The 144,179-nt window shown below is 44.1% G+C and overlaps 2 protein-coding genes across 2 annotated transcripts; both read left to right on the top strand.

The window, feature by feature from the left end:
• Positions 1-50,222: 50,222 nt before the first annotated feature.
• On the top strand, positions 50,223-91,492 carry LOC147727163 (uncharacterized). Its single transcript, XM_086963580.1, has 4 exons — positions 50,223-50,334; positions 55,851-56,915; positions 89,776-90,194; positions 90,458-91,492. Exons 1-4 carry the CDS (start codon positions 50,223-50,225, stop codon positions 91,490-91,492), a joined length of 2,631 nt encoding a protein of 876 aa, XP_086819706.1.
• Positions 91,493-109,586: 18,094 nt separating this feature from the next.
• LOC147727162 (large ribosomal subunit protein mL55-like) lies at positions 109,587-110,031 on the top strand (the record flags this gene model as incomplete). Its single annotated transcript, XM_086963579.1, has 1 exon — positions 109,587-110,031. A coding segment is annotated over one exon (360 nt), but the record flags the coding sequence as incomplete, so codon positions are not given.
• Positions 110,032-144,179: the final 34,148 nt, after the last annotated feature.

The raw sequence follows: 144,179 nt of genomic DNA, 5'->3' as shown, positions 1-144,179 counted from the left end.
CCTGCGGTACCGCAAAAATTGTTCCCAGGTTGAAACATTTGCTGAACAATCTGAAGAATTGGCAATCAAACTGGAACAGAGGGCATATCCCCCTAAGGTGACCAGGCAGGCCAGGAAAAGGGCTTTCAACACCCCAAGAGAAGACCTCCTTGAAAGGAATAAGCATGACAAAGGTGAATGCATGACTGTGGTCACTACCTTTGACCCACTGTCAACTAAAATCCGGAGGATAATTAGGAAACACTGGCATATATTGAATACAGCGAGCATGAAGATGCCACCACTGTGGTTCGCTTTTAAGCGTTCCTCTAACCTCCGAGATAAGCTGGTCCATACCCGCCACATTATAAACACCAGAGAAATGGGAATGCCTACTGGACACTACCCATGTGGGGGATGCTCAGTGTGTGAGTTAACAGAACCCTCCAAATGTGTGACATTGACCAACAGGAAGATCTGGTATTCAAACAAGTTGAGTAACTGTGATACATCCAATGTCATATACAGGTTAACATGCCCCTATAAACTCCACTACATCGGCCTCACCAAATGTAAGGTGAAGGTGAGAATACAGGAACATCTCAGTACCCTCAAAGCAAGAAAGCTATCAACAAAATTGGTGCAAGATTTTGTTGAACAGAAACATCATCATAAGAGTATTAAATTGGCTAGTATTGGAAAAAGTGGTGGGTGACAGACACAACATGGAGCTGAGACTGGCGCAAAAAGAATCACGCTGAGTCTACCAGGAGGGGGTGGATCAACGGGGCCTTAATGATGTTATCGATAAGTATGGCCCAAAAATTCATTCAGCTCGCGGAATTTGCGTATTTTCTGCAATTTCGCGATTCGCAAATCTCGCGAAATCGCAGCAAAATCCGCGAATCCACGAGCGGGACGAATTTTGTTCAGGAAGCACTTACAGGGTTACAGCAGGTGCACAAGTTGAAGCTAATTTCTTTGTAACCATTTACAAAATGGTTACAAAGAAATTACCTTCAACTTGGGCACCTGCTGTAACCCTGTAAGTGCTTCCTGAGCGGCGCCTCATTGCCTACTTGCAACTATTCTCTGACCCTGCTCTGACCCTCGAAGCAGGGTCAGAGAATATTTGCAAGTAGACGAGACTCCTGTCACAAAAATTAAACGTGAACAGGAAGCACGTACAGATATATATAAAGCAGGTGCCCAAGTTGAAGGTCAAATTCAGTAACTCATTAATCAGCCCCAAAAAATTATGTGCTTTGTCGAGGCTGGGCAGGTGTGCTTTGTCCCCATATTTACAGTCAAAACTTAGCTATGATGCTTGATGGAGGCCTTTGCATCCTTGGCTTTCACGGGCGCAATCCCTGTGCAGTTCCTGTGACCAGGAGCTTCTTTCTCCCCATCTGCTGCTCTGATCGGTGCCTGGCCTTTTATACACACAAGAGGCATGTGAACTCGCAAAGAAGGCCCCCCGTTTGCCTCCCCCACACACTAGTGGTGTGCACCGTCTTCCCGCCCTTTACCCACTATGATGGACAGCTCACTCGAGGGACCCTGGCGCCCTTCGGCGTGATGGCAAAGTTAATCAGCCCAAAACAAATGTGAGTTTTGTCGAGGCTGGGCAGGTGAGCTTTCTCCCCGTATCTACCGTCGAAAATTAGCTATGATGCTTGATTGATGCCTTTGCATCCTTGACTTTCACAAGTGCAATCCCCGTGCAGTTCCAGTGACCAGGAGCTTCTTTCTCCCCATCTGCTGCTCTTATCTGTGCCTGACCTTTTGTACACACAAGAGGCATGTGAACTCGCAAAGAAGCCCCCCCGTTTGCACCTCCCACACACTAGCGGTGTACACCGTCTTCCCGCCCTTTACCCACTATGATGGACAGCTCACTCGAGGGACCCCGGCACCCTTAGGCGCGATGGCAAAGGTAATCAGCCCAAAACAAATGTGTGTTTGGAGAGGCTGGGCAGGTGTTCTTTCTCCCCATATCTAGTGTCGAAAATTAGCTATGACGCTGGATGGAGACCTTTGCATCCTTGACTTTCACAAGTGCAATCCCCGTGCAGTTCCTGTAACTAGTAGCTTCTTTCTCCTCATCTGCTGCTCGGATCTCTGCCTGACCTTTTATACTCACAAGAGGCATATAAACTCGCAAAGAACCCCCCCGTTTGCCCCTCCCACACAAGCGGTGTGCACCGTCTTCCCGCCCTTTACCCACTATGATGGGCAGCTCACTCGAGGGACCCCGGCGCCCTTCGGCGTGATGGCAAAGTTAATCAGCCCAAAACAAATGTGCGTTTTGTCAAGGCTGGGCAGGTGTACTTTCTCCCCATATCTACCGCCAAAAATTAGCTATGATGCTTGATGGAGGCCTTTGCATCGTTGACTTTCACGAGTGCAATCCCTGTGCAGTTCCTCTAACCAGTAACTTATTCCTCCTCATCTGCTGCTCTGATCTGTGCCTGACCTTTTATACACACAAGAGGCATGTGAACTCACAAAGAAACCCCCCCGTTTGCCCCCCCACACACTAGCGGGGTGCACCGTCTTCCTGCCCTTTACACATTATGATGGACAGCTTACTCAAGGGGACCCCGGCGCCCTTCGGTGCGATGGCAAAGTTACACACACATGGTCACTGGAGGCAACTCTTCTGGCCCTACACAGCTGTAGTGCAGGAAAAGCACTATACATTTACCTAACGAGGTAGCACTTACTGATTAGCCAGTAGAAAGTACTCCAGTTAAGCATGGTGCAAATCACAAAAAAATCAGCGATTTCACAGGGAAATCTGCGAATTCGCTGATTTTTTTGCGATTTGGTGCGAATTCGCGGACGGCGGATTCGCAAAATTCGCACATACTTAGTTATCGAGTGGAACCGGATTGGCACCTAATTCTACAATATATAAAAAAAATTAAGGATTCATATTTTTCAAGGATGTAACTACAAGTAATGCCATAATAACAAAGAACAGATCCTTTTACATGATTCAAGACTAGATGGGTGGAAGTACCTTTGGTGCTCTTGATGGTGGTGTAAGCTTGAATTAACACATCTAATAGACAGATCTGTTCCATTAGACATCTGGCAGCAATACCCTTATCTTTGAATTTTGTTTTTTTACATGCATACATTTTAGGCCAGTGTTTTTCCTTTCTTTTCCGGTAATGTGGTAGAAGCTAAGATCACTTGGTTGCTGTGGCTTTAAGAAGGAGGACAGTTTTCCACATTTAAGTAACCAATTATATGGGAACATTTTCTTATGGCCAAGATTGGCACTGAACAGCACAAACTGGCTTTATAGACTCATATCATTGTGTCTCTATACATATGCCTTGAAGAACGGAGGAAGTATACATGCTAAGGTTTAATAGCAATTTATCAGTGACGGTATCCTTACCGCTTGATATTATTACAGTGGGTACATCCTCTACCTGTAACCGTGTATATAATGAAAGAACAAAGAATATTGAACCATTACTCGCAAAGAGAGAAAGTAATACTGTGAGGGGGTTCTAAGATGGTGCCCACGCTAGTACGGCAAGAATCAGAACGTACAAACCGGAAATTGCGGCTGTCGCACTACCGGCATACTGAAGGGGCAGAACTAAAGAGGCAGCGCCCACGCCAACTTTTTAAACAATGCCTGTTTGCAGTACGAGTGGATGAGTTAGTATGCTGCACTCGAATGTACCCGGTAAGGAGTATGGGGCGGGGGATCTGTAACAGGATCCTTTCAGAGGTTTCAGACGGTCCAGGTTGTTTTAATTTACGCAGGAAAGACAGCAGTGAGGGGCAGGTTATTGAGTCCTAACACGTTGTTTTCCTGGCAGCAACCGGCATTAATGTCCAAGTTTTTAAAATGTTTATGTTAATGACTATTAACCCGAGCACCGGAGAAGGACCACGGGCATATCCTTGTAATACATGCATTTTCCCTTCAGGCTAACAGGAAGTAGCGTGGGGAGCAGACCGCTACAGTGATACCAAAAAAAAGAGGGTCACCGGTATGCCCAAGCAGGGCACCTAAGCAGTAATTATACTGTGGCCGCTCGTGTGGCTAACGAGGTGGTGATGGGACCTACTGTCCCAGGGTGTAGTACTGATAATGTGTTGTCTGTGAAAACATGTTCCCCAGGTATTCATCTATATAACAACCCATGGCAATGAAACATGTTGACACTCTACGGAGATAGAAGGCAACAGAATGTCTTTTAATGTGAGCAAAGCCACGTCACAGAATAAAATAGGACAGCTAGTGTAGGTTTAGCTAATTTTTATTTTATTATAAATAACGTGGTCCCACAGTCTCAGGTTCCACCTTATTTGAGGTCAGGAACATAAGCATTAGGGAGACACGTCCTAGCGCTTATATCACCAGTACTCTTTTGACTGGTTCACTGTTTGTTCACTATACCTGCACATTTTGTTTATATTTATTTTTGGTTTGGTATGGTACCGCTAATGATGAGAACCTGAGCCTACTGGTGAGAACCAGCCAGTGGACTCCCATAGTGTTACTTCCGTGAGCACTCCATACCTGTGCACACATTTTTTCACATTAATTTAGTAGTATTTGTGTTGCACTGCACATCAGGGTGTATATATGAGGGGAACATAACAATCAAGAGAACAGGGATTCATGGCGGGACAAAGGATATAAACAATTGCCCATGTAGCACACAAAGCTGTGGTAGCTATAGATATACATGAAGTCCAAGTGAATCTGTTCTTGTAGTAGGGCCAGGTCACATTGTAATTTGTATGATTGAGTGGGGGGGTTTGACCTGATCCGCATAGAACCCCTTAAGCTCAATGTTGAACAGAATGTTTGCCGTAGGGCAAAGTTCCAATGCATTCAATGGAACCACCTTGATGGCAATTCCTGTGAATGCTACAAATGTCAACTTTTACGGACATTTCTAAATTTGAACTTCCGCCAGAGCAACAGAATATTTTACTTTTTTACCCTGATGGAAAACTGCCCAACCACCAAGAATCAAGTTGGGCTCTTTGTTCTCACATGGCTAAGGAAGACAGTGTGAATATATAGATAATGTACTTTCATTTAGCTTCTGCAGCACTTTTCATAACCTCTATTACAAAATCATGTTTGAAAACAGTTTTCTTTCAATTATGGATCATCAAATCTCAGCAGAGGTCAGCATTTTTCACAGGGGAAAATCCCCTACGAACACACCATCATTCATCTGCACAGGAAGTGACATCATTTACATTTCATATCATTCATCAGTGCAGAAAGTAACATCACTGGATTTCCCATCATCCATCTGCACAGGAAGTGATATCACTTGATTTCTCATCATCACAGGCAGTGACATCTCTGGTTTCCAACCAAACTGTCCTTAACACCTTGGCTGCTAAGCAGTTTTCCCTCCTGTGCTGACATTTTCAGAATGCCCTTTTACATGACGAGCTCAGCTCGTCATGAGCACACGAGAGGTGTACCTCATGACGAGCTCAGCTCGTCATGAGCATTGAAGGGGTTAAAGGAGGAAGCCAAGCAAGAGGACTCATTTACATCATCCATCTGCACATGAAGTGGCAGCAATTGATTTCGCATCAATCATCTGCACAGGAAGTGACAATACTGGCTTTCCCATCATCTACCAGCACAGGAAGTAACATCACTGGACTTCCCATCATCTATCTGCACAAGAAGTGAAATCATTCTCCCCCCTCTAAGGACCTACTTAATAGCAGCCATAGTGCGGATGTGCAACAGGTGCACCAAAAAGAGCTAAAGGCAAGCCTGTACACACCCCTCTGTGCCTGCACCATGCCCAGTGGCAGGAACCCTTGTCCCCCCCCCTCCCGCCGCTACCCCTCTGTGACCCTCCACACAGGAGGTCAGTCAACTGATCCTTGGAGTCCACTTCACTTACTGGACATAAGAGAGAGCAGGACCAGTCTTTTAGGGATCATAATCACTTTTGCTTTCACAAGCCTTTCAGACACCTCTGCTCCTATGGAACCCTGCTCCTGGTTGCAGAACTGTGTGAAAGAGTGGGGTGTTTCATGCTATTGGTGCTGTTGGTGTGTTTATGGTGAGTTTTGGGGGTGGGTAGGTACATTAAAACGTGCAGAAAACACAGGAGAATGGCCCCTCTGTGTTGTGTGGTGTATTGAGGGAGCAGACTGTGGAATGGCAGCTATGGTTGAGGGCATGGTGGCTACAGTTTTAATAGAAGCCCCCTTAGGGAGGATTTTTTTTCTCCCGAATAAGCGACAAAGTCCCATTCTGTGTTAAACCTAAAAGAAAGTACATTTCTAAAGTGAGACTTAGAAACATTTTCACATTTTTTGACTTCCAGACCTTCACTGGGACCAATCCATTTGGTGTATCTGACCCAGGCTCTATCACGGTTGCCCTCAAATCAATCCTAAATCCAGATCTTCCATAGACTATCAATGGTGATTAGTGCTTTTTGCCCCTATTTTTACTTAAAACTTTAAAAATAGATATATCTGGTTCTCCACATTTAGTTTTATCATTTTGGTGTAATTTTGTTTGTTGAAGTTTACTAAATTTTTCGAATTCAGTTTAGGATTTCTATTGTTTGAGGTTTTGGCTTTAATACTATTTTGGTCTGCATACATACTTTACACATTGCCCTAAGGTAAGCCTGTTTTCTCTGGGCCATAGCTATCTGGGGGTTTATTTTAAGTTAATTAGTGACATTGAGGGTTCATCCTGACAATAAGCATTATTATTACTTGAAGTGGACAATCACCCACCCCAAATAATCCAGTTTATTACACCTCTCCACACCAAAACCATTATTTCTGCTCTGCAAGAGGTATCAATCCTCATTAAGGTCAAACACTGGCTGGGCAGCTGCTGGAGAGCTTATGCAAATTAGCCTCTAAATGTTAAGGCAGAAAAAAGGTTACTTTCTAAAAGTTACTTTTCCAAAATATATATTAAAAATGCAGCTTCAACATTGAATTTGACTTTAAATACATATTAAAAATAGGGGCTGAACATTTTTTCTCGCTAGTCCAAACCTGAGATAGCAGAATTAATATTTTAATCTGTACTCTAGTTTTCTTTATAGGACAACCAGAGGATTCAACAGTGAAAATAGCTTTTGGGGCCCTGTCACTGTTGAGACATAGTAGTATTACATTTCAACATATCCCACTTTTAAATACTTTGCACCCTACCTTGTGGGCTACAAGGCTTACATAGGGATGACTAAATTATATTTAAAAGGGATGTATTTTCGTCCAAAATTGTTATTTTAACAGGTCGGACCTCAGGATAAAATTCCAGCAGTCAGGCTATACTAGTAATCCTGAAGCTGTATTTTCTCTGTGTCACACTAGTGGATGGCACAATAAGTGCTGCAGTTCACAGGCAAAATGTAAGTATTTATGCCATGCATGTTTTTCTGCATCATATACTATGGCAAATTTTTACATGTTTTAGGGGTCAGAGGTTTCGCTGGGTAGTGCATAGTTGTGCCCTTGTGCACAGAGTGTAGAACACAGCAGTACAATTTAGCAAAACATGGGAATGACCACATAATTTTCTCAGAATGGCCGATGGAAAATGTTGGATGGCTAGGGTGCATAAGTCAGTATTCCAGGCTGTCATGAGGAGGTAGCAGGAGCTATACCAAGAACAGTCAGATACTGTCAAACATATATAATTTTTTCTAACTGCAGCACTTGATGAAAGCTCCAATGGTCACGAATAGTGCTATAAATAGAGGTGGAAGTCTGCAGGAAAAGCAACAGCTTTATCAACACCAAACGCGCACCATTTCAATATCCAGTCGCATGGGCATATTGAATTTGAAGTGAGTATAAGTAGGCCTGAACTCCCTCACTTCTGCAAACATGTGCTAATGCAAATGATGAATTCGAAGTGCCACTGATTAAAACCAATGTAATGAATCCACATATGTTTTATTACCTCCAAATAGCAAAAATATGCCACATGTCATGCGTAGATGAGGAGTGTTGTGTCAACGCCATGTCACCTTACAGTGAAACCGCTTTGAACCTGGAGTGACCAAATTTCACTGCGTGACGTGTCGGCACGTGCTCAGGTTTTCAGTCAGCATGCTGGGCTGTGCGCTTCTTTTGCTGTGCGCCTTTGCTCTCACTCTCAACATATCATGCTCATATGGCTAGGCTATCACATTGCAATGCCAAACAATATTCTCTCCTCCGATGATGGATTCACAGACATGCTTTAGAAACACACAGTGGCGCTGAATAAATTAGCATTCAGAAACGTAAAAATATCAATTTGTTGCCTAACCTTTTTTCGAACTTGTGACATTGATGGGATTGTAATGATGTGACACGTAACTATTTGGCAAACACAAACTTAACATACGGGGTAGGCATCCTAAATCAAGCTTCACATTTTATAAAAAACGAAACTCCAGTTTCTTTGACAAATTACAAAATTTAAAGTCGTAATTCTCACTTTCAGTGAGCACTTTCCCTAAATTCCGAGCATCATCAACGCATTATTTTATGCTATGCAAATAACGGTGCTCAGTGCAACCATCGTCCGTTAAAAGCAAATTGGAAAATATTTTCCTTCCGGGGGCAATGGAACACTCCATTTTCTTAATAATATCTTCGTTTAAATTTTGCTGACGCATGTCATCACATACAAAGAATTCTAATATTAAAACATGTTTAATATACTTACATTTAAAGTGAGATAAAATTGAAGGAACAGCGATAATGAAAATATGCAGCTTACATTAGACACAAATTGTAGGGCATGCTGCTCGAAGTAAGTCCATAAAACACAGGATAAGTGCAAAAATAGGTAATTCAATGTTTGTAGGGTTCATTAAGAAATGGCAATAAAATCATATTATAAAAAACTCATTAGCATAGCTAGGTTGCCACCTGCCCTAGCCCAAGCAAAGTTAACTGCCCTAACTAGGATGAGTCCCAGTCTGTCAGCTGCCCCAACACTCCTTAACCTCCATCTGCCAACAACTCAGTATATTTTTTAGGTTCTAGTATCAGGCAAGAAGTGCCTCACATACGTGCACATCTCAAAGGATTGCTGAAATGGCTAGATTGTTCGATACAAGAAACCAACTCTAATCCATTGTGGCCCATTTTCCTGACGAAGGCACAGCTCAGTGCCGATTGCGCGTCGAACGCAGGAGATCACTACTTGTGTGCCACATTGTTTTTTCTTCATTAATATTGAAATTGTCATTATTGCATTTATCTCAAATGTGCAACAGTTGTAATTTTTAAAGTACACTACTTTCTTTGAAGTATGAATGAAGATGAATGATTGAGTTTGTATGGGACCATGTCTTTTTAAAGAAATTAATTTTCTTACATTATCATCAATATAAATTATGTCTATTTTGTAAAATATATCCAGGTTTAGTTGGTTCTCCTTTCATTCAGACTGGTTTTGTTATTAATTGTTGAATTTTCAGTTATGTCTATAACACTGTTGCCTAAGTCTGTACACTACATTGATTAGTCCCTACCTTAAGGAACAGTAGTACCCTTCCAGCAGGGTGCTTCTCTCTTTGCAATATATATAGACATGTGCACTGCTCAGCCATTTAATGTGCACACAAGGAGTCCTTTGCAGTGCCTCTGTAGGTGCCTCAGTAGATTCAGCTGCAATTAACTCTTGAAGCTAAAAGAATCGGACAGAGCTCACAGCAAGTTCCCAGTGTTTTAAGAGCTCCTGTGGCCCTAGGAGGCAGTGATGCTGCAACAATTTTCAGACTGGCTGGGCTGCCACCAATGTTACATCATTGAAACCATAGGAATTCTGAAAAATCCACGTCAACAAGTGTCGCAAACGAACCACACTCATTCAGCAGGTGAGTGGTTATGTTAGTATTACTATGTAGAGCGCATGTTCACCCTGGGGTTACTTGGCGCTGTGTACCGCTGGGGAACCCGTGCTGGCTTTCCCTGTGCGATGGTCCCTATTGGGCATCCCCAAGGTGAAGCCAGGCCTCCCCGGCAGCAAGGGGGCCGTTGTGGAGATTAATCAAGCTATTGCCCAGAGTTGCAGCATGGGACCCATGGTTAGAGAGGCACCGAGGCAAGATTTATCGAGCCCGCTGACATTGGTTCCATACCCTGCCGCGTCGGGAATTGAACCCTGGTCCCAGGCCGACCTATGCTTCTGGGTCTGCCGCCTCTAACTGGTGAGCCACACTTCTCCACAGTGGTATGGGTGTAATATGTAGCTGGTGTTGCATTTTAGAGGACACTGTCACAAATATATCGCTAAAGCATGGTGCAGAAGTCACTGTCATTTATAGCCAGCTCTTTTTCTATTGAAATGACCACTAAATTTGCACATACATGCAATTTTACTGATAAACATATATGGTGCACAAATGATAATGTGTGCCAGGGAATATTTATGATTTATTTTGACTTTAATAAAATCTTTTTTTATCATACTTTAGAATTACAAAAAGTGTTTTATTGGTGCGTTCCAGTTTATTCATTTTATAATATTTGTACAATTCCTTTATAGGGATATACATTTTGTTGTGTGTAAGAAGAAAGCAACATCACACAGCCTTTCATTTACACCAGCAATACTTTCATATAGTTCACTTTATAAAATCCACACACTTTGCAGGAAGCACGAGAAAAGTAAACACTGGTCTCAATGTTAAAAGAATAGGCAGCAATTTATCAGAATACTAGACTTACTTTTGATCTCTGTCTTTGAATGCACAGCAAATATTACAAGATAAAAACAACATTTAAAATCATCTTTAATGCTAGTTCGGTTTCAGAACTCCGGCATGTTTATTTCGGTACCCTCTCAGTGCTCAATGGGCTGTTGTAGTTTGACCCCCTCCCACCTTTAGGCTCCGGTACATTGCACTGGTAGCTAAGCCCTGAAGAAATAGGTCATTGTAAAGATCCTAGGAAGTGTTTAAGGGAGAACTGATAATGTTCATTATAAAGTAATAAATCCAAATTTCACTTGTATTATAGGCTCTTCAAATCTCATTGAACAAGTTTAAAACTCATGAAGTTGATTAATCACCTAAGCATCTGAGCAGTCATGCTGTGCACCAGATTCCTGATTCAGAAAAGGGGGTGGTGATGAACAGAGTGTCTGAATTAAGCAGACCACTCTTACCCAGTCCAAAGATCAGTGCTTGATCCATCACCGTTTTTTAGCTCACTGCACCATCCCAGCTCAGAACTTGGCACCAGATTCCTGGCATGGTTTAGAGTTTGAATGGTGGACTTTCCATTTGCTGCTAGTTCATTTTTACTTCCACTAAGGTGGTGGAATATCATTAGAGTGTATCATTAGGGCAACAAATATTTCTGTAACAAAACATAAATGTATCTACCACGACTGGAGCCATTGTGGGGAGAGAAACATTTTTAAAAATCAATCAATTCCACTCACCATCCCAGCATGGAAGAGTAAAGACCATCTTCATGCAAGCTGTTCCTTCCTCCAAGACTCAAATGGCGCTGAATAGAATCTCACCCAATACAACCTATTATATCAATCAATCAATCAATCATAGGCATTTATAGAGCGCACTACTTACCCGGAGGGTCTCAAGGCGCTAGGGGTGGGGGGGTGCTGATACTGCTCGAACAGCCAGGTCTTGAGCTTCTTCCTGAAGGCGAGGTGGTCTTGGGTCAGGCGCAGGTCGGTCGGGAGGGAGTTCCAGGTCTTGGCGGCCAGGTAGGAGAAGGACCTTCCTCCTGTCGTCGCTCTTCGGATGCGGGGGACGGCGGAGAGGGCGTGACTGGCTGATCGGAGGTGTCATTTGGGAGCGTAGAAGTTGATGCGGTTGTTGAGGTAGCTCGGGCCTTGGTCGTGAAGGGCTTTGTGTGCGTGGGTGAGGAGGAGACGGAAGGTGATTCTCTTGTTGACCGGGAGCCAGTGCAGGTCTCTCAGGTGTCCGGAGATGTGGCTGTGTCGTGGGACGTCGAGGATGAGTCTGGCTGAGGCGTTCTGGATCCGTTGGAGTCTCTTCTGGAGCTTGTCGGTGGTTCCGGCGTAGAGGGCGTTGCCGTAGTCCAGTCGGCTGGTGACAAGGGCCTGGGTGACCGTCTTCCTGGTCTTGGTGGGGATCCACCGGAAGATCTTCCGTAGCATGCGCAGGATGTTGAAGCACGACGAGGAGACGGCGTTGACTTGCCTGGTCATGGAGAGGGAGGAGTCCAGGATGAAGCCCAGGTTGCGTGCGTGGTCTGTCGGTTTGGGTGCGGTGCCCAGGGCGGGGGGCCACCAGGAGTCATCCCAGGCGGAGGGCGAGGATCCCAGGATGAGGACTTCCGTCTTGTCCGAGTTCAGCTTCAGGCGGCTGGTCGACATCCACTCGGCTACCTCTTTCATCCCTTCGTGAAGGTTGGCTCTGGCGGTGGCGGGATCATTGGTCAGGGAGAGGATCAGCTGGGTGTCGTCGGCGTAGGAGATGATGTTTAGGTTGTGTTGGCGTGCGATGGCCGCGAGGGGGCTCATGTAGACGTTGAAGAGGGTTGGGCTCAGCGAGGATCCTTGGGGTACGCCGCAGATGACTTCGGTGGCCTCTGACTTGTACGGTGGTAGGCGGACTCTCTGTGTTCTTCCGTCGAGGAAGGAGATGATCCATTCCAGTGCCTTCTCCTGGATTCCGACGTTGTTGAGGCACTGCACTAGGGTGCGGTGGCAGACGGTGTCGAAGGCCGCGGAGAGGTCTAGAAGGATGAGGGCCGCTGTTTCTCCGTTGTCCATCAGGGCTCGAATGTCATCGGTGGCAGCGATGAGGGCGGTCTCGGTGCTGTGGTTGGCCCGGAAGCCAGACTGCGAGGGGTCGAGGGATCCATTCGTCTCGAGGAAGGCGGCCAGCTGCTTGTTGACGGTCTTCTGGATGACTTTGGCCGGAAACGGGAGCAGCGAGATGGGGCGGTAATTCTTGAGTTCGGTGGGGTCCGCTGTTGGTTTCTTGAGTAGAGCGCTGAGTTCGGCATGCTTCCAGCTCTCAGGGAAGGTGGCGGTGGTGAAGGAGGTGTTGATGATGTCCCGCAGGTGGGGTGCGATGACAGCGTCGGCCTTGTTGAAGATGTGGTGCGGGCAAGGGTCGGTCGGAGATCTGGAGTGGATGGAGTTCATCATGCGGACGGTGTCTTCGGTGCTGATCGGGGTCCAGGCGGGTAGGGTGGTGGTGGGGGGCGTTGGTTCGGTCGTGTCGGTCGTGGCGTTCGTCGGTTGGTTGCTGAAGCTGTTGTGTATGTCCGCGATCTTGTTGTGGAAGTAGGAGGCGAGGGAGTTGCAGAGTTCTTGCGATGGGGTGATGTCGTTGTTTCCGGCGTTGGGGTTGAAGAGCTCTTTCACGATGTTGAAGAGTTCCTTGCTGTTGTGTGAGTTGTTGTCCAGCCGGTCCTTGAATGCAGTTTTCCTGGTGGCGCAGATCAGTTGCTGGTGCTTCCGGGTGGCGAGCTTGAGAGTGGTCATGTTGTCCGGTGTTGGCTCCCTTCTCCAGGCTTTCTCGAGGGCTCGGCAGTTCTTCTTGGAGCTCTTGAGTTCGTCGGTGAACCATGGGGCCTTCTTGCTGCCGGGTCTGCTGGGCGGGGTCCTCAGTGGGGCGAGTTCGTCCGCGCAGTTGCTGATCCATTTCATGAGGTTGTCGGCGGCCTGGCTGGGGTTCGCTGAGCTGGCGGGAGGGTGCTGCTCAGCGAAGCGGCGAGCTGGTCGGCTGTGATCTTGTTCCAGCTTCTACGGGCAACCTGTTGCTGATGGTGGTGGATCGTCGTTCTTCTGAAGGTGAAGTGGACGCAGCTGTGGTCCGTCCAGTGGAGTCCAGTGGCGTGGGTGAAGGCGATGTCTTTGCTGGATGAGAAGACGGCGTCGAGTGTGTGTTCGGCGAGGTGGGTGGGGGTGGTCACCAGCTGCTTGAGTCTGAGGTTGACGAGGTTGTCGAGCAGGGTGGTGGTGTTGCGGTCGTTGTTGTTATCCAGGTGGAAGTTGATGTCTCCCAGGAGGATGTAGTCAGCGGAGGGGAGGGCATGCAGGCTGACGAAGTCGGCGATGTCCTCGCTGAATTGTGTGCGTGGTCCCGGGGGTCGGTAGATCAGGGTGCCTCTGAGGGTGGTCTTCGGGTCGGTGTGGATCTGGAAGTGTAGGTGTTCGGCGGTAGTCAGGATGTCGTCGGTGTTGGTCGAGATGCGGATGGTGTTCCTGTGGATGATGGCGATGCCTCCTCCCATCTGGTTGGCGGTGCGGTCCCTCCGGGTGATCTTGTAGCCCTCTGGGATGGCGATGTCGGGCGCTGGAGAGGCGTTCATCCAGGTCTCCGTGAGGAAGGCAACGTCAGGAGCTGTGGTGTCGATGAGGTTCCAGAGTTCGATGGCGTGTCTGTGGACGGAGCGGGTGTTGAGCAGGATGCACTTGAGGTGGTTGCTGCTTTTGGTCGACTTGGCGGATGCTGGTGCGAGACAGGTCCGGATGCAGGTGAACTTGCAGGCGGTGCAGCAGAAGGGTCCGTGGGTGCGTCTCGGGGTGGCTCGGTAGCATCCCGGGATTCGGCTGTCGTTGAGTGCGTTGAGGGTGTCGGCGTCGTACGTCCGGCGGGTGGGCTGGGGTCTGTGGGGGCCAGGGGTCCTGGCGCTGGGCGCGGTCCGGTCGCGGACGGGCGCAGACAGGCTTACCTTTGGCGCGCCTTCGGCGCACAATCGGCGCGTCCGCTGCGCGTGACTGCTGCGCGTTCGCACGGTCGCCATATATGGCGAAGTGCGAGGGGGCGGAGCAGCTGGGAGGCGGGAGCGGGGAGGGTACAGAAAAGAAAAAAGGGGCGTGGTTAGCGGCGGTGGCGGGAAGCGGGGAGCGGGTAGGGAAGAGACGGGGGAAACAGGCAAACGGGCAATCAGGCAGAAAAAACACTATAACAACCCAAGAAAATACAATAGACAGAGGGGCACACGTCGAGAAAGCGGGTAACAGGAGCCTGCAGGACAGGCGAGCTCAGCTTCACGGAGACCACGCTGCTCGGAGGCAGGGGGCGTGGTCTCACAGCGGCGGCCGGGGCAGCGAGGCAGACAGGCGGGAGGCACACGCAGCAGCTGGTGGCCGTGCGGCGCGGGGGGTGTCCTAGGCTAGGTCACACTCACCTGCGTCGCACGGTCGCCATATATGGTCAAGTGCGAGGGGGGCGGAGCAGCTGGGAGGCGGGAGCAGGGAGGGTACAGAAAGGAAAAAAGGGGCGTGGTTAGCGGCGGTGGCGGGAAGCGGGGAGCGGGTAGGGAAGAGACGGGGGAAACAGGCAATCAGGCAGAAAAAACACTATAACAACCCAAGAAAATACAATAAACAGAGGGGCACACGTCGAGAAAGCGGGTAACAGGAGCCTGCAGGACAGGCGAGCTCAGCGCTACACGGAGACCACGCTGCTCGGAGGCAGGGGGCGTGGTCTCACAGCGGCGGCCGGGGCAGCGAGGCAGACAGGCGGGAGGCACACGCAGCAGCTGGTGGCCGTGCGGCGCGGGGGGTGTCCTAGGCTAGGTCACGAACATTAGCTCGGTAATGCATGAATATCGCTGACTTTTCAGCGATATTCATGCATTTCGGCTGATTTTTATCGCTTAGGAGATAAACCTTGATAATAGCAAGGTTCCTAAGCGATAAAAATCGCCGCAGCTCGGCAATAAAAATATTGCTGCTAAGCCAACATAGCGATAATTATCGCTAGTTTTTGGTAATATGCCCCTTAGTCTGAAGAGCAATCTCGCATGTAGCAAAGAACTTAATCAAAGACTTTGCTTGCAGAAAAATCACTAAATTGGCACTATTGTAAAAAGCCAAGGCTTTTTACAAAAGTGTATGTGAAGTTTGAAAAATATGACTACTCCTTTAGTAGCCTGGCTGTGGTTATTAGGCAAAATAAAAGGAAGCACATCAGCAGGCAGGAGAGGTGTATATTTACTTCATCATCTGACTGCTGCGTGTGATGTAACCAGGAAAATCCCAGGTGAGCTGTCTGAAGTGCTCACTCCCACCAGCCTGTGTAGCATTGCGCCTGCTGCCATGGAGACACACAGTGGGTCCCCAGTCACCTTCTTCTACAGCCAAACCTGCAAATTCACCGGAGGTTTGCAACCATCCAATCCACCATTATAGCTGTCTCTCACTCTCTTTCCAATCTTAGGCATTGTCACACCCACACCCTCCCAGTGGGGTACATGGAGGGTTTCTGGAAGACTTTAGTACATGAATAATACTGAAATAACCACCTCAATAATGCCACTCAGGCACCGTTGTGTGCTAACAAAAATTCTATAGGTTGCTGAAAAATTTGCTGATCCATGACGTAATATTGTCATAAATCTGTTTAATAAAGGTCCATGCCTCGTCCAGGAAGGTAGGTACAGGTTCATCAATCAGACTGCAGTTATTCCACTGCTACCCACACGTCTCCTAGGCTTCTCACAGCAAATCTATCTTTCATGTTACAGAGATCTAGTGCCCGATGTAGGACACCAAATACCGGTCGGTAAAGGCCGATTTCGGCCGTTACCGACCGGTATTTGGTTTTTGATATGTAGGGGCCTTAAATTTTACAGAATCAGTAAATTTACCGATTCGGTAAAATACTGAATCTGTACATTTACCGCATCGGTAAATCTAGATGTAGGTGGCACTGAAAACAGTGCCACAGGCCCTTAAGAATTCGTTATTTACCACAAAATAATATTTTGTGGTAAATAACAAATTCCAGTGTACATGCACATCTGTGCATGTACACCTGTGCCATGTGGAACACATACATGCCCTAAGGGCATGTATGTGTGTCACATGGCACACAAGCCAGAATCAGGGGTGCAACAGGGTGTCAAAGTGACACTCTGTCCCCCTTGACAATTCGGTAACTTTACCGAATCGGTATTTACTGATTTGGTAATTGCCATCGATTCCTATGGGCCTCAAGGCCCATAGGAATCATACCGATTCGGTAAAAATTACCGAATTATTTCCTACATCTCATTTACCGAACCTAGAATACCGAATCGGTAAAATTCGGTATTCTAGAGTCGGTAAATGAGATTTACCTACATCGGGCCCCAAATAGGTTAAGTTCTCATATAAAAAACAAGCCCTCAAGGTATACAGCTCCGACTTCAGACAACAAAGTTTGGGTGAGTTACTTAATTTACAGACATGGGCAGCAACCCCTCAATTTACAGAGATCTTATAGTCCTAGATCTTGGCGCTTTTGAGGTTGTTGCTCAGGTTACAGAAATAGTATCCCAATAGCAAAAGAGAGCAGCTCTGAGCCAGGTCTTGAGGAGTCTTCTGAAGGCGAGCAGGTCTTGGGTCTGCCGCAGGTGAGTGGGGAGGGTGTTCCAGGTCTGGGCGGCGAGAAAGGAGAAGGCTCTGCCGTCGGAGGTTGCTCGTTGGATGCGGGGGACAGCGGCGAAGGCGAGGCTGGTAGGAGTGCAGAAGCTGAGTCTGCTGTTGAGGTTGGCTGGTCCGGTGTTGTGGAGTGCTTTGTGAGCATGGGTGAAGAGCTTGAAGGTGATCCTCTTGTCGAGGGGGAGCCAGTGTAGCTCTCTCAGGTGGGGGGTGATGTGGCTGCGGCGGGGGATGTTGAGGATCAGCCGGGCGGAGGCATTTTGGATTCGTTGTAGTTGTCGCAGGTGTTTGGCCGGGATTCCTGCATAGAGTGCCTTGCCGTAGTCCAGCCTGCTGCTGACGAGGGCTTGGGTCACCGTTCTTCTGGTTTCGGTGGGGATCCACTTGTAGATCCTGCGGAGCATGCGGAGGGTGTTATAGAAAGGAGGAGACAGTGTTGACCTGTTTTGACATGGAGAGTGAGGAGTCGAGGATGAATCCTAGGTTGCGTGTGTGGTCGGTGGGTGTAGGTGCCAGTCCCGGCGTGGTCGGCCACCATGAGTCGTCCCAGGAGGAGGTGGTGGGTCCAAGGTTGAGGACCTCCGTCTTGTCCAAGTTCAGCTTTAGGCGGCTGCTCCTCATTTAATCTGCCACTGCCTTCATTCCCCTGTGGAGGCTGGTTTTGGCAGTGAGTGGGTCCTTGGTGAGGGTGAGGATGAGCTGGGTGTCATCGGCGTAGGAGATAATGTTGAGGTTGTGTTGGCGGGCCACTTGTGCGAGGGGGGCCATGTAGATGTTGAACAGTGTTGAGCTGAGGGATGAACCCTGGGGTACTCCACAGATGATGTCGGTGGCTTCAGAACGGATAGGTGGGAGGGGGACGCTCTGCGTTCTGCCGGAGAGGAAGGACGTGGTCCAGTCGAGGGCCTTCTCTTGGATTCCGACTTCATGGAGGCGAGTCTTTAGTGTGCGGTGGCAGACAGTGTTGAAGGCAGCTGACAGATCCAGGAGAATAAGGGCCGATGTTTCGCCGTTGTCTAGTTGGCTCCTGATGTTGTCTGTGGCGGCGGTGAGGGCTGACTCGGTGCTGTGGTTTCATCTAAATCCTGACTGGGCAGGGTCTAAGCTGTTGTTGTCCTCGAGGTGGCAGGCCAGTTGCGATTTTCTCGATGACCTTCGCCAGGAACGGGAGCAGGGAGATGGGCCGGAAGTTCTTGAGATTCTTGGGGTCCGCCTTGGGCTTCTTGAGGAGGGCGCTGATGTCGGCGTGCTTCAAGCTTTTTGGGAATGTAGCTGTCTTGAAGGAGATGTTGATGACCTTCCGTAGTTGGGGTGCGATGGCTGCATCTGCTTTGTTGAATATGTGGTGTGGGCAGGGGTCTGATGGTGAACCTGAGTGTATGGAGTTCATGACCTTGCGTGCAATCATGGGCGAATTTTGCGAATCTGGCGTTCGCGAATTTTGCGAATTTGCAAACTCGCAATCCGCAAAATTCTCGAATTCTCGCGAATTTGCGGATTTTTTTTGTGTGTTTGCAAGGGTTTCTGCCAGTTCGCGAGGGTTTGGTACCAGTTCGCAATCGCAAACTTACTTGTCGGCTCGCAACGGTCGCGACTATGTTGTTTCTACGTCTGGTTCATCATCACAGGTTCCCAGCACCATCTGTTTCACCACTGCCACCCTCTGTTTCACCCATGCCACCCTCTGTTACATCAATGCCACCCTCTGGTTCATCATCACTGTAGATTATGGGGGGGAAAAGCAAGCACACCTGCCCTGCTTCAACTGACATGAATTAATTTGGGTTAGTTTATTAATGTGTCACTGTTTTAAAATTTCAGGTCTGGCACCTGCTTCCTTATCAGTAATTTGCTTTCTGTTGCAGTGGAATTTTTTTTTCCAGGACCTTTGTGGCCTACTTGTAGCTATTCTATGAGCCTGCTGTGAGGGTGAGAGCAGGGTCATACTATTGTTGCAACTAGCAACTGAACTCTGGAGGGACCCCAGTCAGGAAGCACTACAGGGAATGGTTACTAATGATGAGTTTGAACTCTTGCACCTGCAGATTGCTTTCAGTTATGCAAAACTCGTTTTTCTGCAATTTCGCGGGATTCGCGGGGCGCGAACACGCACGAGATCGGATTCGAAAGCCGCGAATTTGTGCGAATATGCGATTTGTTTTTTTGCGGCGTGTTAGTTCGCAAGGTTTTGTGCGTTTTCGCGAGCCGCTTGTAGTGCAAGGCGCGAAGTTACCCTCGCGGTCGTTCAAGGGCGCGGCCATCTTGTTTTGCATGACGTATTTCCGTTTCCGGGCGCAAAGTGTAATCTCGCAAAGTGTGCGGCTCGCCAGTACAATTTCGCGAGTGTTTGCGAGGAAAATCTCGCGCGAACTTCCCGCGCGGTCGTGAACGGGCGCGGCCATCTTGTTTCTCATTCATTGCTATGGTTCTGGGCATGCTTTTTGTATCCTCTCTCTAAATCTCTGCCATCGTTTGAAGTTTTTTTTAATCTATTTTACTTATTATCTATCCCTCTATTTTTCCAGCCCTATATTTTTGTGTTTACTGCTACTTTTGGTTAATTTTAAACTACTTTTTTAAACTCTTTTCTTCTCTTCCCTATTCTATTTTCTTTATTCCTTTCCGCCCAGACCATGGTGAAGGGAGCCGGGAAGCATCCCGAGAAGGGGAAGGGTCCCGCACCCCGTGCCCGGCTCCCGTGCGGGCGTTTGAGGGGGGAGCAGGTCGTACCCAGGAAGATCTTTAGCCTGGAGGAGGTGGCCGCACTCATTTTTTATGTTCAGCGCCGCCTCCCCAGGACCATCATGGCAGGCGGCGGGATCGGTGTCGGGTACGGGATCCGGGAGCGCCGGAAGCGGTGGGAGAAGGTGTGCCGGGCCATGTACCACCACTCTCGGGTTCGGCGCACCTACAACCAGGCCACCCACCGCTGGACGGATGTCCTGACTCATGAATGAGATCTGCTCGACCTGCTTGGCCTTGAGATCCCCGGGGTTGGTGAGTAGTAGTAGCTATTTCTTTACTACTCTGTTTTCTCCTGCTGTGTTATTATATTGCAAATTTTTTTTTTTTACCAAGAGCAATAATGCTGCTCATTACATTGTAGGTAAATTATATTTCAAAATCTTCTGTGCATTTCAGGTGCACTGCTCTCCTTCTCAGTAGTGTTGCTACTATGCTTATTTGTTTTCGATTTTGTGTTCATTTCATTGGCCTGTGAAATTATGTATGAGTGTAGTTTAATGAACTGCGTAATGCTACACACTAAGGTTCAGATTTTTAATTACCGGCGCATCCCTGCAAAGTAGCAGGGATGCACCAGTAATTGTGCGCCACGCCACCATCACCCATGGTGCGCCGTATTTACAATGCGGCACACCATGGGCCCAAAACGTCACCAAAGCGTTACGCATCTGTGCTGTAAAGGCGGCGCATTGCTGGAGTTGCGTCGCAACGATGGCGCAGCTCCATCAATGCTCAGGGGTGCCCTATCTCCCCAATGCTGCGTCAAGCCGTACGTCTGCTTCAAGCAGGCGCAGGGTTTGAGTCACGCATCATTGTCGTGAGTGATTGAAATCTTGTAGATTTCCCTTGCGCCGGAACGCCCCCTGATGGCGCAGGGCTTTACAACGTGATGCATCTCCCATATGCGTCATGTTGTTAATATACGCCGCACCATTGCGCCTCTTTTGTTCTGCCGCTGCGTCACAAAAGTCACGCAACAATGGAGCAAAAGAGCCGCAAGGGGCTTCTAAATCAGCCCCTACAGACTCAAGTCCAGTCCTTCCTTTGTACACATGGCGATAAGAAGAAATAGTGGTGGTGGATTGATAGTTTGAGTATTTTAATGACTGGTTAATGTAGTAGGAAACTTTAGTGTTGTGGCTGATCTGCAATCACGATGGACTTTGGCTGTCACTTCGCGTGCTGCGGACTGCTGCCTGCCAATCCTAGGCAAACCTTTTTAGTACTTTGTTTAGTGAGTTTCATAAGAAGTTTCCAATTCGACGGTACGCAAATCAAGCAATACTAATAACGTAGTAGACCACATGAGATTGGTCAATAATATATCCCGTGGAATAGTTGTCTATTTGCTTCTTCGCCAAAATATTTTGTTAGTTCTTTTGAAATGTTTGATTTGGTTGACAAATATCATCCATGTTTTCTGTTTTTCTTTCTTTCATGTTGTACATCAGCTTCCCCCAGGGGCAAGAGGAGGACACAGGAGGAGGAGGAGGAGGAGGAGGAGGAGGAGGGTGCTGTTCAAGATGTAGGCCAGGATCGGGGAGGCGAGGGCTCCTTTGTAAGTAAGTTTTAATTTTAATATAGAGTACTTATTTTTTCCTAGCGTTCCTCATTCGATTTTTTCTAAATCGTCTTTGATCTTCTTGTTGACTGGATCTAAATTCTTATCCTGCCTCGACTATGACTCCGTGTGGTATTACTAGATTATTCCTATTAGTCTGTCTGTGTAGCTAACTAAGATTGCACATTTGGCAATTCCATTGGACTCCCATTCTAGTCAGCAATAGCTCTATGCACTGAGTGCAGTCCTCTGGGATTGTCCATAATGTCTTTTCAAGTCTTCTAAATGTTTATGCTTTGACAATCGCCAACAATAAAAAGGTGAATGACCACCAAGAAAGAATAAGATACTACTTTACTTTTGGTTTGTATAGGAGGACAATCCATTCTACTACTGTTGCAGGGACAAATCTGCACAAACAGAACTATGGACACTAAATAATGCATTGCTTAGCTTATCAATTATAATTGGTGCTGTTAGACTTTCCACATACCTCATTGATAACAGACTTTGTAGTTGAACCCCCAATCTCCTTACTGACTAGATAGTGTGGCAGTCATTTAGCTCCCAAAATCACCGATGATTGATCCCCAATGATGTCAGAGGCACGGACTCATGCTTGCAAAAATTGCAAAACCTTTAGCTCATCCACTCTAGTCTGGAGGACCAAAAACCACAGAGTCTATTTAAGTTTAAAAGGTTTATTAAAAGTAAACACATTTATTAAAATCAAGTTTCTCATAAAAGTAAACGTTTAACTGAAAATGGAAAAGTGCTCAGTGCTGAATTGGACACATTTCTTGTGGTCGAGCCAAGCTCTCACCTGGTTTGAACTTGATCCTGCTCGTGTTCTTAGAAGTCAAGCTTCTGTCTGTTAGGAGAAAAAGTGGTGCGTGTTAAAAATAAAAAGCAAGCATTCATCAGTTGTGCTAATAAGTGGTGCAAGACAACAGCCTTCCCTGGAAAAAGGGACATTTTTACTTTAGAGTAGAGAGTCACAAATTATTAAATTGTATACTGTTTTTTTTCACATTTCTTTATTCCTCCTAGACCAAATATTATATAGTAGTGAGTGGTGTATTCTAACATTATTAAATGTACTTTGTAGGTGAAACATCTGGAGGTGGGGCCAGCGTGGAGGTGGTGGCGGCATTTGACGAGGACAACTCTGGGGAGGAGGCGGTAGAAGTGCCGGACAATTCTGTGGGGGATAACACGGTGGTGGCGGGCAGAGGTAAGCTATATATTCCTTACTTATTGAGATTGAAGACTGCAGAGTGTGCTTTCTGCACGGGTGTATTATAAATAAACCAGGTAGTAGCCTCCTCTAAATGTACTTCAACTTAGCTGTGAAGTTTTTGGCGAGAAGAATCCCAATCAGATCTGAGATGAACTTGATGGATGGGATGAACGAAAAGCGAAAGAAGGGTGTAAGTAAGTGTGGAAGGACGAGAAATGTAATGATGACTGGCAAAGAAGAATGTTATGTGTTTGCTTGGTCCCCGAGTTGGCTGGGAAGGAAAGAATATGGTATGGTGCATGGCTGGGTGAATGATGAAGCAAGGATGGATGGAAGGAGAACAGCCTGGAAGGGTGAAACAGAAACTGTATGTGTGCATATACTTTGAATGGATGGATGCCTGGATCATTCATGGTACTATCTGACTCTTAGATAGCATATGTGTATCTAGAGAGAGTAGACGGTCACTGGATGAACTAAGTGTTACTTTGAAGAGCATGTAACACCGCACCCACACGTCCGTTCCAGTGTAAGAAAGGCAAGGAAAAGAATTTGTAATTTTGTCCAAATACTACCATGAATAGTAGCAGTAGTTTGTATTGCAACTGCAAGCACAGCATATATCCGGTTATTACGGTGGACACTCCCTACCTCTCTTAATAACTTTAGTTTAGTAGTAGTACGTCATTCATGTGTGGGTGTATCACTGTTCACTCAATAATAAGCAAAGCACCTAAAGTCATCCCATATGTCATCAAATACATCCCATGTGAAGTGATAGATAATCAGATTATTTAGCTTCTTCATTTTCCTTTTCTAATACTCATTTGCACGATAGGGTGAAAGCTAAATTAATTAAGCAGTAGCCCTTTTAACATTCTCAGTGCCACCCGTAATAGAAAAGTAAGAGCTTCACCACCTGCATGTACTGGACCGGTACAGTAACGCAAGTCTGTCTCACTCACCATGGTGTGCGTCTGTTTTTCTCTGGTGCAAGTTCACTGCGTTGGCATTATGCCGGCTTGCATAAGATAACGTACCAATTTTCCTAAACAAGAGAGAAGAAGAAGAATAAGACTGGTGTACTGTCATAGTCGACTGTAATGGAAGTCCATAGTGCTCGTAGAATTTGTTCCTTAAACTCCCACTAATGTTAGAGCAAGGATGAAGAAGTCGGAGGTTACATAGATACTGTCCTCAATAGTTATGTACTGTGCTTTCAATTTGCTACTTGTACTGTGACACAACTTTCTGCTCAATCATTTTGTGTTAATCTTAAGGAGCATTGGTTACAGACTATGTCTTTCTTTCTTCATATAGTTGCTCCTTCCAAATCCAAGAGACCATCAAGGAGGAGGGAGCTGGCTCGAATGGCCCGGCAACGGAGGCTGGATGCCACTGTCGCTGAATATCGGTGGCTGGTGGCCCTGGAGGAGGAGGAGACGCAGTCTGGTACTACAACAACATCCACTGGGAAAGCTGCATCCTCCTCCGTGCGGGCTGCCAGCCAGTGCAGTGCTCCAGCGGTACGGAGCCGGGCTACCAAAGCCAAACGCCACCGCTGAGCAGCAAAGACAGCAGCTGCCCCCCACAGGATTTGCAAGACACGCCGGCGCCGCTTATGCCTCAGACTGTCCTACCTGGAGCAGGAGGTCCTAAGCTATAAGAACTTGGTGGAGGGCCTCCGCTTCGAACATGCCACCCTCCACAAGGAGCATGATGCCCTGGCTGCTAAAGTCAACAGCACCCTGCCATAGTGTCCCTTGCCCCTTTTTTAGAGACTTTTGGGGGATGGGAATTGGGAGTTGGTTTTTTTGGGGACTTTTGAAGGACAATCGTTGTGGTTAGGGAGGGTGTTGCGGGAGATTATTTTGTTAGGGCTATAAAAATATACTTTTTGAAACTTTATCTGACCATACCTGTTTTTTACTGCTTTTGAGTCTGGTGGGTGGGGGTTTAACAGTAAGTTTGTTTTCCTGAATAGTCCTAAGACTTTAGTAGTACTACCGTCAATCTCTCGTCTCTCCTAATACTCCATTATACTACCTCCAACCAAACGCTTATCTTACCTGTAATTTGTGTTTGAAAGTAGGGCTTGGCCCAGGGCTGGCTCCACTGGAAATGGCGATTAAGGTTGTCAATCCAGGGCGGATGAAATTTCCTCCTCATTGTGGTGGTACTAGTGGTGTGACACAGTGGCAGTTGCATGGCTATGGAAAAAAAGAAAATGAAACCTGGTTTGTCCTTACTCTAGCATTACAACGGTACGATAGAGAATATAGCAGGTGACAGTACACTAGACTAGAACAGTGCCACAATGTAGCCTAACAAATGGTAAAGTATTGGTAGTATAACTTGTACTTGTGTAGGATTTCTTTGACATTGGCTACTACTACAAGAAATTGTACTGAAGCTGAGTAAGTCTAGAATATATCCTTGGATTCCTTCACCAGCCTGTTGCTATGACCTTATCCTCCCCAGCAAGTGTGTGGAATTGTTGATGTCATTTAGTCACACATCAAGCAAAACCACACAGCCCAGGGGAAGAGGGTTAGGGTTTGTAAAATGGATGGGAATGGGGGTTTCTTTTTGGGTAGGTTTTGTTGAGAGAAAAAAAAAAGCACAGCATGGACAAACAATAATTGAACATAAAGAAATTTTTGGGTACAAAGCTAACCATAAATCTTTTACGTGACATAAAGGAAGTGCATGCACTACTGAATGCATTGTTACTGAAAAGTAAGTAGTACTTTCGACAACCGTGAATGACAGAATGAGACAGTACAGGGCTACATTAAATTAGGTTTAAAAAATAGCCGAAGTAAAACCTATAGAATAGCTGTAGGGATCAATTTAGAAGCAGAGAGAGATCCAAGAAATGCAGTCACACTCATAGAAGAAAAGAATGGATACTGTATCTGTCTGTATGTTGTTGTAGTTGTCCTCCTGTTGAATTTGGTAAGTAAGTTGCATGCAGCAAACAATTCCTCTTATTAGCGGCACTCCTCCATTCCAGCTGACGCTTCGTCCATCAATGTTGGTGACCAGAAGACACCCTGTCCACTGCCTGCCTGGCGGATGCTGAATTGCGGCTCGCTAATGTGAAGCCTGACTCCATCCTTTTTTCCCCATTCCACAGACTGAAACCCGGCCTGTAATTATTGAACGAAAAACAGCACTGATAAATAAATATAAGGTATGTATGCTGTGTAGTGCAAAAAGTCACACTTTGATTTTCCTAATAGACAGTACAACATTTTTGAAAGTGCGTACTCTGTCTGAGTCACCTTTTGAAGGATAAATAAGTATGGGCAAATTAATTTAGCGGATCTTTCTCCTCAAGCTAGGTGTACTGTAAACTGTGTTTTAGAACAAAATTAGACCTTCCCAGCAGTGCTCCCACCCAGACCCTTACTAAAGCCAGTCGCAAAAATGTAGAAGACCCCCAATCCGATCTCAAAAAACGAGGCCTAGCAGAAAACTGGTGACAAAACGTACTTCGAAAGTAAAAGTAGGCCCAAATACCCCCTTACCCACCGTGGATTGTATTCAAACCACTTGCAAGCAAGCAAAAGTATCCATAGCCAGCATCGCTCCAAGACTCGAATACCCCCCCACCCAAACACATGCAATAGAAATACTGCTAACCCTAACGAGCCCTAAGTTAAGAATAGTGGCAGAGGCTTTCTTGAACTATGCCAAATCCCCCCTTTCCCACCATGGATTTTCTTCAAATGACTTGCAACCAAAATTACACATTCTCACGAGTGCTCTAAGACCCCAGAACTCAGTTGCAAAAATCTAGAACACCCCGAAACACATGCAATCCTGCTGCTAGGGCTAACGCTAACGAACCCTAAGTTACAATAAGTGCCAAAAGGCTTTTCCTTATGGATTTTGTCCCAACCACTTCTATCCGGTATTAGACCTTCCCAGGAATGCCCCAAGACCCGCCAACCCACCCGCCAAAAAGCACAACACCCCCAAACAGCCCAAAAGGAAAATCTCGTACTTACACTATTTCTCGGCCTTCGGTCCAAACGCGCTGTGCAGCTAGGCCATAACTCCAGTTTTCCACCACGGATTTCCTGAAAAGCAAATGCAATCAAGATTAGAGTGTCCCAGCAGTGCTCCCAGACCCCAAACCTCACCCACAAACACCCGGAACCCCCCCAAAGAGCACCTCAAAGGCAAGCAAGTCAGCAAAAACACAACAAAATTTCCGCCTCCGATTTGGTCCAAACCACTTTTATCCGGTATTAGAGCTTCCCAGCAATGGCCCAAGAGCCGTCAACCCAGGAGAAAACGAGTAGAAGACCCCCAAACAGCCAAAAAGCAAAAGTACAAAAATGGGGACTTAGTCATTTTTTTGCCAATTTCCCAAATCACTCCGCGCGCCCTCTGCAGCTAGGCCCTAACTCCCCTCTGCCACCATGGATTTGCTTCAAACCTCTTGCAAACTAAAGTATCCATAGCCAGCAGTGCTCCCAGACCCCGAAACCCACCCACAAACACCAGGAAGCCCCCAAAACAGGCCCCCGAAAACGCTACATTGAGCAAAATGTCAGAAATAGCACAATAAAAATCAGCGTGGATTTTGTCCCAACCACTTCTCTCCGGTATTAGACGTTCCCAGGAATGCCCCAAGACCCGCCAACCCACCCGCCAAAAAGCACAACACCCCCAAACAGCCCAAAAAGAAAATCTCATACTTACAATATTTCTCGGCCTTCGGTCCAAACGCGCTGTGCAGTTAGGCCATAACTCCAGTTTTCCACCACGGATTTCCTGAAAAGCAAATGCAATCAAGATTAGAGTGTCCCAGCAGTGCTCCCAGACCCCAAAACTCACCCACAAACACCCGGAACCCCCCAAAGAGCACCTCAAAGGCAAGCAAGTCAGCAAAAACACACAAAAAAATTCGCCTCCGATTTGGTCCAAACCACTTTTATCCGGTATTAGAGCTTCCCAGCAATGGCCCAGAGCCGTCAACCCAGGAGAAAACGAGTAGAAGACCCCCAAACAGCCAAAAAGCAAAAGTACAAAAATGGGGACTTAGTCATTTTTTTGCCAATTTCCCAAATCACTCCGTGCGCGCTCAGCAGCTAGGCCCTAACTCCCCTCTGCCACCATGGATTTGCTTCAAACCTCTTGCAAACTAAAGTATCCATAGCCAGCAGTGCTCCCAGACCCCAAAACCCACCCACAAACACCAGGAAGCCCCCCAAACAGGCCCCCAAAAATGCTACATTGAGCAAAAGGTCAGAAATAGCAAAAAAAAAATCAGCGTGGATTTTGTCCCAACCACTTCTATCCGGTATTAGACCTTCCCAGGAATGCCCCAAGACCCGCCAACCCACCTGCCAAAAAGCACAACACCCCTAAACAGCCCAAAAAGGAAAATCTCATACTTACAATATTTCTCGGCCTTCGGTCCAAACGCGCTGTGCAGCTAGGCCATAACTCCAGTTTTCCACCACGGATTTCCTGAAAAGCAAATGCAATCAAGATTAGAGTGTCCCAGCAGTGCTCCCAGACCCCAAAACTCACCCACAAACACCCGGAACCCCCCCAAAGAGCACCTCAAAGGCAAGCAAGTCAGCAAAAACACAAAGAAATTTCCGCCTCCGATTTGGTCCAAATCACTTTTATCCAGTATTAGAACTTCCCAGCAATGGCCCCAGAGCCGTCAACCCAGGAGAAAACGAGTAGAAGACCCCCAAACAGCCAAAAAGCAAAAGTACAAAAATGAGGACTTAGTCATTTTTTTGCCAATTTCCCAAATCACTCCGCGCACGCTCTGCAGCTAGGCCCTAACTCCCCTCTGCCACCATGGATTTGCTTCAAACCTCTTGCAAACTAAAGTATCCATAGCCAGCAGTGCTCCCAGACCCCTAAACCCACCCACAAACACCAGGAAGCCCCCCAAACAGGCCCCCGAAAACGCTACATTGAGCAAAATGTCAGAAATAGCAAAAAAAAATCAGCGTGGATTTTGTCCCAACCACTTCTATCCGGTATTAGACCTTCCCAGGAATGCCCCAAGACCCGCCAACCCACCCGCCAAAAAGCACAACACCCCCAAACAGCCCAAAATATCATACTTACAATATTTCTCGGCCTTCTGTCCAAACGCGCTGTGCAGCTAGGCCATAACTCCAGTTTTCCAGCACGGATTTCCTGAAAAGCAAATGCAATCAAGATTAGAGTGTCCCAGCAGTGCTCCCAGACCCCAAAACTCACCCACAAACACCCGGAACCCCCCCAAAAAGCACCTCAAAGGCAAGCAAGTCAGCAAAAACACAAAATAAAATCTGCCTCCGATTTGGTCCAAACCACTTTTATCCGGTATTAGAGCTTCCCAGCAATGGCCCCAGAGCCGTCAACTCACCCGCAAAGAAGTAGAACACCCCCACAAGTGCTGAGTCTTTCTTCATTGGGCGTAAACCAGCCCTCTGCTTTGATGGAAATAGGAGTCTGGAGGAGGAGGATAGAGGAGCATGTTCTTCTGAACTTGTGAACCTGAGGAATGCAAACTGCGGCACCTTCAAATCAATAAGCAAACAAGTGAAGACAGTTCTGCTGATGGGCTTGTTTTTGTGATTAGGTGATTAAAGTTTGAATTATATTAACTGTGCACAACAAAGAAAGACAGACACACAGGAATAAAAGTGAATAAGGACGAAAAAGAAAGTTATTGATTCATTGTCTCATTTTCAGGGCTCGGTGTCAGGGTCCAGGAATAAGAATAAGGCTTTGTCATCATACTCTGCAAATTCAGGCAGGGTGAGCTCAGTGTCACCTGACAGAGAAGAAATTCCCTCATCTACGTTGCTGTCCACCTCGTCTTCTTCCGGCGTGCTTTCTCGTACTCTGTAATCTGGTGGAATGAGGTGCTGATTCATCTTGATCATTGTTAACCTCTCCACATTTTTGGGCGAGAGGCGGCTCCGTTTGGAAGTTACAATGCCACCAGCAGCACTGAAAACACGGTCAGAAGACACGCTTGCGAGTGGGCAAGACAAGTAGTTTAAAACCAGGTTGGAGAGCTGTGGCCACAATTCTTTTTTCCCATGCCAATACGCCAATGGGTCAGCATTAACATAAACCTCTGTTGAGTCATTCAGATAGTCCTTCACCATCGACTCAAGGTCCTCCTCCAAGGTTCCTCCACTTTGCTTAGCTGTTGCTGTGACCTTTTGAGAACCAAACCCAAGTCGAGCTAGCCAATCCTCTTCAGCCTCCAATGTTACTGTTGTGTCTGGTGCAGATGATCCGGTTGCCGGTGTCTTTAACGGCTGAGAGGACACTTGTGCCACAGCCACAGGTGCAGAAGTGGATTGTTTTGACTGGGGATGGCCTGCTGATGCTGATGTACTGCCTTTTCCTTCAATTTTCTGCTGTTTTCTTTCAAACCTCTTGGCTGAGAAGGCTAGCCAATGTTTGTACTTTGTAACATCTTCATCAGCAAAAGGAAAGAATGCTCGGCCTGCCAGCGCCTTTTTGTAGCGTGGATCCAGAATAGTAGCACAAACGTAATGCTGGTTTGAGTGGATCATTTTAAGACGTTCATCACCTTGAAGGCGCTCTAATAATTTCTCCGCCAAAACAAAAGGGTCCTGGTTTTTTCATCTTTTTGAAACACAGAACACACCTCCTTCAGTTGGTGCTCCAGCATGTACAACAATGGGATAGCTTTTCCCAAATTACAGTCCTCCTTGCTGACTGCACACGTGAAGACCTCAAAAGGACGAAGCATGCGTGTCAGGCTTTTAACTATGTCCCATTGCGCCGCACCCATCCTCAGGTTCTTCTGAGCTGTACCCTGTGTTAAGAAATAGTGACCGAGTACCGTATACTGCTCATACAGACGCTCAAGCATGTAGAAGGTTGAGTTCCAACGTGTTGCCACCTCCTGGATGAGTGCTTTCACTGGCATTCGACGTTCATGTAGCAGGCTCCTCAGATGCTTCCGGGCCTTAAAAGAATGGCTGAAATGGTTGCACATTTTTCGGCAGGTGTCCACTACCTCGTACGCTGGACTGTCTTTATCACTCAAGAATGTTTTGACAACCAGGTTTATACAGTGCGCCAAACCAGGCACTCTGAAATAGTCACCCAGCTCCATGGCCTTAACTACATTGGCGCCATTATCCGTGGAAACATAACCAATCTGGCATTTTTTGGGGGACAGCCAGTCAAGGACCTTTGTGTTAAACTCATCCAAAATGTTTTCTGCTGTGTGACGTTTCTCCAAACCAAACATGGCTAGTGTTGCATGTTTCCGAGCAGCTTTAAAAACTTGGTCCGGGTCAACACCTGCGTTTAGCTTTGCTTTAACCCCTGAAAAAGAGACCCAGTGTGCAGTGATGCACATGTAATCAGCGCCTGCGCCACTGGTCCACATGTCTGTTGTCAGATGTATAGTGTGAACAGCACTCTTCTGCAAAGCTGCCCCAATCACCTCCAGCACATCTTCATGTAGTGCCGGAACCGCAACTGTGGCAAAATAGAACCGGCTAGGAACCTTCCATTTAGGGCAGAGCACTGCCACTAATTCTAGAAAACCAACCCCTTCTACAAAAGAAAAAGGGAGAAGGTCCATAGCTAGCTTTTAGCCAGCTTAGTGTTATACAGACGCGTCAGTGGGTGGTTGCGTTCATATTGCGCTTCTGTAAACAACATCTTTTTAATGTTGCCCTGGACCAAGCATTTACGGGATGATGATGATGATATCTTCGACCCAGTTACGCTCGCTGATGAACTTTTTCGCATTGGTGTCTCACTCTCTCCCACACTCTTAGTGTGGCTCACTTGGGGTGTGCTGCTGACAGGGGTACTGGGTGTAAGTGAAGTGTTTGACACGTCTTCTTCCTCCTCGTCATCATCAGATGAAACATCAACGTTTGCTTGACTTGCACTTCGGGCTTCCTTGATCTCCTTTAGGTGCGCAAACCATTGGACAGCGTGCTGTCTTTCAAGATGACCTCTCTGGCCTCTGGTACCATAGTTGGTACCAAACTTACCACGACTAACTGCATGCTTACAAATGCTACAAATGGCGAGGTTTTCCTTTTTTGGGCAAACACTAATGAAGTCCCAAACTGCTGACTTGAAATGTCTTTGGGGGCCGGAGGAGGCGGCGATACTGGCGGTGGTGGTCCTGCTGCTAATCCCAGATGAAGTGGAGGATGTGGATTGCCGAACTTTAGTACGTTTTGCACTATCACCACCACTAATTGAGGTCGAGGTGGATGGAGGTCCCTTCTGGCGAGTAAGAAATATGGAAGCGGTAGGTGTTGGTGTACTAGTTAACTCCAATGATTGTGGTGTTTCTTCCATTACCTCCTCGTCGACAACATCATCACGCTCAGCAGCTTCTCGGGCTAGGGTCAAAATGTCTTTTTGCTGCATGCCCGCTGGGGCTGCAGTGACCTTTATGATGACTGCGGCGTCGTCGTGAGAGTCTTCATCAGAAGGAGTATCCGCCACTTCTTGTTGAGCCTCATCATCACACTCCATAACTATGAGTCTTTCGACGACCTTCCTTTTACGCTTAACTACCTTTGTCAGATCATGGTGTGCCTCACTCTCAGACGGCAGTGATGCTGGTTCCCAATTTAGATCCGTATCATCAGAAGGAGGTGGGCTTGAAGAAGATGTAGACCTCACCCTTGATCTCTTCCTTGCTAGGGGTGTGGAACACAATGAATGATCATCAGGAGGAGTGGCTTCCTCAAATGATACCTCGCCTTGATTGTTGATTTCCTGATGTGCCCCTACTTCGGGAGGAAATACTATTGTGGGCACTTGTGACCCTCCATGCACCTCTGCTTGCGCATCTCCTTGCGCTGCCTCTCCTTCCACATGTACTTGGGCTTGTACTTGCACATGTGGTTGTTGTTGCGGCTGTGGTTGTTCAACACTCGTCAGATGAGTTACAACAACCTGTGTTGATTCAGGGACATTGCTGCTACTTTCTTGCGATGAGCCAACATCACTGGTCGATGGTGATTGAACAACTAGACTAAGTGCCTCTGCAGCACTCAAGGGCTTGGACTTAAGTTGGCGTGGTGGTGGTGGTGGCACTGAGCCCAATGGAGCGGGGGTGCTGCTCCCAGCTTGGTCCCCAGCAGATCCCGCTGCTGCTGCAGGCGTACTTTTTTTTTACTCCCAAAAAACGTGGCGGCCGGCACGCCAGCCTCCTTGGTAACTTGCTTCTTCTGCTCCTTACTGGCAACTTTCTTGCTAGAGGAGCTACGGGGAACTTTTTTTGGGGCCATCTTCTTCAGAGCAGGTCAGAACAGCAGGCCGCAGTTGCACGAGTTGCAGAGTTGTCTGTGGCCAGACGTGACGTCGCGTGACGTTATGCTGCACACACACACCGCTGCAGGACTTCTTCCTGGCACTGGTGGTTCTCTTGAGTCTTGTGCACCTAAAAGCAATGGAAGACAGAGGAACATCAGTTCAGTTATACACCCCAAAAAAATCGAAAAAACACAGAAAAATCAGCACAATCCCATGCCCTCCATGATGTTTAAATTCAAGACACCCCACAGAAAGACTAGGCCCATGCAACACTCACTACCCCTGGGCATAAAGGTTGAAAACTAGGCAAAATGGTCGCAGGCCTAACAACACTGCCTGCATTCAAAATGGCCACTTGCCTCCCAGCACATGGCCTGCCTGTACCAGCACTCAAAATGGCCCCCACCCACATGGCCTGTCCCCATGAACAGGCCAAAAAAACGAAAATCACAGAATAATCAGCACAATCCCAAACCATCCAGGCCCTCCATGATGTTTAAATTCAAGACACCCCACAGAAAGACTAGGCCCATGCAACACTCACTACCCCTGGTGAAAAGGCCACAACAACAGGCCAAAAAAACGAAAATCACAGAAAAATCAGCACAATCCCAAACCATCCAGGCCCTCCATGATGTTTAAATTCAAGACACCCCACAGAAAGACTAGGCCCATGCAACACTCACTACCCCTGGGCATAAAGGTTGAAAACTAGGCAAAATGGTTGCAGGCCTAACAACACTGCCTGCTTTCAAAATGGCCACTTTCCTCCCAGCACATGGCCTGCCTGTACCAGCACTCAAAATGGCCCCCACCCACATGGCCTGTCCCCATGAACAGGCCAAAAAAACGAAAATCACAGAATAATCAGCACAATCCCAAACCATCCATGCTCTCCATGATGTTTAAATTCAAGACACCCCACAGAAAGACTAGGCCCATGCAACACTCACTACCCCTGGTGAAAAGGCCACAACAACAGGCCAAAAAAATGAAAATCACAGAAAAATCTGCACAATCCCAAACCATCAAGGCCCTCCATGATGTTTAAATTCAAGACACCCCACATAAAGACTGGGCCCATGCAACACTCACTACTAGGTATGGGCGAATTTTGCGAATCTCGCGTTCGCGAATTTTGCGGATTTGCGAACTCGCAATCCGCAAAATCCGCGAATTCCCGCGAATTTGCGGATTTTTTTTTTATGTTCGCACGGGTTTCTGCAAGTTCGCGAGGGTTTTGTACAATTTCGCAAATTGCGAAATTGTACAAAACGCGTGCGAACTTGCAGAAACCCGTGCGAACACAATGTGCCCAGTAGGGTATGTGCCTCGTCTTGTGTGAATAAAAGGTCAGAGAAAGATCAGTTCAGCAGATGAAGAGAAAGAAGCTCCTGGTCACAGGAACAGCACGGGTATTGCGCTCGAGAAAGTCAAGGATGCAAAGCCTATCCAGGATCACAGCTGATTTTCCACGGTAGATTTGGGAAGAAGGCACACCTGTCCAGCCTCGACGACGCTCACGATTGTTTTTGGGCTAATGAATGAGTCACTGAATTTGAGCATCAACTAGTTCGAGCGTCCATGTGTGTGTTACTATGCAATCGTCCTGAAGGGCGCAGGGGTCTCTTGAGTGAGCTGTGAGCTGTAACTATTTTACAATGGCGCCAGCAAGCTGCCAGCGCCGTTGTAAAATAGTTACAAAGTTAGCTTGCACAGGAAGCACTTAGATAAAATAAAGCAGCACCTGCTTCGTTTTATCTAGTGGTTCCTGTGCAAGCTAACTTTGTAACTATTTTACAACGGCGCTGGCAGCTTGCTGGCGCCATTGTAAAATAGTTGCATGAGTGGGGGTTCAACTTTTGAACCCGTTACGCTCGCGGATTTTTTTTTGCGGATTTTGCGGCAAATCCTCTAAATTCGCGAATTGCGGATTTCCCAAAAATCCGCAATATCCGCGAGCGTAACGGATTTCCCGCTCACACTACCCCTGGGCATAAAGGTTGAAAACTAGGCAAAATGGTTGCAGGCCTAGCAACACTGCCTAAATTCAAAATGGCCACTTGCCTCCCAGCACATGGCCTGCCTGTACCAGCACTCAAAATGGCCCACACCCACATGGCCTGTCCCCATGAACAGGCCAAAAAAACGAAAATCACAGAATAATCAGCACAATCCCAAACCATCCCGGCCCTCCATGATGTTTAAATTCAAGACACCCCACAGAAAGACTAGGCCCATGCAACACTCACTACCCCTGGTGAAAAGGCCACAACAACAGGCCAAAAAAACGAAAATCACAAAAAAATCAGCACAATCCCAAACCATCCAGGCCCTCCATGATGTTTAAATTGAAGACACCCCACAGAAAGACTAGGCCCATGCAACACTCACTACCCCTGGGCATAAAGGTTGAAAACTAGGCAAAATGGTTGCAGGCCTAACAACACTGCCTACATTCAAAATGGCCACTTGCCTCCAAGCACATGGCCTGCCTGTACCAGCACTCAAAATGGCCCACACCCACATGGCCTGTCCCCATGAACAGGCCAAAAAACCGAAAATCACAGAATAATCAGCACAATCCCAAACCATCCCGGCCCTCCATGATGTTTAAATTCAAGACACCCCACAGAAAGACTAGGCCCATGCAACACTCACTACCCCTGGTGAAAAGGCCACAACAACAGGCCAAAAAAACGAAAATCACAGAAAAATCAGCACAATCCCAAGCCATCCAGCCCCTCCATGATGTTTAAATTCAAAACACCCCACAGAAAGACTCAGTCCACCCACCACTGAGTACCCCTGGGCAAAAGGCCCCAAAACTGCCCAAAAATCGAAAATTCCAAAATTGTAGTTGCAGCAACTGTAATGCCCCAAACAAACTTACTTGTGAAATTTCTAATCCAAAAGTGATCCAAAGAAAGTCAAAAAGGCCTCACATCCAAATATCCAGCAGCATCCACAAAAAGTAATCCTTCCAGCTCCAGATCCAAATGAAAAGTGACCAGGAGATGGACAAAGCACTGGGAGGAGCCTGCTGGACAGGAACAGGAAGTTGAAGACTGTGGGGCACTTCCTTCCTCCCACCCCCCTCCCCAAAATGGACCAATCGCAAAAAAAGTGCAGGCAAATGTCAACCTGAGGATTTATTCAGATAAAAATCATCATTTCCAGAAGGTTTATGCTGCTTGCTGGTGGATTTCTTGTGCAGAATTGCAAATTTTGTATTTTCGCGAGTGCGAGATTGTTGCTGCTTGCCGCATCTACAAGGTCGCAATTGCGAAGTCCCGCGATACGTGATCACGGCATACTCGCGTTGACAAACTCTCGCTGTGCAAGTTGGCAAGCCGCGATGACGTAATCGCGCTCGCCAAATTCCCGCGGGATCCCGCAGCAAGATCCAAAATGGCGCAGCACTCGCAAAATATCGAGAAAAACAACTCGGCAAACGCTGAATGATGGTAAGTAAACGCCGCGCGCCGCAAAATTGTATCACCAAGAAAAAAAAATCCGCTGCGTGCGAATTCGCGGATTTTCGGTAAATTCGCGAGCGTTCGCGGATTGCGAATTTACCGAAAATCCGCAAAATCCGCGAGCGTAATGGATTTTCCGCCCATGCTTACTTGCGTGTCTCTTCGTCGCTGACGTTGGTCCAGGAGGTCAGGCGGTTGGTGCGGGTTGTGTTTGCAGGGGGGGCGGAGTCTGGCGTGGTCAGGGTAGACTTGGTGTTGAAGCTGTCGTGGATGTCAGTGATCTTGCGGTGGAAGAAGGTGGACAGTGGGGAGCGACCTGCCTGCCAGGGACAGGGCCAAGGGACGCTGGGGTCTCCCCAGTCATAAGGTCTATCTAGCAATCATACTGTTGACGTGGAGGAAGGGAATGAGCCCTTTTGTTACTAAAGATATCATCAGTGAATTCTCAATACTGGAATAGCACACTCTTCACTGCTCTTCTCAGTGGTTGCCCGAGAAATCGGTTGTAGAACAAAGCGAATGAATGGCTGTGTTTTCCTAGGTGACAAGTTCAGCTCAATACGATTAGTTGAATGAACTTTTAATATTCCAAATTGTTGAGGTATTATGCATCAAGCATTTAGTGTCTAATGCAATGGGAAAAGACCAAGATATGTTTTCCACGTGTGTGGTCTGTGTTTCCATCAGCAATGGTAAGGTTTTGTGAAGTAAACCCTCCCAGTGTTAAAGCTGGATGCATCTATACAGGACGCCAATATGAAACTGTCTACATTGTCAGAGGAGGGATATGCCAATTCAGCGCTTTGAGATGAACAACTGTACCTCCGATCCTGAAACTCAGAATGTGAATGTTTCCAAAATGCATTTCAATTGGAGCATGACTCATTCTAGGGGCAGTTTTTTGAGGCAACATAACCAAGTGTTTGTGAATTGCACACTACGAGTACAGATTAAAAGATGCAACAATTGTAAACAACAATAGTCTCCAAGGTTTTAGAATCATGCCTCCTAGTAATATGGGTCACTTGACGTGAACGCCGAATCAATTATAGAGACGTTAGAAGTTGGGAAGGAGCTGGGGAAGGAGCTGGTTGACATTTAGTGAGAAAGGATCAGCTGAAATCAAGAAGAAGAGCAGTTAAAATTTGGAGAGACCGAGAGAAATTTGTTGAGAAGAAAAGATAGAATAAGAGTGGGATTGGAGAATGGCTGAAAAAGGTTAAATTATGCAGTCAACAGGAGCAATTAAGACTCCGATACAGCCAAGTTATTCATCGATGCTGGATGAGCAGAGACAGAATGGAGCCAGGAAAAGAAACTAAAACTGTTTGATATTATTTTTCAGACATGATGAGATGCAAATAGTTAAATGGCAATTTTTAGGTATTGCCTACCAGATTAATTGTAGCTGTTTGTAGGCAAATGCTTCTTGTGGGTCATACCAAAAACCTACAGTGGCCTTAGAGCCCACCCAATGCTTACATTGGTTGGTTTTATTGCTAATCTCATTGGTTGCTTTTTATTCAATGCCTTGCTTTCCTCTTCCAGTATTTATCCCTTCTCTGGAGAATAACCTATATACCTTCCTTTTGAATAGAAAACTGATATCCTTGCACTGATCACATTTAGAGGACTACTTTTTTCATTCTTTTTAAGTATTCCACGAGAGAGCTTGCGCTTTCATGATCTCTTATTCCTGTGCTGCTTCCTCACCAGCAAATCCTTGCACCTCCATCCCTGAACACTCCATGGCTTCCTCCTCCTTGGCTTTTTTGTATTTTGTTTTAAACTATTATTTTTCCCACCCATGTATGTTACTCCCCTCTCAGTTGCTTCCTCATCGACCCTCCATTGGTCCCCTCTTACTTTCTCCTTCTTTGCTACCCCATCCCTCAAGATAGGTGTGTGTGGTCTATGTGTTTCAGTGAATTTCCAATTTTTTTTCAGTGCTAATTTCTAACTATAACGTCCCTGAAGCCTATGTTTTTCTCAGTGTGTATATATATATATATATATATCAGCACACTCCTGGTCGAAATTCATCCGTGAAAAAACCAGAGTCGGAGCCCAATTGTAGTACGATGCTGTCAATTTATTCAGCAGAGAAAAACCCAACGCGTTTTGAGATCAGCCGATCTCTTGCTCACGGGTGGAGCTTGTCAGTACTAACATTCATTTAAAGCAACACACTATTTTAGAATTGCATCACGTGATCATTGACATAAATAAAATAAACAAAATGAGGCTATGTCTGCCAAATAGAAACAGTGTTTCATGTAAACGGTTCTGTCAGTTCCAAAACAGAAATTACATTTGGAAACAATCGGAAGCCACCATTCATTATACTGTCTGAATTAGACTTACATAAGTATTGGAACATTGTTGCTGTTCAAAGAACTACAATACTTGTAATTTTAGTCCGAGAATGAAGCGTGCCAAAAATACGCCGGCATCAGGTTATGACACTGTGTTAAAATTCACAGCAGTGTCCATGACTAATTGTCCATAAACTGTACTGCCCCAGTGGGCGAAAAGTCAATCAGTTTACTCAATAGGGTGACCTCTAATGTTGCCCAAGTGAGCAATTGTTAATCCATATCCCTGTAAAGGAAAGAGAAGACATAGCTGTATGTGACACGTTTTGTAATGTAGATCAGTGCATAGTTAAAACAATTAAAATTTCTGAATTTAGTTACAAAAGAAGCAGCAGCATATTTCACATCAAATTAGAACTGTATATCAAGTTTGGAGATGAATGGCTAACTCTTCCCCCAGATTGTGTCCTGTAGGTTGCAGAGTGTTGTACCTTATAATGTATTTGGATTCAAGTTTCCTTAACTCCAACCACCTGTTACCTCCCCTCTCATTGCTCTCAATGCTGTCCAGAACACAAAATGTCATTACATTAGGATTTTTTGTTATGTACATCAGCGAAGTGCCTGGCTACAGGATACTGCTGGTTCTCATTTCTGATTGCTCTCTGGTGTTCTAAAATCCTGAGTTTTGCCTGTTTTGTTGTGCATCCGATATAAAATTTGTTACAGGGACACTCAAGGGCATACACAACATATTTAGATGTACAGGTAAGGTGTTTGGTAATCTTGTGAGCACATTTTTCTTTACACAACTGTATTGATTTACGATTGTTGCTATATTTGCAGGCTTTACACCTGTGACATGGGTAAAAACCTTGGATGGGATTGGTTTTTTTACTTTCTTTTATCATTGTATTACTCAATGAGTCCTTAAGTGACTTTGCCTTCCTGAATGTCAGCGAAGGAATATCATGGATTGCCTCTTTCAAGTCATTGTCAAGCCTCAATGTGTCCCAATATTTAGTTAAACATTTACGTAGCTTCCAGGATTGACTGTTATAGGTAGTGATGAAACGTACCTTTTCATCAGCCTTGTGTTGTTTGGGGACTAACAAATCATTCCTGTCCATGGCATTAACCTTAGTGAGGGCCTGCTGTATAATTTTTTCACTGTATCCTCTCTCAGAAAATCGCTGTACCATAATTTGGCTCTCTGTGGCGAAGCCCTCTGCCGAGCTACAGTTTCTTTTGGCCCTGATTAATTCGCCCATAGGGATACTACGTATAAGGCTGGGTGGGTGACTGCTCCCTGCGTGAAGCAGGCTGTTTCCCGCTGTGGCTTTGCGGAATAGAGTACTTCTTAAATTCCCATCCTCAACCTCAAGCTTGTTTTTGGTTTATATATATATATATATATATATATATATATATATATATATATATATATATTACCTACTGGCTATCGCCAGTAGGTATATATAGTTAGGATTTATTCCCTATGGGATTTTTGAAAATTCTATGTCTAATAACTTTGGCGTTTGTGGACGGAATCGGCTGACATTTTCAGGAAAATGGCACATTTTGTTCCTGAGCAGCCCTTGATAATTTGGGGGGGTTTTGTCGAGGGGGGGCCGAGAAAAAAGGGGGGTCCCAAAACGCGTTTTTCCCATGTTAATTTCCATAGGGCGGTTGGACTCACTTTTAGCTCGAACGGCTGACTGGATTTGCACGAAACTTGGCAAAATTGTAGGGACTGTTAGCCCGATGTGCCTTTGCTAGGTCTCAATATATGTGCTCCAGTAGTTTTTGAGAAATTAACGTTTAAAACAAGATATATATCTGTAACAGCGCTCCAGGCTGCGCTCCGGTTCGCTTACTTTTCGCGAAACGGAACTTTGAGCGCAGAAAGCTGATTGGCTCTCCGGTGTCTGTCAACATTCTAAACAGTCCGGAGCGGCCGCCATCTTATCTCTCGGTAGGATCGAGAGAGAAGAAGAGGTGAAAAACGAAGGGGGAATTTAATGAAAGGGGGCAAGGTATACCCCTCTTGACCCCCTAGGAATGTTGTTGGGGTTATTAAAGGGTCCCGTGAGGAAAATAAAAAAAGAAAGATTTTTCACGGTAGAAGCGCTTCACGGGCCGCGAACTGGGCCGCAAACTGGTAGCGAAACGGGAATTCGCCATTTTGTGCTTCGTTTTAATTAAATTACTAGGTATAAGGGGGTGCGGGAGACGTATCCTAATCCCCTATGTTTCATGAGGGTGGCTGAGGAGGCACATATATGTTGATACATCTCTTCCAGCGGCTGTGCGTGAGCTTTTTATTTTTTTTGCTGCGTGACGTCTGTTAACGTTCGATTCGATGGAAATCAGGAAGTGTTGACCGCCAATTTGTCACTGCGATAAAATATTTTGTTATAAATGAATCCTTATTGATAAACATTGTCTGCGCCATCTTGGCTTTTTTCCAATGCCACAATTTTGTCGTGCACGGCAGCCATTTTAGATGCCAGGCTGGTCCCAGGCTATCACCTACCCCTGCGGATGTAGTTTATGGCCCCAGCTGTAGAGAATCCAGACATGCCAACCCTCCCGATTCAGGCGTGAGACTACTGATTTCAGTGCTAGTCTCCCGCCTCCCGATTTCTGCAAGCAAAAACCCGGGGGCATATTACCAACAACTAGCGATAATTTTTGTCTCTAACTTGTTTAGAGACAAAAATTATCGCCGCACATCGGCGATTTTTATCGCAGATAAACCTTGCTATTAGCAAGGTTTATCGCAAATGCGATAAAAAACGGCCGCAATGCATGAATATCGCTGAAAAGTCAGCGATATTCATGTATTATAGAGCAAATGCTCTTAGCCATGTTATCCACCTCCCATTGGATAACATGGCTAAGAACTGCTCAGGGCACTATCACTGACATGCAAAGCGGGGCCCACGATGGTCGCTATCTCCTTTTAGCTGTCACTAACTGGTGTTAGCGACAGCTTGGTAATAGGGAGATAATTTTATCTCCGCTTTCTTGGCTTTTAAAGCCAAAAAAGCGGAGATAAACCCCCTTGATAATATGCCCCATGATTCCTCGGGGGTTTCAGCTGACAGGGCTTGGTATTGTGTTACGTGGTAATTCTTCCAGGAAATGTCAGAGGGTCGATGCAGGGGTTCTAGAAGGGGTGATAAACCATTTAAGCCTCATAAACAAGCGCATGGTCTTTTAAAGCCAGCAACTTCCAGGCTAGGCAGTGTTCAACACTTGCATCACCCTTTCTCTGCCTGCTATTGCGCTCCATGCTTCGGAAAGGTAAGAAAAAGAACGTGCATTTGAGTTTGAAATGTCCGATCCTGTAGCAGTACACTTGCAAAGCCCACACATGACAATAACCCGATTCAAGGCCCCATTCACCCGTTTTAAAAAAAATATATAACACTCCAACAAAGTAACATTATAAAACGTTATTAACTTTTAAATATAATGAACGGAACAAAAACTGTAAAAACATTTAAACATTTTTCACCAAAAAAAGCAACAATTGTCAGAAGCTGTCTTTTGTGCGAATAGTCCCAAGGCAGCACAACGTGCTGAATTCCGGACGGCACCCAGGTGATGTCGCCTGGGTGCTGCACTGGTTTTGGTATCCTACAATGCTGCTCCGAAAATTGGCGTGGGGCGTCCCGGGTGGTGCGGGGGAGGCCTCGTCAGTAGCGGTCTGTTGTGCGAATAGTCCCAAGGCAGCAGAACGCGCTGAGATGTTGATGGCACCCAGGTGATGTCCAGTAAACTGCTGCACTGGTTTTGGTATGCTACAATGCTGCTCCGAAAATTGGCGTGGGGCGGCCCGGGGGGGGGGGGGGCGTGGGGGAGGCGGCGTGAACGGGCCTCCCCAGGTGGCGGCCATCCAGCTGAGTTGCACCCCGGCTACAGCCTCTCGCTCACCATGTTGTTGAGTTGCTCCCACTCTTGCAGTGCAGCGATAGGCGGCTGCCACATGACTCTTAAAATGGCGGACGGCTCTTCGGTTTTGGGCCTGGTCCACTAAAATGGCCCTGGGACACCTTGGAACTCGGACGCTTGCCTGCTAGGGCTTGGGCTCCATTCTCGAAAAGCGTCCCCTCAGCCGTGAAGATTCTACAAAAGTCTTGGGGGCCCTCGACTCCTGCAGGCTTCCGTGGGGAGCGGCTGCCATGATTGCTCGCGGAATGACCACGACGGAGCCACGAGATGGTGGTGCTCTCATGCTGACGCCAGCTTCAGTCTGAATGATCCAGAAACAAGGTGGGGCTTTCATCATTTGGGAAAAAAAAAATTTCTAAACCAATGAAAAGTGTTATTTTTAGGTCACATGACCAAGCCTTCCATCATTAGGAAACCAAAAGTAAAATGAACCAATGAAAAGTTTTATAAACAAGTCACATGACCTGTTATGCGGCATAGGGCTACAAAAAGCGTAGAAAATCCGTTGGCACGTGAGGCGGCGTCAGTAGCTGACCGATGTGCGAATAGACCGAAGGCAGCACAACGCGCCGAGATCCGGATGGCACCGAGGTGGTGTCCAGTAAATTGCCGCACTGGTGTGGCCATCCTACAATGCTGCGCCGAAAGACGGCGTGTCCAGCTGAGTTCCGGTCACTCTTGCGGTACAGTGACTCGAACGCGCCGAGATCCGGATGGCACCGAGGTTGTGTCCAGCAAGTTGCCGCACTGGTGTGGCCATCCTACAATGCTGTGCCGAAAGTCGGCGTGGGGTGCCCCGTTGGCTTATGAGGTGATGTCAGTAGTGGACCGATGTGTGAATAGGTCGGAACCAGCACAAGGCGCCAAGATCCGAATGGCAAGTCCTGGATGTTGAGTGCCATAGTTGAGAGTTCTGAGCAGTGCTTGTAAGACTATCTGAAGCTTATTATAAGAATCAGACTAAGTTGAAGACTGTCTGAAGCTTATTTGCACCTTTTGCAGCTTCACTATTGCCCAAGGTGGTGTCCAGCAAATTGCTGCACTGGTGTGGCCATCCTACAATGCTGCGCCGAAAGACGGCGTGTTCAGCTGAGTTCCGGTCACTCTTGCGGTACAGTGACTCGAACGCGCCGAGATCCGGATGGCACCGAGGTGGTGTCCAGCAAGTTGCCGCACTGGTATGGCCATCCTACAATGCTGCGCCGAAAGACGGCGTGACCAGCTGAGTTCCGGTCACTCTTGCGGTACAGTGACTCGAACGCGCCGAGATCCGGATGGCACCGAGGTGGTGTCCAGCAAATTGCCGCACTGGTGTGGCCATCCTACAATGCTGCGCCGAAAGTCAGTGTGGGGTGCCCCGTTGGCTTATGAGGTGATGTCAGTAGTGGACCGATGTGTGAATAGGTCGGAACCAGCACAAGGCGCCCTGCACTGTTGAGCTTTTTTCAATGCCTGTTTTTTGTTGTTTCCCCTCCATCAAAAACAAAAAAAATATATAAAACTGTGCAAAAATACAAAAAAATGTTTAGAAAAGCAGTGCTTGTAAGACTGTCTGAAGCTCTTTTGCACCTGCTGCAGCTTCACTATTGCCCTGGTGTGGCCAAAGATCGCCCATGACATAGGCGGCCGGCTCCCGAGGTCCGGCGGAACTTTTTTCCTTTTCCTTTCTGCTTGTCCCACAATCCGTTTCACCTGAAGACACGACCAGGTTCCTGAATGTGTGCAGGGGGACGCTATTGATTGAATGAAAATGGCGGCTTGACACAAAGCTGACTCAAGCGTTGCTGTTGATGCTATACAGACAAAAATTGGTTTTCAGTTTGTACATTCTTCAGGATTTTTTTTTCCATCCAAGGCTGATTGAGAGTTTGTAGAAAAATGGCTTCAGATTTTCCACATATTACTCTTCAACATTCTTCCTAAATGTAACAATGTGAGACTCACTAGGAGAACGGCTGTTTAACTTTCCTTTCAAAATGCTGCCAACAATATTTTCTGAATGGAAGACACCATCTTGTAGCATAAAGGGCCGAAAGGGGTTCTGGTCTGGCCGATTGTTGGTGGAGACATTTTGACTATATCTTGGACCTGCCCGGCCTCGCCCAAAATGGCGCCGGTATAAATGGGACTCGTAACTCCTTGCCCGCAAATGTATATCTAGAAAATTTTATTGTAAGTGGCCCCGTCTTATTTTAATTACAAAATGTACGTCCACCGATTCCGCAACTGTTAGACACCTTAGTTCTTGCAACCTAATGGCCCGCTCGTTACGTTCCTCTACAGTGTAAATGTCTCCTCATCATATACGATTTCAGTTTGCTCCGTGGCCGGCCCACGTGGTTATAGGCCCGTATTTGTATACTGACATTTTCACAATAAAGGTTTTTAAAACAAAACACGGTAGTAGTATTTAGATTGGTAAAGTTTTTACTTTTAGTCACTGTTTTCGAATCAGTAAAAGGCAAGTGAAATAAAGCAGTCCAATTACATGACGGATAAAAGGTATAATATGTAGGAACGCAGTAAAGATAAATGGTCAAGGGCAGTTGTGTTTTCCACTCCTGCAACATAAAGTGATCGATAAGAATCTGATAATCAGGCGTATCGGCGACTAAGACAGCAGGCCGAGTCTCTTTTACTCAACGGCTCCGTCATGGAACGAAGAAACGCCCTTTTTCTCGAAAAAGGAATATATTTTACTTGCAGGACAGTTGTAAATTTTCTGGGAAAGTACATTAGCCTGGAATATTATAACATATATGTTTAAAAAAAAATAATGTTCGAAAACAATAAAAAGCGTAATTTTTAGGTCATATGACCAAGCTTTTCATCATTAAAATAACAAAAGTAAAATGAACCAATGAAAAGTTTTATTAACAAGTCACATGACCTGTTATGCTTACGTTACGCGCTGCGCGCCACGCCCCGGATCACTTCCGGGTGCGCTAACGCGTCGTGTCATAAAACGCATTACGCGACAACGTAGGTCAAGAATATAGTCAAAATGTCTCCACCAACCAGCGTTCGGAACACAACCCCTTTCAGCAGTCCAAAAAGTTCTGTTAAATGACAACAGAGGGGACAGGCAACAAGAACCATCAGTCAAAGAGGGGAGGGCAAGTTCTTCTCTTCCGGGTCATGTTGGGGCGCTACCGGAACTGATCGAATTGGTAGTCTACAGTGTTTCTGGATGTTTCAGACTAAAGCTGGCGTCAGCATGAGAGCACTACCATCTCGTAGCTCCGTCGTGGCCATTCCACGAGCAGACATGGCAGCCGCTCCCCACCAGAAGCCTGCGGGAGTCGGGGGCCCCCAAGACTTTTGTAGAATCTTCAAGGCTGAGGGGACGCTTTCGAGAATGGGACCCAAGCCCTATCAGGGAAGCGTCCGAGTTCCAAGGTGTCCCAGGGCCATTTTAGTGGACCAGGCCTAAAACCGAAGAGCTGGCCGCCATTTTGAGAGTCCTGTGGCAGCCGCCTATCGCTGCACCGCAAGAGCGGGAGCAACTTAACTACATGGTGAGCGAGAGGCTGTAGTCGCAAGAGCGGGCGGTAAACAGCTGAATGGCGGAAGAGGCACAGTGTAGCAAAAGCGGGCGGAATGGCAACTAAAACGGTAAAGGGGCGCCCCACTACAGCGTGTCTTCAGGTCAAACGGATTGTGGGACAAAGTCCAGAATAGAAGAGTCATCAAAAGTCAAAAAGTTCCGCCGGACCCCGGGAGCCGGCCGCCTATGTCGGGGGCGATCTCAGGCTACACCAGTGCTATAAGACTTGGGGAGGGGGTCGGAGCCAAGCGTCTTCTCCGAGTCCGTGCCATCACACCGCCCCTCGGGGGCCTCCGTCAAGCGGTTTAGGGAGGTACCATATAACATTGTTTTCAAATGCAGTCAGGTCCAGAAACGACCCTCACTTACTTTGAGAATAGTGAAGCTGCAGTAGGTGGAAATAAGCTTCAGACAGTCTTACAAGCACTGCTTTTGTAAACATTTTTTGATTTTTTTGTATTTTTGCACAGTTTTATATATTTTTTTGTTTTTGATGGAGGGGAAACAACAAAGCACAGGCATTGAAAAAGGCTCAAACTCAGAACTCTGAACTATGGCACCCAACATCCAGGACTTTCCATCCGGATCTTGGCGCCTTGTGCTACTTCCGACCTATTCACACATCGGTCCACTACTGACATCATCTTATAAACCAACGTTATGTAAATAGTTATTTAATAAAATGTTTTACCCTGTTTCTTTGCTGGTGTGTTGTCTATATTTTTAATATTTGCATAGGGTTTGTCGTTATTTTGGGCGGGATGGGTGACGGAGCCGAGCTGTCTTGCAGCCCTCATGGTGTGGAGCTCAGTTCATCTCACTAGTTTCGTATTTCTCATGAGGGGTTGTGGTTAATGTTTCTATTTTAGCGAGGTCAAAAAGAGATCCCATTAGTGGCCTACTGATTTTGCTCGATTCCATTAGTTTTTTTAAACGATTTTTCACTATCTGCAAAGACTAAACAGAGTATTGCGACTCTGTGCTTGTTTGTAAATAGAGAATGAACCAAAGAGAACCAATTCTAAAACAGTAAATGCTTGGATAACAATCAATCAAATGGAGAGAGAAGCAGGCACGACGGATTACAACGGGGCAAAGGCCTGCGTTAACTACCCTTCACTATCTACAAAGAGAGAGTACTCCTAAGAGAAAAGAGAGGGGAAGGGGGGTGCAGCGTTCAAAGCACATCAGCGTGCATAAATACGAAAATGTTTTTATCTATCACGTACTTGACATTTTAAAGCTTTTCATATTTGCTATTAAAAAACCATTGAAATTCACTGAAAAAACCATAGGTTATAGTCGATATATAGTTAGGAATTTGCATTTACAAAACCTTGAAAATTCAATGAAAAAACCATTGGTTTTAGGCCATATATAGTTAGGGATTTCCATTTACAAAACCTTATTTTACTCGCATAAAACCATTGAAATTCCATATATAGTTAGATGCGCTAACTATATATCGCGCACCCGCAATCCACTGCTGATGATGTCACATATTACATCATTCATGACATGGTTAGTGACATCACTGATGACATCACTGATGACATCTCAAATGACATCACTGATGAAATCACTGATAACATCTCATTTGACATTACTGATCACATCACTGATGATATCATTCATGTGATAATACGATGAACCTCTTCAGACTCTAATATAACCTTAGATACAATCAGTGTAAACAGACACTCACAGACTGCCACTCATCCATGGAGTTACTCACACACCTAGTCAGTCATGCAAAGAATCAATCACACCTCCATTTCCTCAACTATACAGTTATACACACCTTACTTATTCAAACATATACTAACACATATTTTCTCTCTTATACAATCCCTGATACAAGTTCACAATGATCCATACAGCCACTCACACATTCACTGGCTCTTATGCACAGTTATTTATATATGTCAACTCTCACATGTACTATGTTTTACATATGTACTTACTTTGACATGTAGCACTGAGATATCCATTCACTCACCAATACACTCATGCACACAGTCAACCGCCCATACAGCTGTTTCCACATGCACTTTTGAAACCAATCATCTAGTGAATCAACTGCTCACACATCCATGCACAGAGTCCTACACCTCCCAACCACCCACACACATACTCAGTCTCCCATACAAATACTTGGGCAACCAATCAATAACCCATATAGTTACTCATATAGCTACTTATCAACACATGCAACAGTTTACAGAACAACAGACATAATGATGCACAAATTAAGACAGTTTAGTCACTAACCCATGCACTCAGTGAGACACATTTAATCACTCACTCATACAGTCAGTCATGCACCTACTAAATCCTTCATCCAGACACTTATACATCCACTCATTCTTCAATATGTAAGACATATTTTAACTTTACAGAAACATACAGTCACTGGATGTTGTCATCAGTGATGTCATCAGTGATGTCATTTGAGATGTCATCAGTGATGTCATCAGTGATGTCACTAACCATGTCATGAATGATGTAATATGTGACATCATCAGCAGTGGATTGCGGGTGCGCGATATATAGTTAGCGCATCTAACTATATATGGAATTTCAATGGTTTTATGCGAGTAAAATAAGGTTTTGTAAATGCAAATCCCTAACTATATATGGCCTAAAACCAATGGTTTTTTCATTGAATTTTCAAGGTTTTGTAAATGCAAATTCCTAACTATATATCGACTATAACCTATGGTTTTTTCAGTGAATATATATATATATATATATATATTCACAGAAAAAAACATAGGTTTCACACCAGTTATAGTTAGCTGAACATTTTACTCATACAAAACCATTGAAATTCCCACGTTATAGTTAGTTGGACTCACTATAACTCGTGTGCCTGCAATCCACTGCTGATGATGTCACATATTACATCATTCATGACATGGTCAGTGACATCACTGATGACATCACTGATGACATCTTAACTAACTATAACGTGGGAATTTCAATGTTTTGTATGAGTAAAATGTTCAGCTAACTATAACTGGTGTGAAACCTATGTTTTTTTCAGTGAATTTCAAAGGTTTTTTAAATGCTAATTCCTAACTATAACGAGTGTGAAACCTATGGTTTTTTCAGTGAATTTCAAAGGTTTTATAAAAGCTAATTCCTTACTATAATGAGTTTGTAGGCTACAATTTTTAAAGTGAATTAAGTTTTTTTAAAAGCTGTTTTTTATAACTATTAATTATTATATTTGTTATAATTTTTTATATAATGTATATTTTTCTAAACGTAGTTTTTCAATGTATTTTTCCTGTGGTTTTACCTCGGAGCGCTGAGGGTTCGCGCACCCGTAAATGCACCCGTACACGTAGCGAGAGCGCTATTTCCGCGCGCGAAAAAAATATAAGTATGTATTTAAAGTAAATAATAATGCAAGACATTTAGTGGCATACTTATAAAAGTAGAATTTTTGATTTTAAATAACAGTATTTTAACTTTAAACACATTTCTGAAAATCTAGCAAAACGTCATCCAGACGTAAGCGCCCCCGGAAGCGCTCTGGAGCGCGTAGCGTAAGCGCGTCAAGTCATGTGACCTTAAAATAACACTTTTTATTGGTTGTTAACAGTTATTTTTACAACTAATGAAAACCCCACCCATTTCCTTCACTACCTATTTCACTTTGGAGAGAGCAAGACCTGTTCCCTGTTTCTCCTCTTTAATTCTTTGAAAAGAATGGCTGGAAGAGCACCAAGCAGCAGTGACTTTGATGAGTTTCTATATGAGGACCCTTCTAAGCCAAAAATTAAGGAGCACTTCATCTGGAAGTTTTTCACCATTCCAGAAGGTGAGAAGAAAGTTAATGCACCAAAGGTGGAATGCAAAATATGTCACACAATTCTATCACGTGGTGACCCAAGAAAGAAATATAGTTTGGCAACTCCACTATGATTCGACATGTACAAAGAAGGCACCCCCAGAACTATGCCCGGGAGAGTGTCAGGGACCTGGCACGGATTCCCCAAGAGATGGCGGCAGTACCTCAACTGGTGGTCCAACACCTTCTGGAAGTCAAGGTTCAAGATTAATACCTGTTGTGCAGCCGGACTTCGCAGACCTGAAATTCGTGTGCAAGTACTGTGATGAATTGCTTAGTTATGGCAAGCAAAGCATTGAATTAATTATTAGGAAGAAAAAGGATCACCGCTGCGCCCGTCATCCCTAATTTTTCCCTTTTTTTTGCTCCTGTTGAACAATTTTGCATTCCCTAGTTTTGTTTTTGTTCTGATAAAAAACAAAAAATATATTTTAAAAATTCAGAAAATTTACAAAAAAAAAAAAAAAAAAAAGAGTTCTTTTCAGAACTTCCTCCAATTCTCCAAAAAGACCTACATTACTTACATATTGTGTCGTTCTTTTTTTCAATGAATGTGTACTGCATAATTGTTTGGATGAAATGACTAAATGAAGAGGAGAAAGTGAGTCATGGAACAAATGATAGAAGGGGAGTGAGTAAAGGTGAGTTGATAACAGTGAGGAATGCAAGGTGAGTGAGGGTGAGTGAAGGGGGAGTGACAGAGTGAGGGGATGGAGAGAGTGAGGGTAAGACAGAGGGAGTGAGGGAAGGGGAGTGAGGAATTGAAAGAACAGAGAGAGTGAGAGAAGGAGTGAGTGAAGTGGAGTAAGGTTAGTAGAGGAAGGGGAATTACTGAGGGAGCAAAAGATAGAAAGAAGGGGAAGTGGACTGAAGTCGAGTGACTGAGGGCTGGTAAGTGGGGAGGGAAGAGAGGGGAAAGGGAGTGAAGGAATGGGGAAGGAGAGTTAGTGAGGGAAGTGGAGTAAGGAGTGGTGATAGAGGGTGGATAAAGGCAAGTGAGCATGAGACAAGGGGAGTGAGGGAGTGAGGAGACCGAGGGACTGAAGGGAAGAGTAAGAGAAGGGAACTGAGTGAGGAAGCATAGAAGGCTAAGTGAGGGAGTGTAGGAGAGTTATAAGGAGTGAGTGTGATGGAAGAGGAATGAGAGAGTGAGGGGACGGAGGTAGTAAAGCTAAGAGAGAGGTAGTGAGGGAAGGAGAATGAGGATGTGACTGGATAGAGGGAGTGAGAGAAAGAGTGAGTAAAGTGGAGTAAGGTGAGTGAGGGAAGGGGAATGAGTGAGTGAGCGAAAGAAGAGAATAGAGGGGAAGAGGACTGAAGCATAGGTACTGAGAGAAGGTGAGTGGGGGATGAAAGTAAAGGGAAAGGGAGAGAAAGATAGGGAATGAGGGGTAGTGAGGGAACCAGACTAAGGGAACGGGGTGAAGGAGGGTGAAAGAACGGCAGAGAGCATGAGTAAAGAGGGATGAAAGAGGGTGGATAAAAGTGAGTGAAGGTAAGACAAGGGGAGTGAGGTAGTGAGGGGATAGAGGTAGTGAAGGAAAGAGTGACAGAAAGGGACTGAGTGAGGGTGCAAAGAAAGATAAGTGAGGGAATGTGGCTGAGTTATAGGGAGTGCATGTGACAGAAGAGGACTGAGAGACTAAGAGGATGGAGAAAATGAGGCTAAGAGAGAGAGAATGAGGGAAGGGGAGTGAGGAAGTAAGAGGACAGAGGGAGTGAGAGAAGGAGTTAGTGAAGTGGAGTAAGGAGAGTAAGGAAAGGGAAAAGAGTGAAGGAGGGAAGGAAGGGATGAGAGAGGAAGGGAAGTAAAGCAGGAGGTCTGAAAGAAGGTGAGTGTGAGAGGGGAGTGAGGGAAAGGGGAGTAAACATGGGGATTGAGAATAAGTGAGGGAAGTGCAATAAGGGAACGGGGGTGTGGGTGTGTGAGAGAAGAATAGTGAGGTTAAGGAAAAGAGTGATGAGAAAGTAAATTTTGTATGTCAAACTTACCTTATAAGTAATGTAAACTTAATTACATTTTCTTACTAAATTTACTATCTGTGGAAGAGAAAAAAAAGTAAGTTATAATATTTACAATATATATTTCACAATACAAGAGACAAGGCAGGAGATTAAAAGTCATGAAAGGGAGGTAAGAGATAAAGTAGGAGTGAAGGACACAGAAAGGAAAACAAAGGAATGGTGAAGGTCAGAGAGAGTAAAAAAGAAATAGAGGGAGAGCAAATTACTAAGAGGATAATCAGATAGATACATTCAGTGACAGAGAGGAAGAGAATTGAGAGAAATGAAGTGAAGGTGAGTAAGATACTATAGGAATGTGAGTTAGGAAAACTAAAGGAAAGGAGAATAAAGAAAGGGGAGTGAGTGACAGGGATGCAAGAGTGAGTGAGGGTGGATTCATGACAATGAGGGATGGAAGGGGAGTGAGGGTGAATGTAGGAGCGTAAGACAGTGAGGGGACAATGGGAGTGATGGTAATAGAGAAGGAGTGAGGCTCAGAGTGAGATGGGGCAGGTACAGACTTAGATGAGACACAGGCACAGAGTGACATGAGACACAGGCAAAGAGAAAAATGACCCACGGAAAGAGAGAGATTGGGCAGTTACAAAGTGACATGAGACACAGGCACAGAGTACCCTTTAACCTTAGCGATGCAAACTGTCAGCAGACACAGGTGACATTATTGACAAATGTGAAAATATAATTCCTTATTTCACACAGACACTCAGTGTGATCCTTGACCAAAATTTAAAAGCCAGACATTTTACCAGAAAACATTTACCAGAGTGACATGAGACACACACAAAGAGAGAAATGACACACAGAAAGAGAGAGGTTGGGCAGGTGCAAAGTGACATGAGACACAGGCACAGAATACCCTTTAACCTTAGCGATGCAAACTGTCAGCAGACACAGGTGACATTATTGACAAATGTCAAAATGTAATTCCTTATTTCACACAGATACTCAGTGTGATCCTTGACCAAAATTAAAAAACCAGACATTTTACCAGAAAACATTTACCAGAGTGACATGAGACACACACGAAGAGAGAAATGGCACACAGAAATAGAGAGCTTGTGCAGGTGCAAAGTGACATGAGACACAGGCACAGAGTACCCTTTAACGTTAGCGATGCAAACTGTCAGCAGACACAGGTGACATTATTGACAAATGTGAAAATGTAATTCCTTATTTCACACAGACACTCAGTGTGATCCTTCACCAAAATTTAAAAGCCAGGTATTTTACCAGAAAACACTTTCCATAGTAAATCGTTTTTGAGAGCCCATTTAAATGATCTCTACAAAACAAGGCAGAAACCTAACTCATTTCCAAAATACATTTCCAATATGCACCATTACATTTTTTAACAGCATTACAAACAACATGACACACAATGCAAGAATAAAGAAGCACAATATGCTTCTTAATCTTCCCCATAGTGCATACAACACTCTATCTATATTAAAAGAATCATTACTCACCTTTAAAAATGCTATTGAAGATTTAGAACAGTGTCAGTCACACACACCAGATTTTCTTAAGCAGAATCTCTGAAATGCACCTCAGACACTGCAACCAGAAATGGCCCTGATTCCCTGTAATTATTCACACATATCACAGGGCTTAACCAATTAAAATTCTTCCCACACTATTTCAAAACCAAAGTAACATTTTAATTGGTTCTACATTTCAACACTTTCAAACTCACATAATATACACCCATCCCCCCAGTGCTCATTCACCCTGTTACCATGGTAACTCCCACCTAACTCAGCACACAGTTAAGAAGTTCATCATACTATGTTGCAAAAGAATCCAGCAAGGGTGTTTGACCTCTCAATGTAGTAGCTAATCATGTGCAATGTTTCTTTCAATGACTTTTTCTCAACCATTAGAATTACTTCTTTCTAAAAACAAAAGCATGCACCCTAATTTACAGTGGAGAATTTTAAGAAATCACCAATCATTTCTGCTTTTTCAAGTGCACTGAATCTCAACCACTTTTTTCATAACTCCTACTTTTAAACTGCCATTTCTTTTCCAAAACTCATCTAAATACAACTACATCTACCTTGAAGATGCCAAAAGTCTGGATTTTGGGTCCTAGCTATGTTCACTGGAGTGAAAAATATGCAGCTACCAGAGGTATTCACAACCTTAATTTACCAAATGTGGATATTATGTGGATTGGACAGAGAGGATTGAGAAGTCACCAATTGATACCATTGGTAAAATCCTTTATGCATCTACCACACCCTGACCTCATATTTGTGCACTGTGGTGGCAATGACCTGGGCACTTTGACTGGGGTAGGTCTGGAAATGCTTTTAAAGGACATCTTTGGGCAATTGATGTCACTTTTTCCAAAAACTGCCTTGGTATTTTCTAATATATGCCAAAGGCAAAAATGGAACTGGTCCAACCAATTTTGTCCTCAGATTGAAAAAGCAAGGAAACATGTGAATACATCTGTTTCTGCTTTCCTCAGAGACTATGGTATGGGTTCCATATACCACAACAACTTGCGTTACAACATGCAAGGCATCTATAGGAGAGATGGTGTACATTTTACAGATGAGGGGAATAGAGTCTTCCTCTTGAATTTTAGACTCTGCATCGGTACCTACTTGTAGGTACAAAAAACACCCACATAACACAACAGCTCTTTTCAGAGCTACCCTAACACTAAGCACTCTAAATTATTTTTTTACTCTAATTTTTTTACACTGTTTTTCCCTGTGATGCGCTCAGGGTACGCGTACCGGGATGCGTACATGGGAATGCACCCAGCGCTTACCCCGTGAAAATTAACTACCCTGTCCCCGTATAATCATTTACCCCTTTTTATTTTCACCTCTTGTGTCTCAATTCTACCGAGACACAAGATGGTAAACTCTCCGGACTGTTTAGAATGTTGACAAACACCCGAGAGCCAATCAGCATTCCGCTCGCGCACTTCCGTGTTGCGCCGGGTGCGCTCCCGGGTACGCGTACCGGTAAGCGCTGGAAGCGCGCATATAGATATATATGTTTTTGAACCTAATTTTCGTAAAAACCACTGGAGCAATTTTCACCAAATATAGAAAAGGCACTTCTGCGTACCAGTCCCTACAATTTTGCAAAGTTTGGTGTAATTCCGTTCAGCGGTTCGGGCTGTAGCCTTGTCTATTAGTCCTAAACACGTTTTGGGACACACCTTTTTTCTCGCCCCCCCCTTGACGATTCCCCCCGAAACTACCAGGGAAGAAGCAGAGTGGAGCTGGCCTAAATTTTGGAAAATTACACGCAAATTCCTCCACTGGCGCCAAAGTTATTCCCAATAGAATGTTACGGATTTCCTATGGTAGCTAGGTCCTAACTAAAACTAACTACTGGCGACCGCCAGTAGGTAATATATGACATTAAAAAAACTGTGTTGAGTCTTGGCTTGTCCTTTTGCCCCTCAAACTCTTTTAATTTTTGTGAAACTAGAATAGATCTATTCAGATATATTCGCAAGTTAAAATTAAAAAAGTGGCACAAATTGAGACACCGTCCGCAGAACAACGACAATGTGAACGAAAGAAGGGATACAGATACCTTCTTTATAAGTGACATTGATGCCATTGTCAACATTGCTGAATTAGATCGTTGTTCTGTCCCACCTAATGGTGAATGTGTCCAAGAAGAACCTGCCAGACCAGAGATGACCAACACACAGCTCTTATGTGAAGCAGGTTTCACCACTGACAGCAGCTCAGCCTCAACGTTTAAGCCCAAGTCCACCTTTATCCCCATCATGGCACATGACGCCATCGACACATTCCATGAATGTGTCAGCAAGCAACTCAGCACCCACAGATCCAAGAACAAGAAACGACTTTGGAGACGGGACAATCTGTCTAAGAGTCAAAGAGAAGCCCTTGGCTCTCTCACAGATGACCAATCCATCGTCATACGCCCCGCTGACAAAGGGGGCAACATTGTGATCCTAGACAGGGAACAATACACCATGGAAGCCCACAGACAATTATCTGATGTAAAATATTATGCCTCTAGTGACTTCGAAGCATATAACAACAGTATAACTTTTTTGTGGGATATGTTGGAACGCTGGAAGGATAAGGGAATAATTGAATGGGAGGAATACAGATATTTGAGGAACAATACCCCGACCCTGCCCGTCTTATACCTCCTTCCCAAGGTTCACAAGTGTAGAGAAAACCCGCCAGGAAGACCCATTGTCTCTTCCAGAGGCAGTGTGACAGAACATGTGTCTAAATATATTGACCATTATCTGCAAGAGTGGGTACGGGGTCTCAGCAGCCATATAAAAGACACCAAAGACTTTTTGACCAAACTTAACACCCTGACATGGAATGAAGACTATCTCCTCATTACCATGGATGTCCAGGCTCTCTACACCATAATTAACCACCAACAGGGTGTAGAGGCCTGTGATTACTTTCTCAAGAACCGTCCATTGCGCTTCAGAGAGCATAACAAAATGCTCATTAAAATGCTGGCATTTTGTCTCGCAAACAATTTTTTCCTGTTTGATGGTAAGATCTACAGGCAAGAGTCGGGGACGGCGATGGGTTCAAGCTTTGCCCCAAGTTTTGCGAATCTCTTTATGGGCCAATGGGAACAAGAGATATTTGCGGACCCATCATACATTAATGAGATCAGCCATGTCATAACCTGGTGGAGATACATCGACGATCTCTTCCTGGTATGGCAGGGTACTGAAGAACAAGCTTCTAGCTTTATTGACCGTCTTAATCTCAATGACAAGAACATTAGATTGACGAGCAATGTCAGTAAAGACAAGGCTGAGTATCTCGATGTCAGAATTGACATTGTCGGCAATCAGATCCACACATCTCTTTTCAGAAAAGAAACCGCAGGGAATAGCATTCTCCATGCCCTAAGCGGCCACCCTGAACCACTGAAGTGGAGCATCCCCTACGGGGAGCTGCTGAGGGCAAGGAGAAATTGCAACACTGATGCCAGCTACCAATTGGTGGCCAAGGACATGCTAGACAGATTCAAACAGCGTGATTACCCGGCTTGGGTGCTCAAAAAGGCCAAACAAAAAGCTGACAGTGTCAAACGCTGTGACACCCTTAACAACGTGGTCAAGGATGACATTTCACCCACGGATAGTGTCACACGCCTTATTCTCACCTTTAATAAGGAATCCAAGCAGATCCAAAAAATAATCACCAAAAACTGGCACATTCTGCAAAGTGACAGCATTATCGGTAATCTGATTCCCGACAGACCCAGCATTACCTACAGAAAAAGTCAAAACTTGAGAGATATATGTGTATGCAGTGACATCAATGATTATTCCAAGAACAAGGGCATTGGCCTCAAGGGATTTTTCCCATGCGGACACTGCAAAGCATGCAAGAGCAGTACTCTGGTCAAAAAAGTAGAGTATAATGGCTTAAAGAAAGAGATCACCCAATTCTTGACTTGTAACACCATATTTGTTATATATGTGATTGTCTGTCCATGCGAACTCTGGTATATCGGCAGTACCACCGCTCACGCAAAGAAACGCATCCTAGAGCACTACCGTGCCATCATCCACAAGGATGCTAAATACCCTGTGGCACGCCACTTCAGTGAATTTCACTTCTCTGACCCCACCCTAATGAGATTTTTCATTCTGGAACAAATAGAGAGAAATCCCAGGGGTGGGAACCGTGTCCTCAAAATGAGACAGAGGGAATCGAGACACATAATCAATTTCCAAACTAAGACCCCGGGGGGGCTCAACCATGATGAAGAGCTAGCAATTCATCTCAAGAATGATTATGTATAATTACCCTGGTTTTGTCTCATTTGTATTTACTGTGATACATTTGCTCTCCATGTCCTCTTCTTCCCTTCCTAGCGCCTACCATCAGGTTTATTGACGTTATGCATACGCTGTTTTTCATGTTAGATTTTAACATCTGCTATTTTAATCCACAGGAACATCACTGGGATTGAGACCCTTCACTGCACCTGCACCAGTTATCTTCCCTGCACGTTCCTGATTTAAGATAAGAGCACGCCGTCACTGGCTTCACTTTTCTGATATTGACTTTGACCAGGTCGCCTGATAGAACTTTGGCGCCCGTGGCCTACTGAATCACACTGTAGGCACTATGGGACTCCGGGTATTTTACCTCGTAACTGGCTTAGACATTGTCGTTTGACAGTTTCCCACCTTATGTGCCATGCATGATGGTCACTTCGAATTTATCATTCACGATCTTGCCTGGCCATAGAACGCGAGCGCTAACATAGACTGCACTTGTCTTGTTTGAATGTACATATCAACCATATGCATTTATTTGATATCCTTGTGTCATGACCTTGACTCTTTGATTCAACTTGGTTTCCATGTATGTGCATTTGTTATGCTGGTTAAGACGTATTAACAGCATAACTTGACCGTTCCAATATGGCCGATTCACTTTTTTGTCATGTGACCTGCGACCTGTGTCCTTTGTCTATGTTGTTGTTGTTCAGTATTTACACTGTACAGATGCGATGCACAAACTTACGTGAACAAGGCTTCTCGCAAGCCGAAACATGTCGTAAGGGGTCAATAAACACCCTTGGACCCTGCTGATCTCTGGCGTTTACTGAGTGTCTGAGAGCGTGATACATTGTGTGACGAAGTGTTGGCAATATATATATATATATATATATATTTTTTTTTTTAACATATATGTATATATATCAGCATTCACTCCGTCAGCACTTTTGAATTCCTCAAAACACCAGAGCACAGACCACAAAGTAGTGCAGCAAGGTAATTTCTTTATTGCTCAAAGACCTCTACAGCCATGACACATTTCAGCCCGTCAAGGGCCTTGATCACATGATATGTTCTGACAGTTGGGTAATTTTTTTATATGCTTTTTTTCTCATTTTTACTTTTTTACTTAATGCTCTACCAGAGTTTAAAGTGACAGGTGCATAAGTTTAAAAATCATGGAAACAGAAAACAGCTTCAATGTGTATTACAAACATTTGGCTAAGCGACCCAGTTAAAATGCATTAAAACATGTAAAATACCATACTTGATTTGTATCATTTGAAAAGGTGTTCGTGTCACAACAAATCTAGTTATTTCTTTGTCACTGTTCCTTTGACATTTTTAAAACTGATAGTTAAAAGACTGAGATCATGAATTGCATAAAATCATTGATGTAATATATTTAGGTATAAATACCTAATTCATAAAATCATAATTATTAGTCATTTATAAACCTTATCAATTATGTGTACATTTCACATAAACTGTAAAAAATTTCGCCTGAACGGTTCATTTGATATATTCGATTCCATGTAAACTTGTTAAATTAAAGTTCAAGTGCTAGTGCAAACCTATGATATATTGCTAAAATTTCTAAAACCTTTTGTAAAAAACTACTGACTCACCCTATGTGTTAAAAACATGTATGTTTGTTGTGTTCTTTAGCAGCAAGCAAAATGGGTTGACTATTGTCTAGAGTATGTTGCAGTTCGTAGATAATGGTATCCAGTGTGCCTAATTTTGCAGTTCTTTTAAGATGTTGATTACTTAATCATGGGACATTTATAAACAAGTATAGGGTTCTTCTGTGGCATTCAGACCCTTTGGATGTTTTGTATCGAGGTTGACGATATAGTTGGCCTCTAATAGCCTGAGCTCTCTTGCCCTGTCCCCACCTCTTTTATTGGGTGGGTCAGAATCTATCAGAATATAGCTCAGGCAGTTGGGGTCTGCATTGTGTGCCTCACTGAAATGTCTGGCTACTGGGTATGCCTGATCTTTATTCTTTATTGCTGTGATGTGCTGGAGTACCCTCTTGTGTCCCTTTAGGATCATACTTCCAATGTAGCGCAAACCACATGGGCACTCCAGCACATAGACAACATGATCAGATTTTCAGTTGAGGGGCTTAGTGATAAGATTTTCTTTGTCACTGAAAGGGGTTTTGAATGTAGTGTGATTGCTGCCATGTTGGAACGCCTTACATACTTTACATTTAAAGAAGCCCTTTCTTTGTGTAAGCCATGAGCTTTTGTTGAGACCTGCCGGGTCATTTTGAGCTAAAATGTCTTTCATAGATATTGCCCTGCTATAAGTGATTGCTGGTTTTCTTGGGAGCAGATGGCCGATCCTGGGGTCACTTAAAACCAAGGGCCAATCTTCGGTTATTAGCTTTTTGATTTGTTTTTCTTGTTTGTTAAATTGAAAAATAAATCTGAAAGTATTTCTTTCTTTTTGTTTATTTGTTGTCCTTACTAATTTTTCATTTGTCTCTGAATCCTAAATGAGAAGGATTTCTACTTTTGAGGATGCAGCGTCAATGCAGTATGTAGTATACCCCCTTTCCTGGAATCTTTGCTTGCGGATTTCTTGCTCTGCAAAAAAATCTTTGTCACAGCTGCAGATGCGTCTCAGTCTAAGCATCTCACTGTACGGAATGCTACGGATGAGATGCTTTGGGTGTGAACTACCTGCATGTAGAACTACCTTGCACGCTGTTGGCTTTCTGTGTAGTTTAGTTTCTATTTTACCATCCTCAACAAAGACCTGCACATCTAAAAAGTTGACACTTTTGTTGCTAATGGAGGCTGTGAAGTGTAGATTCAAAGGGTTGCTATTCAGCCCCTCTATAAAACCCTCTGCCTCAATGATTGATCCGTCCCATATTATACCTCCACCAAGTCTTTATATTTTTGGTTACGAAGGTGGTGGTTTCTTTTAACAAGACCAGCTCCTCCCACCAGCCCATGTGAAGATAGGCATAGCTGGGGGAGAAGCTGCCCCCCATTGCTACTCCTCATAACTGCTGATATAGGGTGTTTTGAAACATAAAGTAGTTATTGTAGAACTGTGTTGCGCATAGTCCGGTCCTTTTCTAGCCAAAAAGAATTCAAGGGTCCTCAGTCCATCCCTATGGTTGATGGACGTGTATAGGGATGTCACTTCTAATGTGATTAATAGGTATTCTTTCCCGCCATGGATAATCCATCAATTTCACTAAAAAGTCACTCTTGACCTGAATATAGGATGTCAAGTTCTGGACATGTTCCTGCAGATAGTTATCTATATATCTAGAGGTGTTCTTGAATAAACTCTTTCTTGCGGATATGATTGGTCTGCCAGGTGGTTGTTGGGCAATTTTATGAATCTCTGGAATTAAATACAGGATGGGGACTACTGGTTTGTCATTCTTCATGCACTTAAATTCATCCTACGTTAATAATCCTGTATTTTTCCACCCAATTAGTTTCATATTTAAATCATTGATTACTTTGCGCAAAGTTGGATAATCGCTGCAGTGGTAGCAGTCTTTGTCTTTATGTTGTTTCATTGCTTCTGTGATGTAGTCACATTTTTTTCGTAGAACATTGCCGCCCTTATCAGCATTGCGGACGACAATGTTTGGGTTACTTTTGAGTTTGGACATCAATGCATGAAATTGGATCTCCTGTCTTTGACTTTTTGTTTGATGGAATTTTGTATTTTGAAATTTAAATCCTTTAGGCCGCCAACCACATTGTCATGGAAACTGTCAATCGAATCCTTGTTAATTAGTGGATTGAATGTGGAGCGAGGTCTGAACGGAGTTTTTGGTTTTATTTGAATTTCGCTGTCACTCATTCTTACATTTCTTGTTATATTTGAACTGGAGATCTGATTTTCTTCCATTAAATTCTTGCATATCTGTGAGTAATCCCATGTCTGATGGAGTAAGACTGTACTGATTATCCCCTGGTCATTTGGGATAGGTTGACTTGCTGTCATTTCACGCCTAGATTTATCTTGCTGTCGATTTACCTTTAATTGTAGTTTTCTTATACTTTTATAAATATCAATTCTCGTGGTGGCATAGTTGAAGGAAATTACTGGGCAAAAGGAAAGCCCCAGCGAGAGGAGTTGTTGTTCTGCTTTGTTGAGGACAACATCTGTGAGGTTCAGGTCTGTCCGATTGGTGTTAGTTTTGCACTGTCCTAGCATCTCCAGTTCCTCTTTTGTTGTTTCCTTTGTTGTGTTTTGCTGTTTGTTGTCTCGTTTGCTGGCCCGCCTTTTTTTCCGGCATTTGGATGTTCTGCTTTTCGTTTGTTTTGTTGTGGTCTTGGGCGCAGGGTCTGCCTGCGCTCTTTCACTAAAAAATCAACCTCATCAGCCAGTGAAAGTGAAGCTGGGATCTGTCTAAGCACTTAGTTGCGAGTTTCTATTTCTGTTTCGCTCTCAGGTGCTGAACTCTGTAATTCAGTGAATTTCCAAGGTTTTTAAATGCTAATTTCTAACTATAATGTCCCTGAAATCTATGCTTTTTTTCGGTGAATATATATATATATATATTACCTACTGGTGGTCATCAGTAGGTAGTTATAGTTAGGACCTCGTTTCTATTAAAAAAGCATGTTTTCTTTTGCCAATATCTTTCGTGTCATTTGACGAATATTCGTGACATTTTCAAAACTAATGGCCCGCTCAGGTCAGTTCCTGTCTTGAAAGTTTCGGGGTGATTCGTCAAGCATGGGGCCGAGAAAAAAGGGGGGTTCCAAAAAGCGTTTTCCCCATGTTAATTTTCATAGGAAAAATTGGAACACGCTACAGACCGAACTGCCTAACGGAATTACACCAAATTTGGCAAAAAGGTAGCTCTTGGTTCAGGATGCGCTCTTTTTTAAAATAGTGTAAATCCTATATCTGAGCACCGAGGAGGGTTCGTGAACCCCCCCGAGCACAAGCTCAATTCTGATTGGCTGCCAACACTTCAAACCAGGAAGTGTTGGCAGCCATCTTTTGACTCAGTAGAACCGAGTCACAAGAAAACAGTAAAACAAATATAACAAACAAGAAAAGGAGGCAGTGTAGAAACACTGTGATCCCCTCGGCCTGCTCAGGGGGTCCCACAAGGACCCCCAGGACCCAAAAAGGCATTTTAAAAATAATGTTGGTGAAATTCACGTTGGGGTCACGAATCCCGCCGAAATGATATAAAAAAATGAAGAGCAGGCTCCCGCGCTTCATTTTAATGAGTCCCCCGGGTGGGCCAGGTCCCAGGGGCATTGTTAAAAAATAATAGAGGTGGCCCGCGGGGGCCCCCACAACCCCGGGGACCACCACCTCCCCCGGGCTATGTTAATGATCTTTGGGGGCACGTGGCCCCCCACAGTCCTGGGGACCACTATCTCCATGAGGATTTTTGCTAAATGAATGCGTGTGGGTTCTCAACTCCCCCACGCTGCCCTAGGGACCGCCACCTCCCCGGGGCATTGTCAATTGGATGCGGGGGGGCAAGAACCCCTCCCCAGTGCTCTTGTTTTTGAAAAAAATAGATGTGTGGGGGGGGACAAGAACCCCTCACATGCCCCGGGGACCACCACCTCCCTGGGGCACATACTTATTTAAATTTGAGGGTCTTTAGCAGAACCCCAGCCCCGGAGACCACCACCTCCCTGGGGCTATTTTTAAAAAGGGAGGGGGTCGCCAGCCCCCCTCCTGGAGCCCTAGATGGCCCTTTGGACTGCCACCGCCTGGGCCGGCACCTGCAGTGTCCTGGGATGCTCCCGCCCTGTCATTGCAAACACTGCTTCGCTTCATTGAAGCGAGAGCAGGGAAACCTGCTCCCCGCATGGTCCCCAACAGAGAGGCCGGCCCCTAGTGGGTGTATCAAAGGTTAAATTAGAGTGTGAGGTGGTACATCACATTTTCAGGTGTATGATGTCATCAGTGATGTCATTTGAGATGTCATAAGTGATGTCATCAGTGATGTCACTGACCATGTCATGAATAATGTAATATGGGACGTCATCAGCAGTGCATTGTGGGGGCGTGAGTTATAGTTACCTGAACTTACTATAAGGGCCGAATTTCTATGGTTTTGTATGAGTGAAATAACCAACTAACTATCATGTCCCTGAAACCTTCGGTTTTTTCACTGAATTTGTAAGTTTTTTTAAATGCGAATTTCTAACTATAACGTGCCTGAAACCTATGTTTTTTCAGTAAATATATATGTGTGTGTGTGTGTGTGCCTGTGTGTGTTTTTTTGGGGGGTGGGTCCCTGCAGCTGCAATTTGCTGCCAGGCCAATCTTTTAATTAAAAAAAACACTTCACCACTTTTGATTAGTAAATGGAAAAAAGGGAAGAAAATCTGTAAGAGCATGCCTACGTCATTACACATCCTTGTTCTTACTGGATGACACAGCGTCAGTAGTGTCATGAACGTATGCTATACACAAGGCTTTTAAAAAAAGAATTGGGCAATGTAGTTCGCACAGAGCCGAAAAAAAAGAGAAACAATTGCTTTTCTTTCTCTTGAGCTTTTCAGATGCTTGAAGAGGACTTTATAGGATGCCCATCAAACCCTGTATTTTACGATCTGTGAGGCGTTTATCCAGTGGGAGTGCACCACAGAGAAAGGAGACTATGAATTAAAGCTATTTTTAAATAGCTTTTAGATTACATCAAACAACTCCAATAATATTGATATTTGGTGAACACATCGCTTGCACTGCATTTTACAGTGCCTTTGCATGATTTACATCACAAGGCAAAAGAAAAGATTAATCCTTTTGAACTATGTTTGCACAGCACATAAAGTATGAAACAATGGCATATAAATACCTTCGTGAGAGGAGCCTCTTTCATCAGATCACTGGAGAACTTTAACTGTGAATCGTGGGAAGCAGGAATGAATACCTTGCTAGTGTTAAAGATAGTTAAGCAGTTGTGTAGTAAAAGCTTCAGATGAGGGAAACTAAATTTGTTTACACAAACAGAAACATACTTTTTATTTCATTGAATTCCTTCGAAAGTAACAGAAGCAGTGGTGGGGCGGGTGGAGAGAATGCATGAGGGGAGCACGGGGCGTGTGGTCATGCATGGGGTGACGCCGGGGTGTTAAAAATAATATATATATTTTAAAAAATATACCCGAAGCTGTCCACTTCCTGGTCCCAGCAGCCCCTGGGACAGACTCCCATCCCTTTGCTGGAGAGCAGCGTGGGGATTGGCCTGAGATTGCTGGAAAGACGCTTTGCTAAGACCTGGGAGACTGGGGGGGGGGGTTCTTCAGTCCATCTGTTAAATGCAGCCAGGCTGGGGAAACCTAAGTGCACGTGTGTATTTTGACCGTTCTGAGACGGTCGGCCAAACACATATGCGCACTTAGGGAGTGCACATAGGACTCCTCCTCCCGCTCCCATGCCTCAGCCCCGCCTTTCCCTCCAGCACTGGCTCAGAGTCGGCAAATGTAAAATACAACAATTATTATTATTATTACATATTTGTACCGCGCTGGGAATCGACTCCCGAAGGAGTATCTCCGCGCCTCTGGCGTCATCTTTAAACAGAGCAGGTCCTACAATGTAGAATTATTACCGTAAGGTGGATAACTAATATTGGAAGAAAAAAGTTTTTAGTTTCTTCCTAAAAGGAAGATGATCCCTACATTGTCTGATCTCTCTGGGGAGAATGTTCCACAGCTTCGGGCCAGCCACTGACAGGGCCCTACCCCCTTGCCTTGCCTTCTTAATCCTAGGAACACATAGGAGTTCTTGATCTCCCGATCTAAGAGATCGGGAGGGAACGTAAACATTACATTTTTTTGTCAGGTATTCAGGGCCTTTCCCTGTAAGGCACATATGGATGACACAATATGTCTTAAACAGTACCCTCTGTTTCACTGAAAGCCAGTGAAGCTTAGTTAACAGGGGTTTAGATGGAGTACGTGCAGGGGCGTTGAGGACAAGGCGTGCAGCAGTGTTTTGCACAACCTGCAATCTGGAGATGACCCCCTCGTTGGCAGCTAACAGCAAACCATTGCAGTAATCAAGTCTGCTCAACACAAGCGCCTGTACCAAGGTTATTCTAGTGGTATCAGGGAGCAGGGGGAACACTCTTCGAAGAAGCCCAATGACATGGAAACAGGAGCCAACCACTTGGTTTCCATGTTGTTTCAATGAAAGCTCCTGATCCAGTTTTACTCCAAAATTTTTCACACACTGTTTGGGTTCAGGGACTGGGCCCAGATCTTGCGGCCACCAGTCAGGAGCCCACAAACATTTAGCTTCCCCAAAGAGCATCACCTCCGTTTTGGAAACGTTGCACTGTAAGAAGTTCGAGGCAATCCAATGGGCCACTTCTTTCATACCCCGGGCAAAGGAGTTTCGCACTTCAGATGTCAGAGTTTTAAACGGAAAGAGGAGGTGAGTATCCTCCGCGGACGATACCGGAATAAAACCGTGGGATCTCATGATGTTCGCCAGGGGGGCCACATAGATGTTAAATAAAGTGGGGCTCAAACATGAGCCCTGTGGCACCCCCTTAGAGATCTTCACCTTCTCCGACCGATACGTCCCCATGGTGACACTTTGGGTACGCTTAGTGAGAAAACTCCTTAGCCATGACAGCACTCTGCCTTCCAGACCGATGTCAATTAGTCTGGAGGTCATGATGTCATGAGACACTGTGTCAAACGCCGCTGACAAATCTAAAAGCACCAGGATAGCGGAAAACCCCCCATCCTGTAGCATACGAAGATCGTCAGCGACGGACAACAGGGCAGTCTCAGTGCTGTGCCTAGGTCTAAACCCAGACTGGGAGGGATCCAGCCCCCCTGCACTTTCAATGAAATTTGATAAGTGCCGATTGACACATTTCTCCGTCAATTTTCCGAGATATGGAAGGAGTGAAATGGGTCTTAAATTTGTCAATTCAATCCAGGGGATGGTGTTGTTTTTCCTCAGGGGTTTTACCAGTGCCCGTTTCCAATCTAGGAAACATTGTTTTATTTTTCATTTGCTGGCTCTGAGCAGGCAGTGGGGCACACTCCTCCGCCATTGCAGAGGAGCCACCTTTGAACAGAAGCCCTGGGAAACTGAGGTAACCGACCATAGCAGAGTTTTATGAGTGACCATTTGCTCAGAATAGCCACAGCCATAATATATTGTTTTTATCATCCATAGTTCTACCTCCAAATGACTTACTTTTGTTCTTACTGTAGCTATATTTTGATCCATTGTATTTATTTTCTGGCTTTGGCCCTTGTGTTTGGAATCTATTGTTAAAGCAACTTATTAGGTACTGTCCATATGACCCAACAGTTTTAGCAAAATGTAAAGCCAAGGGTCCTGTAGGCGACAGATTCAGCTGCAATTCACCAATTGATTCTTTGATTTGTGACAACTATGAACTTGCATTTTGTTCTTGCGGCTGTCATGGCTAATGGTAGGATAACTGTTAGTTTCCAAATAGAGCAGTTTCTATCACAGAACTACCAGGCCTCTGCTCATTACTGGTGAGTTTGCTTTCCTCATGCTAATTCTGGTAGCTTTTACTGTTGGTTGCTTTTTTTGACTCTCGATGGGTTTTTAAGTGGCCAGCAGTCTCTTTCTCTGCCATCCCTTAAAGAGTAGTGACTTTCTCATTCCATTATGACTTATTTCTTCTTGTGATTTTTATGCCACTTCTAGCAGCTTAATTGGGGCTACTTTGTTTTTAATCACCTTCGCTCTAGGCTTAGGTTCACAATACATTTCTTTAGCCTTCTTGTGTGCGTGCCATGTTACAGATCTTGTTCTCTTTGCACTTCTCAAATATCAATTTCTGAATTTCTCTTGATGCCATACCCCTGAACAAAGGGAATATTGTTTCTAATGTCTTAACCACCATTATCAGCATTATTGGTCTTTCCTGACACGTTTAGATAACTAACTATGCAAATAATACTCTACATATGTGACCTGATCTATTGTGACAGCAATGTCCCCTGCATAATTTACATTTGTTTTCCCCGGTCCTAAGTACCCAACTGCATGTATTTGTATTCTGATGTTTATTTTGCCCCTATCCTCTCACACTGATCCGGTATGTGCATAGACGCCTAAGCCCATCCTTTGATGTGAGTGAAGTCGTAGACCTGTTCTGTGGCCTGGAGGGGCATACCAACAGTAGACTGTAATTTAGCACATAGGGTGGTCGTAGCGGCATACTGCACTTTGCGAATCTATAGTTGTTTTCAGACCTTTTGATCAGTAAAGTTTAGGCCTTCCAACCTAATCATGTAAAGTGCCACTTCTATATGCTAAACTAGATCCTAGTGTTAGAATTCCATGTGTATGATGTGCATGTTTGTGAATGTAGCCTGTGTAGGACATGCAACGTGTTTATAAGTGAGGCAAATTGATGGAGGGTTGTGGGATTTATTTTGGATACCCATAGCCTGGCCTTGTGCACAAGATGGAGGCAGGGCTGTTTTTCCAGACAGTGGAAGTATATTGCTGACATGCCTGTAGCTTGAGACAAGAGACTTAGACAGGGAAGAGGAGAAAGAAGAGACAAGGCTCCTTTAGAAATTAAATTAGGCTTTTCGCTGAGAATAGCTGCTGTTCATTTTTTGTGAAGCACTGACATGTGGTAGACAGTTGTAATGGAGGATGGGGCAGTCTCTGATGTTCAAAGTGAAATGACCCCTAGGATGGGGCAGCCTTTTGTCTTTTTCCTGATCACTCTTTCACGTGCTTGAAGACAGTCAGATATAGAAAACTCACACCTCTTTGTGACTCTGTTGTTGGAGCCATGATTAAAAACATTAAGATGCACCATCCTACCATAGTGTTAGGACACTAAATTGAATTGTGCATATTTTCCTGCATGTCGTATCTAGGTGTAGTGTGTCCTAAATTACTTTTTCTTTTTTAAAGTCATGCACGGGGTTTGGCCTTCTAGCATGATCGATAACATGTCGAACATTTCTCATAATAGCTGTTGCTTGCTTACGTGGAATAATGGGGCATATTACCAAGCAATAGCGATAATTATCGCTATTGCTTGGTTAGAGACAAAAATTTACCGCTAAGCTGCAGCGATTTTTATTGCAAATAAACCTTGGTATTACCAAGGTTTATCGCAAATGCGATAAAAATCGGCCGCAATGCATGAATATCGCTGAAAAGTCAGCGATATTCATGCATTACCGAGCTAATGCTCTTAGACATGTTATCCACCTCACATTGGATAACATGGCTAAGAACTGCTCAGGGCTGGTGTTAGCTTTTGGAGATATTCGCTCTTAGCGCGAATATCTCCAAAAGTTGGTAATAGGAGATAGCGATGTTAGCGACTGTTTTCAGTCGCTAACATCTTGGCACGCCCACTTTGCTTGTCATTAGTGATAAATATCACTGACATGCAAAGTGGGGCCCAAGATGGTCGCTATCTCCTACTAGCTGTCGCTAACTGGTGTTAGCGACAGCTAGGTAATTGGGAGATAATTTTATCTCCACTTTCTTGGCTTTTGAAGCCAAAAAAGCGGAGATAAACCCCCTTGATAATATGCCCCAATGTTTCTCTGCTGTTGATTAGAAGGGTAGGGAAGTAGTTTATCCAGCTGTGAGACCAACAGTTTGATTAGCAGTTTGGCAAAGAGTTCATCTGGGAAATGGTCTACAAGACCAAAATAACTGAGGATCCACAGATTTACGAGAGTATTTTAAAGGTGGCCTCTGCCATTCAGTCGGATATGGTTCCTATGGGTTGGAAATAATTTCAGTTCTAATTTAATTCAATGTTTATTTAAATAAAATAGTGTCTAAATCTTTTTTTATTAAAAAGCAACACATACATCACTAAAACTATTTCTTAAAAACACTTTGTAAGGAATGTTTTTACACATAAAAGATTACGGCCCAACCCAATTGCCAATTCCTCATTGTACATTTCTGCTAAACATGTTATGATGATGAAAGGGTCGTAATTGTATACTTTAAGAACAAACATCGTATAACTGTACAGCGCAAAGAAAAAATTACAGACAATCAAGTAACGTTAGCAATTGTACAATTTATCATGCAAAGCCATGTGCACTCATTGGCATGCAAGTATAATCCCCAAATTGAACCTGAATGTAGAGGACTCACATCTGGTCTTATTTTCATTATCTCACCCCTCTTTGGACAATCAGTTAAACAGTTTGCGCGTGATTCATGAAGGTAAAGATACAGTTTGTGTAATTTACTGTTTAAGAGCAATTCACAACCTACATGCAGAGTTTTATGACTCTGCCTGTCCTGTCTTTTTTATGTGTGTAGATCTCCACCCTGACTGAGGAGTCTCTGTATATGTAAGTATACGGTCATCTTCACACACAAAAAAGATAGGACAGGCTGACTCATAAAATTCTGCACGTCTTTCATGAATTGTACTTTGTAGAACGTTTTGTACTACAACCTACTACAAAGTGGAGTTTATGAAACAGGCCCTTTTCCATTTCTTGTGAGCTCTTTTTCTAATTTGATGAGTGGATTAAAATGATCTGGAATCTGTTGGGATGGGAAAGAATCCCAATTTTATCCCCCACTGTTTGCAGCATGCTGATTTTTATACAAATGTATTTGATTTAAAAATAATTCCATATCGCTTGTTGATATTAATTGACGATGTTCTGGCCAATTGTGAGCCAAGGTAGAAGTTGAGCATTAATATTTATAAGAGTTCATTTTCTCCACACAATTACCTAGGGAAACACAATTGCTTGTGTTTCCATCTAAAAAACAGAACCTTGTTAATCTTATTATTTACTGATAAATTATTTTGGATTGGATTGAGTAAAACTGTAGGGCAACTTTTTTTCTCAGTAGGCCTTATGATGTATAATCTAATAAAACCATGTCATCTGCATAAGAAGGCAGGGTACTTGTTCTCAAAGATTTATCGATAAGTCTGCCAAGTATAAACCAAAATTATGTAAGGACAAAACAAGTCCTTGTTTCCTGACATTCACGATCTCAATCTTCTGGGATAAACAGTTTGAGAGATTTATCTCCGCCTGTGCCCAATTGGAGAAATTAATGACACAAAATTGAAAATAGGCTAGCAGGATAATTTTAGCTGGTTAATTCTTTCCAAAGATGTTCTGAATCTACCAGATAAAATACCGCTCCAAAGTCAACAAACAGCAGCTTAAACCCCCACCTTGATCTATTGACTTTTAGCTATTTTCCACATGGTAACCTATATTTGGAAACTGAAGCCCTCCCTGAAATTGGCTTTTTATATCAAGATTAGGTTATTGTGTTATCAAAAGAGACTAGCTTAAATATGACCAATATTGTTAGGACTCTGATTAGATTTGTCATGGGCACCTCGTTGGTGAGTTCATGAAGCCCTCACCCACCAACCTGGTTGGTGGCATGCTTCATCATCGGGCCCACCCAGGGACAATGTGTCCCGGGTGTGCTGCGACACATGATTACAGCGGAGCTGGTATTTTACTGAGAGTGCAGTGTGAGGTGTAAAGTGAAGTGCGAGTTAAAACGTCTTGGCGAGGGTCCCAGTACCGAAGGGTAAATTAAAGTTTAATAACTGGGCCCTCGTCAGCGGTTAAAATAAGGCTTCGGGATGTTTAAGGGAGGCGAGCTACTACCTCCTACATCCGTCAGTTGGTCGACATGTTTCAGCCAGTGCCTTAAACTAAATCTGGCTATCCTCAGGACCTTTTTAAAATAGAATGTAGTGCAGGTTAAAAAGGAGTGTAATCCAGGCTATGTGTTACACTCACTAAGGTGTTTCTCTAAGTGTGAGAGGGGATTCCCTTCTCATATATGCGCTTAGATTTTGCAGCCAATGCTTCCAGGAGTAAAGCGGTAAGGGGTTGACCAGCTTTTCTGGTCAGAGCCTGCCTTGTACCTGTTGCACCGTCCTCGTACTCCGGTAGTACTAACAATATTGGTCATATTTAAGCTAGTCTCTTTTGATAACACATATAAACTACGGGGACTCGGACTAGCTTTCTAGTCCTCTCTCTCTCTCTCTTGATACGCGCAGGATTAGGTTATTGTCATCAACCCATGAGTTTAAATGTTGAAGAATACTTTTAACTTTGGTGGCTGTATGAAACAGGTTTCTGAGCTTATAGTTTGTGGAAAGCTTAGCATCGTTTTTTTGTATATGGGCTTCATAATTGCACCCTTCCAACTGATGGGATAGTGTCCTGCTTTAGACATCTACTGATAAAAAGATAGCTGTTTTGTGTCTATCAGGTCATTAGTGATTTTAGAATAACTGCAGCTAATTATCTGGTCCTGCAGCTCGATATAAATGCATTGAATTGATTTTTCTGTTATAGAACTACGGGTAAACAAATCAGTTTTCTCAGTATTGGCTACAAAAAGGAGCCTTAGTGCACGTGTCCCCTTGAAAACCATAACGTTCTCTTAGGTTATCATGCTAAGCCTCTTCTGCTACTACACATCTCAATGAGATGATTCTATTTAAACACCCATTTGTGACTACATATTTTCAGGCCAGTTGAATTTATTATTTTTATCATACGTAGCCTGTTAGAACCTTAACACTTTTGTTTGCATTCTCATATCTGTTGCCTATATTGTAATAAGACCGCCTTGAGTTTTAACATTATATTGACTGTTGTATAATGCTCTTCTTTTGCCCTGATCAACAACTTTCTTGGTTTACTTTTTAATTGTTGGAAAGATCTATAGAACCATTTGTGATGTTTAAAGAAAGACTAAGCCTGTTGCCCTTGAATATCTGTGCCCATCTTTGTAGGTGTTAGAAGACATACAACTACTCTGTTTGTCATGCTGTGGAGATTATCCTCAGATATTTAAGTTACCATTTAGTAAGTTAGAACCTATGAACGGAAAAACTGCATAATAAAATTCTCATCGATTCTTGTAGTTAGTCGATGATGATACTCCACTAGCATAGGGAGAATTAAGTTTAAAGAGGGATTGAGCTCAGTTACTGGTTCTTTGGAGATGCCTTGTCAATAATTACAACCTACTAGGTGGAGTATCCTAAAGCTATTATGTTGATGAGTAATTGAGGGCTAGAGCAAAATATAATCAATTGGACACCTTTGTGAGCTGAAATGGAAAGTCTGCATAGGCGGTCCATCAAATTAAGTTTGACCATTTAAGCCGATCTTTCTAAAAGAAGCCAATAGGTTACACATCCAAGAAGAAAATGTTATTTTGGTCAGAGGACTATTGCCTACTTCTAATAACGCTTACATTGTGAAAATCTACCATTAATGGGTCTCATTTTAAAATAAAATCACAACCAATGATTAGTAAAAATGTTCCTCAGCCATAGATGAATCCACAATGTTATACACATAGAGCAAACATATTTAATTAATTGGCTTCTTTGAATACAGTGAAAACTTGCAAGCCAGAATCCATGGACATTCACAATTAATCATTTTAAACCTCTTGATAACTCTAAACAATGCTAAGATTTGTAAGCCTCATGGAGGATGTCTCACTTTGTTGCTACTGGCCTCCTAACTGATGGTAGCAGTTTCTTCTTAGGTCCTGATTACAACTTTGGCGGTTCAGCGCTGGGTCTGTCCTGCCACTGCACTGCCAGAGCCATGGTTGGGCAGCTTGCCAGATTAGGAGTTTCCTCCTGTCTGGCGGGCTTTTTTAAGCATTCCCACAGTGATACCTCTAAAAATGAGCACAGCAATGGGAATGCCAAAAGCAGTACCTGCATGGCATGGACTGAAAAGTCCATGCCATGGAGGAACTGGAGTGCATGCGCACAGGGGGGCACATGTTGTACACCCTGCATGCCCCTCAGGGTGCAGAGGTACAGGGGCCTTTTTGTTTCTTTTCTGCCAGGGTTTTAATGAAGGAGAAACTGCCATGAAACCCATAGCGGAGAGGGAACTTCTATTATGCTTGGCGGGACCGTGGCATTTCCGCCAAACATATTGATGCCTCCTGACCGCAACACCACCTCCAGGGAACTTATCCCTGGTGGCTGCGGTAGGCCAATGGCTGTCCGACCACCCTGTCAGGATATTGCTGCAGCGTCATCCCCACAAGTCTGATGATCCGTGGATGCCAGACTCACAATCGACCCCTAAATCGGAGGATGGAGGCTCTCGCATGAAAGTCTTCTGAAGTAATAAACAGTAATCCTATTGTGAACACCATGGCCGACTCTATTTCAGTTAGGCTAATTTATCCTGTTTTTTAATTTTCCTACCTGCAACTCTTTACCTAAATGTGTGACAGTCATTTTCATTCTTCTCACTTCTTGTTCATTATCTTCAAAGACAGGTGGCACAATTCTAGTATGGCCCCTTGCAGTGTAGATCTCAAGGTTGTAGCAGTGACTGCTTATAATCAACATGTGGACAGAGCTGATACATTTTGTGTCCTGATAACGTAGTCTGTTAAGAATCTGATGTTTACAGCCCGTTTATTTTGTAAATGTAAGATACAATCAGTAGTCAAGCTCTATGTAAAGTCCAGCATTTGACCATTGATTAGACGACATCTTTGCTCTAAGATTATTGCCAGAGGTCACTCCAAATTTCCATATCAGCCTTTCTCTGTTAAAGAGGTTAGCCTAGCATAGGTTGCTCTTTCACCCAGAGTAGATTTACATCCCTGGCAGAGCTCTGATAAACGGCACTTGCGTTAGCTTTCAACAGGTACAATGTGCAATCATCCTTAAGAAACTCTGAAAGCAAATTTAAAATTCAGTGCTATGACTAAAATATAATCTAACACTAAGTCATAGCTGGAGGGTTCTAAAATACAAGGAATCTTCTAAAACATGTTATAAATAATTGCTTTCATATTTTCATCTTGTGTGGTAACTGTGCACATTGCTGTACTAGATTAACGCTTTTAAAATAAACATTTAAACAAATCCTATTACTATGCTTGATTGTGTTCAAGAATGACAGATTGCTTGGATTACCACCGTACTCCTTAAATTGGACTGATAAGTAACCTGGTAGCACTGCCCGTGCAGGACTGCCTAGTGGGTTAGTAATAAGGCTGCAGTCCAAACTGAATTTCGTCTTCAGCATAGTACATTGAACTAAGTTCTTGTACTTATGGATTAGAAAAACAACCCCAGTGCAGACCTGGTAAATCACAGAATTTGTACCATTTGGTGCCCAATGCTAGAGCTTTTGATTTTTCTTGACTTTTGAGAAGTTCTTGAATAAATACAATCAAAAGAATTAAGCATTACAAAAACACATAGACGTCTATTGTAATCTTGGTTGCCTCCTTACGATAAAATAGGAATCCCCTATTGTTAGACTTGGCCCCTTTTGCAGGATCATCCCTGAACTTTCTGCATTCTTCCTAGTATTTTTTCTGGCCTGATGTTGGTGGTTTTATGACTCTGGGCACTTTATCACTACTGTTCAGTGTTAAAGTCCATGTGCTCTCTATGGTAAACTTGGTAAGATTGGTCTACAAATGTTTGGTGTATTTAATTTACCTATCAGTCCCTTGTAAAGTGGTATCTCATATACCCGGGCCAGTAAATTAAATGCTACTGGTGGGCTTCCAGCGCTACTTGCACCACCCACCAAAGTAGCCTTTCAAACCTGTCTCAGGCCTCTGCCATTGCAGAGCCTGCGCGCACAGTTTACTGCTGCTGTGACGTGGCACCTAAAGTGGTTGCCATGTCTGTGACTCAATTTTTACTACATATCAGTCACCCCTAAGGTAGGCTCTAGCGAATTCTATGAGCAGGGTGCGCTGTAGGTAAAAGGTAGGACATGTGCCTTCGCTGTGTGGCATGTCCTTCACGCTTCACTTGCCCTTGTGGCCAAACAATTGGTCCTGCAGCCGGGGCTCTGCTGCCTGGCCCCCAGCTGCGAGAAGAGCAAAAGTGGCAGGGAATGCAGGCCGGGATTGCCCTTGTGAGGAAGAGGCCGGGGATTGCCCTTGTGACAAAGAGGCTGCTGGAAGTCAGGCAAGTCTGTGACTGACTGAGGTCGGGGGTCCCATTAGGAATGGGAGAGCCCCACGTGTTGTCTGAGCCTAACGGGAGCGTGGCCGGAGGAGAAGTTGAGCCTGCTGCCTCATGTGTGTCCCGGGCGGCAAAAAGAAGATCCAAGAGGAGTAGGAGGGGAGAGCTGCAGGAAGGAAGTGCTCTCCCTTTCCTTTCTGGAGATTGCCATGGCGGGGAAGCCGCCGGAGACTCTGCTCTGTGGCCAGAGAGAGGAGACAAGAAGCCAGGCGAAGGATGTCTGGCTGTGGGTGGGGCCAACTTCACTCTGAGCCCCACTACCTGTTTTTCTTTCCCACTTTTACTGGTAGGGCAGCTGCACCGCATGATTGCGGGCAGCCCCAGAGTGAGAAATCAGAGTGGGAGGCCCCTTAAATGGTCTGATTGTGCCTACCAGGCATTTTTAAGCAGCTGCACCGCATGGTGACGGACAGCTGCCCCCTCATCTGCTGGTGGGAAGCTGAGTCCAGGGGTGTGTATGCCCCGTCCCCGTACTCGGTGTACAGAGACCCGGGGGGTATTCCTCCTCAAGCAGCGGAAGCGTGAATAACACTGTAAGTAGAATGCACCGGGGGCATTGTGGTGCTTTTGGCAATTCGGAGTAAACCTCGACGGAGGAGTCGTATTCATAGTCCCCAAGAACTACTCAGGACTTTTGTGCAGTCCAGGTAGTGAGCGCAGATGTGCTGGGACTGCCGATTGGAGGCCAGTGGGCTCTCAGGAATACTGTGGCATATCGTGCAGTTATATTTACGCCCAAGAGGGTATAATGTAATGTGCACCATGGCAGGTATTATTGTGGTGCACGGGTGCTAATTTAGAATGTATGCCTAATATGTTTATGTCAAACGTGTGGTGCTAGGAGCACCTTTACCAGTAGTTACTGGCTGGGTTCTATAACTGTACATTGCAGGTTCTAATAGTTATGACAGTGGCCCGATTGGCCCTGTAAGTGTATATAATCCCTTTAAAGTAATACCGAGTGCCAGGTGGCACAGTGTATATATGTGATCCCCTTCTAATGTGTTTTATGAGTAATACAAAGGCTATTTTTATATAACCTTGTGTGGAGTTTCTTTGGTCGTGTGCCTAGTATATCGCTGCTGTGTGAGTGTGTTGCGCAAACGCTTTACACATTGCCTCTGGGGTACGCCTTACTGCCCGTGTCAAGCTACCAAGGGGGTGAGCAGGGGTTATCTTCAGCCTGTACTCCCTTGCCCAGACTAGAGTGGTGGTTTTTGCCTGGCTTAGGCGCTTGCCCTAGCCAACCATAAATCCCATTTCTAACACCTATTTACTGTAGGTTAGTCTGAACTCTTAAAACGGTATTCCCCATCTTTGGTTTTCTGTATTTTGGATCTAATGTTTATTGAATCTGTTTGTTAAAAATGGCAGCTCCTATTGTAGTTGAAATAAATTACATGGCAGCAGTCATACAAAATCCAAAAGACATGGTATCTCCGACAATGGTGCGCTGTAACATTTGTGGTAAGCGTACATGCAGGGTATGTCTTTGAAACTTTTTACTCATGACTAGAGTTTGAGCCTGTAGATGCCAATGCAGGACATGTTCTTACAAATACCTGCACATTATAGAGCATATCCTGACCTGGAGATTCCCTTAACCAACTAGGAACTCCAAAATTGGTTTGGTGGTTTGCCACCACACACATATAGAAATGTCAGACTGGATCCTTTAGGTAATGACAATACCACCTGGCATGTATTAGACGGATATACACAATTTCCAAATCCAAATAACCTGCCACTAAATGATATAGTAGGGCAGTGTTTTCCAAACTGGGGGTCGCATCTCACTGGTTTGGTCATGAGCTGATTTTTAGTGGGTCAGGAAAGTATAGGCAATAAAAAAAAGATGCCTTTACATTCTGTTTTTATCTTGTCACACTTGCGATTCATCACCAATAGAGATCAATTGCCAAACTATGTCTTCTGACAAGTTGCAGCTTATTTTGTAACATGGGATTGCGGTTTACTTTTCTTTCTCTGTGTTTTTAAAGTGAATTATGTGACAGTCTTAGGATGTTGTTTTTTTAAACACACAAACAAATGTAAATGCCTGTAAATTAACTGTATGCGTTTAAGTAGCTCGTAAAGGAAAAATGAGGTGCGTTGTTTTTGTAATTCTGAGGTGTGCTGGAAACAGATATTTTTATAATATCAAAACAGATAACACCAGTTTAATTGATGATGCACACATGTTTGATATTCACAAATACCATTTCTACACATTATCATTGGTGTGCTGAATGGTATATAGTTTTATAAGTGAAACTGTATGTCTGTGCAAAAATAGTGTCCATTTCAATGAAAATGTGCTGTCCATAAATAAAAGAGCGCTACCACACAATGCTTTAGTTACATTGAAAAAATTCCTCCTCATGTCCATTAAAGGTAGGTGGGTCATGAATGTTTGTCATTCTAAAAAGTGGGTCATGGCTCTAAAAAGTTTGGGAACCACTGTGGTAGGGGTAGTATATTATACAGTTTCCACACATAGGCGGCTTATGAAATACTTATTGTAAAATATACACTGGCGACAAGCTTCCATAGGACCTGCTGCACAGGGACAGGTTGCTATACAGGAAATCAGCATGGGGACTATAAACATCAGCATGGGCAAGACACCTGTGAAACCTGATTAAATTGCCTTGTGGATTGCTCATAAGACCAATCAGTTGGAAGTTTCACCCCAAGACAAGCAAAGAATCATGATTAAGAGTCATCCCCTTGGCTTGTGCCACCTGTATAGGAGTGCAACATTTAAAGAAGTATATGTCCATGATTCTATACTACATGCATGGTTTATCCTCATAGATGTATTAAGACACATACAACATGAAAATGGGGTTGATACCACTCTAGATTTAGGAATAAAATTAATGGAGAATTTTGAAACTGTTTCCTCAATAATTGTGAGTAACAATCAAGAAGAAGCAGCAGCTCTGGCCATTCTCCAGAGATTTACAGCTGTTCCTTTTCAGGATCCTGAACTCGAACTGCCAGAAATAATATCTGAAACTTATATATCTGTGGGCCAGACACTGGGTTCATGGACTGTTAAACCACATCTGAAACTAAAAAGACACTGAGGGTACAACAGAAAAAACTGAACTGGATCTCTGTCACCTCAGGAGTCTAGTGGAGGTGTTTGCAATGTGATGGACTGTGATAAAATCAAATGGCCAGATGGGTATCAGTATTTTCATAGTTGTTCATCTCGTTCTTTTCAGGACTCTGATGGTGAATGGATAGAGAGAAATGAATGGACTGAGTATTGTTGAAACGACAAGTATAGCAAGCAGAAAGGTGAAGCAAGAAGAGAGACCATGGTTAGGGTGAAAAAAGAAGTGAAAGGTCTAGATTCAAAGAAATACTTCATAAAGAAGAAAGTAGCTGGACTAGCAAAAACGCGCGCTGAACAATGGATAGTTATGCGGAACATGACTTGGTCAATAGGTAGACATATAAATTCTCCAGACAGTGTTTATAATGTTACAATACAGATTAAGGGTGACATGTTGCACCCAGTCAAAACAATTAATCAGAATGCCCCAAGCAATGTATTTCCCTGATATTTTCAGCCATGTTGCTAAATTTTGCCTTATGCTCTGATTTGAAATTTAATGCGCATACTCAATATCAGTTTTCTTAAAATGATCCTTTTTTATTCATGTCTTCTTTCTCTTCTAATAATAAAACCAGCTCTCCAATAGTGGTCACAAAAATTCGCCAACACGTTTCGTCTCTACACGAGACTTCTTCAGGGCTACAAAAGTACGAGGAATAAATATACATTAAAACCATGTGTGTCACCACACAATTTTGCTTCTTACATATAATATCCAAAATCCATTTAGCATCAATTAATCTGATGTAACAATAGAAGCTCATAATAAAAATCATCTATGCATTATACATCTATTATTGATTGCACACTGTAATTAATTGCTAGAGGAGAGGATGGGCTATATTATAATCAGTTCATGTAACATGTAATTCACTATAAGGGCAGGATGCCCAATTGAACATTTAGTGTCAAAATGTATTTCTCCTTATTTCTCAATGCAAGTTTTCATTCTACGTAGCTATTGGTATGTACCTCATTGGTTGTATGTCTTGAAAACAAGTGAAGCATTCACCAACCAGTCCGTTCTTTAAAAACAAAACCCGGATTACACTTTCCTCCTGATTCAGTATCCCTGTCTAAGACATGAACATCACTTGTTAAGCTAATATATTCACTCATAATTTCAGATCAACAGGATATAATTCAATCCCACATTTAAGTTACAATTCTAACTAGTTTCATATAAAAACCAAATTCATTTGATCCATATGTTCCACAATACATTTCAACTTATCATCTAACTACTAAAACATAGGATATATCGTAACCATAATGCCCCTCACGATAATTATTTTCATTTTTGCTCATTCCTCATACGACTCAGGGAATGGCATGAGATATGCCTCTTCACAGATCTAAAATACAAATATCTTTTGGCAAAACATTTACCTTTCCCATGCATATATAGCCTCCCAACAATTCACAAGGCAAGACAATCACCACCAGGTAGGCCGAATATATCAGGAAATTGGTCCCCCACTGAACAACTGGCAGAATATACAGATGAATATTTGCAGCCCCATGTTAAGCATCTCCATTCATACTTGAGGAATAGTAAAGTTATCCTTGGTAAGCTTGAAGATTTTAAATGAGACATAGCAGATCTGTTATTTTTTTTATTGTTATATTTATTGGGTTTTTTTCCCAAGCACATTGAGAACTGTACATATCCATCAATCGAAATGACCATGACACAAAAGGAAGAGAATTTTTTATTTTTTTTTAAAAAGGAAATTGAAACAGAGAGGAACATCACAGAGCCCTGACAGATACAAATTAGTTGTTCTAACAGAAAATGAAATAAGATGACATGGTGCATCAAAAAAAAAAAGAAAAAGTCACTTACAAAATACAATAAAGAAATCAATAAATAAGCACAAACAGACGAGTTGAGACAAGCTCATCCTTTTTTTTTTCCTTTCCTTCCCTCCCTTTTTAACCTGTAGTTGTTGCTTTCAGACCCTCAGACTATATTTAAGTCCCTGAGCTCGCCTGACCACTATTTGGCCCATCTGCCCTACCCAACATCCACTCTCATATAGGAGCCCAGATTTCCGCCCCGAGTATTCTCTTTCTCCTCCCTTTGCTTCTATAAATTACTGTCTCAAAACTGAACATAGCCAACAATCTCGCTGTCCAATTCAAGAAGGTTGGAGGTTCAGAGCTAATCCACTCACTAGTGATGCATGCCCTAACCACTGTCATCATTATAAACAAAAGTGCTACTTCAGCATAACTCATTATAACAGAACATTCCTCCAAACCCACCCACAAAATCACTAGTTCACCTGTTAAAGTTATCTGGTTTTGGAACAAAATATTTAAAAACCCTTCCAAATCCTGAAAAAACCTGGTCAGATTTGGGCATGAAAAGAACATATGAATAGAGTCAGCCGCCAGCAGCCCACAACGGTTGCACTTGTCCCCACCTGTTTTCCCCCACCGAGACACCTTCCTAGGTGAATAATATAAATCCCATAGAGCCATATAATGCTGACTGCGATGTCTACCTGTAACCAGTACACTATTAGCAAGTTCCAAGGATTTATTGATATTAAGGCCGACCACCCCTAATTTTTGCTCCCATTTAAGTTGACAACTATCCAGTTCATCTGAGAGGTAAGCAACTATTTGCTGATAATATTGCCCTAATATTGTCTTCTTTCTCATTTTCTCAATTAACTGAATTTTTTCAAACTGCAATCCTCTATCAGGGCCAAGTTTAGCCAAAAAACTACGAATTTGCGTATATTTGAAAAAGTCTCCCCTATCCAAGACAAATTTTTCTTTAAGCTCAGAAAAATACATCAATTCCCCTTGATCCATTAGATTGCTTAAGCAAGAGATGCCTTTTCTATCCCATTTAAAAATAACCTGATCTCTAAAAATTGAAGGGAGAGTCCCTGTGGCATTAAACGGAGTATACAAATTCACTTTTGGAATTTGACATACCTGTTTAATTTGTTCCCACACTCGATAAGCTGCCCGAAGAGTCTTGAACCTTGTTTTCTTGTAATACGATGGCTCTAGAATAGTCACTAACAAGCCATTGGCCTGCTCACCCATAATAAGCTCATAAATTGATGGTCTATGAAATGTAGAAGTAGGGGCTTTGCAACCCAGAATCAATAGCCCCATAATCTGTAACATGGCTGCCCAACAGTACATTATAAAATGCGGAACACCCCAGTTTCCCCGATTCCTTGGAAGAATAATTTTTTATGGGCCCTTCTTGTTCTACGACATCCCCACAAAAATCTTACACAGACTCTATCTAATTTTAAAAACACTAAACTAGAAAACTCCAAAGGGATAGTCCTGAACATATACAAGAATTTGGGAAGGACAAGCATTTTTATAACATTGTATCCGCCATGCAAAGAAAGGTGCAGGTGATCAAACCTTTCTAGAGTAGTATTAACCTTTTCTATGACAGGTAAAATATTCAGGGCTGGAATCTCGTCCACCTTAGAAGTGATTTTGATTCCTAGATATGTGGCCTCTGTCACAACAGCTACACCGGCCGGGGGATCTGGCCCATGATACAGCACTTGCGTTTTTCCAACATTAAGCTTATACCCTGAAAAAGAGCCAAACTGTATAGCTAACATTCTGATTATTGAAGAAGCAACTGGCAAGTCCCCAGATACTACAAGAATATCATAGACATATTCCAATGCTCTGTAATCAACTCCACTCAATCTAATTGGTTGGATATCTTGATTGGTTTGATACCTTGATGCCCTCTGGGTTAAGTTTGCGCACTATAAATTCCCCATTCATATCTTCATGACTGTTAACTTTACACAAGAATAAATCAATATATTAAGCAAATGAAAGAGGAGAGCACGGACACCCTTGACGTGTACCGCGGCTAATGTTAAATTCACTAGACAGCAACCCTGAAATCTGTATTGAAGCCACTGGATTCATATATAGGGTCTCAACAGCTTGGATAAATGATGGGCAAAATCCTTTCCACCTCAGGACTTCCCACAAGTAACCCCAAGAGACCCTGTTGAACGCATTTTCGGCATCCAACAGGATCACCCCTAGTACAGAGTCTGTTTCTTGTGCCCAATCCAGGAGAGTAATAACTCTTCTGACATGATCAGCAGTATCACTTACTGGGATAAAGCTGTGCTGTGCACTAGCTACTAGTGGGGAAACAACCATCACAAGGCGCAAAGCGAGAATTTTGGAATATATTTTGCTGTCAGAGTTGATTAGCGATATGGGTCTGTATGAGGAGGGTGACAGCTCAGGCTTCCCCTTCTTTTTAAAAAACAACTATCGTGGTTTTCCTCCATGAATCTGGTGCTACCCCTTGTTGCACATTTTGAAACAGAGACATAAGCTCTGGCTTCAAAACACGACAAAACGTTCTATAGAATTCAAGGGGAATTCCATCGGGCTCAACCGCTTTACCACTAGCTAAAGATAAAATCGCCATTTTCACCTCCTCCCATGTAACACCTGCTGCTAACGCCACATTGTCCTCCTCTGAAATTTTGTTAGTTCCTATATTCCCGCAAAATTCCTCCATATGCCCTTCTATATTTGTTGTTATGTCTTCTGTATATAACTCAGCATAAAATCTACTGAAAACTTTCAGAATATCATTTGGTGACTCCGCGACCTTATCGTTATGATCACATAGCTTAAATATTCCATTCATACTTTCCCTTTGCCGGAGTCTTTTTGCTTTTCCCAGCGTCCTCACCCAATTCCTAAACCTGAGCTCTATAAACAGATAACTTACTAGCTGTTTTTTCTACAAAATGCTGGTGAATTCTAATTTTCATAATAGATATTGACTTTAAAGTATCCTCTATACTCCACTGGTGAGAGAGTTCAGCCGAAAGCTGTATCTCCAAGAGCCTTAGTTGCATCATTCGATCTCTAATTTCTTTATTTTCTTTTGCATTGCTTCCCAATCGAATAGCTCGTTGTAGCTCCCCTAACACCTGGTTTAAATGCATCCCAGACAATCGAGGCAGGGCTATGCCTTGATTTATCCTAAAGAAATCTGGTATCCAGGTACACATGTGCTCAGAGTATTCCGGAAAAAGCAATAGATTACGCTCAAAGGTCCATGGCTTACATTGACAATGAGCCTTCAAGCCACAATCCATTAATAAAGGATTGTGAGCCAAAATAATTCTCTGCATTATTTCTATTTTAGTGTTCGCCACCAGCTCCCCTGAAATAAAAAAATAATCTAAACGGACATGCTTCCTATGTGGAGCAGAGTAGAATGTATACCCTGGAGTACTAACCCTTTGATTCACCCATACGTCGACCAAACCTAACTCTCTGATTAACCCTTTGATAGCTTTAAAGACTTTGGGCTTTTTCCCCATGTAGGGACAATTACTCCCAATATCCAAATCCCCCTCCAAATGAATAATAAAGTCCCCACATAAAACTAATGGGGTTGGCCACTCTGCTAATTCGATACTTAAATGATGTAAGACTTCCTGATCATTCAAATTAGGTCCGTACACCGCACAAATTGTCACTGGGAGACCATTAATAACCGGTTCCACAATGACCCAACATCCGTAACTGTTCTCTTTCACCCGCCTCTTCACTCCCAGGCCATATCTCATAAAAATTGCTACTCCTCTAATATTAGACCCTTGCTTAGTGCAGCCTAGCAGTTCCATTCCCAGCTCCCGTAACACTTTATGATTATTCCAGGCTATATGTGTTTCCTGTAAGCATAACAAATCATACTGTTGAGTCCTCAGCATCTGGGCCAACACCCCTCTCTTTCTTTTATCGTTTAATCCACAGATGTTCCATGTACAAAATAAGAAACGTCCCATCCTTATTCATTCAGGAGATTTTATCTGTTTTTTTCAACCAAGTCAAGCTATAACACAACAATTCCTCTCCAAAACAAAATAGTCATAGTCATAAACCCTCGTCCTCACCCAACACCAGTCCACAGTGCCCACCTCCCCTCTCTCTCCACCCTACCCACCCAGCTTCCTCTCCCTCCAGATCCCCCCCCAAATGAGACGTAAGGACCATGTCCTCAATGATGGAAAGAGAGTTGTGAAATGCACCCCCCGCAGCCCCCCAAAATCTCCCATAAGCCCGTTTTCCTCACGATGGCCCATTACACACACTATTACCAGTGCTAAAGAATCACCAGGGAAGAAAAAGACAAGAAATGCATAAGTACATGCTATCTTCACAAACTAGTTTCACATTGTTTTCAAGAATTCTTCTGCCTTAATCTCTGATACAAAAAAATAAGACTTTTCTTTGTATTCAACTTTTAGCTTTGCAGGGTTCAGAAGGAACGCCTGCCCCCCTTTAGCCTGAAAAGCTGAGATTAGCTGACGTAATCTCCATCTCTGTTGGACTGTAGCCTGACAGAAATGTGGGTGTACAAAGAAGTCACACCCCTTGGCAGTTCTCCTCCTGTCTGGCCTTGCAAGATCATATAAGTCTTCGCGTAGCAGATAGTTATTCAGGCAGATCAGTATTGCCCTAGGTTTATCCTTGGAGCCTCCTGTGGCCCCTCTCTGGACAAAAGGAAATCTGTGAGCTCTGATAATCTCGGTCTCCCAGTTCCACTGTTTTAAATCAAGTGAGGCCTCAGTAAACAATTCTATAATATATCGCCTCACATCCTTTCCCTCCCTGCCTTCCGAAACCCCCAAAACGCGAAGATTGTTCCGTCTGGATTGATTTTCAAGGTCAGTTAATTTCCAGTCAGTGTCTTCCTTAATTTTTTGTAACGCTGTAACCGTTGTCTTCTGTTGGACTAACTGATCTTCCATTGCCGAGATCCTCTCTTCTGCCTCTATAACCCTTGTTGAAATTTCCGTTCATGGCTTAGCAATTCGACGCACAGTATTCTGTAGCTTCAGGACAGTGCCATGGGTCTGTAGGCTTTCAGCCTTTGTTTCCTCCTTGTGAGCCATTATCACCCTATTTATGGTGTTAAGCGTAATTTCACCATTTCCATCTCCATCAAACTTTAAGCCAGAACTAGCGCCACCACCTTCGCCCTCAGGATGAGATAAGGGTGAATGGTCCCATACAGGCTGGCCAACAGGAGTCGGAATCCCCTTGAAAAGAGGATTACCAGGATCTTGTGTTTTTCGCACTGTCTCTTGGCTCATAGAAAGTTCAGAGCTAGGGTCATCTTCCTCATGCTGAGAATCAATTTCATCAGCTCAATCCCCTGCTGGGCTCTCAATCTCCGAGACATTAGAGACATTTGACATAGAATAGAACTTCCCACCAGATCCGGCTGACTCTAAATCATTCAAAATTTCCTCTGTGGGATTCCCAGGATTTGCTACAGTAGCGCTGCTCACAACACTATTCAAATTCACTGCTACATTCGCTGCTACATTCAAAGCACTCTCATCTCCAATAGTTACTGCTGCTACAATGTTGCCACTAGAGTCCCCTACCTGTCCTGTAGGCTGACAATCAAGTAGCTCCTCTGGGTTACCTCTTAATGCAGGTTTTTTCTTGAAAATAATAAGGATTAACCGTTCCTACACAGGCATAGCATGCTGCATACCTCCACTGTTTTGTGATACCGACGCCACTGCCACCGCTGGTGTCTCTGAATCTGCCTTCTGTAGCTCACTGACCCGAACATAACCCACAGAGCAGCTGCTATTCTGTGAGCCTAATCCGTCCCCAGGCTGAAGAGGAGCAGCTGCTGCCGCAGTACCACTTGCGGCCACTGCCGAGGCCGTTAAAGAAGCTGCTACTGTTGCGGCTGCCCCCTTTGCACCCCTTCCTCTTCCCTTCAGAGCCATACCGAACTGCAGCGTGAGAGGGGAGCAGCAGGCAGAGAAAACAACGGGCAGTTCCATGCAGCGCAGTGCACCAGTGCCGGCCCCCCACTCCCGGCGCCACCAAGACCAAGGCCAACGCCGACAACAGTGCCGCTGCTAGCACAATGAAGACGCCACTGGGCAAAGGCGGTGTAGCGCTGCCAGACAAGCGCATTCTTCACAGACGGTAGGGAGCGGGAGCCAACGCCCGATCTTGACAGGTAGCGCCACAGCATTATATCCACATCATGTACCCCCGTGAGAGCCGTAGGTAGGGAGAAATTCACAAGGAGGCTATTATACGGGAGGGCACTTCACAAGCCTCTCTCACAGCCACCACAGCGGCCGCCATCTTGCCCCCATGGCACATCTGTTGTTTGTAACGATGGATGCCAAGAGTCTTTATACATGTTTGAAGATGTCCTATGGAATGGAGTCTCTGAGGTTTTTCTCTGTACAAAAGAAATGCTAGTCACTTAGAACATACACATATGCTTCTTGAAATGGCGGAAATTATACTAACAAAAAATGTTTGTATAATAGCGCCTGGTACCTTCAGAAACAGGGAACTGCCATGGGCTCCTGTTTTGCTCCATCTTATGTGAACCTTTTACGGGATTGTTTGAGTTGGGTCATGCCTGGGGCCTGGGGTCAAGAACCTGGTGTGATTTTCTACAGATGATACATCAATAATAATATCATGATCTGGAATTGGACCACAGAGAATCATATGGCATATCACACATATTTGAATATGAATAGGTTCAATGTAAGTCTAACCTTAAAATATCATAGGCAGGAGATTGACTTTCTTGATCTAAGACTCTTCATACATGAGGGTACATTCCAGGGTGATATTTTTAATTTAAAAAAATGCATGTAACAGTGTGCTCCATGCCAAAAGTGCACATCCTAAAACCACCATCAATGCCATACCTTATGGCGAGATGGTGAGAGCCCGACACAAATGTAGTCAGTATAAGGCCTTCTATGAAAGACTTTAAAGAACGAGGCTATAGTGAAGAATGGAGAAGTGTGGCTCAATGGTTAGAGCGGCAGACCCTGATGCAGAAGTCTAGCCCAGGACCAGGGTTCAATTCCCCACCTCGGCGGGTCTTGGGCTCAAAAATTCCATGGACCTGATAATTCTCACCTCGGTGCCTATTCCAATCAGTGAGTCCCACTCTGCAACTCTGGGCACTAGCTTGCTTAATCTCCACAATGACCCCCCAACGCTAAGGATGCATGGCCTCCACCTTGGGGGTGCCCAGGAGTGGACGCCTCACAGGGAAAGCCAGGATGGGTTCCACAGCAGTATTCGTACAAGCGCCTTGAGACCCTTGCGGGTGAGTAGTGCGCTATACAAGTATCAATTTACAATGTTTTTTAACATGACATATGTAGAAGGTAAGAGATAGAAAAGGAAAGATACTCTTTCTACGAATAAGAAATATGAGAAAAAGGAGGCTTATATGAAGAGTGAAGTCATTTTCTCAACACAGTAAAATACGTACAGTAATAACATCAATAATATATTGCATAAGAATAGGCATCTTCTTGATTCGATAGCAATGCCCAAGGGACTGTTACATCAAAACTTAAAATTGCATATCAGAAGTTAATCACCCGTAGACAATCTCTTTGTCCCAGCATGTGAAGGCTAATAAAACAGAATTGGGTTTAGCAACCTGGTTACCATGTAAGCCAAAGGCTTTTTACATGTGGGAGCTGTTCTGTGTGCCACTTGGGCAATAATAAGACACTTTTGTTCAAATACAACACTCGGAAAAAACATGAAATACATTCATTCATAAACTGTAACACCATTTTTACCATTTATGTGATTGGATGTGCCTGTGGCAAGATATATGTTCGTAGCAGCACAGGACAACTGAAAATATGCATATAGGAATATGTCAGGGTGATTAAATATTGCGATGACAAGTAACCAATAGCGACTCATTTACATCAAGATCATTCAACAGAAAAGTTAATCTGGTTCCATGCAGTAGAACAAGTTAAGAGTAATGAAAGCGGAGAAGATAGAGAACTTCTTCTCAGAAAGATTGAAAGAAAATGGAAATTGTAACTTTGAACAGTATACTTGGGCCTTAATTCCAATAAGGAGTTTCCCTCTTTCCTGTATTGATGGTGTGAAAAATTGCTAGTTAAGAACTTAGGGCCAGATGTAGGTAAATCACATTTACCGATTTTGAAATACCGAATATTACCGAATTTTACCGATTCGGTATTTCAAAATCGGTAAATGGGATGTAGGTACCAACATTTGGATTTTTTAACGAATCCTTAAAATTCGGTATTAAAAGATCGGTAGATACCAATCGGTATCTACCGATCGGTATCCACCGATCGGTATCTACCGATCGGTATCTACCGATCGGTATCTACCGATCGGTAAATACCGATCGGTAAATACCGATCGGTAATTCCCGCGACGGACAACAAACAAAAGTGAAACTTAACACAACAGCCAAACAGGTGCAACCACCCTCCCCCTACTCTCCAGGGAGTGGCCCCACAGGCAGGTGCAACTAATTAGAAGGTTCAGGAAAGGCAGTTCGAGCCGAGAGACTGGGAGCAGCAGAAGCAGCAGACAGAGCTTGTGTATTCACTCAAAACTTCAACATAGAAAGCAGCAGGGACACTGAGCAGGCTGAAAGGAAAAGAAAGCTTAAATTCAGTAGACAGGAGCTACAGCTCCTTGTTGAGGAGGTGGTAAAGGTACACCACAGACTTTTTGGAAAGCAGTCCCTAACTGTGCCAGAATCAACAAAAAGGAAACTTTGGCTGGAAATCAAAGATAAAGTAAATGCAGTGGGAGTCACCACCAGACGCACTGAAGATTTAAAGAAGAGGTTCTATGACCTAAGGAGCCTCACGAAGAAAAAATTGGCTGACCGCCACAAACAGTCACAGCAAACAGGTCGAGGAAAGAACACTGCACCCCCCCTCACCGAGCTGGAGGAGCTGGTAGCCACAACCCTGGAGGCTGACAGTGTCCATGGACTGGGAGAAGTGGACAGCTCTGCGCAATCTGCAAAAAAAAAGGTAAGATGCATGTACAGCTATCCCCCTCCCACCCCCATACATCCCTCACCCCTTGCAGCTAAGTTGCCTCAGTCCCATGGTGCCTGTGCAAAACTGTACCAATGCATCATGTTACATGTAGTTAGTCATTGGAAGACCATGTCACACAGCACTGTAACCAACACATAATTCAAATGAATGCTGACAAAATGAAGGGCAGGCAGCATGTACAAAGTGCAATGTAACATGTTTAATTGTAGTGACTGTGACACATTTACACCTAGCTGATATGTGCTCATATGTCCACAGGTCTCACATCCAGAAGGCAGTCTGAGGAGGCAGAGGGCACGGCACCCCAGAGGGATGACAGTCAGGAGCCAGAGCCCAGTGCATCCCAGGACACAGGTGTTCCGAGTGGGCAGCCACCCTCCCAAGAAACTGACATCAGTGAAGAAATGCAGGGCTCCCCAATTCCTTCACAGTCACCACTATTGGTCTCATCACCAGAAATGCATGCATCCCTTGTTGTAGAAACACCTGTTGCACACCCTGGCAGGAGGCATGTTGTTCCCCCACTGCCGGAAATGGAGACAGGTGCTGATGAAATGGTGGGTGAAGACTCACTTAACTTGTTACAAGCTCACATCACTGCCACACTGCAGCCTAGCACAGAGCCTGTACCAGGTACCACTAGAAGGCGCACAGTGCAAGGAAGGGATGAAGGTGCACATGGGGAGGGTTCCAGTGTCTTCAAAGGCCTGGAGGGAGCCATGGTCAGGATTCAGAGGATGCAGGGCAAGGGCATCATGGCCTGTCAAAGACAAATGCGAAACATGAACATCAACATGGAAGAAATTAGCAAGGGCATAAAAGAGCTGGTGATAGTCAACCAGAGCATGGCAACAGGCATACAGCAACTGTGCACAAAACTTGACTCTGATATTAGTGCAAGGCGCAGGGACAGGCAGTGCGCAGAGAGAACAGAGAAATCCATGGAGCAGCTGGCTACAGCCACATCCCTGCTATGCAGGCGTAGCATCAATAGCCAGGTAGTCCTGACTCATAATAGCAACCAGTTGACAAGGGGCATAGCTGGAATGACCGGTGCGCTGGAGGCCCTACTCAATGCACAAAGTGCACAAAGTTCTGCTGTAGACGTGCCGGACACTGAAGGTAGCACCAGTAGGAGCAGCACAGCTAGCCCCCATGGCGTAGAGCCAAGGAGGAGCAGCAGGCGACAGGGTGAGGCTATAGGCCAAACGCCCAGTGAAGAGGCTGAGCCACAGACACCTGCCAGTGCAAAGCGTGTGCGAAAATGAACAGTTGTAACGATGGCCTACTGCCAATGGACATTTGATTTATAGTTAATACAGTGTTATTTGCACATTTGTGCCATTGCAACCAGCCAAGTGACTATGTACAAGTATGGTTGGTGGATTCTACACCTGTCTGAGTGTGTTTGCTCACTGTGAGCATTGATGTCAAATGCTTACTGTTGCACTTTTGTTCTTCAATAAATCTTTACAAATCTAATTAAACAGAATCTTGTGCTTTCACTATAGCTCAGTGTCTTCACTTACTCAGAAATAGTTGTGTGCTATGTCATCACGTCTGTATCTGCCATCACTTGGTCTTGACACTCCAGCAGGTTGTCTTTCAGGCACAGCAATGTCGTCGTCATGATCCCCATAGTCAGATAACTCCACCTCAGTCCCCTTCTTAACAGCCAGATTGTGCAACATAGCACAGGCAGCAATGATCTTACAGCAGGTAATGGGGGTATACTGCCTTGCACCTCCGCTCTTGTGCAAGCATCTGAACCTACTTTTCAATATACCAAATGTTCTCTCAACAACATTGCGTGTGCTCTTGTGTGCCCGGTTGTATCTCCTTTGGCTGGGTGTTGAGGGGTTGAGGTAGGGGGTGAGTATGAATGAGCGGAGGGCATATGCACTGTCTCCTAGAATGAAAAGGGTAAAATTTACTCACATGCATACATGTACTGCTTATTGCAATAGGTGTAATAGGTGTTGCACACTGTCTCTTACCTAGGAGGTAGCCTTCACCAAATTCCCCTGCAGTCAGGCGTGCATAGATGCCACTGTTTTGAAATATATATGAGTCGTGGGTACTTCCCGGGTATTTTGCAACAATGTCTGTGATGACGTTCTTGGCATTGCAAATCACCTGCACCTTGATGGTGTGGCTTGACTTTCTATTGCGGTAAATGTATTCCGTGGCAGCAGGGGGACAAATGGGGATGTGCGTCCCATCAATGCATCCGATGATATGGGGAAATCTTGCCATCTGGTAGAAGTCAGATATGGTTTCAAACAGTTCAGCATGGGTGGATGGAAAAGAAATGTAATGCTCCATCCTATGCAACATGGCGTCAAGGAAATTGTGAAAAAACCTTGAGAGGCTGCTCTGGCTCACCCCTCCCACCGCAGCAACCACGCTCTGGTAGCTCCCTGACGCCAGCAGGTGGATGCTGCACAGCACCTGTACATGTGTTGGGATTGCATGTGCCCTTGGAGTGGGGTGCTCCAACAGTGGTTTTAGGTCCCTGATTAGCTCCAAGATGGTGTCTGGAGCCAACCTGTACCTTTGCAGTATCTCTTCCTCTGTGAGCATGAACAGGGTCACCCTCTGCCTGTAAACCTGCTCCTGTCTCTGCCATTCCCTCTCTCCTTCCTCCTGTAGCCGTAGCCGTCTTGCAATGACATAAAATGCAGCCATTGTGCAAACAGAATTGCATTTTGGGTCCTTTTTTATAGGCTGCACCTGGTTACCACCTGCTTTGAATCCATGGTAATTACCGACTCTTAAATACCGATTTTGGAGCAAATTCGGTATTTCGGTGCCTCCCTACATCTCAATTTCAATTTTGACTGTTTTTTACCGATCGGTACGTTTAACGATCGGTAGGTTTACCGATCGGTACGTTTACCGATCGGTTGGTTTACCGATCGGTACGTTTACCGATCGGTTGGTTTACCGATCGGTACGTTTACCGATCGGTAACTTTCACGATCGGTAACTTTAACGATCGGTAACTTTAACGAATCGGTATATTTACCGATTCGGCCTATTTTCTGTCACCTACATACGGATCACTCAATACCGGTCGGTAACGGCCCAAAATCGGTATTTTCGCCCGTTACCGACCGGTAAAGGCCTACCTACATCGGGCCCTATATGTATCCACACATATAATGCCAATTCTCAAAATGTGGCAAATGCGATCACTCACAAAGGGAGGTTTATAATTTACACAAAGCTTTAATGATTAGCAACATCATTCGGTTGGCAATAGAATAATACTGTTCTAACAGTAAATCTAATGATAAGATGTGATTACTATGGTTTTGGTGTCTCCAAAGATAAACTTACATTCCAAGTAGAAAATGTTAGTGTGATTGTTTATGCGGTAAAGCCCCCTCTAGCTTGTCAGTATGGAACAACTCCAAGAAGATGTCATCAAAGTCCGGTTTGATGTGATTATAGATGACAGATTCTTGCAATACACATTATAATGTAGAGAGTGTCCTGGGTTGTGTCCAATATGACCCAGTTGGCATCGTTATGGTTTCCCCTTGTTAAATGTGGAGAGATTGGATTAGAAATAAATGCAAGAAATTTTATAAGAAATATTTTGACTCCTTATATAGCAATGTTGAATACATCCAAGACGGCGGGAGCTAGGTGCCACGGTTTGGATGAGGAGACCCGGGGCTGTTGTGATCTGAGTCCTGTCTGTGGTGATGTGAAATGGCGGCTCCCAGGCATGAAGTATTAATATGTGGCTGGTGTTTGTATTGGTGCTGATTGTGGTAGAGATGGCACCCATGTAGTTTTGCTGTGCCAAATGCTGCGGACGCATGCTGACAGTGCAAGAGGCAATTACATTGTGCAGTGGTTGTGCTTGACTCCTGGGTGCTTGCAGGCTACAGGCTGCCCTGAGTGCAGGGCATGTCTGGAGGTGAAGACCGGAGGCGGTGGGGGAGCTGCTCCCACTGACGCTGCACGATCAAGGCAGCTGGAGTGACATGGATTGAAATGTGTCTTCTAATGCACTGGAAGCCAGTGTAAGGACTTTAAGTGAGGGGCCATGTGTGTCCTGAAGCCTACCATGAGTAAGGCTCTTGCCACAGTGTTTTGCACCACCTCTAATCGGCCAAGAAGATAATCAGGGAGGCCTAAGTACAGGACATGGAGCTACAGTGAGATACAGGTGGGTGCTCCGGTGCTGGGTGCGGAGGCGAGGGAGGCCCCTGATACAACTGGGACAGGCCGAGTATACTAGTGGCCAACACACGGGAATGTGGTCTTTTCTCTGTCCACTGCTTGGTTGATTGGGGCTAAGCTCTGAAAACATCCGGAAAGTCCGCTTTTTATACACTCTCCTAACGGCGAGTATCCGACTTACCATAGCAATGGAACCGCTGGCAGGCAGGCTGCTGTAATGTATATAGAAAGGGTTCACCCAATATAAGTCACTGGGACCTGGGTACTGATAGCACTGAGAAGAGGGGTCCCAGCAATAGATAGCCAAATATGCACAATGAATAGCAAAAATAGTAGAAAATACAATCAATTGACATGCATTGTTGTTTATTCACAATGTAGACATGTTTTGATTACCGCACACGTTTCATAATTATATATTCAAAAAATGTTCAAAGTGCCCCTGGGAGGAAGGGAAGTGGTATAGTGAAGGGTAGTGTGGGTATAGGATGGTGACATAAAAAACAGCCAAGCGGCCTCACTGTACTATGTGTTTTAAGTCAAACATAGACATCAAGACCATCAATGTAAACATTCATTAAGTAAATATCATACTCCACATAATACAAACATTGTCACATTCATGGGGTAGAGCTGAAAAAGTACAAAAAGCTGTCGATGTTTCGACCCCCTGAAAATGTCAGGCACTAATTATCTCCTTGCAGTGGGGTCTTCATCAGGACGGGGACGGGGCAGAAGACCGAAGGTTGTTTGTCTCAGGTAAGGATGGTGTAGAGGAACACTTTACCAAAAAGAAACTTCAATACATAAGTTGATAAAGGTAGATCGGCCTTCGGATTGTAATAGTGACGGCAGGAGCATTCAAGATTCGCCCGTGGGCTACCTTTATCAACTTATGTATTGAAGTTTCCTTTTGGTAAAGTGTTCCTCTACTCCTCTAGCAAGAAAGTTGCCAGTAAGGAGCAGAAGAAGCAAGTGGCGCCACTTACCAAGGAGACTGGTGTGTCGACCGCCGCATTATTTTGGGAAAAAAAGTACGCCTGCAGCAGCAGCGGGTCTGCTGGGGACCAAGCTGGGAGCAGCACCTCCGCTCCATTGGGCTCAGTGCCACCACCACCACGCCAACTTAGGTCCAAGCCCTTGAGTGCTGCAGAGGCAGCCAGTATAGTTGTTCAATCACCATCGACCAGTGATGTTGGCTCATCGCAAGAAAGTAGCAGCATCCCTCAATCAACACAGGTTGTTGTAACTGATCTGACGAGTGTTCAACAACCACAACCGCAACAACAACCACAAGTGCTGCAAGTACAAGCCCAAGTATATGTGGAAGGAGAGGTAGCGCAAGGAGAGGCGCAAACAGAGGTGCATGGAGCGGCACAAGTGCCCACAATAGTTGTTCCTCCCGAAATAGGGGCACATCAGGAAATCGAAATTCAAGCCGAGGTATCATCTGAGGGAGCCACTCCTCCTGATGATTCATTGTCTTCCAGATCCCCAGCGAGGAAAAGATCAAGGATGGTGTCTACATCTTCTTCAAGCCCCCTTCCTTCTGATATTGATCAAAAACTGCTGTCTGAGAGTGAGGCACACCATGATCTGACAAAGGTAGCTAAGCATAAAAGGAAGGTCCCCGAAAGTCTCATAGTTATGGAGTGTGATGATGACGCTGAACAAGAAGTGGCGTATACTCCTGCTGATGAAGTTTCTCATGACGACGACGCAGTCATCATAAATGTCACTCCAGGCTCAGCGGGCATGCAGCAAACAGACATTTTTACCCTATCACGAAATGCTGCTGAGCGTGATGTTGGCGACGTGGCAATGGGACCACCACCAATGCAGTTAACTAGTACACCACCACCTACAGCTTCCATATTTTCTCGCCAGAAGGGACTTCCATCCACCTCGACCTCCATTTCCTCAATTAGTGGTGCTGTAAGTGCACAACGTAGTAAATTTCGGCAACACACATCCTCCACTTCATCTGGCATTAGCATTCCCAGTATCGCCTCCTCCGCCCCCCACAGACATTTGAAGTCCACAGTTTGGGACTTCTTTAGTGTTAGCCCAACAAGGGAAAACATAGCCATTTGTACCATTTGTAAGGTTCGAGTTAGTCCTGGAAAGCTTGGTAAACACTATGGTACCGGAGGCCAGAGAGGTCATCTTGAGAGACAGCACACTGTCAATGGCATGCGCACCTAAGGGAGATCAAGGCAGCCCGAATTGCAAGTCAACAAATTGTATCCGTTGTTGTTTCATCTGATGATGACGAGGAGGAAGAAACGTCAAAAATTTCTTCAGTTACAACCAGTACCCCTGTCAGCAACACACCCTTGCAAGATATATGAGCCACACTAAGAGTGTGGGAGCGAGTGAGACACAAAAAAGTTCATCATCACTGAGCGTAACTGGGTCGAAGAAGTCATCATCATCCCGTAAAATGGTCCAGCCCACCATTAGAATCATGTTGTTTTCAGAAGCGCCATTTGAACGCAACCACCCAATGGCGCGTCTGTATAACACTAAGCTGGCTAAAATGCTAGCGCTGGACCTTCTCCCTTTTTCTTTTGTGGAAGGGGTGGGTTTTCTTGAAATGGTGGCAACGCTCTGCCCTAAATGGAAGGTTCCTAGCCGGTTCTATTTTGCCAGAGTTGCGGTTCCAGCACTACATGAAGATGTGCTGGAGGTGATTTGGGCAGCTTTGCAGAAGAGTGCTGTTCACACTATACATCTGACAACAGACATGTGGACCTGTTGCCAAGCCCTTGATTACATGTGCATCACAGCACACTGGGTCTCTTTTTCAGGGGTTACAGCAAAGCTAAACACAGTTGTTGACCCAGACAAAGTTTATAAAGCTGCTCAGAAACATGCAACACTAGCCATGTTTGCCATGGAGAAAAATCATACAGGAGAAAACATTTTGAATGAGTTTAACACAAAGGTCTTTCAATAGCTGTCCCCAAGAAAACGCATGATTGGTTATGTTTCCTCGGATAATGGCGCCAATGTAGTTAAGGCCATGGATAAGAGTAACTATTTCAGAGTGCCGTGTTTGGCGCACTGTATAAACCTGGTTGTTAAAAAATTCTTGAGTGAAGAAAGTCCAGTCTACGAGTTACTGACCACCTGCCGAAGAATGTGCACACATTTCAACCATTCTTTTAAGGCCCGGAAGCAGCTGAGGTGCCTGCAACATGAACGTAAAGTGCCAGTGAAAGCACTCATCCAGGAGGTGGTAACACATTGGAACTCAACCTTCTGCATGCTTGAGCGTCTGTATGAGCAGTATGCGGTAGACGATCAGTATTTCTTTAAACTGTGTACACCTATGATAGATCTGAGGATACAGGTGGAGCAATGGGAGCTAGTTAAAAGCCTGACAGACATGCTTCGTCCTTTTGAGGTCTTCACATGTGCAGTCAGCAGGGAGGACTGTAATTTGGGAAAAGCTATCCCATTGTTGCGCATGCTAGATCACCAACTGAAGGCGGTGTCTTCTACGTTTCAAAAAGATGGAAAGCAAGAAGCATTTGAGTTGGCGGTGAAGTTATTACAGCGCCTACTTCGCGATGAACGTCTTGAAAAGATCCACACAGAACAGCATTACATTTCTGCTATTATTCCGGATCTACGGTACAAAACGGCAGTGGCAGGCAGAGTATTCTTTCCTTTTGATGACGCAGATGTTACAAAGTACAAACATTGGCTAGCTGTGTCAGCCACTCGGTTTGAAAGAGAACGGCAGGAAATTGAAGGAAAAGGCATTACATCAGCATCAGCAGGCCATCCGGAGTCAAAATAATCCACTTCTGCATCTGTGGCTGTGGCAGAAGTGAGTGATTTTCCATCTCAGCCATTAACGACACCAGCAACCGTATCATCTGCACCAGACACAACAGTAATATTGTGTGAAGAAGAGGATTGGCTAACTCAGCTTGGGTTTGCTTCTCAAAAGGTCCCAGAAAAAAGTAAGCAAAGTGGAGGAACCCTGGAGAACCTTGAGTCGATGGTGCAGGCCTATCTGAATGACTCAACAGAGGTCCATGTTCATGATGACCCATTGGCGTATTGGCATTGGAAAAGAGATGTGTGGCCAGAGATAACCAACCTGGCTATAAATTACTTGTCTTGCCCACTCGCAAGCATGTCTTCTGAACGTGTTTTCGGTGCTGCTGGTGGCATTGTAACTTCCAAAAGGACCCGCCTCTCGCCCAAAAATGTGGTGAGGTTAACAATGATCAAAATGAATCAGCACTTCATACCACCAGATTACAAAATACGAGAATGCACGCAGGAAGAAGACGAGAAGGACACCAACTTAGATGAGGGAAGTTCTTCTCTGTTAACTGACCTACGCCTGTCTGAATTCGCAGAGTTTGAGGACGAGCTCTTCTTCCCTGACATCGAGCCCTGAAAATGAGTCAATGAATCACTAACTTTCTTTTTCGTCCTTATTCACTTTTATTCCTGTGTGTCTGTATTTCTTTGTTTTGCAAAATCTATATAAATAGAAACTTTTATCACCTAATCACAAAAACAAGCCCATCAGCAGAACTGTCTTCACTTTTGCTTATTGGTTTGAAGGTGCCACAGTCTGCATTCCTCAGGTTCACAAGTTCACAAGAACATGCTCCTCTATCCTCCTCCTCCAGACTCCTATATCCCTCAAAGCAGATGCTGGATTACGCCCAATGAAGAAAGACTCTGCACTTGTGGGGGTGTTATACTTCTTTGCGGGTGAGTTGATGGGTCTGGGGCATTGCTGTGAAGGTCTAATACCGGATAAAAGTGGTTTGGGGAAAATCAGAGCAGAACAAGTTTTTGCGTTTTTGCTCACTTGCCTGTCTTTGGGGTGCTGTTTGGGGGGCTTCCAGGTTTTTGTGGGTGGGTTTTGGGGCCTGGGAGCACTGCTGGCACAGTCTAATGTTGAATGCATTTGTTTTTCAGGAAATCCATGGTGAAAAAGGGGAGTTAGGGCCTAGCTGCAGAGTGCATTTGGACAGAATTGAAGGTAGGCCCATTTTTGATTTTTACCTGTTTGGGGTGTTCTGCTTTTTTTCGGGTGGCTGCAGGGGTCTGGGGGCATAGCTCGGAAGGTCTAATATCGGAATCAAGTGTTTTGGACCAAATCCATGGTGAAAAAGTTTTTGCGGTTTTGCTCACTTGCCTGTCTTTGGGGTGCTGTTTGGGGGGCTTCCAGGTTTTTGTGGGTGGGTTTTGGGGTCTGGGAGCACTGCTGGCACAGTCTAATGTTGATTGCATTTGTTTTTCAGGAAATCCATGGTGGAAAAGGGGAGTTAGGGCCTAGATGCACAGCGCATTTGGACAGAATTGAAGGTAGGCCCATTTTTGCTTTTTGCCTGTTTGGGGGTGTTCTGCTTTTTTGCGGGTGGCTGCAGGGGTCTGGGGGCATAGCTCGGAAGGTCTAATATCGGAATCAAGTGTTTCGGACCAAATCCATGGTGAAAAAGTTTTTGCTCACTTGCCTGTCTTTGGGGGGCTTCCAGGTTTTTGTGAGTGGGTTTTGGGGTCTGGGAGCACTGCTGGCACAGTCCAATGTTGATTGCATTTGTTTTACAGGAAATCCATGGTGGTAAAGGGGAGTTGGGGCCTAGCTGCAGATCGCATTTGGACTGAGTTCCAGGTAGGCCCAAAGATTTCTAAGTGTGGCTTTTCCCGGGTTTTGCCTTTTGGCTTGTTGGGGGTGTTAAACTTTTTTTCGCCCGGGTTGACAGTTCTGGGGCCATTGCTGGGAAGGTCTAATACCCGAAAGAAAGTGTTTTGGAGACAATCCCAGGGGAAAAAGATTTTGCATTTTCTGAGATTTTGCTCACTCTACCGTTTTCGGGGGGCTGTTTGTGGGGGTTCCTGGTGTTTGTGGGGGGGTTTGCGAGTCTTGGAGCAATGCTGGGTATGGATACGTTTGCTTGTTGCAAGTGGATTGAATACAATCCATGGTGGGTAAGGGGGGATTTGGGCCTACTTTACTTTCAAAGTACGTTTTGTCACCATTTTCTACTAGGCCTCGTTTTTTGAGATCTGATTGGGGGTCTTCTACATTTTTGCGACTTGGTTTAGTAAGGGTCTGGGAGCACTGCTGGGAAGGTCTAATTTTGTTCAAAAACACCGTTTACAGTACACCTAGCTTGAGGGGAAAGATCCGCTAAATTAATTCGCCCATAATTATTTATCCTTCAAAAGGAGACTCAGACAGAGTACGCACTTTCAAAAATATTGTACTGTCTATTAGGAAACTCAAAGTGTGACTTTTTGCACTACACAGCGTACATACCTTTTATTTATTTGTCAGTGGAGTTCTAGTATCACTTCCTGATTTTCCATCAAGAATTACAGGCCGGGTTTCAGCCTGTGCAATGGAAAAAAAAGGATGAAGTCAGGCTTCACATTAGCGAGCCGCAATTCAGCATCCGCCAGGCAGGCAGCGGACAGGGTGTCTTCTGATCATCAACATTGATGGACGGAGCGTCAGATGGAATGGAGGAGTCCTGCTAATAAGAGGAATGTTTGGATGCATGCAACTTCCCAAATTCAACAGGACAACTACAACAACATACAGATACAGTATCCGTTCTTTTCTAAATATCTTTTAAGTAATGTTATTGCTGTGAACTTCTATGAGTGTGACTCTGCATTTCCTTGATCTCTGCTTCTAAATTCATCCCTACAGCCATTGTATAGGTTTTACTTCTGCTATTTTTCAAACCGAAATTTAATGTACGAGGTGTTTCTCTGAGTGCAGAGATAGGCAAGTGAAAACGCATAATTATTACTGCAGCCCTGTACTGTCGCATTCTTTCATTCACGGTTGTCGAAACCTTTCAGTAACCATGCATGCAGTAGTGCATGCACATCCTTTATGCCACTTAAAAGATTTATGGATAGCTTTGTACCCAAAGATTTGTTTATCTTCAAATATTGTTTGTCCATGCTGTGCTTTTTTTTCTTCTCTCAACAAAACTTTCCAAAAAAACCCCATTCCCATCCATTTTCCAAACCCTAACCCTCTTCCCCCGGGCTGTGTGGTTTTGATTGATGTGTGACTAAATGACAGCAATAATTCCACACACTTGCTGGGGAGGATAAGGTCATATCAACAGGCTGGGGAAGGAATCCGAGGATATATTTTTACTCAGCTTGACACAGACCCATGACTATTGGCAAATGAAAGAAGATTTTCATGTGCGCCATCAACTTGATTGATCATCAAGAACATCCTCCTCCTAGACGTGGCAAATGATTACGCTGCTGTGTCCTTCACCTTCAGTACTATTTCTTGTAGTAGTAGCCAATGTCAAAGAAATTTAACGCAAGTAGTAGTTATACTTTCAATACTTTACCATTTGTTAGGCTACATTGTGGCACTGTTCTAGTGTACTGTCACCTGCTATATTCTCTATCGTACCGTTCTAATGCTACGGTAAGGACAAACAAGGTTTCATTTTCTTTTTTTTCATATGCTGCAACTGCCACTGTGTAACACCACTAGTACCACCGCAATGATGACATTTCATCCGCCCAGGATTGCCAACCTTAATCGCCATTTCCTGTGCAGCCAGCCCTGTGCCTAGCCCTATTTCCAAACACAAATTACAGGTAAGATAAGCGTTTGGGGGGGAAAGGTAGTATAATGGAGTATTAGGAGAGACGAGAGACTGACGGTAGTACTAGTATAGTCCTAGGACTATTGAATTCACTTACTCTGTGAGAGGCACTTAGTTTTGAAATCATTTGGGCAATTACTTACACAACTTCGAGATGCCACTTAAGTTTCAGGAAAACAAACTTACTGTTAAACCCCCACCCACCAGTCTTAAAAGCAGTAAAAAACACGTATGCTAAGATAAAGTTTAAAGTATATTTATATCCCTAACATAAATAATCTCCCGCAAGACCCAACCCACCCCCACTCCCTAACCCCAACGAATGTCCGTGAAAAGTCCAAAAAACCCAACTCCCAATTCCCACCCCCAGATGTCTTTAAAAAAGGGGCAAGTGACAGTCTCCTCCTACTGCTGGCTGCTGTTCACTTTTCGGGCCAGGTCGGCATGCTCCTTTCGGAGGGTCTCGAGCAGGGTTTTGGTGTTCAACAGCTCCTGCTCGAGGTAGGACACCCTGAGTGAAAGGCGGTGCAACCTTTTTTTGGTACTGCTGTGGGGGGCAGCTGATTTTTTTGCTGCTCGGCGGTGGCGGGTGGCTGCGGTACCCCGGCTCCGTACCGCTGGAGACCTGCTGCGCTGACTGGGTGACCCAGGGAGCGCAGAGGAGGATGCAGCTGTCCTGGTCGATGTTGTGGTCGACTGCGTGTCCCCCTCCTCCTGGGCCACCAGGCGCCGATATTCGGTGACAGTCACCTCCAGCCTCCAGCCTCCGTTGCCAGGCCCTTTTAGCCGGCTCCATCCGTGTTGGTTTGGAAGGAGCATCTATATGAAGAAAGAAAGACATAGGGCCCGATGTAGGAGCCTTAATACCGGTCGGAAACGGCCGATTTCGGCCGTTTCCGACCGATATTAGGATTTTGAGATGTAGGGGACCTTTTTGTAAAGAATCGGTAATTTTACCGAATCGGTAAAATTACTGATTCGGTAAAATACCGAATCGGTAATTTTACCGAATCGGTAAATTCCACATGTAGGTGCCACTGCAAACAGTGCCACAGGCCTTTAGGAGTCGGTATTTTACCACCCAATCAAATTGGGTGTTAAAATACTGAATCCAGGTGTGCATGCACATCTGTGCATGCACACCTGGGCCACGTGACACACAGACATGCCCTTAGGGCATGTATGTGTGCCACATGGCACACATGCCTGTAATTGGGGTGCCAGAGGGTGTCAAAGTGACACCCCCTGCACCCTTGCAAAATTCGGTATTTACCGATTTGGTAAATACCGATTCGGTAATGCCCATTGATTTCTATGGGCTTCAATGCCCATAGGAATCAATGGGCATTACCGATTCGGTATTTACCGAATCGGTAAATACCGATTCCTTCCTATTCGGTAATTTTTAAAATAAAATTACCTACATCTGCCCTCATCTTTTTTACCACTTCTTAAATACCGATTCGGTATGAATCGGTATTTAAGAAGTGGTAAAAAAGATTTACCTACATCGGGCCCTTAGTCTGTAACCAATGCTCTTTAAGATTAACACAAAATGATTCAGCAGAAAGTTGTGTCACGGTAGAACTAGCAACTTGCAAGCGCAGTACATAACTATTGTGGCCAGTATCTATCTAACCTCCCACTTCTTCATCCTTGCTCTAACATTAGTGGGAGTTTAAGGAATCAATTCTACGAGCACTATGGACTCACTCCATTAGAGTCGACTATGACAGCACACCAGTGTTATTCTTCTTCTTCTCTCTTGTTTAGCAAAATTGGTACGTTAACTTCTGCAAGCCGGCATAATGCCAGCGCAGTCAACTTGCACCCGAGAAAAACAGACGCCCGCCATGATGAGTGAGACAGACTTGCGTTACTGTACCAGTCCAGTACATTCAGGTGGTGATGCTCTTACTTTTCTATTACGGGTGGCACTGAGAATACTCTGTTACAAGGGCTACTGCTTAATTAATTTAACTTTCACCCTACAGTGCCAATGAATACTAGAAAAGGAAAATGAAGAAGATAAATAATCTGATTATCTATCACTGCACATGGTATGTATTTGCCTACATATGGGATGACTTTAGGTGCTTTGCTTTTTATTGAGTGAACAGTGATACATCCACACATGAATGACCGAGTTCTACTAAACTTATTAACAGAGGTAGTGAGTGGCCATCGTAATAGCCGGATATATGCTGTGCTTGCAATACAAACTACTGCTACTATTCATGATGGTATTCGGACAAAATTAAAACTTCTTTTCCTTGCCTTTCCTACACTGGGATGGACGTGCGGGTGCGGTGTTACATACTCTTCAAAATGACTTAGTTCATCCAGTGACCGTCTACTCTCTCTAGATACACATATGCTATCTAAGAGTCAGATAGTACCATGATCCAGGCATCCATCCATTCAAACTATATGTCAATCATTCTTCTTCATGTCTCTCATCTGGACAAACCTTACGTTTTCTCACGGGAAAACAACCTTTTCATTTTATTTGGGAAACCGCAAGCCATACATCCGTGCTTGACTTGCATTTGAATTTCAACCAAAGGATATATTGCGCACACATACAGTTTCTGTTTCACCCATCCAGGCTGTTCTCCTTCCACCGATCCTTGCTTCATCCTTCACCCAGCCATGCATCATATTCCTTCCCAGCCACCTCGGCACCAATCAAACACGTATCATTCTTCTTTGTCAGTCATCATTACTTTTAACTTGCTCGTCCTTCCACACTTACTTACACCCTTCTTTCGCTTTTCGTTCATCCCATCCATCAAGTTCATCTCTGATCTGATTTGGATTCTCGAAAAAAAAATCACCGCTGAGTTGAAGTAAATTTAGAGGAGGCTACTACCTGGTTGATAAAAACTTTGTTCTAAATTTGAAAGTCTTCTTAACAGTATAGTAACTTAACTGTAGAACATATATACTACACCAGTCCAGAGAGCACACTCTGCAAGCTGCAATCTCAATAAGTAAGGAATATAAGAGCTTACCACTGCCCGTCACTACCGTGGCAACCCTCACAGCAGTTTCCTCCGGCACTTGCACCGCCTCCTCCCCAGAAGTGTCCTCCTCCACCTCCGCGCTGGGCCCGGCACCAGATGTTCCACCTACAAAGTACATTTAAGAATGTTAGATGTCATAGACATACACCACTCACTAGTATTTTGTCTAGGAATGAAGAAATGTGAATACAGAAACCAATCTAATAATTTGTGACTGTCTACTCTAAAGTAAAAATGTCCCTTTTTCCAGGGAAGGGTGTTGTCTTGCTGCACTTTTTGGCACAACTGATGAATGCTTGCTTTTTAACATGCACCATTTTTCTCATAACAGACAGAAGCTTCACTTCTAAGAACAAGAGCAAGATCAGATCATCATCACTAGGACGGAGTGACCAACGATTCAGCACCAAAAAGAAAAATTAAAGTTCAAACCAGGTGAGGGCTCGGCTCGCCCACAATAAATGTGTGAAATAAATCACTAAGCACTTTTCCATTTTTAATCAACCGTTTATGTTTTATGACAAGCTTGATTTTAATAAATGTTTTTACTTTTAATAAAGCTTTAAAACTTAAATAGACTCTGTGGTTTTTGGTCAAGAGTGACTGAGCAAAAGGTTTTGCAATTTGCAAGCATGAGTCTGTGCCTCTGACACTTCTGGACTCTGACTCCGTACTCTTGTCCTGCGTTGGATAATCATCATTGGGGATCAATCATCGATGAATTCGGGAGCTAAATGACTCTGCCACACTATCTAGTCAATAAGGAGATTGGGGGTTCTTCAAAGTCTGATATCACTGAGGTATGAGGAAAGTCTACCTGCGCCTATTATAATTGATAAACAATGCACTATTTAGTGTCCATAGTTCTGTTTGTGCAGATTTGTCCCTGCAACAGTAGTAGTATGGATTGTCCTCCTATCCAAACCAAAAGTAAAGTAGTATCTTATTCTTTCTTGGTGGTCATTCACATTTTATTGTTGGGAATTGTCAAAGCATAAACATTTAGAAGACTTGAAAAGACATTATGGACAATCCCTGTCCATGCACTCAGTGCATAGAGCTATTGCTGACTAGAATGGGAGTTTCGTTTAACACCTTTTGCCAAATGTGCAATCTTAGTTAGCTACACAGTCAGACTATTAAGAATAATCTAGTAATACCACAGGGAGTCATAGTAAAGGCAGGATAAAAATTTAGATACAGTCTACAAGAAGATCAAAGACAATTTAGAAAAAATAGAATGAGGAACGTGAGGAAAAAATAGGTACTCTATATTAAAATTAAAACTTACCGGGGCCAGCAAAGGAGCCCTCGCCTGACCGATCCTGGCCTTCTACAGCAGCAGCAACCGATACCACCTCCTCCTCTGTCCTCTTGCCCCTGGGGGGAGCTGATATACAACATGAAAGAAAGAAAGACCCGAAAACATGGATGATTGTTGTCAACCAAATCAAACATTTCAAAAGAACAATGACAAAATATTTTGGCGACATAGCAAATAGACAACTATTCCACGGGATATATTGACCTATGTCATGTGGTCTACTACGATATTAGTATTGCTTGATTTGCGGACCCTCGACTGGGAAAGTTATGTAACTCACTAAACAAAGTACTAAAAAGGTTCGCCTAGGACTGGCAGGCAGCAGTCCGCAGCACGCGAAGTGACAGACAAACTCCATCGTGATTGCAGATCAGTGACAACACTAAAAAGTTTCCTACTACATTAACCAGTCATTAAAATACTCAAACTATCAATCCACCACCACTATTTCTTCTTATTGCCAGGTGTACAAAGGAAGGACTGGACTTGAGTCTGTAGGGGCAGATTTACAAGCCCCTTGTGGCTCTTTTGCTCCGTTGTTGCGTGACTTTTGTGATGCAGCGGCAGAACAAAAGAGGCGCCATGGTGTGATGTATATTAACAACGTGACGCATATGGGAGATGCATCACGTTGTAAAGCCCTGCGCCATCAGGGGGCGTTCCGGTGCAAGGGAGGGCGTTCCTGTGCAGGAACGCATTCTAAAAGTGGCTGAGGGAAATCTACAAGATTTCAATCAGTCACTTTTAGGACAATGATGCATCACTCAAACCCTGCGCCTGCTTGAAGCAGACGTACAGCTTGATGCAGCATTGGGGAGATAGGGCACCCCAGAGCAATGCTGGAGCTGCGTCATCGCTGCGACGCAACTCCAGCATTGCGCCGCCTTTATGGCACAGATGCGTAACGCTTCGGTGACGTTTTGGGCCCACGGTGCGCCGCATTGTAAATACAGCGCACCATGGGTGGTGGTGGCGTGGCGCACAATTACTGGGGCCAGGCCCCCTACTTTGCAGGGATACGCCGGTAATTGCAAATCTGCCCCTTAGTGTCTAGCATTATGCAGTTCTGTAAACTACACTCATACATAATTTCTCAGGCCAATGAAATGAACACAAAATTGAAAACAAATAAGCATAGTAGCAATGCTACTGAGAAGGAGAGCAGTGCACCTGAAATGCACAGAAGATTTTGAAATATAATTTACCTACAATGTAATCGGCAGCATTATTGCTCTTGGTAAAAAACAAAACTTTGCAATATATTAACACACAGAGCAGGAGAAAACAGAGTAGTGATGAAATAGCTACTACTACTCACCAAGCCCGGGGATCTTGAGGCCGAGCAGGTCGAGCAGGTCGTGTTCCCATCCCAGGAGATCCATCCAACGGTGGGTGGCCTGGTTGTAGGTGCGCCGGACCCGAGAGTGAGAATACAAGGCCCGGCAGACCTTCTCCCACCACTTCCGGCGCTCCCGGAGCCCGTAGCCGCTTGCAATCTTGCCGCCTGCCATGATTGTCCTGGGGAGGCGGTGCTGTACATAGAACACTAGTACGGCCACCTCCTCCGCGCTAAAGATCTCTCGTGGCATCACTAGCTCCCCCCTCAAACGCCCGCACGGGAGCCGGGCATGGGGTGCGGGACCCTTGCCCTTCTCGTGCTGGTTCCTGGCTCCCTTTACCATGGTCTGGGGAGAAAGGAAGGTAAATAAGAAATAAGAAATAGAATAGGGAAGAAGAAAAGAAAAGAGTTTAAAAAAGTAGTTTAAAATTAACCAAAAGAGGCAGAAAACACAAAAATATAGAGCTAGAATAATAGAGGGATAGATAATAAGTAAAATAGATTAAAAAAAACTTCAAACAAGCAAAGGATGGCAGAGATTGAGAGAGGATACAGAAAGCATGCCCAGAACCATAGCAATGAATGAAAAATAAGATGGCCGCGCCCGTTCACGACCGCGTGGGTAAGTTCGCTTGAGATTTCCCCCGCGATCACACGCAAACTTGTACTAGCGAGCCGCATACTTTGCGAGATTACACATAGCGCCAGGAAACAGAAATACGTCACGCAAACAAGATGGCCGCGCCCATGTACGACCGCTAGGATAACTTTGCATCGTCGCGCTACCAGCGGCTTGCGAAAACGCAAAAACCCACGCGAACTAACAAGCCGCAAAAAACCAAATTGCATATTCGCACTAATTCGCGGCTTCCGAATTCGATCTCGCGCAAATTTGCGCCTCGCGAATCCCGCGAAATTGCAGAAAAACGATTTTTGCAAAACTGAAAGCACTCAGCAGGTGCAAAAGTTCAAGTTCATCATTAGTAACCATTCCCTGTAGTGCTTCCTGAGGGGCCCCTCCGGAGTTCAGTTGCCTACTTGCAACTATTCTATGACCCTGCTCTGACCCTCACAGCAGGCTCAGAGAATAGCTACAAGTATGCCACAAAGGCCCTGTTAAAAAAAATTACACTGCAACAGAAAGCAATTATAGATAAGGAAGCAGGTGCCAGACTGGAAGTTCAAATTCAGTGACACATTAATCAACCTCTAATTCATTAATGTCAGTTGAGGCAGGGCAGGTGTGCTAACAAATTATGCAAAACTGAAAGCACTTAGCAGGTGCAAAAGTTCAAGCTCATCATTAATCAGGAAGCACTTACAGCTAAGGAAGCAGGTGCCAGCTCAAATTCAGTGACACATTAATCAGCCCAAAATTAATTCATGTCAGTTGAGGCAGGGCAGGTGTGCTTTTCCCCCCATAATCTACAGTGATGAACCAGAGGGTGGCAGTGATGTACCAGAGGGTGGCAGTGGTGAAACAGAGGGTGCTGTGATGAACCAGACTTAGAAACAACATGGTCGCGACAGTTGCGACCCGACAAGTAAGTTCGCGTTTGCGAACTGGTAAAAAACCCTCGCGAACTGGCAGAAACCCTTGCGAACACAAAAAAAAAGAAAAAATCCGCAAATTTGCGAAAGTTCGTGGATTTTGCGCCCATGCTTACAAAAAACCTTTAAAGAAAGCAATGAAGAGAGCGTGGTGGACTCCACGAGAAACTCTACTTGAGAGAAATGTAAAACCAGCGACGGAAAGGATTGTATGTGTGTCAACGTTTTGTCCTACGTCAAAATGGTTGAAGAAGACAATCTACCAAAACTGGCATTTGGTAAAACATCTGGATAACACTCGGGTTATTGCAGCAGCAGGTGTCGAGGAGTTTCCTTCCTGCCATTTGCAGCCTGCATATTTCTAGCTGTCTTCACAATTCCAACAGGACTTCCATAGTGCGCTGTGGAAGGCAGGTCTACAGCAGAACGTATCCCGTCTTACTGGTCAGGCCTGATGGGTCCACCATTACCATTCGCTATAAGGAGCCCAGGAGAGTCCTTGAAATGCCTGTAGATATCGCCACTCTTTCGGAAGCAGAGCGAAAGGCAAGATTCCGAAAACGTGATCCAAAACGATTTCAACCAAAAGAAGAAAAAGACGAATTTGTGGATGAATTTAATGTAGATGAATACAAAAAATTCTGGAAGAATAAATAACCTATTTTTCCTTTCTTCTCCAGACTCCGAAAATATTAAATCCCGCTATTGGCAGCGCATATAAATAAATGTTTTACTATTAAAAAAAAAAAAAAAAAAAAAAAAAAAATGTTGCTTGAAGCTCCACTTTTTGCCTTTAAGAAAGACAGAAGCATTGCCAATCAGATTGTGTGAGCAGCGTTACCAAAACCAAAAAGGATCAACTCTTCGGGATTATGTGGGCCTGCCTCCAGTATCAGGCCATCACAAATGCAGAACTTGCATTTGTTGTGATTCAACAATAGAGGGAAACCTCTTCACACACAATACCAACCATTGGAAACATGACACATTCTCTAATTGTAAGTCCAAGTATGTAGTATATGGGATTCTTTGCCCGTGTAAGAAATTATACATAGGCAAGACTAACCAAGAAGTGTGTCATAGGATTTTGCAACATCAATCAAGAATTCGTAAAAATGTACTGACAGCTCCCTTAGTGAACCACTGGCATGCTAAAACACATACGGAAAAAGATCTAAGATGGACTGTCATTTCAAAAGTTGAACAGGATTGGAGAGGTGGAGATCTAGACGCAAAATTATTAAAACGAGAAGCTATGCTCACTATAAAATTTAATACAGCAGTCAATGGGCTAAACGAACTTTCAGAGATGTATAAACTTTGAAACGGTTCATTCCTGCAGCTCACCATTTCTGGACACAAAATGTATGTAGATTGCGCAGCACAGTAAGATTTTTCTCACAGATGACACACATTAAGACTTCAGAGCATCAGATAGACAAATGCACCGTAGAACACAGGCTTGTGTAATTTAGCAGCTTTCTTTCCAACCACAACGCCCATAATTCTTGGCATAAGGCCATATTGAACCTGACATCGCACACATGTAATAATATTCCCCTTGGTTGTGGCAGCCACAAATTGAATAGTAAGGAGCGCGTGGACATAGTCACCCCCGAATGGCCAAGGCAAAGTGCAGGCAATTAAGATGAGCGAGCACAACAAACATGAATTATTAATGTGAGTTTGATTCCGGGAACAGCACCGACTACAACTCCCAGAATTCTTAGCGACAGCTACGTCTTTCCTGTGACGCATTAAGCAATTTCCGCACGCGCCCATCGGCATTGAATCATGTGGAGCAGCAACAGCGAGACTCTCCCTTGAAATTCTTTCAAACCATTTTTTAAGGTAAGCTGAGCCACATTAGATGCGTAATTGGCATAAGATAGCAAGATGGTAAGACTACCTAAAACTTGCTGTCCTAACAGCACCGCAGACATGTTTGTAACTCAAACTTAGTTTGTTTGTTTCCCTCCTCAGATTAATCCCGAGTGCCTCCTTCCAACTTGAGGCACAAGAATCATTTTTGAAAAAGAAGACGGCTTTCTGTACAGGTACACCGATATATATGCTCCTTAATGTTGTGCGTTGGAGTATAGTTACGGGCACTAAAATGATCTTTTGACTAAAGTCTACATTCTGTTGCACAGAGATGTAAAACACCATTTTCATCGATAACTGGCTCTGCGCCACCCCTAGCATTTTAAGCAAGTACCTAAATTCTACTCCCAAATATTTAATACCGTTTGTGTTCTGATTAAATAGGACTGTGACAGATTCATGATGGCTGTTACAGGTGTGACAGTATTGAAAGAACGAAGAACTGATTTTTGAGCTCTGATTGAAGGTAAGGGTTTATGCGCAGAGGAGGCTTGTAGAGTTAGGGGGCCTTAAGGTCAAACACTAAGAGAAGAAATCTTTTATGTCTTTCAGCTATTCTGGTCCTGGTGCGAATCCCCACATTGGGAGGGGTTTGAAACGCGTAGACCACAGTCTTTCAGGCCAATCAAAGACACATTCTGCATATGTTTGAATTTAGAGAATTTCATGCTGTTGATGGCCTGTTTTGATTTTGATTTAGTATTAAGTATTTTCTCCAGTAAAATTGTTGCAAAATAGTCAGGGTTGGTGTATGATGGTATGTGTAGTGTCCAGAGAGGGGTGTGGAATGATGGAATGAATGAGCAGGCGAATTTGACAGAATGAATGGGGTGTGGAGAATGCATAAGAATGAATTTTGCATGTAAGAAAAATATTGTCATGTATATATGTGAGGAAGAAAGGGAGGTTGGATGTATATTTCAAACATTAAATATCCTAAGATGTTTGTATTGTTTTGTGTTTTTGATGAATTGCTAATGTAAATTTGAAAAACTTGAGATTAAATCCAACGGAAAGAGTGGTTGGTGTGACATTGTTTCTTTAAATGCATTGCAAATAGGTTTTGAAGATTGTGGCAGCACTGGTGTTTTCTTTGTTACTTGATTATAACAGGCTTGGCCTTGCGGTTTAAGAGCTAAACCCTGTATTGTTTTTCAGTATTTTCGCAGGGCAGGGTTATGAAGGGCATCCTGATTTCAGTGATTTCATTATCTTGAGGGAGTCAGCCAACATAATGGGTGAATTGAAGGAGGGTTCCTCCAGCGTTGGATAACACAGGGGGGGGACCCGTCTGTGTTGCCTTCCGTAGCAGATGGGGATTCTTCAAGCGAGGCTTGAATGATTGTAATTTTTTTATAAAAGTATTGTGCAATCAGATTCATCAATTCTTTGGTACGGGTAAAAACGCTGTTAGTTGCATAGGTGGAGGAAAAGTCTTTAACAATTTTGAACAGTTCCTTGATACTGTTCCCTTCTTGCTCAATTTTAGAGGACAGAAAGATCTTTTTTTCCTCGCAAAGTTTGGCGTAATGGGCTTTTAATAACGATTTATGCGCCATTTTGTCCGTGGGGTTAAAGTTCTTCTTACACACTCTCTCAAGACGTTTGCAGGTACTTCTGCTTTTCCTGAGAACCTCAGTAAACCAAGGGGCGGAGGCTCTACAGCCATTTGCCGCTCGGGTCTTAGGAGGGGCGAGTTCATTCAAGCATATCTCTAGCCAATTTTCTAGTGAGTGTACGTCGCTCTTTAAGTGGCCACTAAAAGAGATAGCATTTTTCCTAAGTGCTCAAGCTAATGCCTCCGAAGTCAGCTGATTCAAAGGCCTGACACTGGTGGCATGTGGTTTGCATTGAGATTGAGGTTGTGCTAATTCTTTGTTAATAATTCTGAATCATTTTTGTCCACCATAAGCGTGGAAGGGTATACTCAAATGTGAGTCCCTTGCTCACTGCACCATCAGGAACAAGAGCAAGATGGCCGCTGACCAGGAGTCCTAGGCAAGGGCTCCGGGATTTGGGATCGCCAATTCTGGCATAAATCCCTGAACATCCCGACTTTACAGCCCAAGACCTGCCAAGACTGGCGACCTAGGACTCGGAAACAGAATGAAAAAGAAGATATTGTGATTACCTCCGTAGGAGAGGTAGCAGCCTGGCATCATCCGGACCGAGAGGGGACTCGGGGGCGCCCGGGCGGGGACAGCATCAGCGGACGCCCGGGAGACTGTTGGCGGAGCGGGCGGAGAGCGGAGAACTCTCGGAGCGGTGCAGGCGGGGTCCGATCCGTGAGAGGGACGAGGCGGCTTCACCGGGACCCAGGACGGGGATCGGGGACCGAGCGCAGAGACGAGGAGGTGAGGGCACTCGCGCTGCTGCGGCGCAGCCCCACGGCGCCCAGTCATCGCCCCCCCCCCCCCCCCCGCCGCACTTCAAGACAGACCGGGAAAGTGAGAAAGGTCTGCAGTCCGCCCCGCCTGACCTTAAAATGGCGGCCAATGCGGACAAGTAACAAATAAACATTTACACATATAGCGCAGAGGATCTGACATAAGTATCCACACACTTGTGGGATAAGTTGAACTCGGCTAGATTAGGTGCAACCAACAGAAAAGCGGAATCTCTGCAAGTTTACATGCAACAGCAATCAATCTAACTTACTAGAGGAAAGCCAGGGAAATTGGACCAATCAATGAGGGAAGCTGGACCAGAGAAAGAAGTGGAAAGTGAGAAAGGACTCCCTGCCTGTATAAAAACAAACATAACGGCAGCCATCTTACAAGGATTGTTTTTACACCCAGCATAGAGCAGAACAAATGTCAGCCGGCGAATTAATTAATAAGCACTCTGAAAGTACAACTACTAGAGGTAAATGAGGAATAATTATGGAAAAGAGAAGCCTTATCCAGTACTACTCAGTGAAACTATAATGGAAAATTCTAGATCTGGGATTAAAAGCAGCAATAAATAACATCAGCAGTGGGGCTACCTGGAATAAAACGGAAAAAGAAACACCATAATAAATGCAGAACGGAGCAAATATGAGCGAAAGATACCCAGAATCTACTGGCTTGAGTGCCCAGAGTATAAAATACCCCAATAATTTAACTAAAAATGCAGCTAAGAAGTTTAAACACGACTACCTGAGGAAAAACCCAGACATACTATTCGCAGACCTATACTTTAATGCAACTAATGGTACGAAAATGAATGACCTCATATTCTATACATCCAGAGCAGCTAAATGGCGCAATGCCTTCACTAGGATGCTTACCATAAAAACTACGAAAAACATTCCTCACGGCTTAAAAATGTCAACCGCACTATCACAAAGATGCAAAGCCGAACTTAACATCACGATATATAAATCTGGAACAGTGCTGATACAAGCAGCAAATCGAGATCTAGAGAGATTTGCCAAGACTTTCCTATCGATAAAAGACTCAATGGACGACCCGAGTAATCAACCTCTCCTAACCCCACCAGTAGACACTCTAGACACTCACGATGTCACAATTAGAGGCGCAATTAGAACCAGGAGCCATCATGCGCCGGCGTCAACACTAGCGACTACCCAGGTAAAGTTAACGGGTCTAGTAAGGCCTCTACCAGAGAACACGACTAGAAGAACTGAGAGGTCTACCTATCAAACAAACAAAGAACAAAATCAGCGCCTTAGAGAAGAATCGCCCCTACTCCCGAACCATGAGACCAACAATTAGATCATACACTGGCAGTGAGGGTAGCGCCACCTAACAACCAGGAGTGGGATGAGACTGAAGAGGGTGAGACAGTGAGGGTAGCGCCACCCAACAACCAGGAATTGGATGAGACAGAAGACATCAGCCTTCCTGCATCCCAAACCCTCGCCAGCACTATACCAAATTCGTACACACCTACATCAACAAACGAACTCCCAACAACACAGGACTTATCTAACTCCATCAACCTCCCTACACCTCACGCTAATACAACACCAGCGGCTTACAGACCCTCAACCTCTAACACGATCCTACCAACTCAGAACATATCCAGCACCAACGACACACCTAATGGAGATGGAATAGACAATCAAAAAGAGAAGATAAAGAAAATGGCAGCGCAACGAAGAACCGTTCCGAAAAGGAGAAGTGTTGAGCGGATGTACAGATCGGCCGCCCCAAAGAAACCCCACCAGAACAAGAAGGACTTTAATAAGCTTCAGAAACTTGTGAGCAAGCTAACACAAGCCACTATGAATACCGTACAGGCGATAGAAAAAATCGAAGAGAGGACGGCGAACATTCACGCCAAAGTCACGGATATCCAAAATCTTGTACATTCCTCACACAGAAAGAGCATCGAGGCGAACATGTGTTTAAAACAGAGAGACAACCGACCAGACAGGACGGAATCATTATCTAAAGAGGAAACGCTGGCCTTAATCCGAACATATGACCTATCGGACCACAAGGAGGAAGAGAGAATCCAAACAGTCCCACTAGACGTTAACAGAACAGCGAGAAAAAACGATAGAACATCCAACCCCCACAATTTACAGCACATACAGCTAACACCAAACGAAGCCGAAAATGTGAACGCTAGTAAAAAAGAAAAACATCTATACTGTCTACTACTCAACTGCCGATCAGCTACCAAACATGCATCGGACATAGCGGACCTCATCCTCAACAAGGACATCGACCTGGCAATCCTTACAGAAACTTGGCTTACGGAATCCTCATCCCCAACCATGGATCTATTGATACCACCGCAATTCAACGTTCTGAGACTGGATAGACACGGAAAGCTAGGGGGAGGGATAGCCTGTATTCATCGATCTGACATAGAGGTTAAACAAATTCAGGCCGACCCACTTGAATCCTGTGAGTATCTTGGTCTTAACATAAGATCAACTAACACTCAATGGTGCAACCTGCATACTTTCTACCACCCACCAGGAGATAAGACAAAGTTTATAGCAGAGTTAATGGAGATCATAACAGCCAACTCTAACGACGCTGCCAATAACATATTCCTAGGCGACTTCAACCTGCATTGGGAGAACTGCAATGACAAACGGGTCAACATGCTTAAAGGTTTCCTCACTGAACTAAACCTCACTCAAGCGTGCACACTGCCCACACATTCTAAAGGAGGGACGTTAGACTGGATAATCTCAAGAAACAAAGTTGCAACAATCCACTCCATAACACCATGTGACTGGTCTGATCATCACGCCATAACTTTCATGATACCCGCAATGAGAAAAGGTAGGACCAGGCAACCTGTCAAGACCAAAAAATGGACTCGAGACACAAAAGAAGCAAATATGGAACTACTGGTCGAAAGCTGTGAAAGAGACTTAAAGCCACCCAACAACCTGGAAAAAGTTAACGAGCTGACGGAACATTACATAACAACTGTCGAAAATATCGTTAATAACACCATGCCATTAAAATTGAAACGAATCTCAGAAAAGACTAAAAACCCGTGGTTTAACGAAGCACTAAATGAAGATAGACGCAAATTGAGAATGGCCGAAAGAAAATGGAGGCAACACCCATCATCTCCTGAACTGGAAGCCCTCAGAAAAACAAGGAAACAATATAATAAAAAGATCATCAACTCAAAAAAGGAATTTATAAGAGCAGAACTGGATAATGCCAAAAACAGGCCACGAAAACTATTTGAAATCCTAAAGGAGCAATCAAACAAACTAGCCAAAACAGTGCAAGAAAATTCAAAAACATCTCTAAGCTGTGATGACTTCTCCACATTTTTCACCGAAAAGGCCAAAGCACTCGAAATAGAGCTTAAAAACTCGGCGTTGAACCTTCCCAACGAACCTTGGTCTACTAACGATGCCAACTCTACAACGGATTGCACTATGGCAAAAAACAAGGCGAGCTGGGAAACATTCGAACTGTACGACCAACACACGATTGCCAAGACGCTCTCAGGAATCAAACCTAACAACCACCTCCAAGACCCTCTGCCTGCAAAATGCGTAAAAGAAATCAATCACATCCTGATTCCAATATGGACCGAAATAATAAATGCGTCACTGTCACAAGGGATCCTTCCCGACTGCCTAAAAACAGGTCAAGTCGTTCCCATAATCAAAAAACCCACAGCAGATACATCAGATCCAAATAACTTTCGCCCAGTGACCAACATCCCTTTACTGGCCAAGGTGACCGAGAAATGTGTGCAGAACCAATTGAGCCAACACATCACCAAATTCTCCTTGCTAGATGAATGCCAATCAGGATTCAGAGCAGGGCACAGCACTGAAACAGCGATTCTCCACATTACCGATGACGCACTACAGGCCCTTGACCAAAATCAAGCATGCTTACTGATTCTCCTTGACTTGTCATCGGCATTTGATACGGTAAATCATGAAGCATTACTGACCAGGCTACGGGACAGGATGGGAATATCGGGAATAGTGCTGAAATGGTTCGAGTCCTTTTTACAGAACAGAACACAGCGCTTCCTGGTTAACCAATCAATCTCCCTTCCTTGCCCTACCACAATTGGAGTCCCTCAAGGATCGACATTATCCCCAGATCTGTTTAACCTATACGTCGAGCCACTCACAGAAATTCTCCAAAAATCTCAAATATCCTATCACATGTATGCTGACGACACGCAAATTTACGTAAAGATCGGATCCATAAAAGAATTGGAATTAATGAATGAGACACTAAAAATGACACTTCAATGGTTAACGGCAAACCACCTGAAGCTGAATGCACATAAAACAGAGTTCCTACTAATCTCTCCACCAAAGAGGAATACAGAAATAATGGAATGGATGAAAGTCGTGACTGCGCTAAACTGCACCCCAACCCTTGTCAACTCAGCCAAATCTCTAGGAATCATCTTAGATGAGAATCTAGACATGAAAGCCCACATTAACTCAATGGCGAAAAGTGCCCGCTTTCACTTGAACTACCTAAGAAAATTGAAACCATTCATTACAGAGTCAGACCTCAAATTGGCAATCCAATCCTTAGTTATCTCGAGGATTGAATATGGGTGCACCACCTTGGCTGGATTACCAAAAATGTCCACAGCACCATTGAAAGCCTGCCTTAACGCTGCAGCAAGACTTATCACCGGAACTAGGAAATATGACCATATATCCCCGCACCTGAAAGCATTAAACTGGCTACCATATGAAGCAAGAATCCAAATAAAGATAGCATGTATCACACATAAAGCATTACACGACAACACCCCAAGATATCTAGCAAAGAAAATTCAGTTGTCCGGTGGCAACCGACCATCTAGGAGTGCTGGGGAGCTGCTACTACGACCACCCTTCTTCCGAAAGAAAAAAACCTATGACAGAGCGTTCTCAGGAGCGGCCCCCAGAATATGGAACTCACTCCCTCCAAACATCAGGAAGATCCAGAATCTGGTAACATTCAAACGGGAAGTGAAGAGCCTGCTGATGAATAGATACATTACTTAGCGAAGATCACTGATCATGGATCTGCTATAATACTGCCTTAGTACAGATCATGTACGCCATCAAAATGGGAGGCACAGACAATACTATAATGGAATACGTATCCTATGATATGGGAACAACCCAAAGGCCAATAGGAATGGATATTTGATTGAACAGGAGAACAGCATCTTTCATGAACTTATACCGTGCTACCTCATACATGAACCTATACCGTGCTACCTCATATTTGTTATATATACATGTTTTGTTATTATTTAATCATAGCATATTTACTTATGCTAACGTCACATGTGCTACGAATATATATGTCATCTACCTCACTGCGATTGCTTGCTAACTGCTTATACATATGTTAACCTTGTTTCCTTTTCTTATTTCATGTTAAGCGCTCTGATACCCACGGGTCTTGTTCGCGCTATACAAAACTTTATAATAAATAAATAAATAAATAAATTCAAGCAAGCCGGGCCGAAGACGGCTGAAATGCCAGAAACCGGTCCCCGGAAGCTTGTTTCCTTCCCAGTTTAAGAATTGGCTTGGTAGTTTGGTCTGCCCTGTTCCCATGATGCACTGGGCCAGGGACAGACTAATTTGCATGTAGTCAGGTTCTGAGCTGGGATGGTGCAGTGAGCTACAAAACGGTGATGGATCAAGCCCTGATCTTTGGACTGGGTAGGAGTGTTCTGCTTAATTCAGATACTCTGTCCATCACCACCCCCTTTTCTGAATCGTTTTTGTCCACCATAAGCGTGGAAAGGTATACTCAGATGTGAGTCCCTTGCTCACTGCACCATCAGGATTCAAGCAAGCTGGGCCGAAGACGGCTGAAATGCCAGAAACCGGTCCCCCGAAGCTTGTTTCCTTCCCAGTATAAGAATTGGCTTGGTAGTTTGGTCTGCCCTGTTCCCATGATGCACTGGGCCAGGGACAGAGTAATTTGCATGTAGCCAGGTTCTGAGCTGGGATGGTGCAGTGAGCTAAAAAAGGGTGAAGGATCAAGCCCTGATCTTTGGACTGGGTAGGAGTGTTCTGCTTAATTCAGATACTCTGTCCGTCACCACCCCCTTTTCTGAATCGTTTTTGTCCACCATAAGCGTGGAAGGGTATACTCAGATGTGAGTCCCTTGCTCACTGCACCATCAGGATTCAAGCAAGCCGGGCTGAAGACGGCTGAAATGCCAGAAACCAGTCCCCGAAAGCTTGTTTCCTTCCCAGTATAAGAATTGGCTTGGTAGTTTGGTCTGCCCTGTTCCCATGATGCACTGGGCCAGGGACAGACTAATTTGCATGTAGCCAGGTTCTGAGCTGGGATGGTGCAGTGAGCTAAAAAACGGTGATGGATCAAGCCCTGATCTTTGGACTGGGTAGGAGTGTTCTGCTTAATTCAGATACTCTGTCCATCACCACCCCCTTTTCTGAATCGTTTTTGTCCACCATAAGCGTGGAAGGGTATACTCAGATGTGAGTCCCTTGCTCGCTGCACCATCAGGATTCAAGCAAGCCGGGCCGAAGACAGCTGAAATGCCAGAAACCGGTCCCCGGAAGCTTGTTTCCTTCCCAGTATAAGAATTGGCTTGGTAGTTTTGTCTGCCCTGTTCCCATGATGCACTGGGCCAGGGACAGACTAATTTGCATGTAGCCAGGTTCTGAGCTGGGATGGTGCAGTGAGCTAAAAAACGGTGATGGATCAAGCCCTGATCTTTGGACTGGGTAGGAGTGTTCTGCTTAATTCAGATACTCTGTCCATCACCACCCCCTTTTCTGAATCGTTTTTGTCTACCATAAGCGTGGAAGGGTATACTCAGATGTGAGTCCCTTGCTCACTGCACCAATAGGATTCAAGCAAGCCGGGCCGAAGACGGCTGAAATGCCAGAAACCGGTCCCCGGAAGCTTGTTTCCTTCCCAGTATAAGAATTGGCTTGGTAGTTTGGTCTGTCCTGTTCCCATGATGCACTGGGCCAGGGATAGACTAATTTGCATGTAGCCAGGTTCTGAGCTGGGATGGTGCAGTGAGCTAAAAAACGGTGATGGATCAAGCCCTGATCTTTGGACTGGGTAGGAGTGTTCTGCTTAATTCAGATACTCTGTCCATCACCACCCCCTTTTCTGAATCGTTTTTGTCCACCATAAGCGTGGAAGGGTATACTCAGATGTGAGTCCCTTGCTCACTGCACCATCAGGATTCAAGCAAGCCGGGCCGAAGACGGCTGAAATGCCAGAAACCGGTCCCCGGAAGCTTGTTTCCTTCCCAGTATAAGAATTGGCTGGGTTGTTTGGTCTGCCCTGTTCCCATGATGCACTGGGGCAGGGACAGACTAATTTGCATGTAGCCAGGTTCTGAGCTGGGATGGTGCAGTGAACTAAAAAACGGTGATGGATCAAGCCCTGATCTTTGGACTGGGTAGGAGTGTTCTGCTTAATTCAGATACTCTGTCCATCACCACTCCCTTTTCTGAATCGTTTTTAGAAGGGCGGGCCCATACCTTTGGGTTCAGCAGAAATGGATCACATCATCTCCTGCACCAACACTCTGCATACGGATATTCATCAAGTGTTCCACTCATGCCCTGTGTAGTGCATTATTAATCGCGCCTAAACCCAAAGCTGGCCACAGCTGCAAATATATTATGTCTACTCAGTGCCCTGATCAATCCAAACAACAAGCGCTGTGTTGAGAAAACCCTGAAGGCCTCGGCACTCACTGTACAGACATAGCTTACCAAGCAAAGCTGATATTATAGCCAAACATGTTATTTTCGTGTGAAGCAAAATACCTAACTAGGCAAAGAGCTTTAATAACAAAATGTGTCGTGTGCAGAGGCTGCAGAAAAGGAAAATGGCCTTTAAACTCCTAACAAGCTTGTGCTAACATAACACAGTGCAAAGGTGAAACCATAACACAAGACACCCTCCCTTTGATCCGAGCACTGAACGCACAAGTATGAAGGGGCAAATTTAGGAACGCAGAGTTCAAGATCGATAGTTCAAACACAAGTCTCTGATTTGGCGCTTCAAAAACAAAAGGAAAAAAGGAACACAATTTTCGAGAAAAAAATCCCATTTTCGGACATTGAAAAAGTCAATAGGCAAGTGTTTCAAAAATTTTGAGGGTCCAAAAAAAAATTAAATAATCTAATGAAAGGTGTAGGTCAAGAAAACGAGACTGCAAACACAGTTCATCCTAATAATGAATATTAAAAATATGCAGCAACAGCCTCCAACAGGAAGTCACTGTCATCATCCGAAAATAGATCTGCCATCCAATTTATTAAAAGGAAAGAACATACATGCTCTTCAATTACCGGAGCCTCTTGTACCATCAGAGGACAACTCGGTGGGTTCTCGAGGAAGCTGTGAGCCAAGAAATCTTGCGCCGCTGCGAACACATTCCAACGACCCAGTATTCCATGCATCGCTGCAAAGGCCATAATCCCTCCATCAGAACAAAACAGCTCATGAGCAACTAAGGGACTCATAAAATGATTATAATCCGCATCAGGAGACACCGTATTGCAGAGACACAAATCCAGGGCCCATTCTAAGTCACAACTCAGGCAATAGAAAACAGGCTGGACGCATGTAAAGTAGGAAAATCGAAATGATAATCCATAAGCCGCACTCAGTGTAGCAAGAGGCAGCGCACCATAGTACTCAAGCATCCGGGCGCGAAGCAGCCCTAGCCGAGACAGCTCGTCGTGCAACACAGGATGTGCATCCATTTTGGAATAAACAAAATAGCAACAGCACGTCAGCAACAAGAGTCAATAGCAGGGGGAATCCACTGAACAGGCTGAAAAAATAGAATGGAAGAAGGCTGGAATGACCCCAAAATCCTTTGGAAGGAAGTCACTAAGCCACTGCTAACAACTTTAAAAAAGTGAGCCAGCCCCGAAGTGGAGAATGCATTGAAGATGGTGTGAATTAACTCACCGAAGTGCAAGGGCAAATCAGTAGTTAATAAGGCATGCACCTCCGTGCGGGTGTTAGCCACATAAAGGGCAAATGTTTCACGAGCAGATGTGAGGGCAGCTTCTTTCTGGGACAATAGAGCTCTTATGCGACTCATCTTATTGAACTCTGCTTTCAAGGTCGGAATCTTAGGCCAGATGGAAACATCAAGTTTCCCATGCGGGGGTGGATACATTACATTCTTGCACCAAACTACACGTTCACTGACTGTAACAACATAAGCACTCACTTTTATTAACCCACAACAATCCTCATTGTTTAGAAGTAAATAACTCCCATTTGCCAGTAATGTGAATGTGGGAATGATGGCAGGCACGGGGGTACCTTTGAAAATACAGGCTAAATTAGGCTCATTTTGATTACAAGATCCATGTAATTGGATATGTCGACACATTAAGGAATGATCCTGTGTTTCAGTGCATTCTTCACCATTCAAATAAACTTCCTTTCCCTCCCTAAGACATCTATATGTAAAAGGAAGCGACCAGGCTTCATGGAGATAAGAACTTCAAGAGGCTCATATCTACTAATAGCAAAATACTTCACACAGTTTTTAAACTTGAATAAAGGAAACAGCAGAGTTATTAAACTGTGAATAAGCCACGTTGCAGTATTGGCTTCTGCCACAGAAAACAGCAAAGGCTCCAACCTCACAATGTGTAACATGGAAAAAGAAGCATCTTTCATCGGCAGTAAGCGTTGCTTGTCAGTCAAATTAAAAGGGGCAAACAATTATGACGTATTCATGTAATGCCAAGGCACTTTACCGGCCTTAAAGGTCTGCAATGTCCATGCAAACTGCATAATGGAACGCAACTGAATTTGACCGTGGTACAAAGCAGACACTTCATCTTGCACAATATCTACAACAGATGACACAATATTATCTAATGTGTAAATACGGGAAGAGAGCGTGTTAATGCTGTTATCTATAACTGCTAGCACTTTTTCTAAATTAGCTTGATCTATAGCTCTAAGTCGGGTAGCCGCCTCAATCTGGAAAGCTTTCCAGAGTTTGTTATAATAAACAGCATATATCCATCTTTTAGATCTACCTTTAGCCGGGCCTTTAATAAAATCATTCAGATCAACATCGTCAGTCAGTTTAGATAAATGCAGTTTAACTGACGCCAAGGTAGAATGTCTGAGCCAATTCTGACACAATTTGCCTACAGAATAGGTAGTCACAGAATGGCCACTTTCAAAATGGGGATCAACCCTGACCTGTGTAAAGCCCTGAGCTAAACCCAGAAAATGATGCTGGCATGAATCAGCACTTCTATGCCAGAGCAACCAGCCTTCGGGATCCAAACTGGATATGTTAAAGGAGGAATTCAATAACAGAGTTTGCAACTCTCTCAAAGAAAATGTTGTGGTATTACTCCAACCGGAATATTCCTCTTAATCAGGAAAAGAAGGAACATTTAATCTTTTAGGTGTAGCCAATCCAAAGCATGTTGTCTGTGAAATAGTAGAATTCAAAAACAAAATATGGTTCGGGATGAGGCATGCACGGTGCAAAGCCTCAGTGCCTTGCACTTGCCAGCTTTTAGAACCCCAAACTGATTTAAGGTCTATTGTATCCTTCCATAACTCGTAGCCCCCAACAGCCAACTGGTCTAGAAAGGACTTCGAATACAACAATTTAGTATCAGTAAATCTAACTTTGGATGTGGATTTTTCAACCATTTTAAAATAAAAGGCATTGGGATTAGATTGATTAAAATCTGTAAAGTAAGTGAACCTTTTCAAAAAGGTAGCAGAACTGCCTTGTATAGGAGCTGGACAGTGTTCCCACTGGGTGTAATTTACAGTGAGTCTCCTGGTATTAGTTTTTTGCAGGTAGTGATTAACAAACTGTTGATAACAATACAAATCACAGTAATTAGCAGACTCCAACTACAAATCTTCAGCATCAAAGGCAGCATAATATTTCAAATCAGAAAACAATGATTCAACGGCCTGAACATCCCAATCATCAGATTGTTTAACTACATCCCCCATAGATACTCTAAGCACATTAGGGACATTTATAACCTCAGTGGACCCATGAATTTGAAATCGAACAGCATCCCATACAATCCCATCTAAGACAGGCCAAGCAGTGATGTTAACAAAGTCCAACTCTCCTCAATCTGTGTGATGAAGAATGGGGAGCCAAAGTTCCATTGATATGTCGAATGCAAGTTCTCTCCTCAACATAGTGTCCATTGACGAGATGGAAAAAATAAAACACAAAACCAATTGACATAAAAAGGTAAATCGAAAAAAACACCATCCAAATCTAAGTCCAAGGGGGAAATACAATTTTTTTTAAACAGTCTTGCCAAAACAGCAATTCTCGAAGGCTTTTTTGATGTGTGGGTAACAGTGTCGAACGAAAATCTGGATTCTGTAGCTAAGCGAGTTTGCAAATCAGGCATCGATAAGTCAGTATGATAAGTGTAGTCAGTTTCATCATGTTGAGTACCAGGCAGTATACTCAATAAAGGACTGGAAATTGCAGGCAACTCGAGAGCAACATCAGCCACAGGATTGGAAACCGGGGCCAAAACAGAATTTCTCAAAATTGAAGGACATGAGACTGCCGGGGTCATACTAAGAAGAATCGGCCATTCTGTGTATCTTGACATTGTCAATGGAGATATACCTGTTCTGCTTACGACCTGGAAGTGGTGGTAAAATGACTGTTTGTGTGCCCTTCACTCCAAGCACTGGAAACGGAGCTCGATAAGAGGGACCAAATTCTTTCTTGCTATCGATCTTCTCACAAACCAGTTCTCTAACTTGGGGTAGCCAGTCAACTACCGGGATCTGCAACTCATCATCCTAGGTGGAGGGAAAATGTTCCTTTGCAAGACTGTCTCTTGTCTTTTGTAGATCCTGTAAAACATTGCAATGTTCATCTTCGTCAAAGGAGGCAGCTTGAGCCACTGAGTCTAGACCGTCAAGGTTCCGGGACATACATCTTGATACCAAAGAGCATCTCGTATGGGGTCCGCCCACCCAGAGGCCTTCTAGGGAGAATATTTTTAAGAGCACGCTGCACGCCATTGAGATGGGCAAGCCAGTTACTGCCAGTGCCTAAAACTCGAGCCGTCAAAGACTGCTTTAAATCTCGGTTCATCCGTTTCACAACACTATTACCCTCAGGTCTGTATGGAGACGAAAACTTGACTTGGACCCCCAACGAAGTCATGGCATCCTTATACGCCTTAGAGGAGAAAGCCGGACCCTGATCCGAATGGAAGGTGCCACAGGCAAAAATCCCTACAAAGATACGCAAGTCTCTTTGACAGTCCGTGAATCAGCGCTGCGGTGAGGCCAGACCCACACAAAGCGTGTGCATGAATCAACTGCTACTAAGATGTACTTATGCGCAGTATCAGAAGAAAGGGGACCGCAGTGATCCAAATAAACACACCCAAGGGGTTTATTAGAAATGTACAACTGGGGCGGATGAGCAGCAGTCGAAGGCTTAATCTGCTGGCAAATGTCACATTGAAGGACATAGTCACGCGTCTGTTTGTACAGCCCCCGCCACCAGAAACGTTGTTGTAACTGAGCTACAGTAGCTGAAGCACCCGCATGCAGAGACGCGACACCTTCATGGGCTGTTGTAATCAGAGTAGGCCTGCGGTCCGCGTTGAGAAGTAACTTCTCACCAACGTCAGGAATTTTCACATAAGGAACTTTATCAGAACTTAAGTGGTATGAATAATCCGAAGGGAATCCTTTTGGATATTTACCCCCCTTCTCAGTCGCAGCAACAGCTGCCAAGATATCATCATCAATCTTAGTTTTGAAACGTGTAACCGCTGCAACCAAATATATCGAAACCGCTGATTTTGCTGCCTCATCGGCAAGCGAATTGCCAACAGCGTGGACTCCCATGAGCTGATGACCAAGAGTGTGAATTACAAACACGAGCGGCAACTGCCCTTTAAGCTCAGCCACTCGGACCCAGATCATTTTATGTTTTATTTTGCCACCCTTGGAATCACAAAAATCATTCTGAATCCGAAAGAACAGGTTTTCATTGTAAGACTGGACACAGTAGTAAGAATCACTCACAATAAGAGTAGTCACACCAGGATCAGCGTACTCCAATGCAAGCATCAGAGGACGAAGCTATGCCAATTGTGCGGTGCAGTCCCCTAGAGTCTGTGTGTGCACGACCCTGGACTTGAACTCGTCATTCATCATGGCACCTACCACAATAGCGCAAGCGGAAACGTATGCGTGCTTAGACCCATGCGCAACCTGTGCCAAACCATCAGTGTAAATGATGCAATGGAAGTCCTCCAAAGGCCGCATAGCCAAAGGGGCAGGATGAACAAATTTATACTGCAAAAACTCCTGCGACTGTAAGGAGGCATCAAAAATAAATGTGATATCCGGAGACGTCAATGATGCTGCCCATTGTATCCACCGAGGGTGCAAAGCTTTAGAATTTGGTACACTGGCTTTCGTCACTGCCTCTAAAGCAGGAAACGGGGTCACAACCAACATGCGTTTTCCCTGCGACAGTGCACGTTCCTTGAGAATCGCCATTTGCACTGCTGTCAAAACTTTTTCCACAGAGGAAAACCGCATTTCAGCCGAAGTGTACAAGTGCGACTTGTAAACAATAGGTACTGTGTCTCCTTCGTTAAAAGTAAGGTACGTGAATCCCACAGCCCCAGGGATGATTCTTATCAACAGGTTGGTGTGGTTATCACGAGTCAGTAAGAATTTAGATTCTAGTAGATCAGCCTGCAAAGATTGCAAAATAGCTGAATGTTCTGGCAGCCAGCAAGATTTGGTAAAAGTAGGTTGTATCAAAGCATACAAAGGCTTGATATGCTGAGCATGTTCGGGAATATATGTACGCCCGAAATTCAAAAATCCCAGCAAGGACTGGAATTTTTTCAGAGTTGTAGGAGCGCGCAGTTGTGCGCATTTCTCCAAGAAGTGATGAGCCAATCCTCTACCTTCATTGTTGAGCTCTTGCCCAGGAACAACACTGTGTACTCTGCAATGTGAGACTTTGCAAAGTTGAATTTGTAACCAAAGTCCGCAAAGTTACAAATTATGCGGTCAACTCGACACAGATGCGCCCAAAGCTCGTCGTCTGTGAGATAAATGTCATCCACATATAAACATGCTTCAGTGTCTATCCTCTCTAAGAGAGAGACTATACTGGCAGCAAACACGCCTGGACTATTCTTATAGCCCATCGGCAATCTTCTATACTGGCGCTGTTTGCCGCCACAGGTAAAACTGGTCCTCTAAGAACTCAGTCCGTCCAAATTGTGGGCAAAAAAAAGTTGGATATGTCAAGCATGGTTTTAAACAGTTTACGCACAAGACCATCCACAAGAGCAGAGCTGTGAGTATTCTGTACTGCACAGGTACGGCAATGCAAGTTCAAATGCCGGTAATCCAATACCAAACGGTACGAGCCGTCAGGCTTGGTCACAGTAAAAAGCGGGTTATTCATCGGTGACACTCAAGTTTCAATCACACCTTGATATTCCAATTGCTCAAGGATTTCCGCAACGGAAGCCTTAGCTTCACGTGGGATGGGATATTGAGGTTGAAGCTGTGGCATAGACCGTAAGGGAATCTCGTGGTGTGGGGAAAATTTATCCTAACCACACTGTGTACGGTACAAAGCTGGCGCAAGAACCTTAGCCCACTCTTCTGCAAAATTCAGCGCATGCTCTTTCAAGACCATGTGCGCGAAACTAGGGAGGATCACCTCCTCCCCTCTCGGAGCTGCGAGCACAAAAGGTGGGGGCCAGTCAGCCTCCGCTAACAAAATGTCATATGTAGTCGTAAGATTTTCCCAAAATACCCCTTTGATGGTACTCTGTATGTCACCTTCAATCAAAAGGACTATGTTATAAAGACTATCAGGGGGAGCTACTCTAGTATCAGCTGTCTCCACCACAACATATCGATCAGTCGCTGTCACCTTCAGTAGCGGACGCAGGGCCTCTCGCACTATGGTAATCTCCGCCGCACTGTCCAGCAAGGTCAGAGCCCATGTCTGATTCCGAAGCTGCGTTCTATCTGTGGCATATCTCGCTGTTAAAGTTGCAACTTTCTTTTTCTGAAACTGGGGTCTCTTCGGTGTCGAATCGTCCTGCTTGCCTTTACTGTCTTTCCAGCGGGGCTGGTCGCGTCCCTGCTGGCCACCTGACCTCTGCCGCCTCCTCCACCACCGGTCGATGAGGCCGATGAGTCTTGAAAAGAACGAGGAGAGCGTTTCAGAAACCTGAAAACGATCAGGTGATTTTATCGTCGCGCAATTGCGCAGGTCATAAATACATTCTGTAGGCGCAGGCACTGGTGATGCAGGACGAGACTTCTGTTTACCCTGTTTTTGTTTTTTCGGCCAATTTAGTTTTTTGGTCTTGGGCTGTTCCTCAGTCTCTGAATTCGGCACTTGGGGTTGCTTTTTCTCTTTAGTGGAAAATGGCATGACTCCCAAGCTATTGTGGCCCACGGTTTTATAAGGCGCCACAATAATCCTCGGTAACTGTCGGGGTTTGTCGGCATTGGGAACTGCCTGCAATGCATTGGACACCTGAAAGTTCACCGCATCCCGCTTGACATTCGCAAGTATGAGATCAGGAACTACGTCAAAGGAGCCGCATAGACGCATACCCAATTCAACCGCTGCCTCAGGTCCGTGCTCATCTTGAACACGTTTAATGACCGTCGGAAGGACAGTCATGGACGGAGTGCCGAAGCACCTCGCATAAACCGCCGCAAAGATCTTTCCCCACGACTCACAGTCACACATTTCTGGGGTCAAGTCTTTTGGCATGCTAATTGTCAGAATCCTTTGTTTTTCACCAGGAGTCGTGTTAGGAAATACTGCTTCCAGCTGGTCAAACTTCTCGGCAAGCCAGAAAGGAAACTCCTCCTTATCCTGGGGGCGCTTGCTCATCACAGCGTTGACCATAACAGGAATAAGCTTCATTCCGCCCTGTCGGGCAGGAAGCACAACACCACCTGGGGCCCCGCCCGGGAGATTGCGGGTTATGTATTGCACTAACGTCTTAATCACGCTTATCGCGACTACATGTAGTCATCTTAATTAAGCAACGGAACATGCCACGTGCTGAGGATGAGGTGTAAATCCAGCCAAAACAAGCCAAGTCGCGCCTGGAATGGACAAAGGACCTAACCTCGGAGCTGTTAAAGAGTGGGGTAGGACGCCATCAAACCAAACTCGGTGCTGCCAAGCGTTTATCAGAACCTCCTGTGTCCTATACGGAGCATATTCGTTTGGAACAGCCGTGGCAGTGTACGTGTCGAACACAGTAGTATTTGCGCCCACAGCTGGGAAGGTCACACACGAATAAAATATTTCGTAAGGGTAAGCCACTTCCGCACTCGCCACCATGATCACAGCCATGCCATCCACGGGGACATTATAAGTCTGCAAATTATTGCGCACCGCAATGCGACTATGTTGCAGAATGTCCACCACGGCCATAGTTACACAGAAAGAGAAAGGTACAACAAAAAGTTTATAGCACATCTGGGTAGTAATTCAAAGAAACCGCTTAGAGAGAATCAAGCTTGAATAGACCTATTTAAATATAGGTAGGTTTGTCCGACACCATTGTTTTCCGGAAACAATAGTGAAGGGTGTTAAGGACCGATATAAGTACTACTCAAGTGTCACGTAATAAGACCACCAACGATCGGGCGCCATGTAGCAGGGATTTCTGCTCATCTACAGAACTGTGCACAGAGACTTGGAACCTCAGTGAATTAGGGTGTGCCAAAACTCACCTCAGTATCCAAAATCCCCTACCAGACTAGCTATCAGTGTCTCATTGGTTCTTACCGACCCCCAATGATTAGACAACCCAGAACATGGACTTAGAACACCTCAGGTAACGTGGAACACATGAACACTCTTTCATTATACTAACATATCAATCCAGAACGAGGAGTCAATGAGAACACATGCGAGTTTGAAATGTTTATTTCTAATGCAGTTTTCTCAAATGCAGTATCTTAGCTAATACAAGCAAACATATTATAAGGAATAAGGTCAGGAGCATAGTTACTATTCCTTAAAATACAAAAGGCGAAAGCATGTTAAAATGCTAAAGGGAAAAGGTCTAAATAGAACCTCAGTTTACCCTCCCTAGCTAGTATATTATATTATATCTACACAAGGTCTCTTTGGGTTTTAGAAGGGCGGGCCCATACCTTTGGGTTCAGCAGAAATGGATCACATCATCTCCTGCACCAACTCTCTGCATACGGATATTCATCAAGTGTTTCACTCATGCCCTGTGTAGTGCATTATTAATCGAGCCTAAACCCAAAGTTGGCCACAGCTCCATATATATTATGTTTTCTCAGTGCGCTGATCAATCCAAACAACAAGCGCTGTGTTGAGATAACCTTGAAGGCCTCGGTACTCACTGTACAGACATAGCTTACCAAGCAAAGCTGATATTATAAGCAAACATGTTATTCTTGTGTGAAGCAAAATACCTAACTAGGCAAAGAGCTTTAATAACAAAATGTGTCGTGTGCAGAGGCTGCAGAAAAGGAAAATGGCGTTTAAACTCCTAACAAGCTCATGCTAACATAATACAGTGCAAAGGTGAAACCAAAACACAAGACACCAGTGATGTTCATGTCTTAGAAAGGGATACTGAATTAGGAGGAAAGTGGAATGCAGCCTTTTTTTCAAAGACCGGACTGGTTGATGAATACTTCACTTGTTTTCAAGACATACAACCAATGAGATACATACAATAGCTTTGCAGAACGTAAAATTGAATAGAGAAATAAGGAGAAATAATTTTTGCCACTATATGTACAATTGAACATCCTGCCCTTATAGTGAATTACACGTTAAGTGAAATGATTATATTATAGCCCTTAGTCTCCTCTGGCAATAATTACTGCATGCAATCAATATTAGATGTATAATGCATAGCTGATTTTTATTATGAGCTTGTATTGTTACATCAGATCAATTGATGGTAAATGGATTTTGGATATGATATGTAAGAAGCAAAATGCCTGGTGGCACTCATGGTTTTAATGTATATTCATTACTCGTACTTTTGTAGCCCTGAAGAAGTCTTGTGTAGTGGTGAAACGCGTTAGCGAATTTTTGTGGTTACTATTGGAGAACTGGTTTTGCTATCAGAAGAGAAAGAAGACATGAATAAAAAGGAACATGTTAAGAAAATTGAAATGGAGTCTGTGCGTTAAATCTCAGATCAGAGCTCAAAGCGGAATTTGGCGACATAGCTGAAAATATTGGTGAAATACATTTCTTGGGGTTTGCTGATCATTTGTTTTGACTTATTGAAGGTTAGGGGTTTGACCTTCTGAATATTTGCACTGCAAATATTTTGGAATATTGTGAAAGCACTAGGAGTGATAGGTGTGGTTCCTATATCTCAAACCCACTATTTTTGTAAATCATTGCCTGTGTTTGGATATACCAGTACAATCAAAGATTTAATTACACAGATATGGATTTTGAGGATAATCGAGAGGAGATAACGGCGATTTATTCAGCAGAGGACAGAATAGACTCAGGAGTGAGGCTCGACCCACTGAAAAAAATGAAGGTCTAAAAAGCAAGTTTATGAAATTGGAGAAGCTTAATAAGCAAGAGTTAGTAAAGTTGTGGGATGGTAACACCTTAAAGAAGAACATAGAAAATAAAAAGGTTCCCATGGGCTTATGTATTTTAATCTTCCCCAATATTAAGGTCCTAGAAATGGATCTTCTAGAATTATGGGAAGAGGGACTCTATGATGCAGTTTACAGAATGATGGGAATATTGCTAACAAACTTGAATAGAAAAGTGAAGCGATTACGAAAAGAGATTATTGCTCTTGGAAAGGAAATATAAGACATATATCTGCAAGAGGCAATTAATAAAAATATGAAATTCTAAAAACAGAACTGATGTCCTACCAAATGTATCTAAGAGATAAGAAAAAGAAAAAAAACATGATGATGCTGATTATGAAAGAGGACGTATTTTTACTTTTGACCGAAAATACGATGATATCCCGATCAGACAAGTCCTAGCCAAGAAAACAAGAGATAAAAGTATTTTATTGAGTAGTGTCTCTCTTTCTTTGACAGAGAGGGATTCTGTGCCAAACCCCGAGATTTCCACCAAGATTCTCTTTCTTTTTTTACGGTAGGTACAGAGATACAGGCTGGGGAACCGGAGAAAAACCTCAGTTGAAAGAAGGGAGGAGTCAAAAGGGGAGGGAGGAAGATTAAAAACAGGAGTTCAAACAAGGCAGCAAACGAAGTCTCAACTCAGGAAGTAGAATCTGGGATATGCTGCTTGGAATCCAACACAGGCAAAGATAATGAAAACAATGGATTGAAAATTGTAAACCTATCTTTTAGAGTATTATATGAATTAGAGATAGGAGTCTTGACTAAAGGATTCAGTTTTTATATATTTGACAAACGTAATTTTGCAGATGTTCATCTGGATTTATTTACATGTGTTCATAAAGTGAAAATAAAAAAGCACTTCAATGAGAATCCATCAGCACCTTTTATCAACTCAACTTTTCCTAAGATGTCTACCTCTACCATCTCTGACATACATAACTTACAAACAATTATGTCACTAGATGATAACAGAACTGGGGGGGGGATCTAATGAAGTGAGCCAATGAGCTTGAGATATGTGAAGACCTAACATTAGATAGTGCCCTGGGGCCTACTTCCAGGTATATGCCGCCCAATGTGCAATATATTGGATTTGGAATACATCAGTTTTACAACAAAGCAAGTTCTGAGTTACACAAGTTAGAGGATATACATCAAGATGAAAGGAAATGTAAGCATCATTATAATCTCACAAAAAAGAAAAGGAGATTCTGCATAATTTAAAAACTCATCCCCAAATTGTATTATGGGAGGCAGACAAGGTGGGAAATGTTGCTGTGTTAAAAAAAAATGATTATCTGAATGAAATTGAGAAGCAACAATGCAATGAGATGTGCTATGGTAAACTAAAGGGTGATCCAATACCTGAGATAGATAGAGATATTAACATACGACTCAGGGAATGGCATAAGATATGTCTCATCACAGATCTAGAATCCAAATATATTTTGGCAAAACATTCACATTTCCCATGCATATGAATCCTCCCCAAAATTCATAAGACAAGATAATCACCACCAGGTAGGCTGATCATATTGGGAAATGGGCCCCCCACTGAACACCTAGCAGAATATGTGGTTGAATATTTGCAGCCCCATGTTAAGAATCACCCTTTGTACTTGAGAGATAGTAAAGATGTCCTTGGTAATCTTGAAGACTTTCAATGGGACACGGAGGATCTGTTATTTGTAACAATGGATGTCAAGAGTGTAATTTGGAATAGAGACTCTAAGGTTTTACCTGTACAAAAGAACTGCTAGTCACTTGGAACACACACATATATATGCTTCTTGAAATGGCGGAAATTGTACTAACGAAAAATGTTTTCATGTAAAATGGCGCCTGGTACATTCAGACACAGGGAACTGTCATGGGCTCCCGATTTGCTCCATCTTATGCAAACCTTTTTATGGGATTGTTTGAGGTGGAGCATGCCTGGGGCCCAGGCTCAAGAACTTGATTGATAATGTGATTTTCCACAGAAGATACTTCAAACATATTATTATGATCTGAATGGGACCACAGAGAATCTCATGGCCTATCACACATATTTCAATATGAATAGGTTCAATGTATGACTAACCTTAAAATATCATAGGCAGGACATTGATTTTCTTGATCTAAGACTCTTCATACATGAGGGTACAATCCAGAGAGATATTTTTTGAAAAAACACTGCCTGCCAAAAGTGCACATCCTAAAATCACCATCAACGCCATACCTTATGGCGAGATGATGAGAGCACGACACAACTGTAGTCCGAATAGGGCCTTCTATGAAAGACTTATGATTATCAAGAATGACTTTAAGGAACGAGGCAATAGTGAAGAATGTTTTAACACTGCAAAAGTCAAAGTTGAGCGATTGATCAGGAAAGTTATTCTTTCTACATATAAGAAATGTGAGAAAAAGATGGCGTATATAAATAGTGAAGTCATTTTCTCAACACAGCACAATATGTCCAGTAATCACATCAATAATATTTTACGTAAGAATTGGCATCTTCTTAATTCGATGTCAATGCCCAAGGGGACTGTTACATCGAAACCTACAATTGTATATCGAAAGGGTATCACCCTTAGACAATCTGTTTGTCCCAGCTATGTGAAGACTAATAAAACAGTATTGGATTTAGCAATCTGATTACCATGTAAGCCAACAGGCTTTTTCACTTGTTGGAGCTGTTCTGTGTGCCACTTGGGCAAGAATAAGACACTTTCTTTCGTGTACAACACATGGAAGAAACATGAAAAACATTTATTCAGAAACTGCAACACCACTTTTACCGTTTATGTGATTGGATGTGCCTGTGGCAAGATATATGTTGGTAGCAGCACCCAACAACTGAAAATATGCATACAGGAACATGTCAGGGTGATTAAACATTGCGATGACAAGTATCCAATTGCGACTCATAAACGTTGAGATCATCCGACAGAGAAGTTAATCTGGTTCCATGCAGTTGAACAAGTTAAGAGTAATGAAAGGGGAGGAGATATAGAACTTCTCCTCAGACAGATTGAAGCAAAGTGAATATGCCAACTTAAAACAGTACACTTGGGCCTTAATTTCAATTGTGATTACCTTTTTCCTGTAGTGATGAAGTAAAAAATTGTTAGATAAAAACTTAATGTATCCTCACATATAATGCCAATTCTCAGAATGTGGTAAGTACAATCACTCACAATTGGGTTTTATAATTTACACATAGCTATGATGATTAGCAACATCATGCGGTTGGCAATAGAATAATACTGTCCTAATAGTAAATCTAATGAAAAGATGGGATGACTATAGATTTGGTTTCGCTAAAGATAAACTTACAGCCCAAATAGAAAATGTTAGTGTAATTGTTTATGCAGTAAAATCCCACCTCTAGCTTGGTAGTATGGACCAACTCCAAGAAGATGTCACCAAAGTCTGGTTTGATGTGATTAGAGATGGCAGAATCTTGCAATAACACATTAACATCTAAAGAGTGTCATGAGTTGTATCGATTATGACCCAGATTACGTCAATATAGTTTCCCCTTGTTAAATATGGAGAGATAGGATTAGAAGTATGTGCAAGCTATTTTATAATAACAATTTTGACTCCTTATTTAGCGATGTTGAACATATCCTAGATGGCGGGACCTAGGTGCTACGGTTTGGATGAGGAGATCCTGGGCTGTTGCGCTTTGAGTCCAGTCTTTGGTGATGTGAGACAGCAGCTCCTAGCCATGATATATTAATGTGTGGCTGGTGTCTGTGGAGATGCAGATTGTGATCGAGATGGCACCCATGAAGTCATGCTGTGCCAACTGGCAGCATATGTTAAAACACGCTATGAAATATGGCTAGGGACGGGTTTGGTTGAGCTTATAAGAACAACTGCAAACCACTCGGATAATGATACGGAATACATCCAAGATGGCAGGACCTATGTGCAGCAGCTTGTTTGGGAAGAGTGTTGGGTGGAGTTTAAACACATCCACAGATGTGATAGGTTGGAAATGTGGAGCTCGCCGTTAGCCACTCGACCGTAGATGTGAACACGCTGAAAGCGGAATGTTAGACTTTTGCTAACTAATTGTTATGTGACGATACTAGTCATAATGACCCAGTAAAACTTCTCATCTTCAAATGCAGAGAGAGTATTATGTGGTATCTAATTGACACCACTAGAAAGTTGCCCGGCTTGTGATGAAATATGCTCTGCATTTGCCGTTAAGTGTAAAGAAAGACACATATTTATAAGTCCTCCATGATCATGCAAACTATTTTGAATGGAGTGAAGAAAATTCACAGAATGAAGGTATTTAACTCCATAGACTTGAATGTTAAGGTAGAGAGTCCTGCTGAATGGCATGTTGAGTCATACGTGATAGAAAATGAAACATCAACTTTTAGGGGGTGCCGCTTCCGAAGGGAGAAGCAGACTGAATTTAATTATCAGGGAACAATATGAGTCAGAATGACTCTGACTAAATTCCCATGTCATAAAGGCAGGTAAAATGCATGCAGAAGCATATTAGTATTGTTAAAGTTTGGCCTGGCATGTAGAGAAACATTCATATTGCCTATTTTCAACTTTAGATCAAAAATAACACTTTCTGGCTATTTATGAAAGTATAGTATAATGTTGGTGTCTAACAAGTTGGGTTATATGCAGCAGTAAATGAACTATTAATTCATGGGTGGAATTGAACATAAAGGAAGAGGTGAATTACCCTTAGTAGTAAAATACAGGGACGACGATTAACCCTGGGCAAAGTACTACGCTACTCTCGTGTAGTTTGCGAAGTTTACACTACTTTGCACTACGCAAATTGCATGTAGCACACAGTGCAAAGACACCTAGCGGTCATTTTTTGCTTGCTCGCTGTCCTTAACGTCAAGTTGGTGACCGCGATCGAGCAAAATGACATCCCGGCGAGAATTTTTCCTCATTCGCGATCAGCAACATCAAGTTGCCGATCACGAGCGTGGAAAATAAACCTCCCGGGGAGAACCTCAATGCGGGGAGGTCAGGTTTCTCATTGCGAGTGGTCGTGTATGCTCGCGACCGCTCGGGATTAGAAACTACCAGTCCGTGTTGAGAAAGCTGCAGCTCGAGTAGAATCTACTCGAGCGGCAGAAAATGACCGCTTGCACTGTGCAAGATGCGGTTTGCACTGATTGCACAGTGCGGATAAGCATCCAGCACTTTGCAATCAGTGCAAACAGCATTTTGCACAGTGCACTACGCTTAGCTCTCGTAGTGTGAATTGCACTTCGCGTAGCTACGCTTAGCGCTACTACGCAAACTACGTCCAGGGATAGTGACGATTGCTATGTTTTTGTTGAATCATTACCCAAAATGAGGAATACTAAACAGAATTACGGTAAAGGGCTTTATGGTTATGATATGGACCAGGTTTAAGTTGTTGGATGATAAGATGAAATGTATTGTGGGACATGTGCTTCAAATTAATTTGTTTTTTATATAAAAACTAGTTAGAATTGGAACCTAAATGTGGGATTGAACAATATCCTGTAGATATGAAATTATGAGTGAATATATTAGCTAAAAAAGTGATGCTCATGTCTTAAACAGGGATACTGAATAAGGAGGAAAGGATTTTTTTTTAAAGAATGGACTGGTTGATGAATGTTTCACTTGTTTTCAAGACAAACAACCAATGAGGTACATACCAATAGCTTCGTAGAATGTAAAATCAAATTGAGAAAAAAGGAGAACTTATTTTTGACACTAAATATTCAATCCAGCATCCTGTCATTATAGTGAATTACATGTTTCATGAAAGGATTATATTATAGCCCATCCTCTCCTCTGGCAATTATTTACTGCATGCAATCCATAATAGAAGTATAATGCATAGATGATTTTTGTTATGAGCTTTATTGTTACATCAGATGGTAAATGGATTTTAGATATGATTTGTAAGAAGCAAAATATCTGGTGGTACACATGGTTTGAATGTATATGTATTACTTGTACTCTTGTAGCCCTGAAGAAGTCTTGAGTAGAGACAAAATGCTTTAGCTATTTCTTGGCTACTATTGGAGAACTGGTTTTATTATCAAAAGAGAAAGAAGACTTGAATAAAAAGTAACATTTTAAGAAAACTGAAATGGAGTCTGTGTACTAAATTTCAAATCAGAGCTTAAGGTGGAATTTGGCAACATTGCTGAAAATATTGGTGAAATACATTGCTTGGGGCGTGATGTCATTAGTTTTGACTTAATGCCGAGGTGACTGTGTTATTGAAGGTTAGGGGTTTGACCTTCTGAATCTTTGCACTGCCCATATTTTGGACTATTGTGAAATCACTAGGAGTGATGAGTGTGGTTCCTATATCTCAACCCCTCTTTTTTCTTTTAAATCATTGACATATTGCACACAATTGAAGCAGTATTCTGGTCTCATTTATCGGATGCCAATGCATCTCCCTTGCAGAGGATGACTGGCATCCAGTACTTATTAAGTAAGCACCTTGCAGGGAGTAGGTGATCAACGTAGCCATTTCGTTCTTACTACTTGAGGATATCACAGAAATATATGCCAGGGAGTGGGCTCTAAAGGAAGCTCAAACCTTGAACAGAAACCAAGTGGTGTGGGATAAAGATTATACTCCACATGTCTTTCCCCTGGGAGTGAGCCCCAAATCCTAGCACAATATTGTATGAAGCCAGTAGCAAAGTACAGCATAATGGCAATGAGTTCCAGTATCAGGGCTTTCCAAAACCTTGTCATTCAACAATGAATACTCCTATGTTTCCTGTCTTGAAACCCAATCAATCCTTAGAAATACAGGGTTACAACATTATTTTAAGAAGTCAAAAATCTCTTACTTGGATATGAGTTTACTAGTGAGGGCAAGGGGTTAGTGCCAGACTTCCTTCAGATGTGCACTACCTTTACACATCCAAATACGTTAGTAAAGTTACAAACACTGTAGGGATTAACTTCAGAAGGATTTATTTGCCGTATTATGCTGAGTGAGAGAAGCCCCTTGTATGAAAAACATATAGCTATCTTGCATAGACTTCAAGCAGACATGCAATAGAAAAATCTTTACAGGCTAGAGCTAACAACAGCAAACTATTCATTGGAATTGTTTCCAGCACCCCAGATTACCCTCATGTAATCTCCAATAGGGACTAGACAGTTCCTATTGCTAACAAGTCACACTTGTATTTAAAGCCTAAGTGGGTTTTGCTTACATGATGAAAATTCTTTCTGCAGTGCAGACGGCCATTTTTAAAGAGCACTGGGCAACTATATTCATAGTTTCTCCCACTGCGTTACTATAATCTGTAACTAAAGCAAGTACGACTAATACTGATGCTCTACACCTGCAGTAGGCGCAATGGGCTTCTTCGTTAAATGCAGTAGACATGTAATTTGAATATGATTCAACTCCCTGAATGCAAGAATTTCTTCAGTATACACAGGACACAGTACAATCTCCTAAAATAATAACCATTGAGTCCGATCAGGTTTTGTTTTATACAGACCACTCTGTGCAACCCATGGAAGGCACTACGCAGAAATACTCTGCAGCTTGTGCTGCAATGCAAGGAATTATTAAACACAATGAATTCCAGTTGCAGCACACATATACTAAGACTTCAGTTGATTGTACTGCACAATTGACAAGAAGTTATGCCTTTTTACCTGAAGCTAATCCCTTAGTTCTCACGCATTTAGCTTTGGATGTGTCCTGTGTTTAAGGATACGTTGGAACACATTTGTGCCTGAATGAATTTATCGATTCAAAAGGGAATAGATAAAAAACAGCTCTGAGGCGAGGTAGCTTTATTACAAGACATGCTTCCATTGGTTTATGTGCGACACAGCATGACCCAAAGCAGTAAAAGAATTCTGGCTAAAGAGAACTGTGTGGCTGTTTCCACCACAAAGGCAGTGGTTCAGACTGTTAAATGAGCAAGAGTAACAATATTGACACAGATATTTTGGCATCAATACGAGCAACAATTAAGGGTGAAAAGCCTCCATATGGATTTTCTAGTTAGCCCTCTTCTGGCCTCTTGCAATGGAGTGGGGATAGAATAATATCTAAATAGCAGCTTGGATTATATTTAATGAAAGCCACACATGAGGTTATTATGTCTGCCCACGCTGGCATGAATGCTATCATAGCATGTTGGGGAGAGTGTGTGGCCTAACGGCTAGGGCGGTCGACCTCGGAGCTGGGGAACTGTGTTCAAGTCTCCGGCATAGACGCTTAACATTCTGTGATTCTGGGCAAATTACTTAATCTCCCCTTGCTTAACAAAAATAAATGTGTCCATCTGTAACGTAGCTGGTGGTCATGTAAAGTGCTCTGACACCTTTGGGTCTAGTACGCGCTCTATAAAACTCCACCCAAAGAAAAATGTCAGGGGTCCAGCAGTGACATTAGTGGCTAGGGTTGCATAAGCATGCCTGAGACTATTGAGCAAATCGCTCTCTTTTACTTTCCACTTGCAAAACAAAGAAACCAGTAGTCGGAGGTGTGCCAAATTAACTAGTATTTAATATTAATGCTTGGGTGCACATAATCACAGTGCTAAGATGGCTATGACAAGAGTGGACATCTTACACAGATCTGCAAGCTTATTTATACCTGTGACACAAGCCAGAGCTGGGTAAAATATTTACAGAAGGAACAATCCCTAACTAGGTAACAAGGTTAAGGCTTGTTTCAGATCCTCAAATACTAACCTAAAATGAAGCAAACGAGCACAAACATTAACAGTGGACATTGCTTGTTCCTTAAGACATTGGCAGACAATCGAATAAACGAGGATAAACATTACAAGTTGACATTGCTAGACTAGCCTCAGATGGACAAAGAGCAGTTATGTCAACACCAGGTGTGTCAAGACATGAGCAAAACAAGTCTATTTGTGCTGACATTGAAACACGTCAGCAAGGCTCCAAAGTTTGTGATCAGAAACATCTCAGGGAAATACAAATGGAAGAACTGATGTTCAAAATAAGGCATAAAAATACGTTTTTCACACTACGTATTGCACTGTAGTATTTGGCAACAAGTTAAACATTCTACTTTAAAAAAAACAGTGAAGACTCCCCTCGCTATCACCAATCTCCCTTTTGGCGTAATTTATCTCACCAATCAAATCTGTTAATTGCTATAAATCTATATTGGTTTCGGTAGATTCATGCTCCATATTTTTATGGATTTTGTTGCTAAAATATGAATTTACATTGAACTAACAAAAGATGAGAGGCCTTTGGTAAAACAGTAACAGTTGATTTAATTAAACACTTCGGCCTGAGCACAGTTACAGAAGCAGGTCTGATGACTGCCTCAAAGTACAATCAATCTGAACAAGGTTTTATACATTTTTGGGGTATCTTAAAGTCTTTCCGTTGATCCTTTTTTTATAAAAGAATGCAAGCCTTGTCTTTGGAGGCAAATGTAAGGCCCAAGATAACAAATGCAAGTGGGCCTAGACCTTGTGTCGACACAACAAGTGCCAGTAGGTAACGTGTCCAGATGTTTGACATGAGGGGTGCATGATCATTGCATGTGTTGTGTTTGCTGTGTCCTGATTGGCTGTGTGTTCCTGACTTTATGGTGTTTTTAGGAATGCGTGTAACCCTCCGGCCATGTATGCGTTGTAATTGTAATTGTAATTGTAACAGTATTTATTGAGCGCGGTTGCTGCCCGCAGGCGTCCAAGCGCTGGGTTGAAGGGAAGTGACTGGAAGGAGCTAGGGTACATATGATTGAGCAAACAGCAGTGTCTTTAGATTTTTTCGAAATGCGAGGAGGTCTGGGTTGGAGCGGAGTGAGATGGGAAGAGCATTCCAAAGCCTGGCGGTGTTCAGGGAGAACAGCCTGCCTCCAGACCTGGCTCGCTTCACTCTGGGGACAACGGCGAGGAATGCCTCCGTCGACCGAAGGTTCCTCTTAGGGTGATAGGGGGTGACCAGGTCTATGTTTATGGCAGGGCCCGTTTTCCAAAAGGCGCGGTGCGCTAAGCATAGCGCCTTAAAGGCCACTCTCTGCCTCACTGGCAGCCAGTGGAGACTTTTTAGAGCAGGTTTGGCCGACTGGGTACGCGGGATTTTCAGCAGGGTGCGTGCTGCGCAGTTTTGAACAATTTGCAATTTCCTGAGGGTCATCTCCGGGGCCCCCAAGTATAGCGCATTGTTTGAGTCCGGGCGGGATTGGATACGACCTTGTACTGCCACCTTTTTGGCCTCTAAGGGAAGTAGCGGGAGCACTTTCCTCAGGATTCTAAGTAGGCCAAAGCAAGTGGCAGACAACTTTTTGGCCTGGGTAGAGAAGGAAAGTTTATTGTCCAGCCATACTCCCAGGCTTTTCACACTTTCCTTGTGAGTAGGGGGGGGGACCCAGAGCACTGGGCCACAAGGAGGTGAAAGACGCAGGGGAGGTTGGGCCTAGGAGCATGAGCTCCGTCTTGTCTCCGTTTAGTTTAAGGGAGGAGTTGGTCATCCATCCCTTAACGTCCTCTAGGCAGTTTAGCAGGTCAGCTGGGGAGTGAGTGTTGTTCTCCGTGGCCAGCGAGACCACAAGCTGGGTGTCGTCGGCATATGACACGATTTTAATGCCATATGGTTCGACAACACCCGCCAGCGGCCTCATGTACACGTTGAACAATACAGGGCTCAGAGAGGGGTTTCCTGGAGGACACTGTCTTACCGTCGAAGATCTGAAACGACCTCCCAGACAGAAAGGAGTCAAACCACCTTAAAGCGTCACCTGAAACTCCGGTGTTATAGAGACGGTCCAGCAAGGTGGTATAGCTGACCGTATCGAAGGCGGCACTTAGGTCAAGGAGGATCACTGCCACTGATCCTCCCTGGTCCAGTATCCTTCTAGTTTCTTCGGTGACCGCAAGTAAGGCGGTTTCAGTGCCGTGCTTCGGTCTGAAGCCTGTCTGGGATGTATGTAGTAGAGAGTGGTCCTCCAGGAACTGAACCAGCTGCGCATTTATGTGCTTCTCTAACACCTTGCTCGCCCAAGGGAGGAGTGAGATGGGGCGGTAGCTGGAATGGTCGTCTGGGTCTAGGCTGGGTTTCTTTAATAATGCCCGTACCATGGCCTGTTTCCAAGCCATGGGGACTGAACAGGCGGCTATGGATGTATTAAGGAGATCTAGGATTGTAGGCAGGGTGGTTTTGCTAGCCTGCATCAGGATCTCTGGAGGGGCAGGATTACAGGGGGAGCCCGACTTGACTTGTCGTGCCACCTTGCTTAAGGTGTTGAGGTCCAGAGGGTGGAAGTGCTCAAGGGAGGGCTGGTCTGGGTGGAGGGGTGGTCTTGGGGGGAGTGAGTTGCTCGAGTCCAGGGATGTGGCTGAAGTTGGGAATGTGGAATACATTTTTTGAACTTTGTCGTGAAAAAAGTTCGCGAGCTCGTTGCATTGGTCCTGGGTTTTGTGAGGTGGGGGGATCGTGTTGACATTGGAGCATTGTTTTATAATTTGGAAGATTTCTTTTGGCTTAGATTTTGCTTCTAATATTTTCTCAGAGTAGTGGGTTGCCTGGGCTGATCTGATCCCTTCTTTGTAGGCTCTGATCGCCTCTTTGTAGGCAGCCTTCTTGTCTGGAAGGAAGTCTAAGCGCCATGCTCTCTCTCGTTGTCTGCAAAGGCGTTTTAGTTGTCTTAGAGAGTCGGAGAACCAGAGGGCAGATTTCTGTAGTCTCTTCGAGGAGGAACTACGAAGCGGGAGGATCGCATCTAGCGAGTGGGTGATCCAGCTCTCATAGTGGGCGTTTGCCACATTAGGGTCTGGGCAGGGTAACGGGCGAGTGGAGTCTAAGTTATGCATCCAGGGCTCCAATGGGAGTTTTGACCAATTCCTCCTGAAGGTGGTTTGGGGAGGTAGCTGGGGGGTCTTGTGTTTGA

This window comes from Lissotriton vulgaris, chromosome 3_1 (assembly GCF_964263255.1).
Source record: "Lissotriton vulgaris chromosome 3_1, aLisVul1.2, whole genome shotgun sequence".
Lineage (NCBI taxonomy): Eukaryota > Metazoa > Chordata > Amphibia > Caudata > Salamandridae > Lissotriton > Lissotriton vulgaris.
The sequence above is the reverse complement of the archived record's forward strand: the minus strand, read 5'-3'. Positions and strand labels throughout refer to the sequence as shown.

Bases quoted from the DNA above. Each gene is read 5' to 3' on its own strand.
- LOC147727163 (XM_086963580.1), top strand. From the start codon at position 50,223: ATGGCTGGAAGAGCACCAAGCAGCAGTGACTTTGATGAGTTTCTATAT. The intron at 50,335-55,850 runs GTGAGAAGAAAG...AAACTAGAATAG, and splicing joins GTTTTTCACCATTCCAGAAG to ATCTATTCAGATATATTCGC. The intron at 90,195-90,457 runs GTAAGATGCATG...ATTTACACCTAG, and splicing joins CGCAATCTGCAAAAAAAAAG to CTGATATGTGCTCATATGTC.